The 144,179-nt window shown below is 44.9% G+C and overlaps 1 protein-coding gene across 6 annotated transcripts; it reads left to right on the top strand.

Moving 5' to 3' along the window:
• Nucleotides 1-24,124: 24,124 nt before the first annotated feature.
• Nucleotides 24,125-97,648, top strand: ERAL1 (Era like 12S mitochondrial rRNA chaperone 1). Of its 6 annotated transcripts, XR_014980016.1 has the most exons (14): nt 24,125-24,282; nt 33,344-33,505; nt 34,238-34,365; nt 34,451-34,528; nt 34,986-35,032; nt 36,155-36,216; nt 39,977-40,089; nt 78,382-78,837; nt 81,952-82,101; nt 85,354-85,434; nt 86,529-86,583; nt 96,334-96,411; nt 96,501-96,595; nt 96,689-97,648. XR_014980016.1 is itself a non-coding variant. In XM_085649146.1 (13 exons), the coding sequence occupies exons 1-12, from the start codon at nt 24,210-24,212 to the stop codon at nt 96,375-96,377; spliced, it is 1,449 nt and encodes a 482-aa protein (XP_085505272.1). In that variant the 5' UTR covers nt 24,125-24,209; the 3' UTR covers nt 96,378-96,411; nt 96,501-97,648. The 6 variants fall into 6 exon arrangements, 4 of the variants coding, with proteins under 4 accessions (XP_085505272.1, XP_085505273.1, XP_085505271.1 ...); XR_014980015.1 differs by having other exon boundaries at nt 96,334-96,595; XM_085649146.1 differs by having other exon boundaries at nt 96,501-97,648.
• Nucleotides 97,649-144,179: the final 46,531 nt, after the last annotated feature.

Raw genomic sequence — 144,179 nt, forward strand, 5'->3', positions numbered from 1 at the left:
TGTGGCCATTTTTACAATTTGTTGTGGCTTGGACACCACCAACTCTGTTGGGCGGGCTATAGGCCCAAGTGTTGCCATTCCCCACCATACATGGCTTTGATCCACTGGGTTTTGGACTTATCTGTTTGGGAAAAACGACTGACTCTGCTCTTGAGTGCTTCAAAGACAGTAGAGCTACTGCTCACTCTCTTGGTCTCTCTACCCAGCCCCTGCAGCAGCAAGCAATTCCACTAGTCTTTTTGTGGCTTCGATAGAGGCATTCCCTACTATCAGCCTATCCCACTCCAGCTGCGAACCCAGCTATTTTGCCATAGAGCCCATGGTGCCACTGCCCCCACGGCCAAGGTCATCATGCTGCCCAGTTCTCTACCCACACATTGGATAGTGCTCTGCACTAAGATCTGCTACGCCCTGACGAAGAAGCAACCTGCAGAAGAGCTCTGTGCCCATTCCACCAGGGCCAAAGCTGCAACCACAGCATTAGCACATTGAATCTCTATCCTACATATCTTCCAGGCAGCTACATGTGTGTCCCTCCACACATTCACAAAGCACTATCATCTGAATAGCCAAGTCTGCCGAGAAGGGCATTTTGCCCACTTGGTCTTGTAGGACTTTATGGTTTGAGTCCTCCACAACCTTCCTCCCATTTGGTGCTCCCATTTGGTACTGTTATTGTATCTGTTCAAAAGGTGAGGAATTTGCACCTAAAAATCTCTATCAGATGAACAAGTTACTTACCTTTGCTAACCCTCTTTCTGGTAGAAACTCTATCTAGCCACAAATTCCTCACCAACCATCCCAGCCTCCCTGTTCTATGTTTGGACTCTACCTTCAATAAGATTCCAAGTCCAGGAATCTGCACACTGTCTACCAATTTACTTTTGGGTCTTTGTTTCTAGGGCGCTAACAACCTTGAAAGGAAATGACGCCAGTGGACGGGAGTGGCACCTATATAGGCCCACGCGTCATTTCCTGAGTGTAGCGGCATCACCGTCTGGCACGCAGAAGTACTATTGAAAAGGTTCCAGATCCAGTCTGATGCCTAGGAAATATTCAACTAAGCAATAACAATGTCCACAAGGAACTTATTTGAAATAACGTATTTGCAATAGGGAGTACAAATTTATATACTCATAACTGAGTCAATCAGAAAAAAATACATAATGATTTAAATTAAATTTGAAACAGTAACCTGAACAATAATTTACTTCAGCCGAAGTAAAAATTGGTTTATTTTACAATTAACAATTTATTCACAAAAAACAGTTAAGGTCACAGATTTTTTCTAATACTATAGGCACATTTATAGAAAGTGAGAAAGTGAACCCAGTGCAGTGATCATAGCCTTCAAGGTGAAAATTAAGTGAATAGAAATCAAGGGAAGGTCTTAAAAACAGTGAGAGGCATTCAACAATAGCCTGAATCTATCTTGCTCTCTCTCAGTTTGTGTCGACGGCGTTTCAACCCGCAATGAATAAGGTGTCTCTTCAGGACAGTTATCTGGGGACTGAAATTAAAATGATGTAAGTGCCTGTAGTATATTAAAGCCATCCGTACAAGATATTAACGAATGCAGGTTGCCATTTCACTCACCTAATGGTAGTTTCTTATTCCCAAAATGGTATACCACTGATTGAAGCAGGGTTTGAGGGGACTTTTATCAGTTCAGTCCTGCCTAATTAAAATATTGGTATCATTAATTCTAATCTCGAACTATAATTTATTCAACATCACAAGACAATATAATTTTTATCAACAGACAATTTATTCAAGACCTCTATCAGTGAGATCTTATTCCATAATCATATGGTCTATCTCGTTTTAGATATTATTTACTACAGTGCAATGGTGCCAAATACGAAGGTCGTGAAGACAGTAAGGCAACACTCACATGTATATCTGTAAAAATGATCATCACTCGTCCTGGATATGTTGGCAGCAGAGGAATTGGGCTGAAAGAACACCGGGATTATTATCAAAACACTGTTGCATAGCAGTGAGGATCGGCTAGTTAGGGACTAGAACTAGTATAAACTTACTTAGTATCCGATCCGTTTCCGCGACGATTTAAGCGTCTCAATTCAACAGGGTGCAGTGCCGAATGCACCGTAGCACTGATAGAAATAGACGAGGACCGAATTTGGGCGCATGCGCCCTTCTCAAGAACTGATCGTTCTCTGCGGCCATCTTGGAGGACCTAGAGTCCTAATAATTTTCAATAAAAAACAGGCGCGTAGCCGTGTGGCATTAGAGTTCCAGACTGGACAAGGAGGCGCATTCACTATAGGGAAGGTGACAGTCAACCAGTCTCAAAGCCATAGTGCACGATGTAATTCCACATCTGTGCCTACAGTTAAAAACCAGACAAGACTCAAAGGATATTTGGCGGCCATCTTAGAGTGTCCTGTATTTAGTCACTGGTATTACTGGAACAATCAACCAGATGAGCAATTTTAATCATTGTTACGACCACTCTTGCTTAATAACAACACATACTAGATGTGTGTTTAGAGATATAATAAGGAACCAATTAGTAGGGGGAATTCAAACTAATTTCGAGCGTACTAAAGAAAAACTAATGTCCACACAAAATAGGAGGATAAGCAAGCCCATTCATGCATTAGTATTACTAGTTGTGCGGTAGAGCGTACTATCCACACATACTCAGAAGAGAACTAATCTCTCACATTAAAACCAGATAAGAAATATAATATTCAATTTTAAAATATTTATACAATTTAGTTCATCATTTGTGACATTCAAAACAAACATTAACATAAGAATTGTTTACTTTTTTTCTTTCAAATCTGACCAATTAACAGATATGTACACTCATAGATTTACAGTATAGATGGTATAACAAGGAATTCATTACTGATTACAGTATCTGCCAATTAGGGCAACAAATTGGACGGAGCAGACCCATACTCAGAAGTTATATGTATAAGCTCTTTCAGTGGAGGCTAATGAATCTTCGCCATTCTTCTAAACTATTCAAACCTCTAATCGTCGATTGACATTTGTCAATCCATTTACACTCTAGGGTTTGTAGTAGTAAAGAAATATCACCTCCTCTGGTAAGTAACTTAGCTTTTTCAATCACCTGCCACCTGATATCATCTGATGAATGAGCTTTTTCCTTATAATGTTCCACCAGAGGGGCATTGTCTGTCTGGCAGCGTATCCTACTGCGATGTTGGCAGATTCGGACTTTAACTGGCTGGGTAGTTTGCCCAATGTAGATCAGCCCACATGGACACCAGATACAGTATATCACATTAGATGTTGAACAGTTAGAGAAATCCTGTAGAGCATGAGTGGTATTTTCATGGGAAAAGAATTTGGTTTCAGTCGTGAATTTACATGCAACACAGCTGCCACATTTAAAATGACCAATAACTGGTGGTAGGGACCAAAGGTCATTAATAGTGGTTTTGGTTTTGATAATGCTTGTGTCAGAGTGAACCAAGTGATCTCTTATATTCTTACCTTTCCTAAAGGAGAACATAGGTGGTTCTTGACACACTTCCAGAGTGTTTAAGGTAAGCCAATGTCTTTTAATGGTTTTTTGAATTTGTGTACTAAGAGGACAAAAGGCGGTAACACATACCATCTGTGTGGTTGGTTTTTTGATCGTTTTCTCCAGGAGTATTTCACGGGGACTATACCATGCTCGTTTCATCGCTGTTTTAACCAGTTTCTTAGGGTATCCCCGCTCCCTCAATTTAATACTCAATATATTGGCCTCTTTGAAGAAATCTTCCTTCTCTGTGCAATTTCTTCTTACTCTTAAGAATTGGCCATATGGTAGCCCATCTTTTAAGGCCCTCGGGTGAAAGCTATTATATTGAAGGAGGGTATTCCTATCTGTTGGCTTGCGATAGAGGGTAACATTCAGGTAGTTGTTGCTATGCCTAATCTTGAGGTCCAAAAAAGGAATTGTCTCCTTATCACAGTTGTATGTGAATTTCAAAGCAGACTGACACTCGTGAAGATATTTAATAAACAAATCCAAATTAGAGTCATCACCTTTCGAAATAAAAAAGATGTCATCAATATAACGCCTCCAACATCTTATGTTGTTAAAGAATGGATTGGAGGCGTTATTGATGTGTCTTTCTTCCAAGGCGCCAACATACAAATTGGCTAAATTGGGCGCAAAAATTGCGCCCATAGATGTACCTGAGCACTGCTGGTAGTATGTGGAATTGAATCTAAAATAGTTCATCGAAAGTGCTATTTCAAGGAGGTCAATTATAAATTCAGTGGGGACCACCACAGGTCTTGGGCGGGTGTTTAAAATATCCCTAATTACTTCCATACTTTCTGATTGGGGTATATTCATGTATAACGACTCTATGTCCATAGTGACCAGCCTCTCATCTATAGGGTTATACTCCATCCCTTCTATCAGATTAACCATATATGTGCTGTCTCTCACATATGCCGGTAGACAAGGTACATAGTCCCTAATAAAGGTATTGATGTAATTCCCTAATGGCTCCAAAACTGATCCACAGCCGGAAAGGATAGGCCTGCCAGGGGGATTGGTGGAATCTTTATGAATTTTTGGTAGACTATACAGGACTGGTGTCCTAGGAGATTTCTTATTTAGATAATCGAATTCTAATTTACTTAAGAATCCTTCATCTACTCCCTTCTCTGTTACTGAAAGTATTTGTCCTTGAATTTGAGTAATTGGGTCTCGTGGTAGTTTTTTATAGTGATTGGTGTTATTTAGCTGTCTGACTATTTCTGCTTCATAGTCCGTTCTTTCCTGGATAACGATACCACCTCCCTTATCCGCAGGTTTTAGGATAATCGACTCATCATTTTTCAATTTGATAAGGGCCTCTCGTTCAGGTTTAGTGATGTTGAATGGTGTGTATGTTTTCTTATTCTTCAACTTCAAGATATCTGCAAGGACCCCTTTCTCAAATGCCAAGATTTCTGGAGGCATCATGTTATTTGAAGGAAAGAATACCGATTTGGGTCTCAGATTTGATCTCATTGAATCAGGGGCAAGAGTTTCTCTATCACTAAAGAATATCCTAAGTCTTAATGTTCTGAAGAATTTGTGTAGTTCAGTCTGTAGTTTAAAGAAATCAGTGGATTCTGTCAGAAAATAGGATAGACCCTTATTCAGCAGTGATAGTTCATTAATATTCAACTGATGAGCAGATAAATTAAAAATAGGAATCATATTATCTGTATTCTCTGTATTCTGATTCCTAGAAATAATCAACTGGTCACAAATAGAATCTTGAATATGTGTTACTCTTTGTTCCTGTCTTGGTATACTTCCTACTGACCCTGGGGCCCCCATGTATAGTATTGGCGCCACGTTTGCCTTCTCCTGCAAACTGGTGCCAATTCCGTCTTTGGTTCCGATTGTTGCCTCTGCCCCTCGGTACCTGACCTAAAAAAGGTTGTTGTTGAAGGGAGGGTTGTGGTTGATTTCTTTGGACACCACTGGGGCCCTCACCGCCGTCGTCTGAGGATATTGATCCAGCAGAAGAATCTGAAAAGCCAATAAGATTGCTGTTCTTATATCTGCCCCATGTCACACTTTTCTTAGATTGTTGGGGTTGTGTATAATATTCGTCTTGTAAATAGGAAAAGCTTTTTCCTTACTATAAGCAGTGATGTCCCTTTGTACTTTATCTGCCTTCTTTTTTAATTCAAAACAATTAAACTCATAGATGGTTTTATTCAACTTATCAAGTGCCAATTTAGATTCTTCTAGGTTATCACAACCAATTAATTCTTTTTCCAATTTCTCAATCTCAAGTAATTCCTGTTTACTATGCTCCAGAGCTGTTTCTATCCCTAATACCATCCAATGTCTGGAGCATGTCACTGAGATATTGGAAAAGCCTCCCTTGAATTTATTGTCGTCTCTAAATATCCCAGGAACATTCCTGACTATCAGTCCTTGAGGAATAATACCCGCTCTTAGATATTCAGTTAGCATACGTGCATGCAGTTCAGTACGTACATGTTTTTTCTTTGCACGTTCTAGTTTGTCTATCAGTACTGATCTAGGATTACCAATAGCAACTGGTGTAGAAGTAGAAAATAAGGAAAGGCCACTAGTGACTCTAGCAATATATTCTTCAGTGTAGAGGGAAGCCTCTCTATCTGTCATTGCTCATGTAATCTATCTAAGTAGATCAGTAACACTTTAACAATATACGATCAGAAAATGTTGAATAAATTATAGTTCGAGATTAGAATTAATGATACCAATATTTTAATTAGGCAGGACTGAACTGATAAAAGTCCCCTCAAACCCTGCTTCAATCAGTGGTATACCATTTTGGGAATACGAAACTACCATTAGGTGAGTGAAATGGCAACCTGCATTCGTTAATATCTTGTACGGATGGCTTTAATATACTACAGGCACTTACATCATTTTAATTTCAGTCCCCAGATAACTGTCCTGAAGAGACCCCTTATTCAGTGCGGGTTGAAACGCCGTCGACACAAACTGAGAGAGAGCAAGATAGATTCATGCTATTGTTGAATGCCTCTCACTGTTTTTAAGACCTTCCCTTGATTTCTATTCACTTAATTTTCACCTTGAAGGCTATGATCACTGCACTGGGTTCACTTTCTCACTTTCTATAAATGTGCCTATAGTATTAGAAAAAATCTGTGACCTTAACTGTTTTTTGTGAATAAATTGTTAATTGTAAAATAAACCAATTTTTACTTCGGCTGAAGTAAATTATTGTCCAGGTTACTGTTTCAAATTTAATTTAAATCATTATGTATTTTTTTCTGATTGACTCAGTTATGAGTATATAAATTTGTACTCCCTATTGCAAATACGTTATTTCAAATAAGTTCCTTGTGGACATTGTTATTGCTTAGTGCAAAATACCCAGTTCACAGGGACATATGGGTTGCTCTTGTGTTTGGTTCTCTAGGAAATATTCAAGAGGGGTGGAATCTGCGGCTAGATAGAATCTCTGCCAGAAAGAGCATTACAGAAGGGAAGTAACTTGTTTACCAGGTTGTCTTTGACTTTCTATATGATGTGCAATATGTGCCTTGAAAAAAAATAACAAAACACACAAGATGATGGACGGAATGTTGCACATTGGCAAAACATTCACACCCAGTCACAGTTATGGGTTTAATCCATCGTTATTGTGCTCACCACGCCACCCCAGTTCAGACATGACTATATGCAAATCAGTCTTGGCCCTATGCCTCATGGGAACAGTCCAGCCCGAACTGCCAAGCCATGTCTTCCCTGGACCGGAATCAAGCATCCTAGGACCGGTTTCGGGGTTTCACCCCTCTTCAGCCAGGATAGCTTGACTCCAGTGGCGTAGACTTTCTGACCAGGATGTCTATTCCTATGGTGAAAATAGAAGCGGGTGGATGAATGACTATGGCATTGCATGTGTGTCTGTCATTCAAGATTGTAAGCAGGCTATTTTACTGGAGATGAATGGTGTTTAGCATATGAGACCGGGGACATTTTGAAGATTGTTAAGGTTTGTGTAAGTGATGGGTGGAATAAGATGTGTGAATTGGATTCCAGTCTAAGTACATTTTGGGAAGCCAGAAGTGAATTGTGTGAGGATGTTGAGGGTAAGCAGGGGGACTCCTCCATCAAAGTGGGGAGACAGAATCGTTAAGTTGTGCTACGAAGGCCATTTGGGTATCACAAGATTGAAAAGAATTAAGGAATTATATTTGTGGCCTGGTATTGATGCAGACACTGAGAGAATGGTAAGACACTGCGTGGAGTGTGAGAAAGCTGAAAAAGCTCAAAAAACCTTGAGGCCTTCCTTTAATTGTTTGTCCTTTAGATTTCATTACACTTATAGTTTGGGGAGATGGTACTTATAAGTTCATAGTTGTGTTTTAGTCTCTATCAGTGACATGCATCAAAATGAGAAATTGCGAGTCCTTATTTGCGATTTTTAAGGAATCGCAAATAAAGACTCGCAAAACACGATGCACCAAAAAAAATGCGAGAAAATTGCGATTCGCTAAAAATCGCTAATTAAATTGCGATTTCGGCATTTGCGAACTCGCTATTAGCGATTTCGCAATTAGCGAAATCGCAAATAATGAAGTCACTTTTTGATGCATCCTGATGACATCACAACCAGGAAGTGAGCAGCTCCAGCCTCATTTCCAGTGCACAGTCTCAGGGAGAGGAGGGAGCTGGCTCTGGGAGCTGAACAGGAGTGTGACAGAGACAGTAGAACAACTTTTTCTAACAAATGGAAGGCTCACAAACAGCAGAGGAGAGCCAAACAGGCAGGAAACGCAAAATTAAATTTGCAGAAAAAGAAATTGACACCCTCATTGAGGGAGTAGTCCACAGCCATGATAAGCTGTTTGGAAAGGCATCATTAAAAGTGGCAGAGCAGGAGAAAAGGAAAATCTGGCTCCGGATCCAAAACAGGGTCAATGCCATTGGGGTGACACACCGCACCATTGAAGAACTGAAAAAACGATGGTACGACTTGCGCAGTCGGGCTAAGGTGCGCATTGCTGACCGGCTCAAGGAGGCAAAGAAGACAGGAGGGGGAACACCAACAGACACTGGGAACACTCCCATGGAGGACTTGGTTGAATCCACCATCCAGCCAGAAGCTGTTGTTGGTGTGACCCAGCTGGACACGTCCGGAGCAGCAAACACATCTGAAGGTAAGATGAATGTATGTTACCTTTTTTTTAAAATGTAAGGGTAGAACATGACCACAGTACAGGCCAAGTGCAGACTTTGAATATCCACTACACAATGTATTCAGTAGGTGAGGGGCATTATGGGAGATGTAGTCAGGTCAAGCAGTTACAATGGCAAATCTCTGAGTAACAACCCAAAAAAGCTTAATAGAGTATAAAATCATTAACAAAGGCAAAAATTTATTACTGTGAAATTTTTATCACAGACATTAAATAATGCAGTTTTGCACTGTTTCACCTCACAGATGCTCAACGTGTAGAAGATGTGGATAGCGATTCCCCAGACATGCAGGACACCAGCGCAGGTGAACAGATGGACACAAATAAATCCCTCACGTCCAACAAAGTCACGCAGGGCTACTGTTCCATCCCTAGTCACCATGGAGTGTGATGATGAGGCTGATGCAACACCAGGTGGCAGCCATGGCCAGACAACTTCCATCCCACAACCACAACCACAGGTCCCCAGAACCAATCACAGAGTCCGGCGTAGGAGAGGAAGAGCACTCAGGACACAGCAGGAGGAGCAACCAAGTGATGTCTGGGGTGGTCTTGAGGGACAGATGCTCCGTATGCAGCGCCTGCAGACAAAAAACACACGTTTAGTACAATTACAAATTGGCAAGATGGCTAGCAACATAGCAGTACTGTCTGAAAGTGTGCAGCAACTGAGCAAGGTGATGCATGAGGGAAATGTATCCCAGAAGAGACAGCATCGTCAACTAATGCTGCACCTGAAAATGTTTGCAAAATCAAACAATAGGTTGGCCACGACAACTGCACTGCTGGCACGTAGGTCTGTGACCATGCAAACTGAAATGTGCCATTGGAGCGGGGATGTGGCTAAAGCACTGGACCAGGTGACCAATGCAGTTGAATTGCTTAATGCCTCCACAATTGCGGCAAACATGTCCACGCCGGAAGGGGGTAGTGAGGGTGGCTCAAGCCTAAGTAGTTTGGCAATTCCAGTCCGCACTACAGGAAGACGCAACACACGCAGCAGTACCCCCGCCGCTTCCAACATTACGGATGACAATGCTGGGTCTGACAGGCGTCTGGGTGTTCGTGGGAAAAAGCGCTAGACTGGCATGTACAAGTACATTCCACTATGGTGACGTAACCATTTATTTGGATTTGACTTTTCACTGACTGACAAGTAAATTTACATTTGCAAACCACTTATGTCCATTGCACTGGTCAGATTACAAGTGTGCTTGAACACTCATGACATTTTTATTTAATTAAAGAATACTTTGATAGCAATATTCAGTTTCTGTGTCATCATTACTCACCTCAGAAATAATTTTGTGTGATGTCAAATCTTCTCCTACGCCCTTCTGCTGCGCTTGCCCCTTGTGCTGCATGGTGGTGTGGCACTTGCTGGTTCCCATCCTCCGATTCGCTGTCAGACACCTCGATTTCCATTCCTCCCCTTGTCGCTATATTGTGCAGCATGGCACATGCTGCTACTATCTTGCAGCATTGTTCAGGGTTGTACTTCAGTGCTCCACCGGTCTTATGTAGACATCTGAATCGGCTCTTCAGCAGCCCAAATGTGCGCTCTATGATGTTCCTTGTTGAAATATGTGCTGCATTGTACCTCTGTTGATTGGCAGTTGTGGGATTGAGGTAAGGCGTCATGAGGTAATTACGCAAGGCGTATGCGCTGTCACCTACATGTAATGGAGCAAAGAGTCAGTGGCAGCTTGACATTGACATACGTACAATGACAGTGATAAACTATTACACATATTTACCAAGCAGATGTCCCTCTCCAAATTCTCCCCTGACAAGACGGGTGTGTTTGCCACTTTGCCTGAAGATATAAGAGTCATGTGCACTCCCTGGAAATTGCGCAACAATGTCAGTGATTATGTTTTTGGCATTGCAAACAACCTGAATATTGAGGGAATGGTAACATTTCCTATTTCTATATACATATTCCTGTGTTGCAGGGGGACATATTGCCACGTGGGTGCAATCAATACAACCCAAAACATGTGGGAAACGAGCTATCTGGTAGAACTCCTATTTGGTTTTTGCAAGGTCAAGCGCGGTGGTAGGGAACTTGATGTGAAACCCGATCACGGCCATCATGGCATCAAGGAATGCTTTCAATATTCTTGAAAGTGCGCTTTGTGACACACCTCCCGCTACAGCAATGACCCCCTGAAAACTGCCTGACGCCAGGAGGTGTAGGCAACATAGGAACTGCACATGCGTTGGGATGGCATTGGCCCTACGTGTCTGTCGTTGCATTATGGGGTCCAATTCATTGATTAGATCATGGATCATTGCTGCATTGAGCCTATACTTATCGTATATCTCATCCTCTTGCTGGCCTAGCAAAGTTATGCGGACTCTGAAGATGCGCTCATTTATTCGCCTCCGTCTCTGTGCGGCAGCCTGCAGCCTCATCCTCCTCGCCATCAGGTAAATCCCTGCCATTGTGAACAGTGCTGGCTCATTCTGGCTGTGTTTAAATGGGTTTCTGTTGGTTTTCACCTGTCTGTGATTTGCACTCATGATTACCACCTGGTTGTGATCCTTCTTATTTAGCGATCGCAAAATTGCGATTTTCATGGGAATCGCTATTTGCGATTTTTCATGCATCCATTTAGCGATTCTTTGTTTGCGATTCCCTATTTGGGAGACGCTAATACCGATTCGCTATTTGAATCGCAGAATGTTTTGCGATTCCTTATATTTGCGAAAAGTTGGTTTTTCGCAAATATACAGTTGATGCATTTCTACACTGTCTTTTGCGATCGCAAACGGCCAATTTTTGCGATTCGCACCGTTTGCGATCGCAAAAAGGTTTGATGCATGTGCCTGTAAATGGATTGAAATGAAGAATGTTCGTAGGATTGACACCAAATGTGTGATTAATTTCTTAATGAACTTTTTGTAGGAGTAGGTTTGCCAGCATCAGTCTTGGCTGGCAATGGGGTGCAGTTTAAGTTACATGGAATGGGGGAGGGTTTGAGGTGTTCTAGTATAAAACACACATTTATCTCATTATAGCATCGCATTGGGAATGGTGCTGTAGGAAGGGTGAATCGTATCATTAAAGGTACCATACAATTTGCTGAAGGAGCTGTTAAGAGTTGGGAATCTGAACTTGAAAGGATGTTGAAGGCTCTCAGGCTCACCAGACAGGAGTCGACTGGAGGGAGTTCTTTTACTATTTTGAGGGGATGTATTCTATATTCTAAGAACAAACTTAGTTGAATGAAAATAAGTAAATTTGTACAATGGGATCCTGAAAGAGTCTGAAAAGAATTTGAGGCATCGCAGTCAGAATACAAAACTAATTGCAATGTATGTCATGGTGTTGAGGAGGTACATCTATGTGTAGGACAATGGCTGCGAGTAAAACAAAATGGAAAAGTTTCAAAAGGACAGTGTTTTCAGTGAATCTACGAAAATTCCAAAAATAATAACGAATACTTTCAAAAGATGACAGTAATGTCTAACATATGAGTTAAATTGCTATTGCATAAAGGAGTGAGTAGGAAATGGAGAGGAAGGATTTTCATAAGGGTGAGAAATCTTTCTGGCAGCTTCTCAGTGAAGAGCTAGATGTGACGGGATATAAATTAAGCAATCATTGCGATCTGCAGCTTGTGGGAACTTGTGGTGAGTCTTCAAATTATCCGGTAAGGCTAATGAATGATGAAAGTTCTTTGAAGACAGAATAGATCTATGACTGTCACATCGAATCCCTGGAGAATGTAAGGTCCTGTCAAGATTAGTAAATGAGGTAGAGAAGTAAAACCTCCGATGGGGTGTAAGGAGTAGGTCTGTACTCATGTCACATATGTCTCTTTATATTCATCAATGTTTTGGTTTGTTCATTTATTCACAAGTTGTATGTGTGTTTTTTGATTAGTTGTTTTGTTTGTTTAATAAATGGGGAGAGAAATTGTGAGGTAGGTGTATAGTAAGAGTATGTCTATGTAATGCCGTATTTGTTTGTTTCTTTTAGATTTCTATGTTTGTTTTTATCATAATGTGCAGGCCTTCACATAGAATGCATGCTGAGTTCTAGATTCTGTTATGTAGATTCCATCTGACGGAAAGTAGCTGGCAGAAGGAGCGGCTGATGTTGTGGGTGGTCGAGTTATTGTGCTACAGCATGATGTTCAGAAGATTAAAAGCTGTGACTTTGATAATTGTGAACGAGCTATAATTACAGAAGACTTACTATGGTTCGACCTGTGAAGTCCTAGGCCCTAGGCCTGCACGATTGGAGAAGACCGACAAAAACACTAGAGTTCTGCTCATAAATGAAGTGAGGGCATATGTGTCCAACTCCCTTTTATTAACATGGGCACCTGACTGGTGATGACTGTGAGCTTATGGAATTCCAACCTGCAAGTTCCCAGATCCATACATGATGATCTGCTCCAGTTCAGGTTTTTTAAATTTCAATTCTGGGCCTTGTAGTCATGGTTTGATAATGTAATACACAAGACTTCAAGTCCCATCCAAAATTTAAAGAAGAAAAAACTTGGACTCGGCAGGGCTGTGAGTATGTGGAGGCGTAAAGGCAGCTCACTTGCAGGTGCCTGCAGCAAAGTGCCCTCAGGACACTAAATTCCCCCCATGAATCGAAAGAAAGTCAAAAACGTCTAACAGTAGAAACAAAACCCTACAAAATAAAACTCCACTGCAAGTCAGTGGGTCTCAAAGTCAATCGGCAGGACAGTGGTGGTCAACTACTCAAATGTAATGGGCTGCAACAGAACATCATCGCTAAAGTTAATAACTTAACCTGATGAGCGTCAGGTCATGAAGGGGGATGCAGAAACGCCCAGGATCTCTGAACGACATACACTATGGGATCATGTACAGACAATACAATGTTGGCCATCATGCAGATGTTCGGAACAGTTTTTGGTTAGTGTTCATAATTCAAACAGTTTATACCAAACACACGTTTCCAGTGGGTTTCATTCACAGGTGAACATCTCCAGATTGTACATATATAAATAAATATAAATTTAGCTCACAACTAATTTAAACAGAATTACTATAGCAGGCCACTCTGTTCAATATATATTCAGTGTAATGACTTAAAAATATGTTTATGTTTAAATGTTTGTATAGCGCTCGAATGCCGAGGCGTCTTGGTGCTGTGAGTGTGGTGACAGGGAAGCACGATATAGCACGGCCTATGTGGCTGCAAAAAGCTGGGTTTTCAAGCTCTTCCTAACAAGCTGAAGATTGGATTGAAGCCTCATAGCTAGAGACAGCTTATTCCAAAGTTTGGCCGCACAGTGTGTAATTGCTCGGCCTCCCCAACTTTCTCCTCTTATCTTTGTCACTTTGATAAGACCTTGAGTAGCCGATCTAAGGGTACGTGATGGAACATATGGTACAAAATGTTTTTGAAGATCATCAGTAGCACCTTCATAAATTGCCTTATGCACAAGTGTTAGAGATTTAAACTCTATACGCTGTTTAATGGGCAGCCAATGAAGGGATCTAATTCCAGCTGAGGTTGGCTGGCCTTATGTAAGCCCAATAAAAGCCTGGCTGCAGCGTTTGTAAAGACTGTAGTTTTTGCATTTGAAATTTGTCAATTCCCAGAAACAGAGCATTGGAATAATCCAACTTTGAGAGGAAAAGAGCCACCATCACTGTTTTTGTAGCTCCTGAGGTATAAAAGGAAAGATATTCCTACAAAAATTTAAAAGAAAAAACATGAGGACGTAAGGCTATTAACCTGTGCACCAAAATTCAGCTTATTATCAAAAAGAATACCCAGGTTTTAACCTTCTCCACTGGGGATGGACATTCTCCGGCCTCAGTCGGCCACCACGATCGGTTAAAATAAACAAAGTGCAGGTGGCCCAGGCGGCAGAATGATGAAATATTTATACATTGCCATAAATACAGCACAATCATTCGGTTTAAGTTTGATTAGACAAACGGATATGCACATTGTTCTTTCTCTAGTTTTGTATGCAGTTAGAATATTAAGACCTGGGGACAGTTGGAGATCAGCTATTGAGCTGTGAGCTGCTGTGACCTAGGGCTGCTAGTAAAGGACGTAAACCTCTTGCTCTAGATACGCACATTGATCTATCCTTTTTTACCACACAGAGTTCAGCGGAGTTTTCGTACTCAGGTCATCAAAATGCCACGTCCGATCAGCGTCCGCCGATATCGGATCGGACCTGATCCGCAATCCCCAGAAGTGCTTTCTGTAGTGTAAGGAGAATATGTACCATGAGGATCTGTTTGAGTATCATCTACACGTTATTCCAGAATTGTTAAACATGTGTGCATATGGAGAAAGTTGCAAGAGTTCACATTGCTTCTCGGGCTTTGTGCATTGAATAGCTTCCCCATTTTATACAGAAGTATTGATGTGTCTAACTACCTATGTAAAAACTTGAATTGTATCAATCGTAGGAGTGCCGATATAGCCACTTCTCTGGGTGCCATATTTGTTTCAATCTGTTCATTTTTCCTCAGGGGATCCAAAGTCCCCTTCCTTTTATGTTCTGAGTGGCTCCATACAGTCAGTGCACGAAAAATTTGTGCTATTCCTTTTTGCCCATGGGTTGACTGGTTACCTTTGCCTTCAGACGGTTGTATTCGGGAAGTGTATCTAGTTTCGACCTGTAAACAGGTAAAGTGTGTCTCAATTGAAGGAATCTAAAGAATTGACTCCTGTGGATACTGTTTTCATGTGCCTGCTTATCAAATGTCTTGAAGTATGTTGTGTTCCCTAATTTTGATATGCCAATTAAATCCCAGCATTCAAATCACACCATTATTGTTACCCCAGGCATTCAAATATCATGCCAGAAAGGTGTTTCACAGGTTAGTCTATCATGCCTACAGTCCATCGCAACGCAGCTCTTCAGGCCACAAGAACTACTGTGGTGGGCGATGGTAGCAAACCATGGATTCTAGATCACATAAGAAATTTTATGTTCCAGTCCCCTCAATGGAATCTCGTTCTAATTATATTGATTGTTAATCCTTATCACCAGATAGTCAAAGGGAAAGGCGAAGCCAGGTAATTTAGTTTCATATCAGCAACCCTAAAACCGCTATCAAATTGAGATTGTACACATTTATCCCATGCTAGCCGGGAGCTTACCAGACCATGAATTTATCATAAGTCCTAAATCTTGGTTGATTTGTATTTGTTTCTGTTATTACGTTAAGTGTATGCTCGATAACTAGCCACAGTACGTATTGTTACATGGAGCTACAGAAAAGGTCCTGCTAATTCTTTCGGTGTGGGTGCAGCTCAAATGTTTACTTTAACTCCACCATAAGTATTTTTTGCCTCACCAATAAAATGCCAAGACTGGAAGGAGTATTTTTAAACTACTTAATTACAATAGAAGAAGACGTTATTTCTCCAGGATGAAATAAAAGATTATTGGTATACTTATTAGGACCTGCACTATTAAGACTATTATGCAAGATTGTAAAAAAGTCAAATCACTTGGAAAAGGTGATGTTTTTAAAAATGACGTGTATGTCTTTTATTCACCTGAGCATGGCAATAGATAAAATATTTTTTTTCAAAGGGAATAAAACATCACAGAAACTATTGCATGTCTCAGCTCTTACAACGCCTGACATTTTGGAATCTACATGCTGTATTGATCTGCAACAAAGTCATCATGCATAACAATAATTAAGACGCATACCAGAAAATAAGTTACAGGAAAACTTTACGAAAGAGATCAGAAGAAGTAAATATCCTCTCACTCACCTCTATTGATGCAATAGCTTACAGTAAGAATTGTCCAACAATTAATCAAAGGAGTCCGGGGTTTGGGATTATGGGACACTTTGTGAGGGTGAGTAAGAAAAAAGAGATGGGGCCCAAGATCAAACGAATAACTGAAAATCCCATGAGCAGTTCTTCTCATAATGATATATGAAACCAGTTGTGTACTTAGTGGGCTAGAGAGGAACAATTGTTCTCGGAAGAGACGGTGTGTGAGATGAACATAGGAGAAGTTAAACTGAATTTAGTAGCAGACTCAGGGGCGCAATACACTATTATCAATAAAAATATATAGAGGGACAATTTTGTTGGGAGTAATCAATAAAAGCTTGTAATCATCGGATGTTAGTCCAGTCTTAAAGGTGAACCCGTGATTGGGTACAGAACAGTAATGTTTGTATTTAAGAACAGGAAAGCAACAGTTAAGCTTTATGTAGCAAAAAAGGGCCACCATTAGCAATATGGCTAGATCAAGGAACTCTTGATATTAATCTGAATCCAAGCCTCCCGGCATACGTCTTGATTGTAGGGGAGCATGGTTACACTGGGAGGTGTATATTTATGAAATTTCTGAATGTATTTTGGGAAGGTAGAAGTTTTTTTACGCGGAAAATAATTATAACAGATGCCATTCATGTGCTGACCATTCCATTAATCTACTCATGTACCTTTCCATCCTTACATACTTCAGACGTCCCTTCTTTCTTATCCTATTCATCCATTGACATTACATTCACATATCGATCCATTCATCCTTTCATCTTTCCATCCATTTATCCTGTCACCCTTCCGTTCACCTTTGTATGCATTCATCCATCCATTCTTTCAACATTGACCCTTTATCAATCCACATCCATTGCTTCACCCATCATCCATCCATCCTTTCACTATCCAGCTGTGTTCTTTTAACCTTTCATTAAACTTTCCTTCTTTCCTAAATTCTTCCCTTCTTCATTTCTCATTTCCATATGCCCATTTTTATTTCTTTTCTTATTTTTTCTTTCTTAACTTTTTCTTGCCTACTTGCTTCATTTGCTGCTCTCTGACCTTTTTTCATGTTTGTACCATTTCTTTCTCTATCTGCTTCACTGGATTTTTTTCACTTACCAGTCCTTGACCACACCTCACTGCGCAGCAGTGCTTTTCCCATAAACCATTTTTGTGAGGTGTTATCTGGCGATAGAAAAGGCCAATTTAAAACAAATGATCCTTTTAGTAACACAAAGTTACCAGGTCAGATGGTACAAAGGCAACCTTCAATTTAGCTGCTAAAGCTTGGGATTCATGATGCCACTGATTTTTTTTTTTTTTTAAATATCTTTATTGGTCTTTTCAAGTTTTTCCAGCATTCCATGATACATAACATAACAGAATGCGGAATACAAGAAAGAGACAGTATTGTCAATTACAGATTACATTGTTGCAACAATACTGTTATGGAGTAACTACTCGCAGTTCAGCAGATCGTGTCCCGATGTGTTACAGCACACAAAGTTATCCTCAAGAGACTGTCACCCATGGAGTCTCCGTGATTTCCTGACCCGCATTCCTCCCCACATTGCTCAGTGGCCCATGAGGAAAGAAGCATTTAATCAGAGCAATAAAGGGGAGAAAAGGGTGCCAATTCTGCATTATAGCATTTCCTGCAACGTTAAAGTCACGCATGATCGCCATGAAATTAGCAAATGGTGGAAACAAACTGGTGCGGCCAGTGCAACAGGCCAACGATGGGATAATTCCATGGAAAAGAAAAGAAGGATAAAGGCAAACACATCAATAAAGTATTCTTTCACAATATTAATACGATAAACAACCTGGTTAAAAGAGCTGCTGTCTAGCAATCATGAAATAAGCCAGTACATTCCAGAGCATGGGACAAAAAACAAAAACAAAAAAAAAGTGAGGGAGGTGTGACAGGACCGTACACTGGGGCAATAGTCAAGCTTGCGTCAGTGCTGGGGGTTAGCCTCAGGGGGCACAGGTGTCGGGGCAGGCGGGAGTGAGAACCCCGCTACACTAGGCGGGCTTGGCAAGACGACATCCGGTAGGGTGTAGGTAATTGCTGCCATGATCTCGTCCCCCCCCCGCCCCCGGGGCCTACAGCAGGGGCTCATGGAGTAGCCGGCTGAGTGTCACCGCCCTCCCTGGCGCCTGTGGTGGTAAAAGCTGTCAGTATGGCGTCCCATTGTAGTGCTATGGGATATTTACGGAGCCCCGCCGTCTCTTCCCTGTGGAGTGCAGTGCTTTCTGCCTGTGCCCATATCTTAAGTGAGTTGGTCCAGCTGATCGTCTCTGGGGGGTCTGCCTGCTTCCATCATTTCGTAATTAAACGTTTAGCAGCTATTAGCCCTAAATCTCTGAATCGTGATGTAACTCTATTCTTCTTGGACCTGACATAAACTCCTAATATGCAGACTTCCCACGTAGGCGGCAGGGTGGTACTAGTGCAGAGCGTCAATGCAGCAGCGACGCTCTGCCATATGGAGCAGATTCGCGTCGAGCTGCCGACAACGCGGACATTCTGATGTAGCAATGTTGAAAATCTGTTAATGTTGTCGGGGGAAAGCTACGCCCTCTGTAGTATGTATGTCTGTATTAACTTGAATTTAGAATTGCGTGGTATATTTGTAGCACCAGCTAGGATGGTGCTCCATTCTTTGTCTGTCCAGGGCTGGCCTCTGTCTGCCTCCCAGTGAGCGCGAAGCGTCAGCATTGGTCTCAGTATATGTGTAAGTAAGGCGGTCACCAGCCAATGCACTATGTGGGAGCCCGCCCCCATGACGTGCAGGTATTGGAACAGCAGGTGTGTCGGTGGCTTGGTTGTTAAGTCTCCCAGAAGGACCGACAAGGCGCATATGAGAGAGGTGTGAAGAAGAAACTGTCCAGCAGGTAAGTCAGTGTCCTCTGCTAGCTCCTCAAATGGTAGGAGTGCGCCATCTCTATAAAAGTCACCCAGAGTGTCTATTCCCGATGTGTGCCATTGTCGGAGTGTGATTTCAGAAGTACCCAGTGCTCCCCTAGGTGTTCCTAAGAGCGCTAGTATCGGGGCATACGGAAGTGTCACACGGGTAAGATATAAACCCCTCTTGTAGCATCGATGGGCTAGGCCCAAATGTAATTGGAGCGGATGTGGGGACCGGGCAGCCGGATGGAATAAGTGACATATTTGAGTGTGTGTCCACGGTTGCTGCAGGGTCGCCGTGTCTTCCAGGCTAGTGCCATTAAGCCACTTCGTCACCCACTGTAGCTGAGCTGCTACGTAATACAGCTCCAGATTGGGGACAGCCAGTCCTCCCTGGGAAGCTGGGGAGTATAGTTTCCACAACGCAACTCTGGGTCTGCCTTCGTTCCATATGAGATCTCGGGACAGGCGCTCTAATTCACGGAAGGTCTTGGGGAATGGTTTGGGGAGAACTATCATTTTCAGCAGGGTGACGCGACTCATGACGTTAAATGGAAGTGTCCTCCAGAAGTGCACCTGTGCACAGACCGCCGAAATTGCCCTTGTCAAATTACCCTCCAATAAGTCTTCTGGGGTTCGGTATATATGGATCTCTAGATACCGAAAGGTGGTGGGGTACCAAGGGAGCCGCGAACCATTATTGAACACATCAGTTTCTGCCGTGGCCGCACTAAAGGGATATACTCCAGACTTGGCCCAATTAACCCGGAGTCCCGACAATTCCTCAAACACCCTCAGCACCTCTGCTATGGACTCGGTATGTCAGTGACATCACGTACATACAGTAGTAGGTGGTCAGCATACAAAGATACAGCATGCGTCCCATCCCCCAGCTGTATGCCCCACTCCTCACCTCCTCCGCGGAGAAGCATCACCACAGGCTCCATGGCAAGAGAGAAAAGTAGCTGGGATAGAGGGCATCCCTGGCGCATACCCCTCCATACTCTAATGGGAGCAGACACAGTCCTACCAGTGCGGACACGAACTGTGGGGCGCTGATACAATAAGTGGACCATATTGAAGAAGAGATCACCTAGCTCATATTTGTGCAGCACTGCCGCCAGATAGGGCCACTCCAAGGAATCGAAGGCCTTCTCCAGGTCTAATACCAAGCAGCCAGAGCGGGGCCACCTCTGTGCCGCCTACTGCTGTATTGTGAAAAATCTGCAGAGGTTGAGTGAGTTCATGATCCCACTGATGGTACAGTTTGACTATGTATGAACCTCAGAGTTCTTACTAACAATACTCAAGTTGACAGTTTTCCCATTCCAAGATCTAATGATAAGTTATCTCTGATTAACGGAGTGACTTGGATTTCCTCTACTGATCTCTCTTCGGTGTACTACCAAGCACCCTTACATCATAAAAGAAAAAGACTAAAAGCACTTAGTATACTTATAGGTTTTTCCAATTTGTGAGGATGCTGTTTTGCTTAGCGCTGGCAGCAGCCAATTTCCAAAGACTAATGTATGAAGTATTTAAGGATGTCAAAGCTTTAGATTTTTTCAAGACAAAATCACTATCATGGGAATAAAATGAGGAGCAACACAAAACACAATAATCCAAATTATTAAAGATCTTACAACAAAAAGAATTTACTGCAGAGAAAATAAATGCAAATTTGCAGTACATGCTGTGACTTATCTAGGACATAAGGTAAAGCCACGAGGGTGTCAAAACAAAAAGAGTTAATTGAAGCATTAAAGAATGCTTCGGATTCTGGGTGCAAAGATGATATAAGGTCATTCATAATTTTTTTGCGGAACAATCAGAAGGCCAAACAAATTTATATGTGTTTTTTACTAAAGCACGTAGACAGTTTTCCCAAAGAAGGTTTGATGAATTTCCAATAAAACTCAGCCATAACAATGAAGCTCTGAGATGATCCCTTGATTTAGGAACGGGCGCATTCTTGATTGCAACAACCAACCAGTTGTTCTCTAAGTTTTAAATACTCATTGCATATGTCATGCCTAAGATACATGACCTTCTGCTCTGCAAACGTACACTTACTGATTTCTGCTGTGAGACCCCCTTTTTCTAAAAAAAATACTCATTACTTTAGACCAGGGCTGGAATGGGAATGCAAACCGGCCCTGGCAATTGAGTAGGGCCGGCCGCACGCTGTGCGTAGAAAACACTGCAGCTGGTTTTGTTACAGGGGGCCGATATTGAAGCTATGCTGGCGGCCCACCAGGAAAAACGCCCGCCTTAGCCAGTCTGGCCCTGCTTCAGACAAGCTCTTGTGCATCATGCTCTCCTTTGTCTCTTCCAAACACTAAAATGTCATCTTGGAAGCATATTATCCCTGGCATATCCCCAAACAAATGATGATGAGTCAATGCCATAATTGCACACACATAAACCCAATGACGAAATGTAAAAAATATGTAGAAACATATTTTCCACAAACACAACAATTTCATAAAAGCGTGGTTTCAAAATACAATCAGCAATGTTCAATAAAAAAAAACACTCAAGTAATCCGAGTAATCTCATCTGCACAATAATGCTTATTCAGCTTTTTCTTGATCAGTGTTGTTTATCTTGCCATGGAAAATGTTGTACAGTATATTCTCAAGCAGACTCACACAGGAGTGTATGTGAGTGATGGTGCATTCTTTATTTACAGTCTTTTTGACTATGTTGCCAGCAGCGGGAGAGGAATGCCAAGAATATGCACCGGCAAGAGCGCAAAAAAACCACAGAAGACGTACAGGTGCGCGAGGTGCATGAGAAGCCATTTAACTCTGTTGTTCTTTAATTAATACTAAAACCACATGCAATAAACAGGCCTCAACTAATTTTAATAATAAATTTTCTTAGCGATGTGCACAGTACCAGCAAAAAGAAAAAAAATTGTTGATTGTAACAGTGGTAGGCATAGGTACCCAGCTATTTAGAAAAATATAATCACTAAAGTTGTAATGGTGACTACTGCACAATTGTAAAAGTCGCAGCTTTTAATCTTCTGACCAGCTCGTGGTCAAGGAGACAGAGCATTATAACTTGACACCCCACATCAGCCCCTTCTTCTTCTGCCCATTAGTTTTCCTCAGATGGCAATGTCAATGATTTTAATTAATAAATCAAAAGGGTTGAGATCCAGGAACGGGGCCGTGGGAGTCCCAAGAGATTCCGGCCATTCTGCTAATAAAAGAAACCTTCACAGGACAACATTCAAAGTCAAAATCATAAATGTTTAATCAAATGTAGAAATCATTACAGAAAGTACAAAAGTAGTAAGTCAAATGTAAATTATTATCAATAACGCAAAAAATAATGCAAATGCTAGTGGGTCAACATAAGATTTTTCTACAAAGCAAGTAAATAACCTAAATCAAAGTATAGTTCAGCAAGAGAACTTACATAAATCTACTCAGTTCAAAAGTCAAGGAAAGTCTAAGTATAAATCAATAGGCAGACTAGTATAAAGTCAGCACACTTCCTAAAGCAAAAAAAGTCTGAATACAAATGAACAGAGGGACCAACTTGGGGTCTGCTTTTTAGAAAATATGCAAAAAGTCTGGCACATCTTCCAAAAATGGCACATCTTATAGGTTTCAGGCAATGAAAGCTACATACTCGACATGGTGAGATCTGACATAATATGGCACAACTAATAAAGTTTCATACACATAAACCAATAGCTTTTCAAGAAATTATGATAAATCAAATAAGAAACGTTTAGGAACACCTACTTTCATGCATAATTGTAACGAGGCGTGCATAGAAAATGAAGGAAAGAACGTGAAATTTGTGCAACAAATAAAAACAATAGACAGTACAACTGATTAATGACACCCAGAGCAGACTTGGGTAAAGAACCTTGAGCTTATTACAAATGCAGAACATTCTGTCCATGGCTTTAAATTAATACATTTCAGCTTGAGGAGTAAACTGAACTGTGAAGTGAATTTTATTTCACTTTTTTTCTGAAATGCAAAGATACAGAAGAGAAACACATAGAAAAGTCATTAATGTAATTTGAAAAAGTCAATTCTTTCTTTCGCTGTAAAATGAATTTCAATGCAAGATGAATAGGCCTAGTCATATCAACCAAAGTCTGGATATACTAACTAGTCTAAAACACATTTAAATGAAGCATTATTTTTTTTATTAATTATAAACGCATCCACCAAATCTACATTACAGATTATAGAGGTCAACCTCCATTCTGTGTTCAAGGCTGCACAATGTGATAAAAGTAAGCATGTAGCATTACATAGAGATGCATTTACTATGCGCCCACTACAGCGTCTCAGTGAATTCATGTGCTTTTCTATGATGCCAAAAGTTGTTCATGTTTAGTGATGTCCTGAATATGGTAAACAGGGTTTTAATTTTTTTTAACCCGTACCTCTTTTTAGTCACAGTCTTGGCTGGTATGCCTGAACATAGTTGTAACCTGTTTACAGTGCACGCTTCGCCACCAAATGAGCTAATTCGTTTTTATAAACCTTTTTTTATTTTAACGCTTACATCAACAAAACATCTTGTTGTAGATTATAATAAATGTAAACTATGATCTGTGACCCAAAAATGTAATTAGTACGAGTACACATATGCTATTAAAATAAGTAATTTCCCTTGCATTCTTAAAGAAAAAAAACGCGGTGACCTGTTCGTTTATCAAATCTGTAAATCAGACAGACTCCATTCCAATATGGCTGCCATGCTCGTCGCTCGCTCACGCTCCACGCTAAGCCTCTTCTAGAACACCTAGAGGACTTCACTTGGGGACCTGTGCGGGAGAAGAGCATGGCGGCAATCACTGGGGGTCTGGGACGTGGGACTCAGCTTTGGACAGCGATCCTACAGAGACAGTGCAGAGGTCAGTGAAAAGGCAAGACGGCAGGCGGGCGCAGCCCCGACATTTGCATAACTCTCGCAACACGCATTTCGCCTACTGAGAATTCCGGACAGTCCGAACTGTAAGAGACCATTCTTTAGATGTCGTAACAATCCGCGATGGAAACTTTGCCTTTATTTTGTATACACAATAAGCTTGCGACGTTCTGGAGTAGTAACCCTGCAAGGTTCATAGGTTAGGCTTCCTTCTAAACTCAAGGGATTAACTAGGGAGCCATCCTTGAATTTACTGTTATGGGGCTAATTGACATTCGCAATACTGCAGTCTGATCAGATTCACATTTGCCAATTGACAACTTCAACCATTTGCTGTAGCATCATGTTACCAGATAACTCCATATCACCTGCTACTCGTTTTTTAGTTTATATATTTCTGTATTCTTGTAGTCGGTTGCCTTTATTGTCTATAGCGCACGTGAAAAAAAGGAGAACAGTTTAGAACTATAGCATTTCGTTAGTGGTGATATTCTATCATGTATGCACATTTTTGACTACTGTTGAGGCAAATTAATGTGGTCCATGGCAAAGGAGTCAGGTTCATACTAGTTATTTTGCAAGTGTGATACTACACTTGACCCTTTCCGCACTGGTATAAAAGAAGAAATGTATATGTGCTTACAAAATTATACCACTGTTTCAATGTGAACGTTTTACACATAGGAATCATGAATCAATACGTCATTTATCAGATTTTTATTTTTGTTGCTATTTTTTGTGAATTACTCTCTGCTAATGCATGGTATGTTTGTGTCTTACAAAAATCTATTTCAAAGACAATTTATGCAATATTGATGGTGTATTTACAATTCACAAACTATACATAAAAATTCTCTCACACAGAATGTTCCCAATGCATTTTGGGATAAAAGTATCCCTTCTTCAGGGGTGTGAGAGAAACTGTAAGTCCAATCGGTAGCTTAGTACTAATGCCTGCCTGGCATTTAGTTGTATGATAACCTGAAGTCTCCTGTTGTGTGCCCGAAATTCGACGATGCACTGGTACCACACGTGGTCTGTTTAAGCAGTGCCTTTCGATTCGAATACAAAGGATATCGTCAGCGTGGTCATCCAATAAACAGAACGCGGAATACTACGCTGTCATGTCAAACCCTTTTGTGAGTGTGCTCAGGCAGATCCCTTGTGATGTGCAAGTGTGGTACGTGACAGCTCCTCTCCCTCATCAAGTCAGAAGATGGGCGTCCCTGCCAACTCCTATTCGGCCTTTGTCTTGCTGTCAAAGCCCAATTGCCAGCTACACGTAGTCATACCCACGCTACAAGCTTAAGGCACCAAATGATCACGACAAGAAAATGTAAACTTTCTAAAAAGTGGCACTTTCAGAATTGTGATTTTTAAATCCAACTTTACGATTAAAGAGTGTTTTGCGTTACAATTCTTTAGACACAAAACTCAGCATTCTTATCTGCTTGCAATTGAACGTTGGCAATTATGAAACGTAATGAGGGAACCCAATGTTATCCTGTGGGAGCCGTGGGCCTTACAGTAGAAAAACTAATGTTACGAGTTTTTCATTCAGTTATGAAGGAGAGAGAGAGGTCTGGGTAGCCAGTCCGTGTCCCCCGGTTTATTATATGTAATCAAAGGAGGACTAGCTTATTTGTGAGTGATACAGGACTCAGAACTGTATGGGGATGGGAAAACTATTTAGTTTTATTACGAAGCCCGAATGTGTCCCGGGTGTGCTACAACGCCTGTATTACAGCGGAGCTAGTATTTGGCTGACTGTGCAGTGTTGGTGACGTGAAAGTTTAAAAGCTATACAGTGGTCCCAGTGCCCAAGGGGGTAAAACTTTAATGTCTGGGCCTCTGTTCGCGTTAAAAGCAAGGCAATGGATGTAGGTGGAGTGAATTTTAGGAACTCCTGCATCCGGTGTGTGTCACTGGGTGGGCCGATGATGAAACATGCCACCAACTAGGTTGGTGGGTGAGGGCTTCATAAGAAAATTAAATAGTTTTCCCATCCCCATACAGTCCTGAGTCCTGTATCACTCACAAATAAGCTAGTCCTCCTTTGATTACATATAAGAGTTTTTCAGTACCAGGACATGTAAAACTTAAAAGTACATGTATAGATTTTTAGGTACACTGCACCCTGCCCTAGGTCCTGTTTAGGGCCTACCCGAGGAGTGACTTAGATGTATTAAAAAGTAAGATTTGTCCTGGCAAAAGTTTTTTTTATTTTTTTAGGTCGCATTGGCAGTTCAAAACTGCACATAGGCTGCAGTGGTAGGCCTGAGACATGTTTAAAAGGCTGCTTACGTGGGTGACGCAATCAGTACTGCCGGCCCACTCATAGTATTTAATATACAGGCCCTTTCGAACATGTAGTACCATTTTACAAGGGACTTACAATTAAATAAATGTGACAATTGGGTGTAAGCCAATTTCACCATATGTAAGGGCGAGATCACCAGCACTTTAGCACTGGTCAGCAGTAGTAAAGTGTACAGAGTCCTAAAAGCCAACAAAAATGGGTTCAGAAAACAGGAGGGTGAAGGCAGAACGTTTGGGGATGACCCTGCAGAAAGAGCCAAGTCCAAAAGATGGCAATTGCCTGAAGTAGGATTCCAACCAATCTTTTGTTTTGTCCACTATGCCGCCTCATATTTGGCCAGCCACATGCAAATCTGCCTTGGTCCTGCTCCAGTTGGAACTGTCCAGCCTGAACTGTCAAGCCATGTCCTCACTGAACCGGAACACAAGCAACCAAAAATGTTGTTGGGCGTGTTCACTGGGCTGCAGCTTGGTTCCAGCAGTGTGTCATCTAATGTTGGCACATTCTATAAGGGATCCTTGTTAGAACTGTGAGTTTTCTATTATAGCGAGAGACTGAAGGAAGAAACTGGTAGATTCTCTTGATGGATTCGTGATCTCTTGTTTGGTGATCAGGCCAGGGTAGTTATTGTCTTTGTAAAATTTGTTTGTGATGAGTGTGATGATCTGCACCGGGTACATAGCACAGAGAATGTAGGTCTCTGCTGTCTGAGGAATGATAAAAGGGTGTAGAATTACTTAATGTTTTTCAGTTTCTGTCTATTGTAAAGTATAGCAGGTGATCGGATACAAGGGGCGGTTAAGCAGGGAAGATATATAGCTCCAGCATTAAGTTTAACCTTTTAAAATTACACAATAAAGAAGGAAGGAAATACACAGCTGTGGTCAATTTACTTTGTGTTTACCTAAAGAAGCAAATCCAATTTGTTCTTTTTCACTTCAGACAGTGTAAATAGGAAGAAAAGCCTATTTGTGGTGCATAACGTGTATTTGTAAAGCGCACGTTCACCTAGAAAGGGTATCTTGGCGTTGAATAACAGATGTTTATTGTTACCCAAGTCTTTGGTACTCATTTTATCGACCTCAGAAGGATATGTGCACGCCACATGCTATTGGGATTAAAAAAAAAAAACCGGGCGAGGGTGTCACGTAACGCCTAGAGCTTGCAGTGGTATTAGGGACCTACTTTTTAGAGACCAGTGTCTCGATCAAAAGAGATTCAAAGGCCATTTTAAAAGTTGTATTGTGTACACACTTCCCAGTGGTGCACCCTTTCTCTCCGATCGAGCTGCTAACGTGAGGTTCATGACAATCCTGTGTGTGGTCCCACTCCTCCTACAGCAACCTTTTACTACCAATCTGTGCATTCGGAGCAACAACGCCTTTTATACTGCACGGTCACATGCTGCTGAGCTCCTACATCTTCTCTCCATTCACCCCTTCCCTCCCTACTTCTCACTCATAAACATGCATGCCTTATTTCTAAAGATTGGTGTAGTTGCTAACTAACTTTTTGGCTAATCCACCCACCCCTAAATAATGTATCTATGCACTATTTCTGTAGTGAAAAGCTAGAAACTGACGGCATGACCCAGTGTGTAGTAATTGGATAGCTGTTCAATCTCTGGCGGCACAGCACCCAAAGGTGACAAAGGTCAAAGGACCCAAAGGTCCCAAAGGCGAGATATATTGATTATGCCTTTCCCCTACCGTTTATAGTCAAAATTATTACTTCCGACACAAGTGATCTGCTTTTAGAGTTTAGCTTCTGCACAGGGTATAAGCTTCACTATATACATTTTCTCCCAACACTTACTGGCACAGTATAACTTATGCAAAAACATGAATAGGAAAGGAGTACATTTTATTTCCAACATTTGCACCCGGTGTCCCTCCTGTCTATGCAGTCATGTTTCCTCTGACTAAAACTGCTCTCTTGTCGTTTTGTAGGTACGGGGTGTCGCTATTATTTACTCTCTTCTGACATGAGTAATGTGCTTTTAGGGTTTTGCTTCTGTAGAGGGTATAAGCGTTCACTTCTACCACCCCCTACTTTTCCACCGTTTTCTCGCCATTCTCTTTCCTTCCTATCTTTTCAAAAAGGTCAAATAATCAGTTCACTGCAAACAAAACAAGCATTTGCAATGCAATAGGTCTCACAATTGCGAGAGTTTGAGCTATTTTTATTGTAAATGACATTGCCTTTTATTTATGTTTTGGTTTTTCAAACATAAATAAAAGCCATTGTCATTTACAATGCCAATAGGTCAAACACTTGTAAATGCGAGACCATTGCATTGCAAATGCTTGTTTTACAGGTGAGTACCTGAATCCCACCAGACTAAGCTCAGGAACTGGGGCTAGTTACAGGAGCCAAAATGCTGCGCACCCAGCTGTGTACAAGGGTATGTAGTGGGGGGTGGGGGGGTGCTCCGTAACCAGGATCAGGACACTGTACACCCACTGAACAAGTTTAGGCTGCTGGACTTTGCCTGGGTCGGTGTCCGGGATAATAGGAGCAGAAATGTGCTAAGCATGGCACTGTACTGACCCCCCGGGGAGAAGTGTGACGACTCCAGGCGTGGGGCCCAATTGAGAACATACCCACTGCCGCCACCACACATTGCCTGTGCTCCTCTCTTGCGGCGGCCGTAGGGCGGAATTGCAGTAGCAGCACGTTCAATCATAAATTTAAACCTGACAGCGGCTGTGGAGGTGCAATAAGCATTGCAATGAAATAAATACAAGTATTATTCCTGAAATTGAAACATACATAAAAACTAGTAAAATTATTTGTAAGGCAATAAATCTGTGCGATGTAAGTGGGGATTCATTGATGGAGTGTGGAAAAGTGAATGAAGTTGCCAAAGCTGCAGTGGCAATGGGCATTGTGCCTGCTTTGGAATTTGAAGACAGGAGTGACAGCGAGGATCAGCGCAGCATTTGAAAGCCCTGCTGCTAAACTGTGTAATTGCCTGTGCTGCAACAAAAGCAAAGCGCGTGCATATGGTATGTCCTTAAGACCAAAGCAGAGCGCCAAGCAGAGCACGTGCATGTTTTGTCCTGCGTGCGCACAGCTAAGGTTTTACACAGACGTACATGTGCCCAAGAAAAGCGAAAGTAAATGCCGTGCCGCAAGAAAAGAAAAGCGCCTGCATATGGTATGTCCTTAAAACCGAAAGCAGAGCGCGTGCATAGTTTTTGTCCTGCATGCACACAGCTAAGCTGTTAGACTTACATGTGCCCCCGGCTGAGTAAACTTTACTCAAGAGGGGCTTTTAGGCCATTGTGTGCAGCAGCTGCGGGCCTCCATCCGTCCCTCGTTGACTACAGAGCAAGGAAGTCGGTGCATGGAGTTCAGAGCAACAGAGAAGGGAGCCTGGGGACGCAAAATAGACGTCAGGCTGCGAGGTGATTAACGTCGCTTTGGAGAAAATGCAAGGTGAGGCTGTCTCGAGCGAGGGCACGGGTGGGCTGCAGGCGCAGTTGTTTTGGCCATCCCTTATTTATGGAAGGGCTGCTATGATACTGAGCGCGGGCTGGGGGGCTTTATGACTCGGCCTCATGTCCTGGGCTGCATGCGCTAGTTTAAAAAAAAAAAAACTCAAACAGACGCTGTGAGAAAGGTGGTAACGCGTCGCAAGTTTGCACATGTGCAGTCCTTCTGCTGTCTGCATCGTCAACCACTCCGGGGAGCTCGGCGAGACAGGAAACTTCTAAAGTCCATGTTGTAATGCACCGCGGCGCTTTACTAACCTGCATTTTTCTGCGTGGTAACGCGTCGCAAGTTGGCGCGTGCACATCTGCAGTCCTCTGACTTGTTCAGCAAGGAAGCAGGAGGCATGTTAACGCGGCGCAAGCTGCCGCGTGCCCATGTCCTGTCCTGCCACTTCAGCTAACGCCGCCGTACGCGTCTACAGCTGATGTCTTTTAAGCGCGTGCTCCTATCCTGTCCCGCATCGCTAAGCAAGTTAGCAACAATAGATCTCGCCTACGCGAGCAGCGGATGGCGCTGCGTCGCTAGGCGAGACCTAAAAATGAACTAAAAAACATTCTCATTTGCAACACCAATAGCTCTAACTCTCACTACTGCAAGACCTATTGCATTGCAAATGCTTGTTTCATTTTCTGATTGCCTCACCTTTCTCTCTTTGCCTTTCTTCTCTTCCTGCCTCATCTATCTCCTTACCTCTCATCTCATCTCCTTCTACTTCTGTTATTATTCTCTTTACCTCTTCCCTATCTCTTGCCCCATCCCGTTTCTCTTACTCAGCAGTCTGAGATAACAATCAAGCTGAAGAAATGTAGACCTAGAAGAAGACTCAACTTGATCGAATGGTGAAACTCCTTTAAACAATGCTTTCATTTTTACTGTTGCAGCAAGAATGCCAGTAGTGGAGAAGCATTTATATGCAATTATGACTATCCAGCAACTAAAGCTACAATTTCAAGCACTGTGTTGCATATGTCTTATTTAATATTCTGTACTAATCTAATAAACACCAAATTTCCCCCATTATGCCTTTCCTACAAAGGGAGGAGTAGGCTTGTTAGACAATAAAATCCACATAACACAACGTGTATTTGCAAAATGCACGTTTACCCAAGGATATCTTGGTGTTGAATAACGGATGTTAATTGTTAGCCTACTCGTTGGTACTCATTTTATCGACCTTGGAAGGGTGAAAGGTTGAGTGGACGTGCCGATATTCGAACCTTTGACTATATGAGGTCAAACACAGGCCCCTACAGTGGACGCATCAGTCCACTAAGCCGTCAAACCCGGAACATGAAATGTTGCAAGATAAAAATAAATATAGAACAAGGCGGAAACAGAAATAATTCTTGTTCCATCTCTCTTTGGTACTATTTGGTTTGTGTACACAAAGCAGCTTGAACTTTCCCTCCCACAGACTCCAGTCAGCCCTGTATGCCTTCCATGCCCCCACACTGTCTCCCATTTCTTGTGGCAGCCTCTCGCTGTATACACCACATGTTCCGCACTCTGGCACCAATCCAAGCCTGCCACCCAGTCAGTGTCTACGGGCATGGCAGTGGCCCCCCATGCTCTTGCTATGTTTTGCTTACCCTCTCCGGCCGCCAGTCTCAACCATATTTCCTTATAGCTGGGCCAATCCAGCTTCCCTTTTATCCCCAGGAGTAACCACCCTTGCCATTATTGCAGTCACCTGAGCCCAGTAGCTTCGCACAAGCTGACAGTCCCAGCGGATATGAAAAAAGGGCCCTCGCTCCCACAGCCCCTCCTGCACAGTGCAGATTCCACCCTACCTATTTTGTATAGGAGCATCTCTGCATAATGGAACCTGTGGAGTACTTTAAACTGGACCAGTATGAACTGCATCCTAATAACTGTATCCTGGAGGGCCTCTGCCCAGTCATCGTCCTCAAGCGTCCCCAGGACCCTTCCCACGCCGTCCTCAAGAGACCCAATAGATCAGGAGAAGTATTCATTTGTTTCTTGTAGATCAGTGACACTTCCTTGTGCATCAGAGCCTTGGTCAGTACTCGCTCCTCCAGTGGTGAGGATTCTGGCAGTTGCTCACTTTCCGGCAAATGACGTCGCAAAGCATGTTCTAACTGTATATGCCGAAAGTGTTCATACTTTGCCAGGTCGAACTCCCCCTGCAGGTCTGCAAATGTAATGTAAGCCTGATTCCTCCAGACGTCTCCCTAATGTTCTACACCAATGCGCTCCCATTTTCGGAATCCATTCAAGCCTCCTACCTCTGACAAGTATGCTCTGCACCAGAGCGGTGTCAAACCAGTAAGTTTCCCCTTCCAGCCTAGAAACCCGGTGGCCTCCTTTCATACATCAACTACTACCTGTGTGTGCCTTGGCCGGCGACTGCTTTCAGCTGCCCCATAGTGAAGTCTCTCATACCCCGCCACCCCCTGCTCTCCACCCTTGAATGCTCTGTCTACCCTGTATGCCGTGTATTGATGTTCGACAAATACCCGGTTATTCACAACCAGTCACTGAGGAGCCCAATAATAATTCTGAATATCTGGGACTGCCAGTCTCCCTTCCTATACCCCTCGCTGCAATTTGGCAATTGCTATTCTGTGGGCTTCCCTTTCCCCTACCTTCTTTTATATAAACTTTCCGTTTAGTCGCTCTTTCCTGTTGTACCCTTCACCCACTAATTTGCATCTGTACTTAACTGTAGTTCATATTGATATCTTGTTCTTAAGTACATTTTGTAAATTTTTGTCTACTTTTGTACCCTCTCCTATTTTGATATTATGTGAGTATTCTGTTAATGTCCTATTCCTTGTAGCTTGATCTAAAACGTATCATCGACATAATACTTACTCCGTTGTAATTCAGCGTTAAACATTTTAAGCTCTATAATGCCCTTTGATCATGTTCGCACTATATAACATCAAACACATACAGCTTATGAAATATATTGTCTGCTCTGGTGGCTTCCTGGTGCTCTTCCTATGTTGTACATGTCTTTAGCCCATCTTTCCTAGTGTGGCAGAACCCACAGGTAAAAGCTATGACTTGAGCCTTCCATAATTGGGCAGAAAGTATTTTTAAGAGGGAAACAAAATGGCAGAAATTGTCAGTTCCAGTTAAAAGATATGACCTGACATTACTGAGGAGTGGTGTTTGGGAGTTTGTGTTACTACTACTGACCTGCAGAGTGTGTGTATTTGACCTGCAATCCACATGATTTTCCGCTTCTCGTCATCTCATGCAGTCTTTGTTGGGGGATATGTGAAGAAAAGGACTCAAGCGATCATTGTTCCTGCTGCTTGTTACGTAAAAAAGTCTGCACTGGGCCACATCCTTGGAGTTGTTAAAGAGCAGGAATCCTTTGCTGCTCTAGGTCAACACCCACCACCTGTGTCCTTCATTAAAGGTAATTTCATGATGCACTTGTCTCTTCATGTCATTTTTCATGCACACTTCTAATATAAAATAACCTTTTATGTTTTAACAGTCGTACATTGTGGGCAAAGAGTCACCTGGATCACCTCAGACAGGGCATCTCTCACATTTCCAGTGGAACATAAGGGATTCAATGATGAAGGGACATTTGTATGCCCAGCTGTCATCCAGTGTGCCCAGCTCTCATCCAGAGCTAGTGTCATTTGTTTCCGAGAAACCAAGTACATCAAAGGATTATTTTGCCATGGAGGAAATGCTTTGAAATGTCACCTGGGATTGGGAAGTGGCAAAACACCCCTTCACTTGACAATTTGGGTGTATATTGATTCAGGGCTGTCCCTTTCTAATGAAGGATAAGGAATTGGTGAAAGTTGGCTCCTTCACACACCCAATACATTAGAAAATAATAATTGACAACCAGCTGTCTAGCATTTAAAAAGGCACTTCATGCACAGAAAGCTAATTTCCAGCAACAGGTGAGGTACACAGGAATTGACTTCCGTGTTCTCCCTGGGGCGGTGGATGTTTAAAAATAAAATGTCTCCATTTTTTGGTTCTAAGACGTATAGGAGCATTGATGGCACTTTGAGTGCTGCCTGTGCTCCACACAATAAATATTCTTGGATTCTTCCTGCCATGTTTTGATATATTTTAATTTGAGCATTCTGGACTGGTCTTTAACCTTAGTTTATTCTTTCTGCAGAGGAGCAGGACGACCTGTTGGTGCATATCCCAGATCAGCCAGAGAATCCCAAGGTTCTGAGAGTGGCCATCATTGGAGCACCTAATGCTGGCAAATCCACCCTCTCCAATGAGCTTCTTGGAAGAAAGGTGACCTCTACCTCCGCTAGGGGTATGAATAATTAGCAAACCACAGAAATAAGACCAGAATTAACACTGTTGTTCTGCTATCCAGGTCTTTCCTGTGTCCAAAAAGGTGCATACAACACGCTGCCAGGCCCTGGGAGTTATCACTGATGCAGACACACAGATGGTGAGTTGAGAAGAGAAGTCGGTGTTTAATCTTAGTTGAAGGTATTTGAACTTTGTTAGGAAGGGTAAGTTTTGCTTCAACAGAAACACAAGGTTTTTTGTGTACCTATAATGTTTCTGTGCCTGGGTTGTCCTTCAGAAAAACCTTCTTGACTGTCTCTTTCATCAGAGATAAGATGGCTAAAGTGTAAGGAAGCACAGAGTTTTTCAGACATGCAGCCAGTCTACCTAACCATATATCAATGACTGCATAAATCAGTGCATGCAGGGCAGGGATCTTTTCACTGGACATGTCTGATTTTGCCAGCCAAAGTCCTTTCAACTCACTGACATTGGTTGGGTAGGGCACAAGCAGGGATTAAATGCTTGTTTGCAGATTGTGCAAATCGCAGAGACTGCTGTGCTCTGGAAAAATGAGTTTCTCATAATCGCTGTGGATTTTTCACTTAATCTTTTAGATCCTCCTAGACACGCCAGGCCTCACCAGCAAGTCAAAGATGAAAAGGTATGCGAATGTTAAGAAGTTCTTTGGGGAGAGGTATCAAAAGCCTACAAGATACAGCTGTGAAGGTTGTTGTATACTATTTATTACCTAATAACAACAATGAATCCGCGGGTCTCAAAAAGATTTGTATATAGACAGACATATTGGCAGAACCCCACCCAAGGGAGCGCAAAAAAGGGGGGGGGGGGGAGTCTCAATTAAGAGGGCGGAATCCCATCACCCACCGATTTGGCATGCTTCATCATTTGGGTCCTCCTCTTGGCCGCACACTAGTGCAACCAAGGAGCTACGACTCCTTGCAACTGTCAAGGAGGAGCTCGCGGATGTTTTGATGTAATCTGGGACTAGATCACCTAAGATCAATGAAGCATAAAGCAGTGTGATGAAAAAAGTAGTAGTGCAGTGTTGACACCCTCACTAGCGCGCTCGCACATTTAATCAGATCGCGCCCTTACTGCCTGTTAACCCTTGACACCACAGGATACCCAATAAACTATTTATCTCCTGGTAGTCCATTTTAACGCACTCATTACGCTCACTAAACTACTACTTTTTTTACCACACTGCTTTATGCTTCATTGATCTTAGGTGAGCACGAGCAGGCACTAAGGTGGTGAACGCAAGGCGGGATATGAATTGCAGGGGAAAGTATTAGCGTATGGGCAGCACCCTAGCAGAAGATACCATGAGTGGTCATGGACCACGTAAGAGGCCGTAGGGAGAACTTGAGCCTAAGGTCCAAATGGTGGCCCATTGAAATGGCCTAGCAAGGAGGGCAAAGTTTGAAACTGATCCAAAGAAAAGGTTGAAGGAGTCCCCTGGGGGAGGCCGAGCCTTGTGTACGGCTCAAGAATGACACCCCAGGACCCAAGGTGGCTACGAGCATGCAATGGATCATACCACGTTGAGGATTAATTTAATTATAAATTGTTGATGGTGAGGGTGTGAACAGGAATAGGGAGGTGAAGCACACTTCTGAATTATAATTTGGTGAAAGCTCCCACGTGCTACTTAAAATTGATTTTTGAGAGTTAGAAGGTTTACGATTTAATTTCATGACATCTACCTTTTTGTAGACGAACAGGGACGATGATCTGATGTGTGCTTATGTTTCTTTTCCAGACATAACCTGGAGAAATCTCTGTATCGGGATCCATGGGATTCCATGAAAGCTGCAAATGTAGGTTAGTATGTTTGACTTTTTTTGTGGCAAGCTGCTTTTTCTCAAAGCAGTCCCACCAGAAAGCTGGAGGATTGATTGTTTTGGTTCAGTAGTTTGTGTACTCTTGCAGTCCCACTTTATTACACCTAATATTACTGAAACAGCGTAGCAATCAAAAAGTATCCTAGCTTTCGAAAAGTATGCAAAACGGAAAAGCAAGTAGTGTGAATGATATATGTAGTGATCAGACACTCCAGGATATTTGCACAGTGGCAATTAAGGCTACAAATACATATTATCCACTGTGACCTCAAAAGGATTCTCACTACTGTGCTCCAACAACTTTATAACCAAGGAGCCAGAAGATACCTTCAACTGGGAAATCACAACCACATCAAATATATTCTTGAAGCACCCCATTGGCTCTCATTAGATGCTTACCTCGTATACAAAAGTCACTTGAGATACCAGTAGCTCTTCAAGAAAATGTCTCTTGGGTACTAGTACACGCAAGGCATTTTTCCCTCAAACTAGTCTTTTGCAGACGGCAACCATGCAAAACAACATTGTAATTGCCTGAGTGAAAATGTGAATTCCCAAATACTGAAATTACACAAATGTATGCTTATAAATACAAGGCAACATGTCGCACTCTTCAAATATCCCTGAATAAACAAAGAAAGCAAAATTGAAATCTACATATTGTGATAAACCGGCTTCAAACGAGACTCTTAGAGAAGGGTTTTCATATTACATGCCTAATAAGCAAATGGATATAAACGAAAGTCCATAAGCTGGGATGAACTGGTTTACAGGCTAGGGAGCACACTGCTGGCATTTCATCAAAATGTCCACATTGAATTCTGGTAAATGCAGTTCATGATCATTGCAGTAATTCACGAGTAAATAAATTTTCACACTTTATTGGTGCATCCAGTGTTGATATTTCTATGCATTTCTGGACACTTATGTCATTGTGATTACCCTTCTTCAGCAGGAAGTAGCAGGTCTCTCTTTTTTTTGGGGGGGGAGAGGACTGAAATGATGTTTGTATTTCATGTGGTCAGTACCACTCTGAAGCACACAGGTGCATTCCAGTGCTTGTCAGCCTAATCATTCCCAAACGAGCTTTAACATTGTGGAGGGGCAGGGGGATAAAGGGGATCACTGCTGGCATCTCAACAACGTTCCCTATTGCGATCTGGTATATGCAGTGCTGGTATTTCTAGGTTTTTCTGGACATGTGTGAGTTTGGTGATTGCCCTTCTACAGCAGGAAGTGGCAGGTGTCTTTGGGGGATGCTTGAAATGCTACTTGTACTTTCTCAGGTCTGTACCACTCCAAAGCAAGCATCCCACAGCTCATCAGCCTAATTACTCCAGAAGTCAATCAATCAATCATTCGCATTTATAAAGCGCGCTACTCACCCGTGAGGGTCTCAAGGCGCTGGAGGTGGGGGGGGGTCAGTGCTCGAAGAGCCAGGTCTTGAGCTGCCTTCTGAAGGAGAGGTGGTCCTGTGTGGCGCGAAGGTGGCTGGGAAGAGAGTTCCAGGTCTTCGCTGCTAGGTAGGAGAAGGACTTGCCTCCGGCAGTGGTTTTGCGGATGCGAGGTACGACAGCCAGGGCTTGTCCGGTTGAGCGTAGGGTGCGAGGAGGAGTGTAGAAGGAGACTCGGTTGTTGATGAGTTTTGGTCCGAGATTGTGCAGGGCTTTGTGTGCGTGGGTGAGGAGTCTGAAGGTGATCCTCTTGTTGACTGGAAGCCAGTGGAGTTTCATCAGGTGTCCGGAGATGTGGTGGTGGCGTGGTATGTTCAGGATGAGTCGTGCGGCCGCGTTCTGGATTCGTTGAAGTTTTCTCTGCAGTTTGGTGGTGATGCCAGCGTACAGAGTGTTTCCGTAGTCCAAGCGGCTGGTGACGAGGGCGTGGGTGACGGTCTTCCTGGTGTCGGTGGGGATCCAGCGGAAGATCTTGCGGAGCATGCGGAGGGTGTTGAAGCATGCAGAGGTCACCGAGTTGACCTGTCTGGTCATGGAGAGGGATGAGTCCAGGATGAAGCCGAGGTTGCGTGCGTGGTCGGTGGGTTGGGGAGTGCTGCCTAGGGCAGGGGGCCACCAGGAGTCGTCCCAGACGGTGGGTGTAGGGCCGAGGATGAGGACCTCCGTCTTCTCTGAGTTTAGTTTGAGCCGGCTGTCTGTCATCCAGTTGGCCACTTCCTTCATGCCTTCGTGTAGTCTGGTTCTTGCTGCGGTGGGGTTGTTGGTGAGGGATAGGATGAGCTGGGTGTCGTCGGCGTAGGATATGAGGTTGAGTTCGTGTTTTCGTGCGATGTTCGCCAGGGGGGTCATGTAGATGTTGAAGAGGGTGGGGCTGAGGGAGGATCCTTGGGGGACGCCGCAGATGATCTCCGTAGCTGTGGATCTGAAGGGGGGCAGGCGGACTCTTAAAGTAGCTTTAAGAGTGCAGGGAGGGGAGGAAGGAGCACACTGTTGGCATCAGAGAAAAAGGTTTATAGGTGAATCGGTGAGAGGAGGTCTTTGTAGCACATGTCTTCGTTCACAGCAGTGAATTAGGCGCTGGTACAGGGCACATTAACAGGTAAGTATTTAATTGACTTTTATGGAAAACTAGTGACAACTATGTAGTTCTTTTGTGGTAGCCCTATCTTTTTGAGGCTGGAACAAATCAAAAGATATTGCTTCTGAAAAAAGGCTTAAAAACATATTGGTTCATTCACACTTGCACTGATAAATTCCTGTTGAAATCAGTCCTTCTCTACTTCTGCAGCTTCTTGCTGCAGTGAATAACCATAGTGGAACAAGCAGGGCAGCAAGCAGGGGACGGTAATTTCAGGGGGGTTTCTATAACTCTTTTAATTAATTCAAGGGGCAGATTACCATTGGAGGCGATACAGGCTTTTTTAAAGAAGCTGAGAATCTGGAGGAGAAAGATGGAGGGGTGGGGGTGGGGGGAAGTTAGGCACTAAACCCCTCTACCTACTTTCCATAAGCAAACGCCTATATAGAAGAACACAAACCAGGCACACTAAACCGTTCATTGGAGACCACTCTTACAAAATATTCTTTAACGCTTACAGACACAGAAAAATATTGGGTGCTATTAGACCACTACGACCCGCCAGCGTTTAATGTTGTAAGTTTGCCCAGCAATACAGGTTTGGTGGTACCTTAAACTTGCCATCACAGCTGATCAAAGTAGTTTTACCCCTTCTAAGCATTGTAAAAGCAAGCTGAAGTGTGGTTGAGTAGAACAAGTAAGGGGTTGGAAGAGGAATGGCTGTCTTTATGTTCTGTTGCAGGACAGTCTGCAATGAGTTCATCACACTATTGTCCCTACATCATACGGGTACCTAGGCACGCTATCTCCTTTCTGTCCCAGGAAGTGAGAGACTATCCAGATGTTAGTTTCATTCACATTGTTCAAGTTCGCGTGAGTAGCAGATTGAGGGTGCTGTGCAGGTATCGAAACCTTGTGAGTATAAAACACTTGTACAGCTGCACCTTGAATGTATCTGAACAAACGAGGGTAGATGGCAAACATTTGGGCATCTAGTCTCTAAGATAGATCAGTTGTGTTTTGCTGTTGATGCAGAGATCTGCATATAGTAGAATTGTCACTGGTTAGAAGGGGTGAATTTGACATAAAATAGGAAGGCTTTTTGTAGCATTGTTTTGTACTATAGATGTGCCATGTGATGGGTGTATGGCCTTCACAGTGGTGCCATGTTGGGAAGTGGTGTAAGGCTTTTTCCCCTTCTTTTTTAGTTGTGGTGCTGGTAGACATTGCAGATTTCTGGACACGGCACAGACTGCACCCGGAGGTGTTAAAGTGCCTCTCCAAATTCCCGGAAGTGCCAAGCCTTCTAGTGATGAACAAGGTAAGAGGGGTCATGAAGCCCTACTTCTCTAGTGGGTTGGGATGGGGTGAGCAGAGTGAATGCGGTCCCACCCTGTACCATTTTGAAGCATATGCCTTTAGAAGCTGTGTCCTACAAAAACTTCTTTTGAACTGAATTATGTCTGCCGGTCTCTTTAGAGAATTTCCAACACACATGAGCACGTGTAGATGGCTTGTAGTTTGTCAGCACAGAAAAAATATCAAAGATCCTGATATAAAAAGAAATGAGAAGCCAAGTGAAAGAATGCATTTATTCATTATTTTATTTATTTTTATTATGTTATTTTGTTTATTATATCATACTATTTACAATAAAACCAAACAGTAAATAGAAAATTCAACCCCGAATGTTCTCATGTTTTCAAATATTTAAGACCAACACAGTCACTATCCCAGAAATAGTAGTGATCTAAGTGGTTACCATTTAAAAAAAAGAATTAATGTGAATAATAATGTCCTACTGGAGTCTAGAGTGATCTCTGCTCTCCTGGGCCTAGCCGAGTGCATGGAATACTTTGTAGAAAGTCAGCTGTGCATAGGAATAGCATCTCCATTCTGTTATGTCTAGAGCTGAATAATGTAATAAGCAATCAAATGGAAAACAAACGAGAAGCATTCAGCTTTGTAGGTCAAAATCATAGGCAATGCAGCCATGTGTTATAAATATTACTTTGGGCATGTAGGAGGGGTGTGGGCCACAGGATTTATGGGGAGGCCATCCGCCAATCTTACTGGTGGGTTTTTCAACATTGGTTAAATTCGTTCCATCTGCATTCCTAGACACTATAGGCAGTCTAGGCACTTTAAACAGTTCTAGCACAAGCTGAGGCTATCAACGTGGAGGGATAAACTAAGCCTCCATGTCTTTAAAAAAAACACAGATTTTCTGCCCACCAGGCTGTGAAAAATCTAAATTTTATGGCATGACACAGAAGCTAACATTGTGCAAGTTTAAAGTGCATTTAACACAACATCAATTGCATTTATGATGGGTCTAAAATAATGTTAAACATATTTTCATTGGACCAATCTGCAGCTCTAATGATATACTGTAGCCCTCCCCTACCCACCCCCCTCCCCTCCCCAAAATAAAAGCTTTTGAAGCTGAAGCACCCTTAAGGGAGTGTGGGTCATACATGGTGACATCCACACAGGTCTCACTCATAACCTCCTTCCCCCATCTCGCTACGGTGGGGGAAAGAACAGTCCTTTGAGGCCATCTATGAGAAATTAACAGTGTGCTGCATTCCTTCTCAAACCTTCAGTTCTCTTCTTGTTCGAGGCATGTGGGCTGCTGAATTCATATCTGTGCATAGATCGCCGCCTAGTGTTGGGTCCGGATGTTTGCACGTTGTTGTCCTGGAAGAGTCTTCGAAGTATCCTGAGATAGGTGACTCCTCCCCTGGACCATAGTGCGCATGGGCATCCTCTCCATCCTCAGATTGTTTTTTTCCGCCATTGGGTTCGGATGTGCTTATCTTGACTCAAGTTAGGAAAAACTTTATTCAGGCCAAAAGGCCTTTAGTTCGCGTCGGTACTGTTCCCGATCGGTATCGACAGTTACTTGTTAGTTTATTAACTTCAAAAACAACTTTTTCGCATCGACCATCGACAGCATCCACGATGGAATCGAGGACACCATTCAAGCGGTGTCCTGTTTGCAATGCGAAATATCCCCATATCGACGTCCACCCGGTGTGCAACAAATGCCTTTCACCGGATCACGACGAATCCACATGTATGGCCTGTGCCCGATTCCGATCCAAGAAGACCCTTCGGAATCGACGAGCGGCGAGACTTGAAGCGCAGCAAGCGGCACCGGCCCCGACCAACATCTTCAGCGCCGAGGACGAAGATGTAGAAGGCGTGGAGAACCTGCCCTCCAGCCCCGCTTCCGAACACGATTCCGGATCCGGATCGGAAGACGTCGAAGAACAACTCTTTCACAGAGATGAAGACGACACCGAGGTAGGAGACTACGATGAGGCCTTAGGGGCCGAAGAAAGTGGCTCCGGTGACGAGCAAGGCCTACCCGTACAGACGGAGGATATCCCAGTGCGTCAGTCTATGGCTCCGGTCGAGGGATCGCCTTCGGGCCTTACCCAAGACCTATCTCGCAGTTCTTCGGCCCCGCCCTCGGGCCCGGCCTCGGACATTCAGCGACAGCCATTAGGACCCAAACCGGCTGGTTTCCCTTCATCGAAACCGAAACCAAAAGTTGTGTCGGTTCCACAGAAACCGAAACTGAAAGTGGTACTGGTCGGATCGAAGCCCACTACACCTTCGACGCCAGCAAAACCCGTCGGCACCGACCGCACCAAATGGGACTTCGGTGCCGAACTTGCAGCAGCAGACGTCGGCGCCGACACACAGAAAAAGGCCATCGGCACCGACAAACCGCCTCGGCACCAGGCACCGAAACAATCGGCTCCGGCCACGAAGGTCAAAATGGCCGCTGCGTCGCACACCCCTTTGAAAGCAGCACAATCATCGACGCCGTCAAAGGCTACCGCCTCTCCTCGACTCGATGACCCCGTGGCCTCGAAGAAGCCCACGCCTGCCTCTACTGAACCGCTCGGCGCAAAACAACCGTCGGCGCTCCAGGTGCGACAAGTTGCAGAATCCTTGCAACGCATCAAAGAAAAGGCAGCCCTCCAGGACACGTCGGGCCCAGAGCCGAGAAAAGCTCAAAAAGCTTCTCCAGCGACACCTCATATCACTTTTGGCCTGCCCCCATCCACGGCGCCAAAAATGTTTGAAATAAGAACTCGTGTCACCCAAACTAGGATCACACCTGCCGAACGCTCTCCTACGGAGATGTCACCACCTCACATCATCGATGCCGACACCGGCAGAATTATGCTCCACAAACGGAGAATATCTTCCGAACACGCTTTGGACTCCTACCGGATCCCGCTGAAGAAAAAGCTGCCAGCGGATTCGGAGCCAGTTCTTTACGAACGTCTCCATACCTCCTACCCAGATCCACAGTCCTTCTCCCCGACACACTCCGAAACCGACGTTTTGGAGGACTATATGGCTGACGACGTCCCCTACCCAAGAGGGATGGACCCTGAGGGCCAACAGGACCCTGACCAGGCTTGGGATGACCCTGTAGACACAGGTGCACCTATGGATACACAGGACACGCAGCTCTATGGCGCAAAAACGTCTCCCACAGAGGACACTGCCGCATTCAACGCCCTAATCGAACGTGCTGCGGTAAATCATGGTGTGCAACTCCACTCTGACACAATCGAGGACGATTTTCTAATGGATACTTTCGCATCCTCAGAAAGGAATATCAAAACTCTACCCATGCTAAAAGGTGTCCTCAAACCAGCAAAGGACATCTTCAAAGAACCCACCAGGGCAAGAGTGATAAACCCCAGGATCGACAAAAAATATAGGACGGCGCCTGGGGACCCTACGTACATTAGAGGCCAGTTGCCTCTAGATTCCATCGTAGTCGCAAATGCTTGCAAACGGGCACACTCGCAAACAACTGGGGATGCTCCTCCCCCGGACAAAGAGTCCAAGGTGCTAGAGACCTCCGGCAAACGGGTGGCAGCCCAGGCAGCTAACATATGGCGTATTGCCAATACACAGGCGCTCCTAGCTCGCTACGATCGCGCACACTGTGACACATTAGAAACCCTACTCCAACATCTCCCTGACCAATACAAAGAGGGAGCAGAGATCCTCATCAGGGAGGGACAACTCCTCACAAACGCATCCATTAAGTGTGCACTGGATGCCGCAGATACAGCTGCCAGAGCAATAAACACCAGCGTCATGCTACGACGGCACGCCTGGTTACGAATCTCCGGATTCAAACCTGAGGTTCAAAATAACATTCTCAATCAGCCGGTCAACCCCGACTACTTATTCGGGCCGGAAGTTGACGCCACCCTAGAGAAAATAAAGAAGGACACAGACACTGCAAAGTCCATGGGGGCTCTCCAAACACAGACCTTTCGGAGTGGCTCCTTTCGTCGCCCCGGGAATAGAGGAGCAGGCAGAGGACAGGGGTCACAGCAAACCTACAACAAGGGCAACACACAAAGTACCTACGATAAAAACACCCGGGGTGGGTATCGTGGCTCCAGCACAAAGGGCAGAGGACGCGGATATGGCAATACCAGGTCCTCCCCCAAGAACAAACAGTGACGCCCTCTCCCTTCCTCCCGACCACATAACACCTATCGGGGGAAGGCTACAACGGTTCCTGTCCACGTGGAACTCCATCACCACGGACAGGTGGGTCAAAGATATTATCAAACACGGTTACTGCCTAGAATTAACCTCCACTCCACCCACAATACCTCCAAAACACCGTCCTATGTCCTCAGAGCACTTACCGCTCTTACAGCAGGAAGTGCTAAGTATGCTGGAAAAAGGCACAATAGAGGTCGTACCCGTCCACGAGCAAGGCATGAGGATATACTCCCTGTACTTCTTAATACCAAAAAAGGACGGGTCACTCAGACCTATACTAGACCTGAGACCCCTCAACCGCTACATTCTGTCAGAGCATTTCCATATGCTCACCCTACAACAAGTCCTCCCGCTGCTCAAACAAGGAGACTTCCTAGCCACGCTAGATCTCAAAGACGCATATTTCCATATACCCATTCACCCCTCACACAGAAAATATCTCAGGTTCACTATTCAAGGGCAGCACTACCAATTCAAGGTTCTCCCCTTCGGCGTGACAACAGCACCCAGAGTTTTCACAAAGTGCCTAGCTACTGTGGCTGCACATCTACGGAGGCAACACATTGACGTCTACCCTTACCTGGACGACTGGCTTGTTCAGGCAAAGTCAGCCCAGCAATGTGCCAGCCACATGTCCCACACCATTCACCTTCTTCACAGTCTGGGGTTCTCACTAAATTACACAAAATCACATCTCCAACCCGCACACGTACAACAGTACCTAGGTGCGACCATAGACACTCTGGCAGCCACAGCTCAGCCAAATTTAGTGAGGATCAACAGCATACAAATGCTGATTGCCAAGTTCAAACCACAACACTCCCTTCCTGCGCGAGTGTTCATGCAGTTGATAGGCATGATGGCCTCCTGCATCTTCATAGTCCCACACGCGAGACTACATATGCGCCCGCTTCAGGAGTGCTTAGCACGTCAATGGAATCAGGCTCACGGGCAACTAAAAGACCTAGTGTTGGTGAGCGGTCGGGCATACAACTCTCTGCATTGGTGGAACCCACAAAACCTTTGCAAGGGCCGACCGTTCCAGGAGCCTGTTCCACAAATAATACTGACAGCGGACGCGTCTCTCCAGGGATGGGGAGCTCATGTACTCAATTACACAGTGCAGGGACTATGGACAACACAACAAAAGAAGATGCACATCAACCTTCTGGAACTGATGGCAATCTTCCTAGCCATGAAGGCATTCAAAGTACATCTGTGCAACAAGGTCGTGTTGATCCGGACGGACAACATGACCGCCATGTACTACATACAAAAGCAGGGAGGAACGCACTCTCCACAGTTGTCTCATCTGGCTCAGAGCATGTGGAAGTGGGCCATTCAGAGGAACATGTTCCTCATGGCGGAACACCTCCCCGGCAAGGACAACCAGATGGCGGATCTGCTCAGCAGACACAGCCACCAGATGCACGAGTGGGAGTTACACCCATCAGTACTCCAACCGTACTTCCAGCAGTGGGGTCATCCAGAGATAGACCTATTCGCCACAAGCGAAAACGCAAAATGCCAAAGCTTTGCCGCCAGGTTCCCACATCCGCAGTCGCAGGGCAATGCGATATGGATGAAGTGGTCCGGTAGATTTGCGTACGCTTTTCCCCCAGCACCATTGATACCGCTGGTGGCGCGCAAACTCAGACAACACTCACTGACACTCGTCCTGGTTGCTCCAACGTGGGCACGCCAACCATGGTACACCACCTTTCTCGAACTTTCCGTGGTGCCGCATCAAAGGCTGCGGATCAAACCCGCGCATTTGACGCAGAACCATGGAGAGATTCAGCACCCAGATCCGCAACAGCTGAACCTGGCAATCTGGCTCCTGAAGTCCTAGAGTTTGGCTACCTGAATCTGCCACCTGACTGTATGGACATCATTAAGGAAGCTAGAAGACCCACTACCAGAGCTTGCTATGCAGCCAAATGGAAAAGGTTCGTCATTTATTGCAATAACAATGACATCAACCCGCTAGATGCATCCATCCAAAACATAATTTGTTACCTCTTACACCTATACCGATGCAATCTGGCATACACCTCAATACGTGTCCATTTGACCGCAATATCAGCCTATCTCCAGACCAGGCTGCACCTCTCTCTATTCAGAGTGCCTGCCATCAAAGCATTCTTGGAAGGACTCAAACGAGTAATTCCTCCAAGCCACCCACCAGCTCCAATGTGGAACCTCCACTTGGTCCTCACACGCCTGATGGGTCCACCCTTCGAACCTCTACACTCATGCGAGATTCAGTTCCTCACCTGGAAAGTAGCTTTCCTAGTAGCGATCACTTCTTTGAGGAGAGTTAGTGAACTCCAGGCACTAACCATTCAAGAGCCATTCATACAGGTTCACGCAAACAGGGTTGTACTACGTACCAACCCAAAATTCATGCCCAAGGTGATCTCGCAGTTCCACATGACTCAAACTATTGAACTGCCTGTCTTCTTTCAAAACCCACAAACTGTCGCAGAAAGAGCACTCCATACACTGGATGTAAAGAGAGCCCTCATGTACTATATAGACAGGACTAAAGTCTTCAGGAAAACAAAACAACTTTTCGTTGCCTTTGCCCCACACCACAAAGGTAACGCCATCTCCAAAGCAGGTATAGCCAGATGGATCGTTAAATGTATTCAAATTTGCTATCAAAAGGCTAAACGCACATTAACGATTCCCCCACGAGCCCACTCAACACGTAAGTTAGGGGCCTCCATGGCTTTCCTGGGAAACATTCCTTTGCATGATATATGTAGAGCAGCCACCTGGTCCACTACACATACATTTACCAAACACTACTGTGTAGATGTGCAATCAAGACAGCAGGCAGCTGTAGGACAGGCTGTTCTCAAAACTCTTTTTCAGACCGCTGCAGCTGGCACTGGTAGCCGCCGCTAAAAGGAGGTACTGCTATGTATTCTATGCACAGATATGAATTCAGCAGCCCACATGCCTCGAACTGAATATGCTACTTACCAGTATGCATCTGTTCTTGGCATGTAGGGCTGCTGACATTCATATCGCCCACCCTCCTCCCCGGCGCCTGTAGCAGCTGCAGCTCTCAGAATTACTGTATAGCATGGTCATCACTTTCTGTATCTACTCCATCACTGCCACAATGGCGAAAAACAATCTGAGGATGGAGAGGATGCCCATGCGCACTATGGTCCAGGGGAGGAGTCACCTATCTCAGGATACTTCGAAGACTCTTCCAGGACAACAACGTGCAAACATCCGGACCCAACACTAGGCGGCGATCTATGCACAGATATGAATGTCAGCAGCCCTACATGCCAAGAACAGATGCATACTGGTAAGTAGCATATTCAATACTCCTTCAAGCAATTCATCCGCTAAGTCTTTTGTTCTGTGTAAAGAAAGAATAGAAAACAGAAGTTGACATAGTCTTTGTTCTCCTTTTAAAATAAAAGCAAACCTCTCCAGGTTGATGGGCCCTGCTAGTCACATTCAAGACCTTCATGTCCGTCTAAAAGACACCAAGCAGAGTAAAACTGTAAGCTTATAAGAGATGCACTTCAGAGACAGACCAGGAGTACTCACCTCAACTGACTAGGGCCCGTAGGACATCTCTAACATCCCATAAAGCCGTGCATTTCACAGTAGGTGGGTTCAGTACCCGCATACTTCGCATGATTTTCTTAGTTAGTTCTGGCCCATAGGGACCCCATCCACCCAACAATGACCAGCTTCTAAAGCTGATCTGTAAACATTAACTGTTCTATAGGACAAACCTGGGGCAAATAATTCTGATAGATAATTAAACACGTGCACTAGATCAGTTAAAACAGGATCGTAATTCCGTCAAAGACTCCAACAAACCCATTTCTCCAAAGCCAGTCGATATGCTTTCCTTGTTCCAGATGCTCATGACTCCGATATGAGCTGAAAAGCAACTGACGAAAGACTTGGGATTCGCCACTGTCTCCTAAAATCTTCCAGGCCATCAGTATCAGTAGCCCTTGCTCTACGAGAGGGTGTGACTCTCCTTCCAGTCCCCAGAGGTTTGGCAGAGGCTAAAGTTAGATATAACCTTACTCTCTAAAGTGGTAGCTTGGTGGAGCAGTAAGGCAGTATCAGAGGACAGTGTAAAGCATTTGTTGTACACACTCAGTCAACGAATGGTCTCACACACCCAAGAACTGAACTCTAGGCCAATTGTTTTGTATATAAAAATATATAGTAGTTTTATTTTAGAACCAACAATAGGTATCAAAATACTTTCTCAGAATAAAATGCTGTAGTTGTATACTTTCAATAAGCAATAGGCTTTTAAATGCAATAGTTACAGTTGTTGCAATATGCAACACAATTATAACATTGAGCTTAATGGGAGTTTTTAAGTAAATGCAATTTCAGTTACTTTATGTATGATTTTCTTACTCGGGGCTGGATCCTGGATTCAGCCCTGGTGCATTTCCTGTAAACAGTTGAAAGAAATTGATTTTGTTACCCAGGCGATTTTTAAGGAATATTTGTATGTTTCAAAAATCGACAGAAGAATTTCTGGCCAAAACCAGGCAATGTTATCCTATGGAGGAAAATAAAGTTATCGGTAAGTACAGTTGTGATTACTTTTCGGGGTCAGTGCTGGGTACCAAGATCCAGCACTGGGATCTCCCCTGATAACAGGTGAATAATTTAGTTTTCATTATTCAGCTGATATTTAGTGAATATTTTAAAGTTTAAAAACTCGACACTTAAAAGAATTTCCAAGTGAAAGCAGTCAATGTTACGCTATGGAGAAAATGTAGGTTCAGTTTTTAGGTAAGTACTCGACTGGCAGAGTTAAGGTTCTGGGCATAGACTCTGGTGTCTCCCAGGGTCAGGTAGGTACAGTTGGTACACCCTCAGCGGCACAGGGGCAGCCGGGTGCAGAGAGAGTTAGGCCCAATGTTAGCCTATGGCGGGCAGGGGGCCCTTGGTTGGTGGCTGCTAGCAGGCAGGCCACGCGGCTGTGGGAGCTGGGTTCCTGGTCACTTACACATGGCAAGTGGGGAAGTAGAATAGGATAGATGTTGCACTTCTAGGGGCACTCTGGCGGCTGGGTGCAGGGTGCTTTTGAGCCGGCGGGCGCTCAATGTATTTCAATGGAGAAGCTACCAGATGAACAAATTCTGCAAGCTCTGGGACGGAGATTCTTCAGGTGCGACCACCATTTCGAGAGGTAAGTTGGGAAGCTGTAGGTTAGGTAGGCACCCAGGAGTTTGGCACAGGGGGCCACAGGGCGCCGGGTGCAGGGGTGCCGTTTGGCGTTGGGAAATCTTACCCTCTGCTGGTCGCGGTTGGAGGGGTCCCTGGTTCTGAGGCTGCAGGCATCATCAGGAGCGTCGAGGAGGTTCCTAGAGTGCTGGATTCTTGGTCACAGTCGCCATTGGGACGTCCTCGTGGTCTTTGTCCACTCAGGCACAGGCCGAGCTCGGCGGGTGCAGAGTGTGCAGGAGTCGCGGTTCCTGGCTGGCACCAGGGGTTTGTTGCTTGCTTTGAGCAGAACCACTGCTTGTGGGAGTCCCAGTCTTTTAGAGGCACAAGGCAGTCAGGTCCTCCGTGGTTTTTGAGGTTGCTGGAGATGCAGGGTTTTAGCAGTAGCAGGTTCGAGGGTTGACAGGCCTGTAGGGCTGGGGCCAAGTCAGTTGGTGTCGTCCTCTTGTTAGCAGCTGCACGGCAGGTCTTTTTTCTTCTTGTTCTTCTTGCTTGTTTCGGATTCGGGATCTGAGGAAGGAAGGTGCAGGGTGCCCTTAAATACTAAATTTAGGGGCGTTACAGGTAGGTAAAAGGCAGGGACCAGTGGGTACCTTCCCTGGGGTGGGTACACCCCCCTATCCTGCCACTCTCCTGTGGGAGGGGGGCAGTAGCCTAGTCCTGATTGGGTAGGGCATCACATCTTCAAGATGGCAAGAGCCCAGAGTTGTGCTTCACCTCGCCTTCCCCACCTGAGGGGTGGGGTTGGCAGAGGCTGGCACACCCCCTTTCCTCACTTGGGATTTCCCGCCAGTCTTCCCGCCAGAGTGGGGGCTAGTACCGGTGGGGACCAGATGCTGAGTACAGCAAGTGGTCTGGGGAGGCTCACAAAGGCATGTCTTTGAAGCTTCCCCCTGCCCATCCTGGGGGAGGAGACCTAGCACCTTGCCTAGGACGTGCATTGTTGCAGGCCCAGGAGAGCGGATGGCTCTCTACCCAGGGGTCCAGCAACATGTCTCCTGGGTGGCAGCCTCTCAGGCAGGACATGGGTTGTGGGTTAGGTTCAGGGGGCAACTCTAAGTTGCCCTCTGTCGTGCATTTTACATTAAATCCCACACTGGCATCAGTGTGGGTTTAATGTGCTGAGAAATTTGATACCAAACTTCTCAGTCTTTAGTGTAGCCATCATGGTGCTGTGGAATTCGTAATGACGACCTCCCAGCACCATATACTCTAAATGGCAGCACTGCACTTACAGTGCCCAGGAATGGACCTGGGTACTGTAGGGGTACAGGGCTCATGCACCTGTACCCTCACCACTAGCAGAGCGCACCCAGCTAGAGGGGGGACTGAGGTATGCCAGGGCAGTGTGTTTGTGGGCATGGCACACAGGGATGTGTGCCATGTCGACTCTCTGTTTTGTTCTGCACCAAGACACTCAGCCTGTAAGGACAGTGTGTGTCAGGGTACAGGGCCTCTAAGGGTGGCACAATAAGTGCTGCAGCCCTTAGGGACCTTCTCTGGTCACAGTGCCCTGGGTACCTAGGGTACCATTTACCAGGGGCTGACCTGTGGCCAGAGATGCCAATTGGGTTTTGTTTTGGGGAAGGAACACAGGCCCTGGGGTCCTGATTGGCAGGGCCCCAGAGCACATCAAGTCAAAGAGCATCAGTAGTCTGGCAACAAAAAAAAAGAAAGGGGGGGGTTTACTGCAATAGAAACCCACTTTCTCACAGCCTAGAATTATTTACCTGAATGCGGGGTATTAGCATAGGGAAATCTACAGTCATTTCTGAGATGATTGGGGATCGGGCCTGCAACTTCCAGAGGGGTGTTATCACCACTGTGGTCTTTCCGCACCGGTATACATACAACAGCATTCTTGGCAGCATGGTAAACCGAGGGAAAGCATAAAATGCTAGACCCCTCCAATTTTAAGGGAAGGCATCTACCCCCACAAGCCTGAAGGTCCGGCCTCCACCTGAAGAATCTCACCAGCTATGTGTTCAGTCTGTCTGGAAAGAGGTCCTCCTGGAGGGCCCCTTATCTCACTTGAATATTCAGGAATATGTCCCTGCCTAACCTCCAGTTGCTGAAATCTTTGAAATTCCTGTAAAATTAATCCGCCACACCATTGCTTAACCCAGGATTATGTTCCGCCACAACTGAAACTCCTTTGCTGAAGCAGTACCCCCAAAAAACCTTCGCTAAATCTGCAAGTCCCTTGGAATGAGGGCCCCCATCTTGTTGACGTACTTACCTACCAATACATTGTCCATACCCAGCATCACACAGCACTTCATCAAGCCCTCGGTTAAGCAGCAATTTGCAAATGAACCTTTGTTGAGTTGCTCTTAACGTCCTTGCCTTGAGCCTTTGGAGGGCCTGTTAATACTAGGGACCCGGGAATATTGCCTGGAAACCTTAAGAGGAACTCCTTTTTCCCTAGCATGCTCCTCAACTCCTTGCAAAGCTTCCTTCGCTTCTCCCTTGGTAAGTTCAATTCTGCCTGGACTGTGTTCACAACAAAGCCTGGAAAGAGCGTTTCCTGGCTCAGCACCAGACATGATTTTTTCCTGTTTTACAAAACCCAGGTGTTCTAGTAGGCGTATGGTGAGATCTGTATGACGGGAGACCAGAATATCATCCAGGTGTATTATCCGCTATCAGGTAAGTACTTTGGTGAAGCACCAAGGAGCCGAAGAGAGGCCGAAAGGGAGACAGCAAAATGGCCAAAGCTTGCCCCTCCAAGTAAATTGGGGAAATTTCTGACACAGAGCACAAATTTGAACAGTCAAGTATGAATCATTGAGATCAAGCCTTGTCAGCCGTCTCCTTTCCTCAGCACATCCCTTAAGAGGTGAACCCCTTCCATTTTGAAATAATGGTAAATCACCCACTCGTTTACATCTTTCAAACTTATCACCCACCGGCCTCAAACCTTTATGCTTCTCTACTAGGAAGGTATTGCTGACAAAACCTGACCCTGTTCCCTCTCGAATTGCCCCTTTGGCCAGCAAATCCTCTACCTCCTGTGACACTAGGCTTGTGTTAGCCTTCGAGAACACTATTTCCCGAGGTATCTTCACTTGGACTGGGATGGCTACAAACTCGATCTTGTACCTCCAGGCCCGTGTCCAGAAACCAAGAGTCCTCAATCACTAAATTCCAATTCCCACAAAATTAGGCCTGTCTGCCTCCCACCTTTATAGTGGTACCTGAAAGGTCTTTCAGAACCCTTACCTGCAGAGCAACTTCTCTGCTTCCGATCACTTCTGCAGAATCTTTCATGGAATCTCTGCATCTGAGTATAAAATCTTTGATGGGTGCCAAAGCTTTACTGTGAAAACCTTGTGCCAAGGAAGGTTCTTGATGAAGCTTGGCCACGGCCAAGGAACTGACCCCTCGTTCTCCCGGCCTTGTCAAAAACCTTATCCAGGAAAACCCTTTTGATGTCCTTTTGGGACTTGGGGTGGAGCTAAACACTTCCACCTACTTGGCCTTGTCCCTTATGAAATTGTCATCAAAGAGCAGTCCCTGAGAGTCAGGGCCCCCTTCCTTGCTGGCCAACTCAACCAGTTTAGGGTTGATTTTGAGGAGGATGCCCTTCCTCCTCTCATTTGAGAGCTGTGGGAAAGTGCTTCTTTTTACATTGTTAGCCCCTCACTTTTTGCCTGGTTTGATGTGGTTTCAAATGTAGTTCACATGGTCCCTGCCAACCAGGTGCCCTGTATCAGTGCTTCTTCCCTAAAAGCAAACTCCCAATTGGTACTTCTGCCCCCTGTAAGTCCCTAGTAACTGGTGCCCTGGGTACCTGGGGCCTAAGAGCTGAAGAGTGTTCCTTGGGACCCCCTTTACTGGGACCATGCTACTGCCCTTGCAGCCTGCATGCCCCTGTGAGGGAGAAATCAACAAAGTCGACATGGCACCCTGTCTTGGTGCCATGCTTACTAACACTACCTGGCAGCATAGGTAAGTCACCCCTCTAGCAGGCTTACCGCCCTAAAGCGGGGTGCACCATACTACAGGTGGGGACATATCTGCCAGAGCAGATATGCCCCTACAATATTGGCCACTATTTCCTAAGTGTCAGCGAAGCCATAAAGAGTACATGGGCCGGGAACTCAACACCTCGAGTTCCACAGCACCATGATGGCTTTACTAAATGTAGGAGTGTTTGGTACCAAACCACTCCTTTGAATAAATCCACACTGCCAGTGGCCGATGCAATGTACAATGTACCCAGAGGGCACCTCAGAAATGCCCCCTCAATCCCTACCAACCCCGGTGTGGTGTCTGTCCAGACATGTTTCTGGACCCCTGTATGGAGAGCCCCTGCTCTCTGGGATCAGAAACGATGCACATCCCAAATTACATCTGCTGCTTATGGTCTTCTTCATGCAACCTCCGGTGCCACACCTGCAGCCTCTTTGCCGTCAGGAAAAACCTGATTGAAAAGCATTGGGCGCTGACATCGAGTTGAACCCTGCACCTAGGAGTAGCCCGTGCAGAAAATAGCGGTGGGGCAGGATGGCGAGTGAGTCAACAGACGACATCGAATAAAAATTAAATTAAAAAAGAAAAACACTTACCATGTGCTCGATACATTGCCAATTCGGTGCCGACTTGGAAAGTGTGAAAAAGTTTCTCAGTATCGATTTTTGAAAGTGAAAAATGTATATATGTATGTATGTATGTGTATATATATATATATGTATGTATGTATAAATATATGTATGTATATGTGTGTGTATATATATATAAGACCAAAGAATCCAGCTTCCACAGACACGTCCATGGACGAAGGCACGGACACGAGGTAGTAAAGATGAGGCAAATATTTATTGCTCAGGTCCACCCTCAAACCCTGAGGTAAGAGAGACGCGTTTCGGATTACAAGAATCCTTAGTAAATCTATATATATATATATATAAGTCCAACGCCTCCTCCAACTCGGAAAAAAGCACAGCACACTCCGGAATTCGATGCAGGAACTTTATTGAAGTAAATTGCGCGTAGTGCAGCAGTCCCATCAAATGCTAAGGCAGACGCGTTTCAAGCCTCCAATGGCTCTCATCAGTGCCTGTTCATGGGTCTTCACGCTCTCTGTGATAGTCTACGAGGTGCAGGTGAGTTGAAAGCCGCTCCCCTCTGTGATGTCATTACCTTCTCCTCCAATGGGTGACACGCGTTTTCAATCTGCCTGGCTGAAGCATGCTGGTAAATGCAGTCCTGAGGGGTGTCCGTTCAGTAACAGAATCACTCCACCATCAAGTGATGTCCCAAAATGCTGGATCAGGGCCACACTCCAGAACAAGAGCCCTGCAGAATGACCAAAAGCCTTGCACACGACTCCTTGATCAGGCGAAAATATCTCCTCCTCTCTCCCCAAATGCAGTATATCACACCAAGTAGGCAGTCCAAACTGCTCGGGGGGGCTCCGTGTATTTTGCAGTTCATGCAATGCTTCCAAAAGAGAGTTGCTGGTCTTGACACGGTGCACCAGACCGAGAGGGTGTGCTGTAGTCAGCGACCTGCTGCTGACAATATATAAGTCCAACGCCTCCTCCAACTCGGAAAAAAGCACAGCACACTCCGGAATTCGATGCAGGAACTTTATTGAAGTAAATTGCGCGTAGTGCAGCAGTCCCATCAAACGCTAAGGCAGACGCGTTTCAAGCCTCCAATGGCTAAAATATATATATATAATTTTAAATTTTTTTTAATTGAAAACCAGTTGCAACATATAAACATTCAAATAACAATCTGGTACAGTGCATGCTTACAGTTTCAAGTATACAGTTACATAGGACAGTTATAAATTGTATCAAAGTCTTTATACTCAGCCGCTTACCAGCCTCTTCTTTAGGTCTGGCCTGAGTCAGCGTGCATGTGCTGCTCTGCGAGGCATGTAGTAAGGGCTTTGGAACTCTGAACACCTGTTTGTGCGTGTATTATTTTTTTTTTTCTACTAAGCCGCAATTTACCTGTGCATGCGTCTTTCTTAAAAAGACCGCAAGCAATTGGTTCAAGGCGGGTGATTGTTCCGCCTTATTTGTTCCCTGGCCTAGGGTGCTCGGGAGCAAGGAGCGGCACGCTGCATTCCTCATGTGGATCAGGTTACTGCGGCCGCGGCTTTCACTTCCATCTGCGGGCACGATGCCAGCTGCATTCATTACAGCGCGCGCACACCACTCTTTAATTATGTTTATTTACACAATGCGCCCACAGCGCGCTTCACAATCAAAATCTGCCGACTTCAGCTTCTTGGTGCTTTCAGAGCCTCGAAGCGGCAGAGCACAAGTATCCCCCGAGATCACAATTCTTTGTCTGCTCCCAGACACCCCCCTCCTTCCCTCCAGATGGCTAGTCGATTTCAATTGCGCACCACTCTCCGGCTTGTTTTCAGATTTTAGCTGCACAACTCCCCCAGCATTGCTCCTTGCCCCATTCCTCTCTGTGTCGCTGCTTATTTTTGCTAGCAGGGTCCACTCCTGTGACTGCATTCAAATTCTGCAGAGCACAAGTATCCCCCGAGATCACAATTCTTTGTCGGCTCCCAGACCCCCCCCCCCCTCCCTCCCTACGGATCGCTAGTCGATTTCAATTGCGCACCACCCGCGGGCTTGTTTTCAGATTTCGGCCGCACAACTCCCCCAGCATTGCTCCTTGCCCCATTCCTCTCCCAGTGTCGCTGCTTATTTTTGCTAGCAGGGTCCACTCCTGTGACTGCATTCAAATTCTGCCGACTTCAGCTTCTTGGTGCTTTCAGAGCCTCGAAGCGGCAGAGCACAAGTATCCCCGAGATCACAATTCTTTGTCCGCTCTCAGACACCCCCATCCCTCTCTCCAGATCGCTAGTCGATTTCAATTAATCTCCCCTAAAAGCATATTTTAATGTGAGCGTGTTCACCTTTGGTGCGCGGCTGTGCCGTCCCCACCCATCACTGCCTGTGTTACCGCTGCAAAGTAGTAAGTGCGTGCAGCGTGTGTTCCTAAGGATATGGTCCGTCGGCTAGATTGCCGACTTTGGTGTTGGAAACCAGAGTTCGAGCCTCGGGGTCACGTCCACATCCTGTGATTCTGGACAAATCACTTAATCTCCCCGTGCCTGAATGTGTCCTTGTGTAACGTAACTGGTGCTCATGTAAAGTGCTCTAATACCGCCGGGTCGAGTTTGCGCTATATAAATTTGCATTAAAAAAAAATGCTTATGCAGCTTTAGGATTGATAGAAATATCGAGCAACGCAGGATAGCAACCTGACTGTCTCTGAGGCACGCTGTTTCTGTGTTGTTTGATTGATGGCCGGGGTGGGGGGTTCTATGGGCCGCTCTCAGACTCACCCTGTTCAGTGGTAGAGAGAAGCAATTCAGCAGCTGAAACGCTGTGTTATCACATACATTACACTTTAATTACAGGCATGTTTCACAGCAGTTAACTGCACGCCTGCTTGTTTGCAGATAATGCAGTTAATCAAGGGTGCAGATTGTTTCTTGTGGCCATGTTGTAGCAGCATAGCGTGTTTTTTTAGGACCTCACGTGACGCCTTTGGAGCAGGCAGAGGGAAGATGCAGCCGGCGCTGCTGTGACTCTCACAGGCAGGGCCTGTTACCACAGAGCTGTGAAGGGAAGGAGCATGCCTGTAGGCTGGAAACATGCTGCCGTTAGTTTGCAGACTTCAGGGGCACACCCCACGACTGCAGACTGGCTCCAAGCAAGAAGGGGCAGTGCCGTGCAGATGGCGATTTATAGGGCCAAGCAGAGACTCGCAGCAGCTCTCCCCCCCCCCCCCCCCGTACACATTTGTCCTTCATTGCCCGCTCTTGGCCTTCTATGGGCATCTTTGGGGCAGAGAGGAACAGAGAAACTATAGCTGACAACTGATATGACCTACACTCTACTCAATGCAACATAAATACACTCCATATAATACCACTCAGTGCCACATAATTACATTCCACATATTTACACTCTACTCAATGCAACATAAATAGACTCAACCTACCACTCAGTACCACAAAAATACACACCCGTAATTACTCTCTACTCAATGCAACATAAATACACTCCACATAATACCACTCAGTGCCACATAATTACACGCCACATAATTGCACTCTACTCAATGCAACATAAATACACTCCACATAAATGCCCTCTATACCACATACCACCAATCAACCTAAATGCACTCCACACCATGACGCAATTTCACTATGCACCACAGTTCCAGGCCACACAATCCAACTCCACACATTTCCAATACAGACCGCATAATTACACACCAAACAACATATTTCAACTCTACAATCCACAACGTACCTCCAATCCATACCATATAGTGGCACCAAGCACCAAACATCATTCACCACCACCATTTTGCATCAGCGTACCACCTAAGCATCACATCAGTCTGCCCTTGAAATCTGGCATCTGTTGATTCTCCCCTGGTGTCCGTCCACTGCTCGTGTTCTAATTAAATTACTGTTTTACAACCTCCACTCACCGTTCTTTATGTCAAGCTCCCCCATAACAAAATTTTTTTATAACACACAAGCATGAGAACAGGCAGGATGAAGTTGCCAGCAGTGCAAGTACAAAAAAACTAGAAGACGTTTATGTTAAAATCTTTTTTTTATTTGGGTTTTTCAGGTTTGTATAATGTCGTCTTCGTTTGTATAAAGGTAACAAAAATGCTTAACACTTTTTATTATAACTTTTCAACATAATGCACAGTAGCCACAATGCTCTACAACATAGCCAAAAGTTCTGGCTAAACACATAAGTTCCCAAAGGCGAGACCTATTGGCTATGCCAGTGCTTGTTTTACATTACTCCCAGTTGTATGTAAGGTCTGTGACCAGCATAAATATCATCCCCCTAATCTTGTTCCAATTCCCCCAAATCTTAGTCCATTTATGTGGGCATCCTCTTCCCTCATAAACCACTCTTTCCGCTTGCATACACCAATCCATATCTGCCTCCCAGTCTTGGAATTTAGGCCTGGTTATTCCCTTCCATGTCCTTGCAATTTTGCGCTTAGCAACCATACACCCCAGGGAGATCCAGGTAATCTCCCTCGCTGTAAGGTCCGCTGAATCCCAAACGTTAAGGAGTCACCATCGGGGTGAGACCCTTACCTCTTTTCTACACACAGTTCGTATTTTTGACGTTCCCACTTGACCACAGCTTCTGGGCCACAATGGTGAGCTTAATTTGCCTATTTTAACTAAAGCTGTACTGGTATAATACGTTCTATGTATAATCTTTAACTGTACCAATTTAAATCTGGAGCCCATCGCCACCAAACGGGGGAAAGCCAATGCCTCTTGCCACTTCTCGTCATCCATGTCTCCTACATCATCCACCCATTTTTTGCGTAATTTCTCCAACAGTTCAGGTGAATTATTCAGTATCTTCCTATAAGTTAATGATATCACCTTGTCCTTTATGCAGTCATCCAAGAGCCTACCTTGTAAAGGTGATGAGGCCGGAAGTTCAGTACCTTTGGGGACTGCGTTTTGTAAAACAGCGCGGACCTGCAGGTATCGAAAGGTTTTCCCTTCATCTAGCTCGTAGTCCTTCTGAAGGTCCCTGAAGGGGACAGTCCTCCCTCTAGTTCATAAATCTCCAACCCTAGAGAGACGGATCAGGTCCCACTTATTGAACCCTGGACGCTTGGTGAACAGTCTCAAGTGTCCTGATTATATTTTTAAACCGCCCCGTTTTGTCATTTATTAGTTTATTTAGTTTGCGCTTCTCCCCTGTTTTTAATTGTCTGCCACCCGCATACCTGCATCGCTGCCACCTCACTCGCACTCTAACTTTGTTAAACACCGCGTTTTAGCGGGCCCCTGCCCACTGTCTCGTTCGGTGGCCATCTTGGGAGGGGGGACATTGCGTGAGGCGCAGGTAGCGCTCTAGTTTTCCCAGCTGCCCGCGCTCGGCGAGCATAAAGCCAGGCAAACCACAGGTGAGCGTTCTGTAACATCTGACCACTTGTGTGGGGATTGCCTCGCACTCTTCGCTACTCCGTTGTTGGCTGTTGCGTTTTATATTTTTAAACCGCCCCGTTTTGTCATTTATTAGTTTATTTAGTTTGCGCTTCTCCCCTGTTTTTAATTGTCTGCCACCCGCATAACTGCATCGCTGCCACCTCACTCGCACTCTAACTTTGTTAAACACCGCGTTTTAGCGGGCCCCTGCCCACTGTCTCGTTCGGTGGCCATCTTGGGAGGGGGGACATTGCGTGAGGCGCAGGTAGCGCTCTAGTTTTCCCAGCTGCCCGCGCTCGGCGAGCATAAAGCCAACTATGCTGACGCGCAGCGTCATCACGCAGCGTCATCACCGGGATATCGCCGGAGTTTCGCCAGAGTCAAGCCCGTCTGTGCCCGTCCGGGCCCAGACGGGCCTGGGGCCGGTCATCATGCCCGACTCTGTGCCGTCATCCAGGTCCAGGCTGCGGTACGGGAGAGAAACGCTACTCTCGCTGTGTCCACCACACCCCTATAGGTGCGGCTTTGCACAGATGGGAATTATTCCGTTCTTACCTTGCAGAGCCTGCCCTTCTGGCCATAACTCAGTGGCTGTTAAATCTACCCTGTCCTTTGCTTTGCTAAACTGCCGGTCCCTGCCGAGTCACGCCATTGAAATTAATTCACTGATCTTAGACCATGAGTTGGACGTGTTGTTGCTCACAGAGACCTGGCTCTCTTCCAGCTCAGGTCCAGACATGGTCAGAGCACTCCCCCCGGGCTTTCATATCGTGCATCTTGATAGACCTAAGGGGAGGGGAGGAGGAATTGCAGTTCTCTACAGAGACACTTTTACCTGTAAGATTCAGAACGGAGGGGTGGCTGACTGTGAGAGCCTACAGTTCTCCCTTCAGTTGTCATCGACAGTGTCCCTGGTAGGTTTGCTGATCTACCGTCCTCCTGGACCCCTGGGTAGCTTCTCCAACTCTCTCCTCGAAACAACTGCACTCCTTGCCTCCTCAACCGCTAACTTTGTTGTCCTCGGGGATTTCAATATGCATCTTGAGGATCTCACCTATGCCGCGGGAGTGGATCTGCTCGATGATTTTAAATCCTTTGGAATTAATTTGGCCAATTTGGGCATTACACATGAGAAGGGTCACTTGCTTGATCCCATACTTTCCAATCTGGATCACCTTACTTCGTCTCCTGCTCTTGCCTTGCCTTGGACAGACCACTTTTTGGTGTCCGCGTCCTGGCAATTCAATAGCCCAACCGCAGTGGCCTCACGGGTGTACACTCTGAAGAGAGCGTGGTCGAGGCTCCCAGTCGCTACCTGGGCCGCTCATTTGGAGGCCACGCAGCCCCCGTTGGGAGTTAACCCAATAGCTGCCGATGCTACCTTTCATACCTGGCTCGTGGAATCTTTGGATACTCTCCTACCCAGAAAGAAACAACTTATGAAGGGGAAGCGAATGGGCTCTGCACCCTGGTATTCGCCTGAACTCAGAACTTTGAGGAGGGGATGCAAGAGGCTAGAGCGGTTCTGGAGGAGAGACTGGAGTGAAGCAAGTCGCACAGAATATCGTGTGGCCTTGAGCAGTTATAAAGCCGCTATTCGGGTGGCTAAATCAAGATTCTTTGAAGAGCGCATAGGCTCGTCGGCTAACTCGTTTAAAGAGTCATTCAGGGTCATTAAGGAGCTATTGATTGCCCCCGACCCTCAGGTCATTCACGAGGACCCTCGAAAAAAATGTACAGAACTGGCTTTGTTTTTCAAAAGCAAAATTGACAGTATACTGGCTTCTCTTCCCCGGCTAGATGAGGTTACATCCTTGGGCGATAATTCTAATTTTACCTCCCAACTTAAGCTGCAACCGGCAGAGCTGGCCTCCTTGGGTCCGGTTACTGAGGAGGAAGTCTTGAGGGCCTTGGGGTCTATGAAGAGTGGCTCTCCGAAAGACCCGGTACCTATTAAATATCTTAAGCTGGTGTCATCTGTAATAGGTGGCCCTGTGACGGACCTGATAAATCTGTCCCTTGTTCAGGGGGTAGTTCCCCCTAGTTGGAAAGGGGCGGTGGTTAAGGCCCTTTTGAAAAAACCTAACCTTGACCCCGTCGACCTCGCCAACTTCCGGCCTATCTCCTTGTTACCAGGTATCAGCAAGGTGGCTGAGAAGCTGGCTAACCGCCGCCTCTCGGACTTCTTGGAAACTAACTCCCTTCTGGGCGACTCCCAAACGGGTTTTCGCCCTGGTCAGGGGACTGACACCGCCCTGCTGGCCGTTGTGGAGAATGCTAGGAGCATGCTGGATTCAGGAGGCTCAGTGGCAGTGATCCTCCTGGATCTCAGCGCTGCTTTTGACACCGTGGACCATCAGGTGCTTCTCCAACGGCTTTCGGGGGTAGGGATTACGGGCTTGGCCCTCAAGTGGTTCGCCTCCTTTTTGGAAGGTCGCTCATTTGAGGTCTGGGAAGGCCAGGAAAAATCACCTCCATCACCTCTCCAGTGTGGTGTGCCACAGGGCTCTTCATTGAGCCCCACCTTATTTAACGTCTATATGGCCCCCCTGGAGAGTGTGGTACTGCCGCTGGGTATTAAAATCATCAGCTATGCTGATGATACCCAGCTGGTGGTTGGCCTTTCCCAGTCGGCGCACCATCCCGACCGGCTGCACACGTGTCTTGGTAAGATCTACACATGGATGTGCAGCTCAGCCCTAAAGTTAAATGGTTCCAAGACGGAACTGATGCTGCTCGGGAACTCCTCTCCATCTTTGTCCCCCAGCAGCTGGCCTGACTGTCTTGGACCGGTACCCCCTCCCAAGCAGGAGATCAAGAGCCTCGGGGTATGGCTGGAGCAGGACTTGTCGTTTAAAACCCATGCCAAAAAAACTGCTGGCGTGTGCTTCGGCCTGCTCCGTTCAGCCCAGAAGATTCTGCCTTTGCTCCCAGTAGCTACTCGTAGACTTCTCATCCAGGGACTTATTATCTCGCGACTGGATTTCAGTAATGCGCTCTTTCTGGGTGCTCCCGAGGCTACTATGAACAAACTCCAGCAAGTGCAGAACGTGGCTGCTAGGCTCTTGACGGGTCTCCCCAGACGTCAATCTGCTCGCCCGGCGTTGAGGGCATTGCATTGGCTCCCAGTGAGGGACAGGGTAAAATTTAAGTCACTTTGTATCGCCCATAAAGTTCTGCATGGGGTAGGCCCACCGATTCTGGGGGAATTGGTTCAGCCCTATAAGGCCCCTCGTTCTCTCCGCTCGGATCATCAGCATCTCCTTCAGGTTGGCAGAGTGAAAAAGGCAAGAACCGGTGGCAGAAGATTTTCCATAAATGTGGCCTCTTTATGGAACTCATTGCCCCTACAGTTGCGTTCGGAAACCAGTCTCCTTCGGTTCCGTAAACTTTTAAAAACTTTTTTGTTCGCTCTTTAATCCCCTCTCCTCTGCGGTAGCAGCATGTGCTGGCAAGCGCTGGGATGCCTATTGGTAACCAGGCGCTATATAAAACTCGGTAATAATAATAATTCTGAAAGTGAAGTGACCTTTGTTATCTTGTTTTTCCACCCCAGCTTGGCAGATGCCGTGTGCCATAGAGAGATAGTCCACGAAGTTCGTGTATTTTTGGGAGCTTCCTTTCTACCCCCAAAGATTGCTCTTAGTTAAGTCCCTGGGGACATGTTATGTCTGTCCATCCTATAGGCTGGTTCTGTTTGCGGCAGATGTACCTAATGATTCATCACCACAAGTTGAGATGCCCAATAGTAATATTGGATTGCTGGGAGGGCTATACCTCCATCATGCCAACTTTTCATGAGTGTGGTCAGTGCTATGCGAGGAATTCCATTATTCCAGAGAAGCATGCGTATCTCGGATTTTATTGCTTGAAAGTACCTTTTTGGTACAAGGTATGGGGTATTCTGCAAGATATAAACAAACCTGGGGAATGCCATCATTTTATACAGGGAGGCTTTGCCAAGTAACATAAGTGTTGTACGTCCTCTTGTAGGCGATGCACTGGGGGAGCCAAGGTTTTATCATAAACTGTTGGGCTTGTGGTGACATAAATCCCTAAGTATTGGTAACCACTCTAGCAGTACAGACCTTGGAAGGTTGAGTTCCGTTTCGCCAAGAACATATATAAGTGACTTGTCCCAATTGATAGTGTACCCTGAATATTTTTGAAAAAGGGCAAATATGTATAATATCCGGTGGTGTATGGAGGAACCTGGCTTTTGCTAAGTAAAGCAAAATATCATCAGCATACAGGAAAATTCTGTCTTCCCATTCTTCTCTCCCCCTAAGTCCCCTGATAAGTGGATCGCCCTTGATCCAGACTGCTAAAGGCTACAGTATCAATGAAACAAGCATTTGCAATGCAATAGGTCTCGCTTCTGCGAGAGTTTGAGCTATTCGCATTGTAAATGACAATGCCTTTTATTTATGTGTTTTGAAAACTTGCAAGAGGTGCATAAACATGCACTCTGTACTTATAGCCTTTGCTTACGAGAAGCAAGACTGGCAATAACTGCGCCTCTTTTATTGCCAGCCTTGCTTCTCGTAAGCAAGGACTATCTGTACAAAGTGCGTGTTTACACACCGCTTGCAGGTTTTCATAACACATAAATAAAAGGCATAGTCATTTACAATGCCAATAGCTCAAACTCTTGCAAATGCGAGGCCTATTGCATTGCAAATGCTTGTTTATATTGTGCCATCACAAGTTAGTTAATTCAATGCACTTTACCATAATAAAGGTAGAAAGACAATGTGCAATTTACATTCGCATTTCATATAGAATGAAGTACATTTTGAAACAATTCTAGTCTCTTGGGAGTGGTATTTGCAGGTTACTGAAGACCCGCATCCTCTACAGCAGGATGAGACAACCTCAACCTGCCTTTCCAGGAGCCTCGCACCTATCACAGGTGAAAGAGGAAAGTGTTGAGACTTAGTCAATAACCATAAGAGATTCGTATCAGTGTGTTTTCTCTCCCGGGTTCATGTGATAAGCCAAAGATATACATTAATAGATGCCCGACCTACAAATATTCAACAATTTCAAATAATCCAATACTGGCTGAAGCCTTGGTGGCAGTCCTAATTTTACACTTACCAGAGGTCCCTGGTGATTGTTTACACATGGTCTGCCTCAATTGAGAAGTTCAACACAGGGGCTCAAGCATTAAATAAAAATAATAGTAATTTAAGCAAATACTGAACTAACCCAACCGCAATAAACGCGTGCAATTCTAGAACAACACACCGTCCACCACAGTGCCAGTTCAGTGCATGATCACTTGCACCACCTCATGCAACAAAGGTAAACTTGTAAGGGAACTAACCCTGGCAAGAGCAGACTCCAATACAAACCTTTTATTTCATAGAGTAAAAATAGCGGCTAAAATGCAGAAGTGCTCCTAGCAGCTTAACCAAAAGTGCAGAGGGAGACGATTTGCCAAATGTCGTTTGTGGACATTTAAGAGTAGTAAGAGGTGAGATCATCAGAGTTGATAAGAGCACTAAGAGAGGGTTTGCATTAAAACGAACTCCATGGATGGTTTGTGGGATTAACTCATGAGCTTTTAGCACACAAGCCAATGGTAAGGCATCCAACATGACAGTCGAAGCAGCGTGAAAGTGTTTCCCAAGCACTTACCAACCAGTCGGGCATGTGGAATGCAGAAGTGCCAGCGCTCGGGTCTGCCTCCTCCATGGCTATGTCTGGGCAACTGGTGCAAAGTGCAGCATCTAGCCAGGTACCAAATTGACTGCGAAGACCGAGAACGCTGCACTCCTCTCCAGTCCAAAGCCAAGACGAAAGTCGTCCAAGGAGCTTAGAGCAGGGTTACAGATGCTTTGGCACCCCTTCCACCCTCAGCAACACAATGGCCGCTCATGAATAGTGTTTAGTGAGAAGCATAGCAAACTGATTGGATCAGAGTGTCAGCAGTCATGAACGAGAGGCTGGACGTGGCTACTTTTCTTTGAAAGCGGTGTCATATTCCCTGATAAGCTTCCTCTCCCCTCCGCTTGTATGGACTTTAGCGCCAAACACTACTCTCATTCTCCCTTAGTTATGCCCCCCTGCAGAGTACTGGTATGGTTCCAGGTGAAGGTGGCTCTTCTGTTTAACATTTATCTTTATTGCAACCGGTGTCCTCGTGATATCTAATCATGCAGCCTTCATTGATGGAGTGAGTGACTCCATGGTTTAAGTGGAAAGGTCCCGAGACCAGAACGGTCACACTTAAGCACATGTTAGGGAAATATGAGATTTACCTCATAGTACAAATGAGGATGTGAGAGCCCTGTGAATCTGGAGCCAACGGGTGGAAGGAGGGAAAGTGAAAGCGCCCCATACGCTCTGTGCTGAGCGCACGTTGTGCTGAATGCGTGAGCCGTACGCATGCACATCGCCTGTCCTGAACACGCGAGCCGTACGGGTGCACATGTCCTGTCCCCCAAGAAACCGACAACAATAGATCTCGTCAAGGCGTACAGCGCATGCACTGCGTTGCTAGGCGAGACCTAAAAATCAGAGGAGGGAGTGGGCAGCCCTGTCGCGTACCTCTCTGCAATTTAAAAAAAAACCGATGATCTCCCACCATTCATTGTTACTTGTGCTAGGGGTCCTGTATAGAGAAGCCGTACACATGACAGGAATTTCTCCCCAAAGCCAAATCGCATGAGGGCTGCAAACAGAGAGGGCCATTCGATCATATCAAATGCCAATTTGGCATCTAATGACATTATTACTGCCTCTTCTCTAATAGTTTGTGCCCTACCCAGTACTCCATTGAGGTGCCACAGATTTAGTGCAGTATTTCTAACCGGCATGAAGCCAGATTGGTCCGGGTGAATCAATTTGTGTAATGGGGGGACAGACCAGTGGCCAGAATTTTGGCCAAAATCTTAACCTCTGGATTTAACAAGGATATGGGGCGATAGGAACCACAAATTATTTGGGGGGGGGGGGGTAATGGGGGTTCTCAGCTTTGTGTATCACTATGATATTTGCCAGTCTCTGGCTCTTCGGTAGGATACCATCCGTTACACTTTCTTCATACATTTTGACCAAGTATGGAGCGAACGTGGATGCATTTACTTTATATAATTCGATTGGTAATCCACTCTGGGCCCATTGCTTTCCCAGCCTGAAGCACCCCAATTGCTTGTACCACTTCTTTTTCGGTCAATTCGGACCCTAGACTTTCCCTATCTGTACTTTCCAAAGAGGGGAAGTCGAGGATGGTCAACAGTTCTTGTGCTGCAGTTTGAGTGGTCGCCCCTGTTGGTGTATATATCTTTTTAAAATACTCTGCAAACTCTTCGGCTATATTCTGTCTATCTCTAAGCAGAGATGTAATCTCAAACGCCCATCTGGTGGCCTTTTCTCTCCAACCATGCCAGTAATTTACCCACTTTATCCCTCACCTCATATAGTCTGTGTTGGGTCGCTTGGTATTGTGCTTTGGCAGCCTCTTCCGCCATATCTCTGTATTCTTTCTGTTGGATCTGCAATCTGTGTTTGGTGTCTGGTGAGTCTTGCAATATCAGCTTGTGTTCTAGCTTGCTAATTTAGTTCTCTAATTCAAGCAGCTGCTTCTGTCTTTCTTTTTTTATGAACGGTTATTGCTGAAATACCCTGCCCCCTGATCACTGTCTTGTATGCCTCCCACATCATCTGGGCTGAGTCCACTGACCCTTCATTTTCCTGGAAGTAGTTATTGGTCGCCTCAATCAAGTCCTCTCGTATATTTGGTATCTTGAGATACCAAGGGCTAAGTACCATCCCATCTTTCCTGGAAGAAGGCATACCTCCATACCGTGCAATCATTGGGAAGTGATCGGAATTACCTCTCGGGAGATGTCCAACTTCGGTGAACATGGGCAGCTGCTCGGCTCTTCCAAACGTAATCCATGCGGGACAGACTTCCATGGGCCCCAGAGTGAAAAGTATATTGGACTGTTGTGGGGTTATAAGCTTGCCAGATATCTACTAGGCCCACTGCTCCCAGAAATTCATCTAACACCTTCCCAGCTGGGTTTCTGTCTAAATCTCCATTAATGGCTGCATTGCAGTCCCCCCCTATTAATGAATCTCCCTCTGGCAGATCAATTATGTGTGATCCCAAATCAGCCAGGGCGGAGGAATGTAATCTAGGTGGTACATAGAGAGAAGTAATGTTTACCAGCCTTGACGGTTTGAATCTTGAAGGGGAATGATTTACGCAGATTACCCACCCCTCTCGAGCCTCTGGTGAGCCCCGCGTGGGCCACTAGCCTATATTCCCATTTACAATACCACATCGGCTGCTTGTCGCTTCAGATATTGCAACACTACCCCTTGCTTAATTCTATACCTAACCCGTTTACATTCCACGAGAGTATCTTAAAATTGCAGGACAGTTTAGCTAGTTTCGAGTTATTATGCATCTCTCAGTTTCTGGGGGTGCTTTATGTGGATACAGGAGATTGTGTCTATCTCCCGGGGTTTCCCCATATTGCTGATTGTTGGTGCCGGTGCTGCTGACCACCCCTGACCTTGTGCGATCTCATTTCCAATCCATAATTCCTGCTTAGCACATGTACCACAAACTTGTTCTGTCCTGTTCAACTTTAAACATTCAAAAACTATACAATATATCTTTTATAAAACTACCCATCCTTCTCCACCCTCCCTCCTCCCTGCAGCATGGACTTAAAACTGCCCACCCCCTAACTGTGGAGAACACAATGTATTAGTTGGTTCTCAACTAATCATCAGTATCCCCCTAAAACTTATGATCTTTTAGCCTTTCTGATACTTTTCCAATTAGAGCAATTTGAACCAAATATACCCTGTAACAAGTTACAAGTTGTCTGCTTTGTTTTACTGCCCTTGCACTGACTCATCCAGCATCTCACTACTTAATGCCATCGCCCAAACTAATATACGTAACAGTCTTCTGTGTCTTCGTTACCAAACCAGTGAATCAATGCGTGCCCACCAGGGTCCATCTTTCTTTAGCGATTGTCCTGAGAGGCTCACCTCTGCTTAGCTGTGCCAATCTGACCCCCTTCCTTCCCCAAACTTTCTGTAGACCCAAGATCAACCTGTCGACTCTCTTACCCCTGTGTTCGTCTATGAGAATTAGGTCTTTGGGCTCCAGGGGTTCTCCCCCTCCAGCCACTCCCAGGCCTCCTCTGGGATCATAAAAAAAACATGACTTCCCTCCGCAACCTGGCGGGGAAGAGCATTGCATATTTTATGTCCTTATCACGGAGCGCACATTTTACCTCTAGGAAGGATCTTTGCATCTTCTGCACCTTTACCGTAAAGTCCGGGAAAAGGGTTATTGCAGAATTCTCAAACTTCAGTGGGGGGACTGTACGTGGTGTCTGTAAAATTACGTCTCTGTCTCTATAGTTAAATATTCTGCCCAGGATAGGGCAGGGGGGGAGAGCACCCACTTTGGCTGGCCTCCTGACACCCTGTGGGCACGTTCCACTGAGAAATACTGGGAGAGAGCACGGGGCTGTAAATGATTCTGCACCAATCTTCCCCAAACAAGTCCGTGGCCTGTCCCTCAGCCCTCTCCGGCTCTCCCAAAATTTGCACGTTATTTCTACGTGAGCGCTCCTCATAGTCTGCAAGCCTTGCCTCCATCTCAGCTGTCGTTGATTGGAGCTTCCTAACACTTGTTTCCAGTGTTTTGGTAGAGTTCTGAAGTGTGGCGACCGAGCTCTCTGTGGCTGTCCCCCAGATTTCTCAGAACTGCATACATCAGCGTTACTTCAGCTGTAACCGTATCCATTTTATTCTCTAGTGTCGAGCGGACTCTCTGTATGGTCTCAATCATATCCTGTAGGGTCTGTGTGCCGTCTGTCACTTGCTGCTTTGCACAATGCATTATCCTTTTCTCCTCCGTGGCATCTGCTTTGGATTGCGCATATTTGTCTAGTTCCGTTTGGTGCGTTGGTTTGGGCTCTTTTTGCGTTGTCATTTTGCTGAAACTTGCCAATGTTATCCTGCCGCTCTTTCATCTGCGCTATATATGTTGTAGATCTGCCTGTTTGAGGCATCTCGTGGGTCCCAGCGTTCACCTCAGCCAAGGCGCTTCTAGTTCATACACGCAGCGCAGGGTTTAGCTCGTTAAGTCTTCATCTACTCGGTTAGATCCGGACGTTCATTCCCTGATCGCCACGCTCTTTTTTCAAAATGAGTGCGCGTCGGGGGATTCAGGCCGCTGGGTGCGTCACAGCTATCGCGCTCCTTTTCATTCCTTCTGCGACCTCATTCTGCCAGATATATAACCACCTTCTATTTCTGTGCGGGTTAGTACTGCCTTGGGGGGCAAGCACTTAAAGTTTGTGCTGCTTGCACATCTCCAGTGCAACATTGATATACCCTCTGATCTTCCCACCGTTTGGCCGGCAAGCACTCTTCTTTTACTAGGGGTGAGGGGGTGCGCCTGGTCGGGCGCCTACCTTACCACTTCTCAGCTGGTTTTATACCGATCACGCTGAATCCGGCAGCTGGTCCGCAACGCCACACGCTCCGGTCCCTCTGCCTGCCGCTGCAGAACACCTCCTTCCCTCAGTGGTGTAGGCAGCCCTTGGGCAACCCCCGACCGCCGCACAACAAACCTGTTGGTGTTTTTCGCTGAGGGGGGGGGAGGAAGAGAAGGCCGTCCCTCACCTCAGCTGGGCTCACCGTCGTTTCCGCTTCGTGGGCTGTAGTCTCCGCTATGATCGACGCACATAGGGCTCCTCCTATCGTGCTTTACCGGGCTTCCGCTCTTGATCTGATTCTCCGTTCTGGGGCAACGGGATTTGGCTATTTTTGGCTTGTCACTCCCTGATGAGGTGGGGACTGCAGGGGATGATTCGCTGTGTGGCTACAGCAGATTATTTTAACGGATTTTGGGGGTTTTGATTGTCCGGTTCTCGGAGCTCTATTCTGGTGCGGCCATCTTAGTTGCCGGCTGGTGACGTCCCATGAAAAGTATTTTTAATTAAAAGTGTACCATGAGAAGTTGGCCTGGTATATGCAGTCCACTAATTAAAGTGGGCACCCTGCACCAGTCCAAACAACCCTTATGGTGATTTAAGAGGTCAAAGATAACCTTAGAAAGCTATCAAAGTGGTAGCTGTGGAGAGCAGCCTTCAGGCTTAGTCTTGACGGAATGCTAAGCAGCTTGTTTTACCAGAATGTAACCTTATAGTATTGGTTAAATGAAAGGAGAACCACACAGTAGTTATAAAAAATATGTATTAATTGATATAACACTACCTATTATGACACCGAATCTCCTACACGGCGATAATCACAAAGCACACAATAATTAAGCACAGAAATTACAGTAAATAGCACTAATACACAGTGGGCCCCAGGTGGGGGCCCAACCATATACTAAGTAAGGGGTATAAGAACCACGACTCGAGTTAGGACAGTGTAGAGAGGACGTAGAATTGCTGGGACCCCAAGGAACCACCCAAGGTGAGTAGATTGGGACCACACAGAGGACGGGTGCAGTGTGGGAACACAACCACGTGCTCTGTACAATTCTATGGGAAAGTCGCGGTTGAAGTTTGAGTTTAAGGGCCCTTCCCAGTGGACTTTGAAGAAACCCCGGGTGAGATAGGAGGTTGGTGAGCTACCCCACCCGTGGATACCAAGGTCCCCAAGTTATCTATCCCACCCAGGAAAGCCAGGTACATAGTTCCGAAGTGACGTCGGAAACCGCAGACGAACCAAATGAATGACTTAGGAGATTAGCTGCTGCTGGAAGGAAGAAAAGTGTCTGTTGGAATCCAAAGGTGGTTTTTTGTCAAGAAGTAACTGAAAGCAGAGGGCACAGTGTCTGCGTCACTTGGGAGTGGCCAGGGGCTCGGTAAACGAATGCCCACCTATGTCGGGTGCTTCAGGTTGGTTGCTGGAATCCTTGACTCTGCAGCTACGGGGACCAGGAGACGTCGAGGACGACTAGGAGCCAAATACGAGCTGTCCCACGAAGGATGTTGAGTGCTGAGAGGTTGGTGTCCGGCGGGGGCACCAACAAGCCTTGACAACAGCAACACACACAGAAGGTCAAGGATGTGTACGGTTCGGACCAGCAAGGTCCAGGGGACTCGCCAAACAGAAGGGAGTCAGGACAAGCCTGGAGCAACCAGGGTAGCCAAAGAAAAGCAAAGTTGACCCTCAAGTAGGCCCACAGGCCGAAGGCAATGGAGTCGCGAGAGGACCTCAAGCGATTTCACCAAACAGCTTACGGAGCACTCAGTACGAGGAGGACGAAGCTCTTGGTAGGAAATGGTGCCACAGGTTAGAGCTACTTGGAGCCCAATGCACTTATTCGGGAAACGCCAACAGGCATATGCACCTGCAAATGTACGCGGTGCACAGGGGTTCGAGTTTTGCAGCCACAACTAGGGATTCTGACCTCAAACTTGGTGAGGGAGTAGCTTAGGCCTCGAGTGACGTAGAAACCCACTCCCTGTGTTGCTGAAGCCTTCAGAGTATGTAGGAGCTCAAGATCAGCAGACCGGACAGCAGTGTTGCGGTGCCTGCGGATGCAGGGCAGTGATTCCTTCACTCCAGGGGAGATACTTTTGGTTGTCCTTGATGCTCCTCAGGTCCTGCACGGATCCTGTATGGTGCACGGGCACAGACAATGCAGCAGACTGAGTGGGAGACGAAGTTGGGCCCAAACAAAGTCCAGCGAAGTCCAGAGTGTCCAGACGGTCGAAGTTCAGTGTTTTCTTGTTCAGAACCCAAGGAAGAGGGTTGGCAAGATTCAGGGGACCCCTCGCAGGGGAGGGTTTGGACTCCCACGTCCTTTGTCCCGTTTCGCGCCAGAGCGGGAGCCAGCGGCTCCCAGGACTGGTTTGAACTGGACTATGCACAGGGACACCAAATGTGCCTCTCGTGCAGACTTTCAGTCGCTGGCAAGCGCACCCACACAGCCCCAATATACTAAGTCCTGTCTGGGAGGTGGTCACACCTCCCTGTGACACATTGCTCTAGTGTGTTGTAATATCCTTTTATGCACTGCCAATTTGATGCTGCCTATGTAATACAAATTGCAGCTGCATACTAAGGCATATACTGCATATTCTGTTTTGCATGACAGATGCTGGCTAATCGTATGTGTACGGTCACTGAAAGCCGTTTGGTATGAGATCTTCTTGATACCAAATTGGCAAGCTTTACAGCTTGAACACTTATAAAATCCCTTTCTAGCTGTTAGCCATGTACCTAGTTCTTGATCTTCTGGGCTATTTCTGACCAAAGAGTTACCCATTGACGCAGTTTTTCTATACGTTATTGCTGGTTTCTTGGGTAGTGGACCTCCTATTATTGGATCTCCCAATATGATGGGCCAGTTGCATCTTATGATAGACCTGATCTGTCCTTCTTGTCTTGAATATGATAGTATTAGTCTTGTTGGCTCTTTTGATCTATTGTCTTTTGCACACTGAGCTTTAGATTTATGCTGCAGTAGATCCTGTCCGGCTCGACCTTATTGATTTTAGGATTGCTGCACCTATAGTTTTGGATCTATAGCCCCTCAATAGGAATCTTTTTTTTTTTCCGTCACGTTTATCAAATGTTTAACTTTCATTGGGAAGGAGTGCATCTAATGCATTGGCGCATTGTGGAACTTTATCAAAGACAGGGAGTCTCGGACCCTGAGATGGCACCGCGGTATAAGCGTCCCGGTAATTTCTGAGAACGTGGCTCGTCATGTATATATTCTAAAATCAAAGTGACCAGTGCCTGGGTTCCCACTAAAAGTGCATGGTGCAAATTTATGTGCAATATAAGATGTATCATGGTTAGCAGCAAGAAACTGTTTAAAGTTAATCTAATTTCTAGGCCTGTTTCTTGCCCATCTGTAGTACCCAAGGCACCGCTCTTGTCACCACCTACTATGCATTTTAAATCGTCCCTGGTGGGTTTAGACTTTTTTTGCCCCCTTAGGCAGGCTTCCCCCTGCAGCCCTCTTCCTCAGTGCCTTAATTGCCCCATCCGTGCCTTCAGGCTGCTATGTGCATTCAGCAGGCTATCCCTTCTTGGACAAGGTTTCCAATTTTTATTAATGGTCTCATCCAGGGACCCCATTACCTTCTGGAGGGCCCTGCTCATTAAGCCCTCTAATGTGTCCTCAATGCTGTTTCCCAAAGATTCCACAGAAATGTCTGTTAGGGTAAAAAACAAACAGTGGAAGTCTGAATACCAGAGTTGTAACAAGCAATGATTTTGACCTCTCGTAAAAAAGGATCAAAGATTGGCAGCTCTGAAATCAGCTGTGCACCACTGCCAGAATTCAAGCCAAACGGTAACCAGCAGGTTAAAATGGCTGCCGTAATAACTTTAACACAGGGTTCCTAATAGTCTAAAACGTTGGCCGGCTCGTGTGTGTGTGTGTGTATGTATGTATGTATGTATGTATGTATGTATATATATATATATATATTTAAAACAACCATAGGTTTCAGGGACGTTATAGTTAGAAATCAGCATTTAAAAAACCTTAGAAATTCACTGAAAAAACACAGGTTTCAGGGACGTTATAGTTAGTTGGACATTTCACTCGTACAAAGCCAGAGAAATTCGGCCGTTATAGTAAGTTCAGCCTACTATAACTCGCGCCCACAATGCACTGCTGATTACGTCACATATGACATCATTCATGACATGGCCAGTGACTTCCCTGATGACATCTCAGATGACATCACTGATGACTTAATCCAGTGACTGTGTTTCTGTAAAATTTAAATATGTTATATACACACAAACACCAAGGTGTATTGAAGAATGAGTGTGTGTATAAGTTTCTGAATAGATGATTTAGTAGGTGCGTGACTGACTGTATAAGTGAATGATTAAATAAATGTGTCTTACTGAATGCATGGGTTAGTGACTAAACTGTGAATGTCTGTATCAGTCTGTCCTTTGGTGTTTAAGCGGCTGCATGGGTTGATGAGTAGCTACCTGAGTGTCTATATGGGTTATTGATTGGTTGTGTGCGTATCTGAATGGGTGGCTGCGTGTCTGTGGGGTGTGTGACTCTGTGCATAGATGTGTGAGTGGGTGATTCATTGGGTGTATGGGTTCAAGAGGGCATCTGTGATGGGCTGTATGGGTGGGTGAGTGTGTGTATAGGTGTGTTGGCGTGTGAATTGATGTCTCAGTGGTACATGTGTGAGTAACTACATATGTGAAAGGCAGAATATGTGAGTGTTGGAGTATATAAATGACTGTGTGAGAGTGATTGAGAGAGTGGCTGTATGGATGAGTGTGTTCTTGTATCAGTGATTGTATAAGAGAGTAAGTATGTGTTAGTATCTGTATAAATAAGTGAGGTGGTGTGTGTATAACTGTATAGGTGAGTAAATGGGAGTGTGATTGATTCTTTGCATGTCTGACTAGGTGTGTGTGTAACTGGATGAGTGGCAGTGTGAGTGTCTGTATAGGTGTATGAGTGCATATGATAGTGCTGTATTGACGAGTGACTGCATGTATGAGTGACTATATGGGTGGATGTGTGTGTAGACCTAGGAATCAATGAGTGGGTATGTAGTAACTGGTATTGGTGTGCCTCTGGATTCGAAAATGGTGGTCTATATTTTAGAGTGGGTGTATCAAAGGTCATATTAGCATATGAGGAGGTGCATCAGATTATCACGTGGATGATGTCATTTGAGATGTCATAAGGGATGTCACTTGTCATGTCATGAATGATGGAATATATGACGTCATCAGCAGTGCATTGCGGGGGCGCGAGTTATAGTTAGCTGAACTAACTATAACACCCAAATTTCTCTGGTTTTGTACGAGTGAAATGTCCAACTAACTATAACGTCCCTGAAACCTGTGTTTTTTTTCAGTGAATTTCAAAGGTTTTTTAAATGCTAATTTCTAACTATAATGTCCCTGAAACCTATGGGGTTTTCAGTGAATTTCAAAGGTTTTTTAAATGCTAATTTCTAACAATACCTTCAGAGGTAGGACATGTGCAGAAAGAGGAAGAAAGGCGCAGACAGAAGCAAGAGAAATGCAGAAAGATGCAACGGAAGTCCAGAAAGACCAAGAAAGATGCAGAAAGAAGCAAGAGCTATGCAGAAAGAGGCTACAGAGATGCATAAAGAGGCCTTGTTGCAAAGTCATCCTGTGCCCCAACTTTTTGCTGATGGTTACTGGTGGTAACTGACTCTGACTAACCAGGCCTGGAGCCAGTGCAATGCTAAAAGACACTTAGCATACAGTGAAAACATCTACATACACTAGGGAACCCTATGCGTTGTGGTACCCCTGTGATTGGCATGACCTCCTCTGTAAGGCCCTAGTACATAATAGGGCAGGGGATTACAACTACCTCTAAGTCAGAGGTGCAGAAAGATGCTTCTTTAAGTAGTAGTCACGTTTGAAGAGTGGTACAGAAAGGGTGCTGGGCCTCTGACCAGCGCTCGGGAATTCCGCTGCGTAGGACTTACAGGAGGTACCAGGAGGGCTTCTTGGCCCCCAAAGTCCCTCAGGAGTAAAGTGGACTTCATCCCCCATCCCATAGTCTGCCATGAGGCGCATTTGCAGAGTGGTGGAGAAAGGGGGCGTTCCTCGAACACGTCTTAGTAATCCTACTGTGTGGGACTTACTGGAGGTAACAAGAGGGGTAGTTGGCCACCAAGGACATCCTTGGGGGCCAACTACCCCTCCTATTACATCCAGTAAGTACCAGACAGCAGGATAGCTAAGGTCTCATAACAGGCCACGCCCCTTTTGCCCACAACTCTGCAAACGCGCTCCCTGGCGCGCTCTTGGATGGGGATTGAAGTCCCCTTCGCTGCTGGGGGTCCTTTAGGGGCCAACTAGCCTACCTCTTACCTCCAGTAAGCCCCACACAGTGGGATTGCTGAGAGGTGGACACGGGCCACGCCCCCTTTCTCCGCCACTCTGCAAACTCACCCCCTGGCGCGTTCTAAGTTGGGGGATTAAGTCCCCTTGAATACTGAGGGTCCCTGGGGCCCACTAGCCCACCAAGTACCTCCAGTAAGCGCCACACAGCTGGATTGCAGAGAGGTGGTCTGAGGCCATGCCCCCTTTTTACACCACTCTGCAAACGCGCCTCTTGGCGCACTGCTGCTCGGGGGATGAAGTCCACTTGTGTCCTGAGGTCCTCATTTAGATATCTATGAGATTATATATAGAGAGAGATATAGATAGATAGATATTTATCTATATATATATAAATATCTATATATAGATATCTCTCTCTCTCTCTCTATATGGCACCCACCCTTGCATGCCCTGTGTGCTGTTGTGAATCGGTCTGCTGCCCTTCTATTGCCAGACTCCCTCGGTGAGAGAGCATCCGACCAGCCTATCAATCTCCTCTTCCTCATTTCTCATATCTGGTCGAACACTTGCTCCAAACACCTGCATTGACGAGCTGCCCCTGGCTAACATGCCACCTCACGGCTGCTTTAGAGGATTCTGATACACCAAGTATGCAAAAATGACAAAGTGTTTGGTGAGCTTCGATCTCCAGGTACTCTCGAGTGCAAATACCCTGCCCTGACGCCTGCTCATTGCACAAATGCAGCCTGTTGGGGGTAAAAGTTACCAATTTTGGGGACTACGCTCATGCCTATCTTTCCTTCTGTGCTGCAGTTTCGAACTTTCTGTTTAGAGGCGATCATGGTGACCCTTAAAATACCCAAGTAAATTATCAGCATACTGCTAAATCTGGTCTTTATACTAGACTGCTTAGCTGAAAGGAACTGGGACTGTTAGATGTGGAGGATTCTGGCAAGGCTGTTTGTGAGAGAGGAGTGCATAAAGCACAGGCCAACATGTCCTGTTCTTACGCTGCTTAGTGCAGACTAAATATATTAAGAGGCTGTATGCATCGAAATGTGCACAGGAATATTACATTTACATCTCTAACCTCAGTCCCTTTACTTGGGTGTCATTGTGCCTCAAAGCGTTGTGCATGCACAGTCACCAATATATCGGTGTGCACAACGTTTTCAGTTTCACGAATTAGCTATTAAAAACCATTCTTAGTTTTACTTGTTGACTTAAAGGTCCAATGACTGTGAAAGGAAATCTGGAGCCTCAAACGTATTGTTCCTTTCTCTGCAGTGTTCTGCTTTAAGAGCCAGGTGAATCGTCCACATTGTTTCTCAGCTCTTCCCTTCAGTGCCACAATCTGCTATTAATATTCTAAAAAAACAATGGCAGTAAGGCTTCTAGCACACATATACATTAATAGGATTATTCTAATTATTCCTATGATACGGTTAATGCCTGTTTCCTTATAATTGTATCTTCAGCACTGGTAATGAGAGAAAACCTCTCCAACATGTTGGCACACACAAAGCATAAGGTTACAATGTTTATTTTAAATATATATTAATAGACCAGTGAAGCACGTAAAGATTATTACTTTGGTGAGCTTTTCTGCCTTCTTTTTAAGCCGAACTCCTCTTATTTTCTTCTCCCCCTCTCACACGCTTACACTGTTAGGGGATGATATGGTTAAATAAGACCCTTTATAAATCCTGACCTTCAACCTATGTGTGCATTTGGTGCCACCATCATGGTTTTCCAGATTTGTAAGAAAAACCTATGTACACAATGTCATTGATTGTCAAAGATTGATCTTAGTGGTGCCTAAAATGACCCTCCCATGTGGTGTTGTGCCCATATGTGACCTCCTCCTACTCCATGGCTATCAATCATGAAGTATCAGTTTCCTAATCTGAGCAGAATGCCCACAGATCAAAAGTCCTTTTTCTTGTGTTCCTAAATTTGATTCTCTTCCAGATTCTTCTCATCCTCATTTTTATTACTTCTTACTTTCTCTAGGTGGACCTCGTGAAGAAGAAAGGAGTACTTTTGGACTTGGTGGAGGAGCTGACAGAGGGATTTGTGGATGGAAAGAAGCTGCAAGTGAAGTCTTTGATCAAGCCCTTCTCCGGTTCCTCACAGAAGGAAGCTTTGCAATCACCAGCAGCAACTAGGGAGGTGGATGTTGATGAGGCAGACAAAAAACACAAATTGCAGCATGTGGAATATCTAGGAGGTGGGCACAAAAAAACAAGCTGTGATATCCATGCAGATTCCGATCACAGCCTGGACCCTGGAAAAGATGGACACAGAAGAAAGTTGGAGAACTTGGAGGATTTTGATACAGGTTATGTTACTTCAGATGCAGAGGAGAAGCAAATGGTAATGGATCTAAAGACTCAGAAAGGGTGGCCTCATTTTCAAGAAGTCTTCATGCTGTCTGCAGTGAGCGGAGAGGAGGTAGAGACTCTGAAGGTAAATATATATAAGGCAGTTTGATTACAGGCTGTTTCATGCAGCTGAATGCAATCTGAAGATCATCAACCATTCTGTGCTTTGCGTCTCTTGCCTGTCCTCCTCGCTTACACCCGCTGCACCCCACCACCACTACAACTCTTAAATTGATCATTCCAACCTCACATGTCTATTATTCTCTATGAATGGTTGCTCTACAGGGCTTCCAGCTTGTTGTGTGAAGCTGCATAATGATGTAATTGGCATTTTTAGGTTGAAACCTAGCAGACCGCCCAGCTGTCTGGTTTGCTCAAGACATTTTGGGAACATTGAGAAACCTTCCCTGGGGATGCAGTCCACTTGTTGCATATCATTGGCTTTGTAACTCACATTTTCTGGCTTTATTTGTTTTAGGCTTTCCAGGTTCAATTAGTTGTTCCCAAGGAGCAACGCCTTTTCACTCTAGCTCTCCTTGTATTCTTCCACGAGTGCTCCTTTCTGTAAACGAGCATGTAAATCTTGATCTTGTCACATTTGCTGTGCATTCGAAGACAGCTCAAATGTCGGGCTCTGTCTTCTGAGGGAGCTTGGTGTTTACTTTCTTTCTCTGATTTCAAAATGAGAGGATTTAGGTGACAATCTTGCAGGATACTGGGAGTAGAGGAAAGGTGTGTTCCTAGCACACATTTAAATTAACTGCAAGTATTTCAGACTATATCAGAATTAGCAAAGCACAAATGAAGCGCATTTTTGTTAATTCTGAAGTGTTTTGGAAACAGATTCTTTAATATGATCAAAGCAAATCAATACACTAGATGATGCCGTTTCCACACATCGTTTGTGCGCTGTCTAGTTTTATAAGCAAAACTGTATATATGTGCAAATCTAATGGTCATTTCCATTGAAAATGTGTTGTCTGTAATGGCAGTGTGCTACCACACCATGCATACTCCACCATACGCCCCTCCATTCTACTCTGCATCAGTCCACTCCATGTCACTGCACTCTCCTCTACATTACACCACGCCACTGAACTCTACTTCACTCTGTGCCACCTCACTCTATGCCTCTCTACTGTGCACCACTTTACTCCATGCCAACGCTCTCCTTACCACTCTACACTCCAGTCTAGGCCATTCCACTCTGCACAGTTCCACTCTGTGCCACTCCACTCTGCAGCACTTCACTCTGTGCCACTGCACTCTACTCTCTACCACTCTACCCCAGTTCACTCTACTCTGCACCACCCCACTCAAGACGCACGCGCTCTATGCCAATCCACTGTACGTCACTCTAATCTACTGTGCACCACTGCACTCTGCCACTGCACCCTAGACCACTTAACGCCATTACGCTACACCACTACACTCTACGCCACTTCACTCTGCTCCACTCTACACCACTGCCCTCTACGTCAATGCACTCTGATCCACTGCTCTCTACGGCAGTGCACTCTATGCCACTCTACAACACTACACTCTGCGACACTCTTCTCTGCAACACTGCACTCTGCTGCTGAACACTACGCCACTTTACTCTGCACCACTCCACGCCACTTCACTCTACTCTGAAGCAATCCACTCTACGCGACTGCACACTACAGCACTGCACCAATGTAGTCTATGCCACTCTACTCTATGCCACTCTACTCCACTCTATTTGCCACTGCATTCTACAACACACTACTCTTCAACACTGCACGCCACTAAACTGTGCCACTCTACTCTGCACTCTACGCTACTGCACTCTGCAGCACTCCACGCCACTGCACTGTACACCACTATTCTCTGCAACACTGCACTCTGTGCCACTCTACTCTGCACCACTATACGCCACTGCACTCAATGCCACCCTACAACTCTCTACTTTTCACTCTATGCCACCCCATAACACTATACTCTGCATTCTATGCCACTGTATTCAACGCCACTGCACTCTTCTATGCACCACTCTAATCTACGGCACACAATTCTATGACTCTGAATTGCACGCGGCTGAATTCTGTGCCCTTGCACTCTACTCCACTATTCTCTACAACACTCTAGGCCAAGGCACTCTATGCCACTCCAATCCACTCTGCAATACTGCACTCTATGCACCTGAGCTCTACCCCACTCTACTCAGCACTGCTGCATTCTATGCCAGTGCATTCTACTCCACTGCACTGTATGCCTCTCCACTCTGCATCACTCCACTCTGCATCACTCCACTCTGCATCACTCCACTCTGCATCACTCCACTCTGCATCACACCACTCTGCATCACACCACTCTGCATCGCACCACTCTGCATCGCACCACTCTGCATCGCACCACTCTGCATCGCACCACTCTGCATCGCACCACTCTGCATCGCACCACTCTGCATCGCACCACTCTGCCACTGCACTCTATGCCACTACACTATATTCTGCACCATCCTACGCCACTGAACTCTGTGCCACTCTACTTTGCACCAATGCACTCTGCCACTCTACTCCACGCCACTCTACTTTGCACCAATGCACTCTGCCACTCGCCACACTACTTTGCACCAATGCACTCTGCCACTCTACTCCACGCCACTCTACTTTGCACCAATGCACTCTGCCACTCTACTCCACGCCACTCTACTTTGCACCAATGCACTCTGCCACTCTACTCCACGCCACTCTACACCACTCTTCACCATTCCACTCTGCACCACTGCACTCTATTATGCAACACTCTGATCTACAACGCCGCATTGTATTGCGCTGAAATCTGTGCTGCTGCACTCTAGAACTCTACACCAGTCCACTCTACTCTACGCCACTCCACTGTACTTCACTCTAAGTGACTACAATCTATGCCGCTTGACTCTGCGACACTACTCTTTGCCATTCCACTCTACGCCACTACTCTACTCTTTGCCATTCTACTCTACGACACTCCACACCATTCTCCTCTATGGCACTAACTGTTAGCCTTGCTGTTGTACTACATGGCTAAAACACATTGGCAAAGACAATAGCTCTTGCATAGGTGAGACCTGTTGGCTTTGCCAGTGCTTGTTACTTGAGTATGCAAGTGCATGAAATGGCCTTGGAAGGGTGGAGAGTGACATGAACGTAGATATGATGGATTAATTTCACATTGGCTTGTCATTGTCTTCCAGAGGTACCTACTGTCACTGGCCAAACCCAGTCCATGGGAGTTTCACAGCGGTGTTGTGACCACCCAGTGTCCCCAAGAGATCTGCAATAATGTCGTCCGCTCAAAGTTATTGGAATATCTGCCCCAGGAAGTTCCTTACAATGTCAACCAGGTAAGCCCAAAGGGAGCAAGATCCGATTTACTGATGACTGACCAAAACCAGTAAACTCCATTTAATCTGAAACCAATCTTTATAAAGTTAGCTCTCAAATAAATGCATAGAGTATCATACCTTAAGGCAGACCTCCTTTGAACTGTAAGCAAGCTTGGCATGGCCCAAATACCTGCAAGCACAAAACAAGTAAGCTCATTCAGCTAAGTAAAGGTTTGAAAGATGTGGGATATTATTTGCATGGGAAGCAACATAAAAATATCAGAGCCACTATTTGTTTTTTTTATAGGTGTATCGAATGGCATCCATAGTTACCAGCAAAATTGAATGTTACTTAAACATAATAATAGCTCAGGTGCATATGTTCTTGATCTCACCATGTTATTTAAACTCAGAAAATATAGTACAGTCAATAGGAGATAAATCTAAATGTATTTTTTCTAAATATCTTTTTATTAGGCACTTAAGAAAGCAAAACAGGGTTGCATACCACAATAGGCATGTATAGATACAGCAAGGATAAACAGTACTCTCCCACTGTGGACTGGTCCTTTGCTTGTACTACAATACACTCCTAATCTGGTGGAAGTGAGACGTTGTATTAACAAAATTTCCAAACCTGGAGAATAGCCCCATGTGGGCGGCACATGGACTACCTCTATAAACATTCCATTTGCCCCAAATCTTTTCCCACCTTTTTGGGCTGCCTCGAATTTCATACACCTTCCTTTCTGCAATAATGCACCATTCCATTTCTTCTTCCAGTCTCTGAGGCGTGGAACAGTTTCTGCCCCCCCCCCCCATTGATGCGCTATATTTTGTTCCGCGAGTATCATGCCCAGGGTCACCCAGGTTTGTTCCATATGATTCATATCTGTGGCACCCTAGATGTTGAGAAGACATCACATTGCAAAAGGTGTGAAATGGCTCCTACATACTCGGCTCATACACATTATCACAGACTTCCAGTAGCCTTGAACCACTGGCATTCCCAGATGACATAGAAAAAATCTCTCTCCCACCCGCATCGCCTACGACAAGTTGAATCAAGTGGTCTGCCCATCTTTGCCATGGTGGTGCAGGACAAATAGGATCTATGGAGTATTTTAACTGCACTAATCAATACCTTGCTTTGATTTCTACTTCCCTGGTGGAGGCCATAGCCTCCGGTCAGTCTTCATCTGCCACATCGCCTAGGCCACTTTGCAGCGTTGGCGCAAGTTGAAGAGCGTGTCTGGGGAGTTGTTTATTAATTTTTATAGGTAAGAGAGATTTCCCCTCAGCTCATATGCTCGTCTAACAATCTGTCTTCCAATGGCGAAGACTCCAGAAGTACCTCTCTCCGAGGGATGGTCGTCTGGAGAGCATGACGAACTAGCGGATAACGGAAGGTCTTCCCAGTCGCCAATGTAAATGTATCTTTTAAGTAAAGTTTTAATTATATAATAAATTATTTGAAATAGAATATGTTGTAGTATTTGAAATGGAGCAAACCCTTAAAATAATAATGTAGCATTAGTATTATTGTAAGTGAGCTGACAAATTCAGAGGGAGATTGGGGAAGGCCAGAGAGGCAAGAAAGGCCTAGTGCGAGCAGGTAAGACCCGAACTGATAATCTCAGGAATTAAGGGCCGAAGGTGTTTCTATACAGATGAGCTCAGAAACACATAGCTGAGAGTAGGGACAACCATTTTGTATGAGCCTGCTTTAAGCAACGCGAGTATGCAAAGACAGAACTAGTAAGCATTAACAGGGCTACAGGGCGGGAATGGCCTTTACAGGTGAGCTTAAAAAAAGACACAGAGATTGGGCATAGCATGAGCAAACTAGTTCATAAATATCCAACGTGAAGAGCTAAATGTTATTCATGTGAACTCAAAGATACAGAGCAAGAAGCCAAGGACAGTGCTAGTGAGCTTAGAAATGCATTAGAGACAAAGCAGGGCCTGTACATGTGAGTTTAGAATGTTCAGCAAGAGTCCGTGTAAGTAGCGCACCAAAGTTCGGAAAGTTACAAAAGATCTGGGAGGTCTTTTACAGGCAGTGAGAATTTTGAAAACCCATAGACTGCAGTCAGGGCATGTACAAGTGATCTCAGAAACACCTCGAGAGTGCAAACGAGGCCTGTACTAGGATTCTCGCAAATTCCCAGCGAGAACAGACAATTATTGTATAAATAAAGATAAAATTACCTGGAGAGTAGATGTTTTCATTTGTAGTTTTATTTAGCTGTCCTGGGATTTGCTCTCCTACATATGTGAACAGCTATATCGGGTGCAAAAGTGTACATATAGCGAGTACGCTCATGGTGTCATTGGGTAGAAGAAAAAAATAATCGGAACATGGTATGATCTTTCTATACAAGGTGAGGAAGACTAGGAGAAGGAAAAACAGACATAAAAAGTAATACATGCAGTGGTGTCTCCTCCGCTATGGCGGAGGAGCGTTGCCCCGCTGCTTTTGAGCAGTGCAAAGCACAAAACATAAAATGATAATAACTTTGTGTTATTAATATTTTATTCTTCGTGCTGCTTTGCGGGCAGGGCAGCTGTGCTCTGGGAGCAGGGTAGGAGGGGCTAGCCCACTCCTTATTGCGCAATGACTGACTTGTCGGTCCTCTCGGGACGCCCAAACTAGTCATGCGCACTTTCCCCCTTCTCCATGCAGGCTGCATTACAGCCTGCAAGGAGAACATGCCCACCCCTCCAGCCCCTGGCTGATCGCCATGTCATGGCGCTCAAACCAATCACAACGCTGTATTGCAGCGTTATGATTGGTAAGGGGAGCCTGTGTGTTTACTAATCACAGCACTACATTGCAGCATTGTGATAGGTCAGTGGGGCCTAGCTGTGCTTCCTGTTCATAGGAGAGCAGCGCAAGGTAGGTTTCTTTTTTAAAAAAAATTTCTTTTAATAGTGCTCACTCAAGCACCCCCTCCCCGTGACACCCTGCCCCCGCCACACCAACCACGAGCCATGCTGGCCACCACTGAATACATGCACCATAGGAAAAGAAAAACAGTGAGAGCAAGTAAGGTGAGTGCAAGCATATGTGAACTCAGAAATTCCCAGGGAGTGGCCTAAACCCCTTTGGACAAGTTTAAAAATAGATTGATTTTCATCCAGAGGACGCATGTCAAAAGGTCTCATGAACTGGAGAGGTAGAGTTGCCCTGTGAGTGTTAGTAAAGGTGCTGGAAAATGGAACTTTCTAACTCTAAATAGCCACCGTTTTTCTTTCATTTTCTTGTAGTCCATTGAATTCTGGGAAGAAGGCCCGGGAGGGGAGCTGGTTATCCTGCAGAAGCTTTTGGTGCAAAAAGATAGCCATGCGGTGAGTGTGCCATTTGGCAGGTCTTTTAATTCAGACATGAAAGCTTTATGGTTCAATAAAAAACAAGTTGTGAAATCTTTATTCTCACAGAAATGGCATAACATTATCATTTTGTAAATGGGACCTCAAAAATTGTGGTCTTGCCCTCCAATACAAAGGCGAGCTCTTAACACTCTGGTACATGAGCCCCACCCATACATCACAAACAAGTCGAACTAACCAGTGATATAGTATCTTAATTTCTAAACTTACCCACCCTAAACGGAGCGCTTACCAGTGCACCAAAGCTACTGGGCTCCATTTTCAGTAGAACCCTGCTGAGTTCTCTCTAGTGTGACCGCTACATTGATGCTATATTCACCAACACTGTGCTGAACTCTTTCTATGAATGCATCGTAGTAAGTCTCACACTCTGTCACACCAAATTGCATTATCTCTGTCACTACCGCATCGTTAGTCCTAAACCTATCAACACTATGCCTTGCTCTTTCCAGTGTTAACTCCTTATTTGAGCCACACTCCCCAACGCACAGCTCCTTCTTTCTAGGGTCACAGCCTAAGGTCTAAAGCCGCCATGCTAGTGAGCTATTAATGGTGTTAGCGCCTCATTGTCACCTACACAACAGGCTATTGAGATGAGCTTTCCTCATCACTACAGAGTTCTGTGAGCCACTTTCACCTATACCAACCTGTGCTCTTTCCAATACTACACTCACTGACATACATGCCAGCTCGCCCTAATATTACAGCAGCACGTTTCGCACCATTGCTCACACCAAGCAGATCTCTCCCTTCTACATCGAATTTATCATTCCACAGAGCAGATCTCTCCCTTGTACGTCGGTATTATGTGCCACTCACTCATTCAAGCAGAGCTCACCTCAGTTAAAGAGCCATGTGGGTTCCATTCTGTTCACTGCACACTGAAAGTTTCACAGTACTTCCACTTCTTGGCAGTGTATTGACAGGCCCTAAACTCTGCTCTTCAGCAGTACGGCCTCATAGGCCCTTCCAGTATTACAGCATGCAAACATTCTGTTGCTTAGTGTAGCTTGTGTCAGTATGTAAATATTTGTGTTTTATGTTGTCAACAGAAGATGCTGATTGGTCAAGGAGGTCAGCTAATCAGCAAGATAGCACAGGAAGCTGGTGAGGAGCTTATGAACATCTTTCTGTGTGATATTCGTCTCAAACTGGTGGTGAAGGTGAAGAAGTGAAACCCTAGCTCTGCTGCCTGGAGAGAACACCTAGACTGCAGTCCCAGTCCTCACAGGACAAGACCCTGGTTCGTTCTGCTAACTGGAGAGGCCACAGACACTGCAGCTTATTCTGCAGGCACTGTCACTTATCTGGGTGTGCTCCAACGTGGGCAAGATCCAAGCTAGTCATTGTAAGACTGGGGGCATAAGTGTCGTGGATGACAGTGTTATAATTTGGTTTATTGCTTGGACAGACTTGTGGGAAATTTTCCTTTGTCCCCAAATCAGTCTTTATTTGACTCCGTGCAGCACATTGACCTTGGATGATGGTCTTGAAGAACAGTGTGATGGCTGCATCAAAGCATTCTGTTGAGATGGTCCTAGGTTCTTCTGGTGAACACATGGTGAAACAAAAAGAAGAGAAGCTACAGACTCTTCAAGTTGTTTGGGGGTGAGAAGGCAGAGGTTTCTTAATTGGGGAGTGTTCAGTAATCCAGAAGGTGGAGGAAATTAATATAGATTTTTAAAATTTTATTTTTATTCCAGTACCTGTTTCAGCAAAAAACAAGTTGGTCATTGACAGCTGGAACTTTTCCCAAGAAAAAGCTGTGCCCTAGACTTTAAACTGCTAGCAAGAATCAGTAATGGAATGTGCTAGTGAGAGAATGGTGATACGGTACAACATGTCTCTACATATGCCTACCAGTGAGAAACAGACATTTTTCACCCCATGCTTTACTGTAGATCCATGATGAAGGGATGAAGGGCCTCTGGGTGAGACACAAGGCATTAGACATAATACAATAGCACTCCAGTGATCTGCTCGTGATGCTGGACGAGAAGTGCGTGCCATTTCTGGTGCTCATGGTTGACGAGAATTTATGCTTAGTGACCTTCTTATCCTGCCCCTTGAATCCTTAAGGTCCGCAGGGTGTCAAACTCTTCTTGGAAATAGGTGGTACGTTATCTGGTCATGGGCTTCAAGTGTCAGAGGTGCAGTTTTAGATACCCACAGACTTTGCAACCACTGGAGTGGGCCTCTTGGTAAAGGACGATGGTGGATCTGAGAGCATAGGTGGTTGTTGCATCTTGCTTGATTGCCCACTCCATGCACTCAATTTGCAGTAGGAAGTTTGAAAAGGCGGATGGTGAGCTCGGCCGAAATATGCAAAACTATAAAGAGTGATTTCTAGACGAGTCTGACTGCTTCCTTTTTATTTCTATGAGTGATGCAAGTTTTACTTTTGTATTGTCCACTTGTGCGCAGCCTGCACATCCGAGTACCGATATGGTACAGAACCTTCAAAAATCAGACTTGTGGCTTGGGTAGTGCACTAATACTCTCACTGATCCCTGTGGTTCCACTTTTTGTTTAATGCAACTTGATAACCCCAAATTACACAGCATCATGAAAGGATTTATCTTCCTGAATGGAAGCATGTGATTCATGTTGTTTTGGGATAAAGGGCCATGCCTCTTTTAAAGGGTGCTCAGCCTGTGTTTACCAGCCTGAGTCTAGAATACCTGTTCCATATGTTATTTTTTACAGAGGCGCCTCGTGATTCTTTCCTTCAGATCCAGGAGCTGCCCTCTAATTATAGGGTCAGACAAGAGACAGCCAATGGCTGCCATGCCACCAGCATCATGACCTGCAGATAAAATAGGCATTATGGGGCATGGTAGGTTGAAGTAGGCGGTGGTGTATGAAGAATACGTACTCTGCTAGGGTTGTGAAAGACCGGAGGAGGTGCTCCCTATAGCCGAGGGAGGGTTGTGCGCAGTGACCTGCTTAGGAGAAAGCAGCGAAACTTACGTGTAGGCCAATGTGAAGGAAGTAAATGCCCACCATGAGCAACGCTAGGGCTAGAACTTTGTACATTATTGAAAGAGGTGGCAACAAACCCATAGAAACAGTCACCATCATGGAAACTGGTTCAAGAGTGACTCAATCTCCATGAAAGGCATTTTATTTTTAATATGGAAGGAGAAACAGAAGAATAAGGGAAAATGGGGCGGGGTCATTGGAGAACGAGAGCAAAATGAACGATCTATGATAAAAGCCTAAGAAGCCTTGCAGAAAGTGCTTTAACACAGTGGCGTAACAAACCTTGAGGGGGGGCCTCGCTTTCCGGACCCAGTCTGGAACTCTCAGGCCAAGGACCTGCCAGTGCCGTAGAAGGCCCCCGGAGCTCCGGGCTCCCCCGCACCCCAGAGGCTGCTGGGCTTTTGTTACGCCACTGCTTAGCAGCGACTGTGAAGAAAGGGCTAAGGCATGTGTGAACCATAGGGTGTACTTCGAAGACGTGCTGAAAAGGGGGAGGAAATATACTCAAGGGAAAGTAAAAAGAGCAAGACTTACCTGACTAACAGGAGTGGCAAAGAGAAGGCTCGCTCTCACTTCCCACTGGCTCTCACATGGTCTGTAGATGAGGACACAATAGGGTTTCTCATGTTTCTCATTATTGCTGCTGGGAGTAGTTCTAAAGGTATTTTGCATAATATACAACTTCATTGTCTTTTTTTTATGTATTCTATTTGAATAATTTTATTGAATGGGTTACATGACCCAAGAGTATCGGAGCGCTGTACATAGAAAAACCCAGAAACGTTGCAAAGCAAGTATAATCTGGAGACAAAAGGTTTGTCATCCCCGATCGTTCTCCAGAGGCGAGGCCGGAAGGCTCAAATAATCAGAGACATTTGCACAGCGCGCAGCTACCTCGACTGAGGCGTCCCGGCGCTCAAAGCAGGCTGAGGAATAGACTCGGTCAACGCCATCCAAACTTGATTGAAGAACCACGTTTTAAAATCTTTCCTGAAATCCTGTTCAGACTCGACTTGGCCATGCGAAGATGACTGGGCAGAGAGTTCCAAAGCTTGGCTGTCTGTTCCGAAAATGACCTGCCACCTTGGCATGTAAAGCAGACAGAGGTGGTCAGAACTCAGGGCTCTCTCCTGATGTTACAGTCTAAGCCTATTCCTGAGATATTTTGGTCCTCTACCACTTAAAGCTCTAAAAGCAAATGTCAGGGCTTTAAACTAGACCCTCTTGACAACCGGAAGCAAATGGAGTTGCCTCAAATTAAGGCAGATGTGATTACGAAAGGGGACCCGTCGGATGAGCCTGTCCGCCGCATTCTTTATTATTTGTAGTCTATGGACCAGAGAAGCTGGAAGCCCCTGGTATAAGCTATTTGTGTAATCCAAATGCGAAGTCACCAATGCATGGATTATGATCTTTCGGGTCTCCTCTGAAATAAAACCCTAATAGCTTTTTGACCGATTTTAGCTTAACAAAGCAAGATGAAGAAATATTCCGTATTTGGATCACAAAAGAGAGATCGGAATCAAACATAATTCATAGATTTCTAGCTGAAGTAGTCGGAATCGGTGGAGCATTCAATTCAGTCGGCCACCAAAGACTGGAAGGAGGGGACGCCAACTGACAAAAAAAGAGCCTCAGTTTTTTCTGCGTTCAACTTCAAAACGTTTATGTTCATCCATTTTGAGATATCTTTTAGACACTCTTTGAAATTAAGACAAGCTGCTTCTGAGTGCTCTCTAAATGAAAACACAAGCGTGTGTCTTCCGCATATGAGACAATCTTCACTCCCCAGGATTCAATGAGGGTGGCCAAAGGGGCCATATATAGATTGAAAAAAGCAGCAGGCTGAGAGCAGAAGCCTGTAGCGCCCCATAAACCAACGGTTTGGGTGAATATGTAAAAGGGCGAAGGAAGACCCCCTGGAATCGATCTTCTAAAAAAGATCGTAGCCGAGATTCATCGTTTGTCGCATACGTTTGCTACATTTTTTAAGGGCTGCTTTATAGGCGAATTTTGTTGTGGGATCATAAGACCTTCTCTAGCTGCACTCAAACCTCTTACAGAGGCTTTTCTCTGCTCTAAGTTCAGAGAACCAGAGGGGGGATGGCTTAGCTCTAGTGGCTGTTACTATTTGTAAAGGAGCAAGCCTTTACCAATGCATTAGAGATCCATAGATTAAAGTGGATCGAATCACTGTCAGGATTACCCATAAGGGAAGGCAAGGTCAATTGAAGGGCAGGCTCAAAGGTCTCCTTCGTAACATTTCACCAGTACCTCCTCTTTTCAGATGTTTTGCATCTCTTTGGCTGATTGCCCATGTCCTGGATGCTGAACGAGACGAAAAAAATGATGCGTTAATATCGGACGCAAGGGGGGGCCTCAATTTGAAGACTGGTGATGTTAGAAAAAATGAAGTCCAATATATGGTCTGCTCTATGGGTAGGGATAGTAACTAACTGGGTCAGGTTGATGCTGCCTAAAGTTTGAGTTAGCAGAGACGCCTACCCGCAGTTCGGGACATCAACATGCTTGTTAATATCTCCCAGGACCGTGAAGTTGCCGTATTATAACGTCAAATGGGAAATGACGTCACATAGTTCTGGAAGACAACTGATAGACCAAAAGATAAGGCCCTCCTCAATGCTACCAACTTGACTCAGCCTAGATGTAGAAACCTCAAGGCTTCTGCTTTTCAGTAAGAGGGAGTCTGGTGGTCCCTGGGTCATCCCTGGCCTTCAGGCAGTAGCAGAGCTATTTAATGGTGACTCTTTGCCTCACCAGCAGCCAGTGTAGCTTTCTCAGAGCGCACTTGGGAAGTTTAGGCTATGCCCCAAGCGGCAGCGTTCTCAACCCATTGAAGAATTTTCAAACGGGACTGGGACACACCCAGATATAGAACATTGCAGTAATCCAGCCTCGATATCACCAGGGTCTGTACTACTGGCTTTTAGCTGGCCTCAGGCCAAAGATGGGGAACTTTCCTCAAGGATTTCAGCATCCCAAAACATTTCCCGGCGAGGGCAGGGATCTAGGCATCAAAGGAATGCTTATCATCGAACCAGATGCCCAGATTCTTTACTGTAGCCTTGGCAGAGAACTAAGGTCATCAAATCAAAATCCCTTTATTTCAGTCACAAAAGTGGCCATAAAAGTGTAGTAGATAAAAACATTACAATGCATATCAAGTTAAGAAAATACATCACAGTTCAAAGCGATACAGTACGTATTAGTACATCAAAGATCCAACAAGGCATATTAAAAGACAAAGCCATGGTTAAAATGCTGAGGATTAAGTAAGCATAAGGGAGGAAAAAATTATACTACTAAAACGGCATTAAGTTTCTCCTTTTGGTGGCACATTTTAAAAAGGGGAAGATGTTGATAGTTAGAGAGGTTGTACAACAGTCGTGAATATTCTAGGGTAGCCAGAGATGTACTTAGGCCCGAATTCTCACAATGGGGAGCAGGTTAACCTGCTAAATTCCTGATTGTCTTTTTTTGAAAAGACTAAGTGTAGTAGGTTTTGACTTGACTCTCCATCACAGGTGCAAATTTGAATACTAGCCGATTTTCATATTGAAAGGGAGAGCACAAATGCCATCTCACAAAACCTAACCGAAATAGTTTCAAAAGCATTTTGTCCCAAAAGTAGTCAATCCAACCCAGGCATAGAGCCACGCCTGTGGACGTATGAAGGATAGCATGCTCCCTAACTGTGCTTTTAGGGAGTTCCCTCACCTCTCTGTTGTTTTGTCTATTTTGTTTGAACCATATCTTAATCCTGGCAAGATCTAGTGTTATCCTCTCAGGCTGGAACAAGAGGTGGGGTTCACCCAGATTACACAGCCCGGACTTCACATACTGCAGCCAGGGAATGGACATCTCCCTGTCATGTTTCAGGCAATCCCGCACTATTTCCTTGTTAAAGGTGGCATCCAGATTTGTCCATACAGAGCACCACGGTAAGGGGGGTGGGGGGGCTTATATAATGGTGTCCTCTACATAGTCCACCCCAAGCTTACGATGGGTTATATGTGTGGTGCAAGGTGGTGGAACCCCCAAGAGTCTTCTTAACACCCTGTTTTGCTCAGCTGAAAGGGGCTTAGGGTATGTATAGCCTCACAGGCCAGCATCACACAATAAGGTGGGCAGGCACTTTCTTTTGTTGATCTCCAGAATGCGAAACATGGATTTTTTTCTCAATGCGTGAGCCAAATTGAAAATTAACTCAATAGAGCTGGCTAATTTGGGCCACAAAGTGGAGATGCAAGGTCCCCAAGTCCACTTTGAATCTATGCCCAGGTAGAAAACCTCCTGGGTAAGGCTCACTAGGTGCCCATCTATCTCAATGCCCCTTATTTTGGTATGCCCTAAATCGCATGTCATCATAAAAGTTTTGGAGCAGTTTATGGCCAGACCTAGGGATCCCATGAATGAGACAAACCCACCAATTCGTGTTTTCAGTCTTCTGGGCGCTCTAGCCAACAAAAACTGTGTTGTTGGCGTAGAGCAAGATGGGAACCTTTTGCCAGCTATGGTTGGAGCACCCACAGCTCTGGCGAAGAGGGCTGGGGCAAGACTGTTAATACATAACAAAAATAGCGAGGGGCTAATAGGCACACCAGCCGCACCCCAAGGTCATCAGGCCATCACGCATTGGACCAAATGTTGAGGTGCTTGCTGACCTCCATATTCCCAGCATTCAGTATTAAACCGTTTAAGTTCATCCATGCCGCTATGTCTGACAGGCATAGGCAGAGGGAGTCTCTGTTCTGCGACAGATTTATGCCAATTTGTGTGCCATACGTGTATGAAATAATGGTAAAATTATATCACTCATCCTCCGCCAGAGGGCAGACATAAACATTTACAATTTAACAGAAAACAATGGTTCCTGTGTGCAATCAGCAATTAATAAATAATAGGTACCAGCACATTTGCAATAATCGAAGGCAAAGAGATGTTGGAGAGAGAGAAAAGGCATATAACACAAATTTTTTATGAAATCAAGTATCTGTTACAGGTCTATGACCGCCGTCTATTTTTTATCCATCTAATTCAATGATGCCACCATAATTACTGACGTTTAAAAAACGTATTTTGAATGGGCTTGACAATATGAAATCAGCCAGGTGCTTTATTCCCAATAACATCAGTCTAGCTGAAAGAGAAGCCCTAAAAAAACCTTAAAAATGACAAGACCATACTTCTAAAAACAGCTAATAAAGGCGGAGGAATTGTAATTCAAGATCGCAAAGAATATGATGAAGAGATTAATACAACAAATTGCATATCAGAGACACTACAAGGTATAGGCCACAAATCATTTGTCTACTATTAACATTGAGATTCTTAAACTAACAATAGACGCCAGAGAACGTGGATATATTACCAGAAAAGAATTTGAATACCTAAATACTGAAGGCCCTCGAACGCCTGTTTATACCTTGCCAAAAATTCATAAAAGCATTGCGAATCCCCCTGGGCACCCCATTCTATCTGGCTGTGGTTCAGCTTTAGAACCCATTGGAAGATATATTGACTTCTTCATTAAGGATTTTTCCCCCATACAAGAGACCTTTGTAAGGGACAGCATGTTCACGATCAATCAGATTGACAACAGGCCCTTCAATGTTGAAACAGACTGGCTAGCTACCCTAGATATCTCATCACTGTGTACTAACATACCCCAGGAAGATAGTTTTCAGCTAATAGAAAAACTTTTAGAGACACAAACACGCCCTTGCAAGTCCCCACAAGTTTCTTTATTTCCCTATTACGCAGTGCGTTACAATATAACTACTTTCTCTCTGATGGTAGTTACTATCAACAGTGCTCTGGGACATCAATGGGAGCAGTCTTTGCCCCAAACCTAGCTAATATCTACATGGATTTCATCGAACAAACGTATGCCTTGTCTGTACACAACATATATCATCCCAAAATTAAATGTTGGAAACTTTACATCGATGTTTTTCTAATATGGTCTGGCTCTGAATATGATTTTCATGAATTTGTTAAATATCTGAATAACGTCCAAAAGCACCTAAGGTTCACATCGACCATACAAAAGTCAGAAATTGCCTTTTTAGACCTAGCTATTAAACATGAGGCTGGATCACTGTATACTAGTCGCAAAAGAAAACCCACTGAAAGAAACACCCTTCTCTCTTATAACAGTAATCACCCTCATGCCTTAAGAGATGGATTACCATTTGGCCAATTTCTACGTCTTCATAGAAACTGTTCCCGTAGAGAAGACTACATGAGGGAGGCACAAACACTGAAAGCCAAATTGTTGGCCAGGGGATATCCAAATAAAATAGTGAGAAGCTCACTCAAATGTGCGTGGCTCTGCCCCAGAGAAGAACTACTTACTACCAAGAAAAAAAAAACCTTGAAAAATTGATTTGTCTCACCATCTTTGGGATGCATTCCAACAAAAAATATAGATCCTGCAATGGAATTGCCCACGTTCGCATTCAAACGTGGCAAGAATATTAAAGAGCACCTGGTTCATTCCTCTACTCAAGGCAATACTAGGCAAAGGTCTAGGACATTAGAACCAGTCTGGGGGCTGCCAGAAATCAAAGGCCATCGCAGGTGTGGTAATTGTGTTGCATGTGCTTTAATGTTTGATACTGACACCTTTGTACATGGGAACGTCAAACAATCCCTTAAGTTTTTCTCCAACTGCAATACAAGGAATGTAGTATACTGTATATAGTGCAAGTGTCAGTTACCTTACATTGGACAAACTTCCCAACCTATTGAAGCATGTATAAGTCAACATCTAAGCAGAATAAGGTGTTCTATTCCAAATGCTCCAGTGGTGGCACACTACAATGAAAAGAACCACACAGCAGACAAATTAAAGTGGCAAGTGGTTGAAAAGGCAACCCTTCCCTGAAAGAGGAGGTGATTTGACACACATATTGCAGAGACTGGATTGCCAATGGATAGAACTCATACATTCTATTGATCAAGGACTGAACACTGCTGAGGCATGGCGTAGGTTCGTCTCCACTCTGTCAAATTCAATTTATAATGAACATTCATGTGTTTTACACCACACAATATGTTGTTGTCCCTTGGATTTGATTGTAATTTTTGAAATTACCTGTTAAGTAATATATGGGTATATTCTACCACATTTACAGCTGTAACTTTGATGAATTTTAGTATGTAGCACAATAAGTTGTTTAGTTTCCATAGACATAGTAAACTTCCTCTTTTTGTGTAATGTGGGGTGGAAATCTACATAGTTTCCCCCCCTCTTTCTATTTTTTTACTTTTTAATCTACTGGTTGTTTCCATTCTTCACCAGCTTGGTTTTATTTTTTCTAAACAAACAATACAGAATTCAAAGATGGCATGTAACTTTCCGTGCCTCTGTATCGTCTAGCAATGCCTGCTCCTCGACGCCAATTATGGCCAGCAGGGCTCGCTTTCAGATTATAAATCAAGACTGCATCCAGCCGATCGGTCTTGCCATTGCTCATTGCTCGAGCGGAGGCAGACGGAAGCAGTTCTCTGTATATTACGGGTGGGATTTCTTTCTGCAGCTGAGATAGGCGGCACCTCTTACTGGATCATCCTTCGGTTTTCTAAATCGTGTAAGAGAGTCTCCGCGCCTGATTTGTAAAGCACAGCTATCATACTGGTAATTAAATATTTTCTGAATATGATACCTCATATTCCAGCTACTAAAATTGAACACAGATTGTGGTCCCTTCATTTCCACTAAGGCCTACAAACAGTTCAGCATTTTTGATTGCCAGTTTCGTATTGGGTAAGAGGGTCTCCGCATTTTTTAATTACGGCGACCACATTTGTATTTTGGGTATTTACTGGGTGTTTGATATCCTTTTTCAGACACCCACTTTGGACACGGATTGTCGTCCCTTCATTTCTATTAAGGCCTGCATACTAATGAGCCTTCTTGACTGTCAGGTAAGTTAATTTGTATAGCTGGTGATAACTAGTGGCAATTCCTTGAACCCATGCTCACTGTAAACATTTCACCTTTCTCGCTCAAACAGTCCCCCGCTGGACCCTATGTGAGTTGTGAGTACACTTCCTCCCTTTTTTTCACTCCCACAAGGTGCACACCACACGATCTGACAGTCATTCGCAGGTATGAATACCGAGTGTAAAGTAAATTTTTTGACGCAGTTTTCTTACTTTCTCCATGACCTCCTTACTGATACAATGGTTATTATATTTGTAGGTGTCCCTTCATTGCTAGTTCCCGATGAGACCCCATATTGATAGTTGGATCGAAACTTCGTCGACCGCTTGAAGCAAACCATTTTCCAGCCCCTATGATTGTATTAGGAGGCTGCGAGTACCTATTATGTATTGATTTGATGGTCATCTTTGTACAATTTGCTGAAACCTTGCTTTTACGTCACAAACAGTCACAACCTTGAAATATAGGTTTCACCTTCACTTGGGACACCATGCACTGGATTTAAAATAATGTGATTACAGTATATAAACAACGTGATTTCATAAACAATTTGTGTTATATGCCTTTTCTCTCTGACATCTTTTTGCCTTCGATTATTGCGATTGTGCTGTTGCGTATTATTTTTTAATTGTTGATTGCCCACAGGTTTTCCGTCTAACTGTAAGTACCCTGGTTCCGTGTGAGTAGTTTTAGAATTGAAAATTTAATTGTTTTGTTGCTCATACTTCCTTCTGCATTAAGTTAGCTTTCAATACGGCATTTTTAGTTGTAGCTGTTATTTTATCCCATGATCGAAGCTGAGCTTCTGTCCCACATCGCTGGCCTCAGCAGAAAACTGCCTTGATGTCTCCTTAGCTGATATCTCTACAAGGAGAGCTTCACTGCACTAATGAATGTACTCTCTACTGTAACATACCTTTCCTGTTAGCTAGACCTGTTCCCACCTTCTAGAATGGCAGACATGGGTCTGAGAAACTTTGGGGCAGAGATAGTGTGTAGCTGGCCCCAAGACCACAGCTCATCCTTGTTTGCCTCTTTTGTTTGCTGTCGCACGGACCGGAATTTTCCAGTCTGGGCTTGTACTTGGGGAATTGGAAATGTATAATACCTGATATCATGTTGGGGGGAGCCAGTCCCTCGGCAGTCATCGTAGGAGACTGGTCAGACTGGGCTCCGCTGCAGCGCAATACTAATAAAGAACTTGGTTTGTATTATGAACTGTCTGACTGACTCCTCATTTGTTTGGAAGGCCGAGATGTGGTCGCAAGTGACCCGGGTGACCCTAATCGGGTCACTTCCTTCAATTGACGCCCGAACAGGGACCCCATCGGGTAACCCATCTTCGCCCTCAGACGGGTGTAGAGGAGGGCTCAGATGGGCAGATCTGAGATCCTTGCATGAGAGGGCTTAGTACTCACAGCTGCCCCGCCCAACTGACGGGCGGTGCCTCTCCCAGTGGTCATCACGGCTGGGGTCCTGAACTGCAAAACCCTTGGATCTGGCCATTTGGTTCGAAGAGTCGGCAGTGGAGAATAGATTTGCTCGACCTGTGTGCACCAGGTGAGTTTGTTTTGGTTCTTGGTGAATATGGCACTGTTTTGAGTGATATTTGGTGTGGTCTGAGGTTGTGCTTTGTAGGTCTGCCAACCAATTTTGGATAGGTGTGTACGGACATCTTGCCAGGCAAACTAATGGATTTGGTTCACTTTTGAAAATGCCTGGGGTTTGACTAGTTTTTGTCTCTTGTGCGGTTGGAACAGCCAGGCCGCTCTGATCAGGAACACCTTCCTGAACATAAACAATCATTAATTGCATTTTGCTCTTTTAATGTCTGCTGCAGAACGCTGCACAGATAGAAAAAGCAAAAACGAGGTGAAATGTATTTCTCCTTGTTTCGTCATTCTAACGCCTGTTCTTGCATGTCATTAGTTTTTGCCGCTGCCTCAGATTTACACGTCCTTGTTAATCTGGGGCAGTGTCAAAACCCCCTTTCACATTAGGTGATGCATCTAAAGGGCCCTTATTTACCACTTTTTGTGGCTTAACGCTCCTTTGTAAATATGGAGATGGGCATAGCGCCACCAGAACACTGTTAAAAGTGACGTTCTGCTGGTGATATCCCCTTTTAAATATGCCCCATTGTTCCCTGTCTTCCTGCCCCTTCTTATCCAGCTCCTGCCTGCAACAGACGCGGCATCCGCCTAAGCACCAAGTATTAACAGAACAAAATGGAGCACTTGAGCCACTGGTTATTACATTGCAGTACATTGTTTCTGGCTCGAACATGCCGATACAGACTGGTATCCACTATTTGCAACTCAATCTTGTCCCTGCCCCAACGGGGATATCCCAGCATGAGCTGCCAGTAGATGTGGTGATGGAATGAGAGCACATGAAATGTGGTGATGGAACGAGAGCACATGAAACCCACATTCAGGTGGCTCTAGATTCCCTCTGGCAGATTGAGTGTGGGAGTGTAAATTGCAATAATTGAGATAAATCATACTCCCAAGGCGTGCAGCAGAATCAATGGTAAAAGCCTCCAGATAATTAGAGCACTTAATCCAATTTTTCACTCAATATCTTGATATTTGGAGTATTAGACCTACATATGGAAATAGCCACATAAGGTCCCCCATCTTAGTTTAGCATTTAATATTGTGCTCTGAGCCTTGCCTTGTGCAGTCCTTTGTATCTGTACTGTTTCAAGTTGCATTGGTGTACGTTTAAAAGGAGTGTTAAAAACAGTTGAAACACTATAATTAGAGCTCTTGATTTTATGGAATTTATTTTTGCGGGATTTCTGTCTATTTATCCATATTTGTTTAGCTCAGTTTCATCTGTATATATCCAAAATTACTTTGTGCTTAGTGTAAAAAATGAAGCTGCAATGGGCATATTTCCACATTTATTTAACTGACTAATGTTTACTCATGTGTGACTGTCCAATGAGTTTTAGACATTCGCAGTACAATACAGTTATCTGTAATCATTTGCATTGTAGAAGAGCTTAAACTGCTACAATTATTTAAGCTTCACTAGGAAAGCTATTTATTTTTTTTTTTTTTAACTCCGCTGCCTGTATGTCTACACAGCTATTGACCAAGCACGCATGATTGAGAATAGTGAGAACTGCCCAAAAGAAAACCTATCTTCAGTATTTTTCCATATTTAAGGAAATCCGATGGTTTTCTGTCTTTACTTATCTGTAAAAAATCATTAAAAACGGAAAACTGGGGGCCTTAACTATAATAGACCCTACCACCATAGACGGGCGCCCGGATTTTCTAAAGCTTTTCTGTGGGGCTGCATCGGTTTTGTGGCACAGCACCTACGTGAAATCATTTTTGGCATTAACTAAGCCACAAACACCACTTTGCGTGGTTAAATAAATACAAGGTAAACCAGGCAGCCAAAGCGCTGACTTGTGTTATTTTGCGTCCAGTAGGTATAACAAGTTTTGACCTTCCTGTGAATCCACCTATGCATTTTGATGCAAACCGAGATTTACGACGACTTGTAAACCTGAGTTTGCATCAAAATTGTGCTCCTACCTGACAAAAGCATAACAAGGAGAGATATCTTCATTTCTCTTGTTACTTCCTTTTTCTATGTCTGCTGCATGCTGCACATATAGAAAGAGGAATGTTATGTTATGTTAATTTAATTTATAATGCGCATGAATCACCCGGTAGGGCTATCTCGGCACTGGTGCAGCGGAGTTTACCAGCTCTACACACACACACACACAACTCTCATTTGGGCCCATATACATTCATACATTCAATGAGCTAGCAAATATCCGCTGGTCATCAATTTTGATTTACCTTCGAGACCTTTTACACCAGTATCATTACCATTCCCTGTCTCCTTAAGTAAATGTACTTTTGTCAATAGATTTAGTAGTAGATTAGAATAGGGAGGAAATAACATATTTAACCCTTTTCCAACAGGAAAAATAGTACAGTTAGCTTAGAATCAGTTCACAGTAATACATTTTTGTGATGACCGTACCCGAGGAGAGAAAATAGGTAGCAAATACAGAGCATTACCCCACAGAACTATAATTACCTAGAATGGGGTGAGGACCTGGACATCAGAGTATCAAAGATTCAGGACAGGTTCAGGACCGGGAAGGTGACCTCTTCTAATGCAACACCAGCGTTGCACCCCTCTCTGGTGCTACTCTCTCCGGCTCGGGCTCGTCCGGACCCCTACTAGATGTGCCTCCTCGGTTGTTCCGCGATTCTTCCCTAGTGTTGGATTCTTTCATCAGCTTGCAGCGATTCAGGCAGCATCTCAGCATAGCATCAGCATGTGTGGCATCAAGTGTTTCTGACTAGCTAAACTTACCTCTGTTATACCAATTCGAGTGTATGATCTACCCCCAAATGTTCCAATTCTATGTACGCCCCTCAATTTGATTGGGCCAGGCCGTGGGGAGAGAACATCACACCATACTAAGTCCAATAACTTTCTTTAGTTCTATTGTCTAATACCCCGCCCCTTAAACTTAATACCCACAAGCTTTATTCCCACAAGCATTTCATATGTGGATCGATAATTGTGAAGTACAATGTTTCGGCTTCTTCCTTTTGAAGGTTCAAGAGTTTAGCTTCCCATGTCCTTGCTGGGCACATGTACTTGGCAGAAGTTCAATGACATCACCAGTCTCAGGAAAAGGATTCAGAGCGCACGTGTAGTTGTCGCAAAGGAGTAGGGACGTCAGTCACCCTCCAAGGCCCAAAAACGAACTATTAATAAAGTCAGAGAAAAACATGTTAGAATACGAAATTAAATGAATTCACTGTATACCACCTACTTCTACTCTAACCCCATTTACTTAATATATCTTTTGCATTAATAGCTTAGTAAAACTTGCACGGGTTAGTTCCAGCATTGCATGTGCGTTAATGTGGGAGTTTCGAGCAGCCATGTTAAAAGCTATTGCGCAGCTGCAAAGATTTCCCACCAAGCGACAGAAGCGTCATTACTACGTAGATGCAATAGACGCATGCGCAGAAAAGTTCCCGCGTTTTTGGCAGCCATTTTAAGGACACTCCGGTTACTGGTTGGTACTGCACATAGAAAAGCTTCCTCTAGATACAGTTTGTAAATTGTGGTGCAACATTAGTACCCACGAATATGTTGGTTACATTATTGCATGTTATTCGAGAGGATTGCATACGAGCAAATCTCTTTTATACAAAACCTTGCTCCATCAATCCCCTCTCTGATGGCATTGTATGCCATCACTAGCTTCTATCATTAAATCAGATACCAACTTTAGCATTCTACCATTTCAATTTCTTCAAATCTTTCATTCCTTCCTTTGTCCTTTTTAAATTGTGATCCTTTCATTCTTTTGTAGATTTTTCCTTTCAATTCTTCAAGTCGTGTTTCATCTAATTTTCTTTTCCGACACTTCTCATTCACTTTGTACCTCTTTCTCTTCCCACTACATTTGTGGCAACACATTATTATCAGAACTAACAAAGTTATGCCCATGATTGGTAGTAATATTTGACCTAAGATACCTTTACCTATGTTAGAAACCCAACCACCTATAGCGGAAAAACTATTAGTTATTTTCTTCCATACACTGTCAACCTCCAGTGGTTCCAGTTCCTCTTCCAAATGTGTAATATTCTTAATATACCCTCCAATGACTACACTTTTATCAGGAATATAAGTGCAACAATTTTGCGCTTTCAATATTTTACAGACTCTACCCTCTTTTGCTAATAAGATGTCAAGGGCAAGTCGATTTGGCAAAACCATAGATCTAACAGCAAATAATTCTATATTGATCAATTAGAATCCTCCAGCAGTGTCAGAAGATAACCGATCAACTACTGTAGACAATTGACAGATTTTTCGAGAATTCAACAGAACCCCCACTAAGGTATCAAATATGTCACCTACTATTTCAGAAAAACTAGCTCTTTTTTATATAGGGTTAGTCCATTACTGTCATCATTGCTTCCAGTGATTCTTTTAACATGATAGACTCTAGGGAATACTATTCCAAAATAGCAACTCCTGTACCAATGATCAGGCAGCCTAAAGTAGGGTTTGTTTCCACAAATATAATCGATTCCAGGAAATACTGGATCAGTTCCTCCTTTTAGTCCCCAACCCCCAATTACTAAGAAATTATGTTGAAACTCACTGGAACCAATAAATGCGTTGTTATATTCTGTTTTTAGTCTATGGAGACAGATTTTCCCTTTCTTTTCAAAATCCATATCATAGCAGCATGTGTCATGCCAGTTACCAAAAGGTCTTCCTTCTCAGCCCATTTAGGTATCTGAGGTTTCGGTTCAGAGACCCTTCTTTGGAAATCCTGTCTCCTCTGTTCTACTAGATTCAAAAATATCTTTTCTTCTTCATGTAATTTGCATGTTAAGTTGCGTTTGTGTGTATCGGCTATATCTATTGCTTTCATTTTTAGAAAATATTCACCCATGAATTGTGAGTCTCTAGTACTAAGAACGGGGTTCATGCTCTGTCGCATAGGGACCTCTGAAAATATTACATCTACATTTGAATAATAATACTGTAGTTTTCCAGTTCTATAAAATAAACTAGCCAATTCACTACATGAAATACCATATGTCAAAGGTAAGTGATAAAAAGTTACCCCTCAGCTACTGAGGTTAGCAATTTCATACAAACATAACAATCACTAACTTCCATTGTTTCTTCCTAATGTACTAATAGATTTGCAAATACATTTAAACCAGTTTCGTTTTTATTCACAGTGTGATGTAAATCTAACTCATCTGGTGTTTCTAAGTCTACTCTATCTCCTTTAATGTTTGTCACTTTTATATGTGTATTAGTACTATTCTGTTTGTTTGTAACCATTAAATAAGGAATAGCTAATGCTAATATTACCCACATTACGAAGACTAATAGGCTACATATACAGATCATACAGCACTTCTTTATACAGCTTTGTTTTGGTTTTCCAGTATATTTATTAACAGACATTTTTGGACAAGAAGATGGTCTCTTCTTTAATTCAGAAACTTGGTATGAGATAACACCTTAACCGTCTTCTTTTCCTCCAGATCGGTCTCACTTCCTCCTCAATTCGTTCAACATTCAGTTCTTTGTCACTTTCTTCATTTATGTCGAGATTTTCAAAATCTTCAAGAATTACATATGTCCATTCAGGGCCCTTGAACTTGCTATTCAATGTCTTCAATCTTTGGCTCCTTCGTTTTGGAGTTTCAGTGGAAGGTCCAGATTGACTGGATATTTCGTTTACTTGATCAGGTTCTTCACTGATTGTCTTAAGGCGGTATTTCAGTCTCTTGATAATCCTTGGCCAGTTATCGGCTTTTCTTAACTCTCACTGCACTGTCAGTTTCTTCAAGGCTTCTTTTATTTTATTTGTAGCACAATTAGATCATCGTCGTCTTCAGATTTTCTCTCTATCTGACCTTGTCCAGGGCTTATTGTTTTGGCCTGTTCTGCCTGGATATGTTCATCTACCTCATTCTGACCCTGTTCAGGAATGGTGGTGATTGGGTTTTCTTCTATATCCTGAACCTGTGTTTCTATGCCTGTCTGATCCTGTTCAGGTCTTCTTACCCTTTGTCTTTCTTCTACCTGAACATTTTCTCTAAAACCTACCTGTCACTCCTCATACTCAGGAATGAGGCTTTGATTTTCTTCTGTCTGAGTATATTGTTCTCTCCTTAACTGTTCCTGCTCAGGTTCCCTAATAATTGTATCCTTACTCTCCTGAGCGAGTTCTTCTACACCTGATTCTCACTCTTTTCCTGTCTATCTAACTGTGTTTGACTTCTAGTTTTTACAATTACTTCAGGTATGTCCACCACTGGGATCCAGTCGTCCTGGTAGGTGCTTGGTTTTTCTTGGGCAGCTACTTCAGGATCTTCTATAGGAGATTCTTCAGCTGTGCAACCTTCAGCAACTTCAACTGCTCGCGTCAATTGAAAACCTTCTTCAGGAGCTGGTACCCTTTTTTTATGACTTGCGTGAATCCAATTAGGCAATCCTGCACACTTTACAGCTGTTGAGGTAGTTAGTATAACCTGATGTGGTTTGTCCCACCTTGGTGCTAGGCACGATTCGTGAGTGTGATTCTTCACAACTACCCAGTCACCGGGATTCAGATCATATGCTTTGCTCAGCTGTCTGTTGACTGCATCTTCCCCAACCTGATGAGAGAGAGAACGCACTCTGTCAGCCAAAATATTACAATAAACTAAAACCTTCTTGTCCAGAATAAAATCCACATCACTTATCAGTAAGATTAGGGTTTAAGAACAATTACATTGGTAACTTTTACTTGGAGCGCCAGGGGAATAAGAACCCAAAGGGGATACTGGTGATCTCATTGGACTCATGTTAATTAAGATCTCTCTGTCAGCCAACTCTTTGCAATACTCCAAAACCAAGTCATCAGTTATATTCAACAGCTTGTGTCCTGGTACACATGCTTGTCTCCTTGCTCTTCCCATGAGTATTTTATGGGGACTCAATCCAGTATTTTTGTCAGGAATACTTCTGAGTGCCATTAGAACAAGAGGTAAAGCATCGGGCCATTCCAGTGGGGTGGATGCACACACCTTTCCGAGTCTTGACTTGATTGTGCCATTCAATTGTTATATCACCCCAGAAGCCTCTAGGCGGTAAGCGCAGTGCAATTTTTGTTCGACTTTGAATGCTTCACAAATTAGTCGAATTATTTCATTATTAAAATGTGACCCTCTATCTGATTCAATTGTCACTGGAAAACCAAATCTAGGGATGAGTTCTCTTAATAAGAGTTTGGCCACTGTCAAGCTGTCATTTCTTCGGGTCTGGTATGCTTCCACCCACTTTGAGAATAAACAAACTATGACAAGTACATATTGCAACCCCTGAAAAGCAGGCAGTTGAATAAAATCTAGTTGAAGTCTTACAAAGGGACCTTCTGCCTTTCCAATCTTTCCCATACTAACCATGTTTTTCCTACCAGGATTCATTTGTTGGCATGTTAAGCATCTTTGGCAAAGACTCTCTGCTACATACCTGAATTTTGCGTTAAACCAATCTTGTCTGAAAAGTCGAATCATACCATCTCTGCCTACATGTGTGTCTCCGTGATACATCCTAGCCATGGGTGCAAGCATACTGTCTGGCATTACTGGTCTGACATCATAACAAACCCACACACCATCTTCTGCCCTTCTTTGATATCCTATTTTCACCCACTCTTCCTTTTCTCTAATTTCTACTGAATCCTGCAGATCTTTCACCTCCTTCCAGGTCCCCACTCCTGCAAGTAGCATAAGTTGGCAGCTGATTCCACAAGTTTCGATTTTCTCATTTAGTGCAATTTTATATCTTGCACAGTGCTGGGCAACCTGGTCAGCATATCGGTTACCGGCTATCACATATTCATCTCCTGATTGGTGAGCAGCACACTTAACCACGGCTACCTCTTTTGCTATTTGAATTGCCTCAATTCTCTCACAAAATTTCCATTTTTAATGGGAGTTCCTGAGGAAGTCAGGAGATCCCTCTGCATCCTTAGCCGGCCAAAATCATGCACAACCCCATAACCATTTTGGCTATCAGTAAATATGGTTATCCTCCAATTTTTCCCAATTGTGCATGCTTTAATTAAAGCGATTAATTCGGCTCCTTGTGCAGATCTGACTTCTGGTAAATAGGATGCTTCGCCTATTCCAGCCTAGGTACACCCAGCGTAAGCAGCACTTAATCCTCCCTCCTCGTGTCGCATGCATGAGTCATCTACAAATAGCTCATGATCTGCATTTTTCAGGGGTTCCTCTTGTATGTCAGGACGCGTTTTGGTGCTAAGTTCAGTCACGTCAAGACATTCATGTTTGACCTCATCTTTGACCTCTTCTTGGTATGGATCAGGTAGTAAGGTGGCTGGATTTAGAACAGTACACCTCACTAGAGTCACGTTTTCAGCCCCCAGTATTATTCTTTCGTATTTGGTTAGCCTACTGGGAGTGAGGTACTGCGTTAGGGTTTTGGTCAGCAAAATCACAACTGAATGTGCAACGTACACCTTTACAGGGTGTCCCATCACAATTGACTCACTTTGTTCTATACTCGCACAAGTTGCAGCTACAGCTTTTTGACAACCTGGCAATGCACATGCCACAGGATCTAGAGTAGCAGAAAAATATGCCACTGGTCTTTGCATCAATCCATGTCTCTGTGTCAGGACTGAGAGTGCACAATTATCTCTCTCATAGCAGAACAATGCAAATTCTTTTGAGTAGTCTGGCATTCCCAAAGCAGGTTCTTCGCACAAACAATTTCGTAATTTTATAAACGATTCCATGCTTTCATCATCCCACTCTATGGGGTCCTTTGCTCTCTTTTTGGTCATCTGTATCAGGGGTTTAGCCAGTAAAAAAAACCCTACAATCCACTGCCTACAATATCCCATGACCCCCATAAACATTCTTATTTCTTTTTGGGTTCGTGGCAACTGCATTTGTCCTATTATTCTGATTCTTTCTGAGGTCACCTTTCTAATTCCTCTCTCTATTTGATGTCCCAGGTATTTGACTGGGTTTTTACAAAACTGAAGTTTCTCGGGGGATACTTTGTGTCCACCTTTTGCCAAATGATTTAGCAATGCAATTGAATCAGTGAAACAGTCATCTCCTGTGTTTGACGCAACTAATAGGTAGTCAATGTATTGCACCAGGACTGATTCTCTGGGCAACACAAGAGATTCAAGACTTCTTTTGAGAATCTGATCAAAGATTGAAGGGCTTTCGGTGTACCCTTGAGGCACACGATTCCACATGTAAACATGCTCCTCGAGTTTTGTAACCCCCTGAACGTCTCAGGATCGTTTAACAGACACGATAATGAGAACGCAACCACTTGTGAAGGTTTAGTTATTTTAATGAAGGCAAAAATAATACAAGGAATAAACAAAGGTTATAGTCACTGGAATCCTCCAGGCTAAGTACGTTACCAGCCCACAGCACGGATGGTCCTAGCCGTCCTCTGCATATACGCCGATCCCGGCGTATGCCAACAGAGGGCAGAAATGAAATGGCCGACAATGCCAATCGGTAGGCTGTGAGGGGCACGAAGAGTGTTGGGAAGAATCGAGGAGTCAGGGAAACACCCAGCCGGGGTCTCTACCTGAAGGGAGCAGCCGCTCAACCTCTTCCTCAGACTGCACCGGGACGCGGAGTCACCTCCTGGTGATGCGTCACCGATACCCCAATCACAAGCAAAGAAGACTGAACCGAGAGCAGCCGCTCGATCGATCCTGTGGACTTCCGAGTCTGTAACGCGGCAAACACCTCCTGGTGTGCGTTACAGCTGGCAGTCCCTGTATCTCTGGTCGGGCTGGGAGTTACGACTCCAACCAGCAAAAGCGCCACTGCGCTTTGACTCAGCCGAGTCAAAAGGCGAACCTCAATGGTTATCCGGTAGAGCTTCCGGGTCCTTCACAGGTGACGATGGGGCAAGACACGGCCCAGGGAGTAACGACTCGACCTACCTCCGTTCTTGCCTTACTGGAGCACCACTCCGGAACACTGCTCTTCACTAAGCAGGTACGTCGGTGTAAACACAATATCCGACAGCGTTGTACCTCCCGGTTCCTCCCTTTATAGGGCGTGTTTTCCTTGAGTTATGTAACAGCTCTCCTGTTACATAAGGGCGTGTTTTCCTTGAGTTATGTAACAGCTCTCCTGTTTACATAAGGGCGTGTTTTCCTTGAGTTATGTAACAGCTCTCCTGTTTACATAAGCTCTCAACCGCTAAGCATCCTGGGAGATGTAGTCCGTTTTCGCTGGTTACCGTTTTCCTCCCCTCGCATGACAGGAATTCTTGACAGTACATCCTCCCTCTCAGCGGCTCCCCACGGGTCCAGCGCTGGCAGGAAAACGCCGATGGAACAAGGAGACCAAGCGCGGAGCATGAACCCCTTCAGCCGGTTCCCATGACTGCTCCTCCGGGCCATAGCCTTTCCATGCAACCAGGTACCACCGCTTCCCCCTGCGCCATTTGGACGCCCGTATGCCCGACACTTCATACTCCACCTCCGACTCCACGCATACCGGCCTAGGTGTCCCAGACGGCTTGGAGGGCGCTGGTTTGAGCAATGATACATGAAAGACAGGGTGTATCCGCAATGACTGGGGCAAGCACACCTTCACGTTCACGGGACCCATACACTTGGTAATTCGATAGGGGCCCATGTACTTGGGATGGAACACACTGTTCTTTCGAAACCTCATGTTTCTTGAGGATATCCAGACGTAGTCTCCAGTGCGGTACAGTGGCCCGGGCCTTCTCTTCCTGTCTGCCGCAGCCTTGTATCTTCTCTTGGCCTCTATTAGGACAGCCCTTGAGCGCATCAACGTGTCTTTTATGTGTGCCACCCTGTCCGCTGTGGCGGGAATCCTGTCCTCTCTGAACGGATGTAGAAATGGCAAGAACCTGGGATGTTGGCCATAGTTGCTATAGAACGGAGATGCCTGTGTGGAGCTGTGAGTGGCGTTGTTATAGGCTATCTCTGCAACCCATAGCAAGTCGACCCATTCTTCCCTGCCCTGGTCCACAAAACATCGCAGATACTGTTTGAGCGTTTGGTTCAGGCGCTCGGTTTGGCCGTCCGTTTGAGGGTGGTAGCTGGTGGACAGGGCGGTCTTAACATGCAGCGCAGTGCACCAAGTCTTCCAGAATTGCGCAGTAAACTGCGATCCCCGGTCCGACACGATCACCCCAGGTAATCCATGCAGTCGTACCACATTCTTTAGGAGTAGTGACGCCAATTCCCCGGCCGTAGGGACTCTCTTGCAGGGGATGAAGTGCCCCATTTTCGTCAAGTAATCCACCACCACCAGTATTGCCGTCATCCCCTGGTCTACCGGTAGGCCCACCACGAAGTCCAGTGATATGCTATCCCATGGTCTATCCGGGGTCGGAAGTGGATGTAAGAGCCCTTGGGTTCGGCCATGGTCGGCCTTCATGGTAGCACACGTAGGACACTCCTGTCCCCACCTCCTGACATCCACTCTCATGGTTGGCCACCAGAAATGCCGTCCCATGCTAGCCACCGTTTTTTCAAAGCCCAAATGACCTGCACATGGAGAGTCATGGCACCAGATGAATGCTTGTTTCCTTAGCCTAGGCGTGGGTATCAATAGGCACCTACCCTTCAGGGGTATCCCGTCCTTCAGCTGCCATTCTCTGTGACTGAGGAGCCACCTCCGCCATGCGAATGACCTGATCCCTCTCTTTATTCCCCTCAGGAAAGTATCCGGTTGGATAACCCCCAATACCATCCTCGGGGAAATGATGGAATGCTCGGTCGCAGGCAATGGTTCCTTAACTGCAGATTGACGGGACAGGGCGTCCGCCTTCCGGTTTTCCGTCCCCGGCCGATATGTGATGCGGAAGTTGAACCCCGCAAAGAAGATCATCCACCGCAGCTGTCTGGGAGAAAGGTGTCTTGTGGCCGTCATGAACTGTAGGTTCCGATGGTCCGTGTACACCGATACCACATGTCTTGCCCCCATCAACCAATGCCTCCATTCGGTGAAGGCGTCCTTGATTGCGAGAAGCTCCTTCTCCGCAATATGGTAGTTGCGTTCGGCGTCGTTGAGTTTGCGGGACATGTACGCAACGGGATGAAGCACCCCTGTGTCGTGGTTGCGTTGGGACAAGATAGCCCCCAGCGCTACATCCGATGCGTCCGCTTCCACCGCGTAGGGGAGATCCGGATCGGGGTGAGCCAACACCGGCGCCTTACCAAAGGTGCTTTTCAGGGCCTCAAAGGCTTTGTTCGCTTCAGGGGACCAGACAAACTCCTTGGACTTCCTCAGTAGCTGTGTGATTGGGGCCACCAATCCTGAAAATCCATCTATAAACCGCCTGTAAAAGTTGGCGAAGCCAATGAAACTTTGGACGTCCTTCACGCTTTGGGGCACCGGCCATTCTTTCACCGCCTTGATCTTTCGTTCTGCCATCTCCTGTCCCTCTGGACTCAGCATCACTCCGAGGAATTCCACGGATGTGACGTGGAAGTCACACTTGCTGAGTTTACAAAACAGCATGTTTTCCCTCAGCTTTTGGAGCACAGCTTTGACGTGGTGTACGTGCTCCTCCACACTGGACGAATAGATGAGGATGTCGTCGATATATACGACCACGTAGATATCCAACTCCTCTCTGAATACCTCATTCAAAAAGTACTGAAAGGCTGCCGGGGCGTTGCACAGACCGAACGGCATGACGAGGTACTCAAAAAGGCCGAACCTGGTCTTAAAGGCGGTCTTCCACTCGTCTCCGTCCCTCATGCGCACCAGATGGTATGCCCCTTTCAAATCCAACTTGGTGTAGATACGAGCTTTCTTGACCTGTTCCAGAAGTACACTGATGAGAGGCAAGGGGTACCGATTCTTTACGGTTATCGCATTCAATGCCCTAAAGTCCACACAGGCTCTCAGCTCCCCATTAGCCTTCGGGATGAAGAAGAGTGGCGAGGCGGCCGGAGACTTGGACGGGCGGATGAATCCTAGCTTGAGGAGTTTATCCAGGTACCCCCGGAGATGCACGTTTTCAGGCTCCGTCAGGGCATACAGCCTGCCGCTGGGAACGCTGGCCCCTGGCACCAGGTCGATCTGGCAGTCAAACTGTCTATGTGGTGGTAGCACTTCCGCCTTCACCTCATCAAATACATCCTCAAAACTGTGATAAGCCTGGGGGAGAGCCACATCTTTTTCTGCCGCTGTAGCCACCGTCTGACTCCCGCTCTCATCTGCGTCATTCCGTTCTTATTCCACAATGCAGGATGCAATACGGAGACGTCAGTTCGATGCGATGTGTTGGCCAATCCACAGAGGGGTTGTGTTTCTGTAGCCACGGCAATCCCAATATGACGCCATATTGGGGCGCTCGGATGATGTTAAAATCGATTTGTTCCAAATGGTTCCTCCCACATCTCATCGGAAGGACCCCCGTGTGCTGCCCGATGGGCCCCGTCACCAATCGCCTTCCGTCTACAGCATAGACGTCTTCGGGTACAGCTTTGGGAAGAAGCACTAGCCCTAGCCTGCATGCCTCGTTGTGGTCCATAAACATGCCAGTGGCCCCTGAATCCACCATGGCCACAACGGGTATCCACTGGTCATGCACTCCCACGTGCACCGTGAGAAACAGGTGTCGTTGTCCCTTAGTGACCGAGTTGGAAAGTGAAGGGATGGATGAGTGACTCCGAGATGCCCCTTCTTTGGTCTGGGAGTCCTCTAGTTTTCCGCCGGTACGTCCACCACGGCTGTTACCGACCGGTTGGCCCGATAACGTGACGTCTTCGGTTTGGCAGGGCATTCACGTACGTAGTGGCCTTTTTTGCCACAATATAGGCACAATCCTTGTTTACGGCGTGACTCTTTCTCCGTGGCTGTGAGGCTCGCTCGTATTGCGCCGATGTCCATGGGTTCTCCCTTGGATGCGGTGGAAGTTTCAGGACTTCCCACTGTCACATAGGATGGAAGGGAGTTTCCTTTTCTCCCATGATCCCCCTTTCTTTCACTTAGCCTATGTTCCAGCCGTAATACCAGGTTGATAAGGCCCTCACATGTCTTGGGTTGTGGGTCAATATGAGCCACGGCGTCCTTGAGCTCATCGCACAGCCCGTGATGGAAGAGCGCCGTCTGTTTAGCAACAGGCCACTTGGTTTCCGCAACCAGCCTTCGGAACGCGTTGAGATACTGCACCAGGTCGTTGGATCCCTGTCTCAACTCAAGCATTTCACGGTCCGCCGTGTACGAGTCAGCCCTTCTGTCGAAGACTTTCAGGAATTCCTCGCGAAAAGCACCCCAATCACATAAGATGGGGTCGTCCCTGCTCACCAGAGGTACGGCCCATTGTGCCGCGTTTCCAGCCAAATAGGATATAAGGAAAGCCACACGAGCCTGACTCGTGGGGAACGCCCTTGGTTTGCACGATAAATGTAGCGCCACTTGTGTGAGGAATACCTGCACTGTGTTAGGATCCCCACTGTACCTCTCTGGTGTTGCCAAGGGGACGGCTACCGGCATTTCCACTACTACCGCAGGGGTCTGGTTCGTGAGGGAGGTGCTGGGCGTGAGCGGGTCCAATTGGATAGCATCCAGTCTGGCTTTTACATCGGCTGTTTCTTGCCTGGAGGCAGCCAATTCAATTTGCACGGTCGCTAAAGCAGCCAGCACATCATCAAGTGTTGCCATGTCTGTTATCGACCGGGAGACAGTTAGTGTTATTAAGGTCGGATATTTTGTAACGCCCTGAACGTCTCAGGATCGTTTAACAGACACGATAATGAGAACGCAACCACTTGTGAAGGTTTAGTTATTTTAATGAAGGCAAAAATAATACAAGGAATAAACAAAGGTTATAGTCACTGGAATCCTCCAGGCTAAGTACGTTACCAGCCCACAGCACGGATGGTCCTAGCCGTCCTCTGCATATACGCCGATCCCGGCGTATGCCCACAGAGGGCAGAAATGAAATGGCCGACAATGCCAATCGGTAGGCTGTGAGGGGCACGAAGAGTGTTGGGAAGAATCGAGGAGTCAGGGAAACACCCAGCCGGGGTCTCTACCTGAAGGGAGCAGCCGCTCAACCTCTTCCTCAGACTGCACCGGGACGCGGAGTCACCTCCTGGTGATGCGTCACCGATACCCCAATCACAAGCAAAGAAGACTGAACCGAGAGCAGCCGCTCGATCGATCCTGTGGACTTCCGAGTCTGTAACGCGGCAAACACCTCCTGGTGTGCGTTACAGCTGGCAGTCCCTGTATCTCTGGTCGGGCTGGGAGTTACGACTCCAACCAGCAAAAGCGCCACTGCGCTTTGACTCAGCCGAGTCAAAAGGCGAAGCTCAATGGTTATCCGGTAGAGCTTCCGGGTCCTTCACAGGTGACGATGGGGCAAGACACGGCCCAGGGAGTAACGACTCGACCTACCTCCGTTCTTGCCTTACTGGAGCACCACTCCGGAACACTGCTCTTCACTAAGCAGGTACGTCGGTGTAAACACAATATCCGACAGCGTTGTACCTCCCGGTTCCTCCCTTTATAGGGCGTGTTTTCCTTGAGTTATGTAACAGCTCTCCTGTTACATAAGGGCGTGTTTTCCTTGAGTTATGTAACAGCTCTCCTGTTTACATAAGGGCGTGTTTTCCTTGAGTTATGTAACAGCTCTCCTGTTTACATAAGCTCTCAACCGCTAAGCATCCTGGGAGATGTAGTCCGTTTTCGCTGGTTACCGTTTTCCTCCCCTCGCATGACAGGAATTCTTGACAAGTTTAAATGAAAATAAAAACTGACTATCTGGATGCAATGGAATAGAAAGAATGCATGACATAAATCAATTACTGTAAACCAACCTGCTTTCCATGTTATCAGGTAAAGAATCACAGCTGGGTTTGGCACTACTGGACAACATGGTACAACAATTTTATTTATTTTTCTCAGGTCCTGAACCACCCTATATTTCCTATTAGGTTTCTTGATGCCAATTATAGGTGAGTTACAAGGGCTACTCATTATTTCTTTCAAAATGCCTTGTTCGACTAATCGCTCAATCTCTGTTGCAATGCCTGCCTTTTTTTCAGGACTCATTTTGTATTGTCGAGTATTTGGATAAATAGCACCTTCTTTCACTGTCACTTTTACGGGATCTACATTCGCCATTAATCCTATTTCTTTTCCAGTAAAATCCCATATCTCTGTATTTGCAGTCAGTTTGACTTCAGCAGGTAATTCATCTTTGGTTATCATTGAATACATTTCATTTACTTCTGTTCCTTGTTTGGCTAACATGAACTTGTAAACTCCGTCTTCATCTGGGATTTGTATTGCGACACCATCCGGTGTGCAACATATGGTGCAATTCATTTTGCACAATAAGTCCCTTCCAAGCAAGTTTACAGGACTTGAGTCACAAACTACAAATGTGTGCATTTCTTTAAAATTACCGATTTGCACCTCCATGGGTTCTGTGATCGGGGTTCTAATCTGTTTGTTTGAGACACCTTTCTACTTGGATGGCTTCACCCGAGAGGGGCAGGTTAGGAATGTCTGCTGTTCTCACAGTAGACCTGGTAGCATCAGTGTCCAACAAGAAAGTGATATCATTTCCTTCTACTTTACCTTCTACGTATGGACCTGACTGATCTACTAGTAGGGATGTGCCCCCCCTCCGGCACCGTCATTCCTGCTCATAATTGAGACTTGGGTCCTGCAAAAGAAACTGCGAGGTTACACATTTTTTCTTACCACTTCCTTCTGGGAATCCGGTGTCCACACTGTACTTGGCTTGACTCACAAAATTTGGCTTAGGGGCAGGTGGCAATTGACTCTGAAGATCTATACCCTGTTGCGGTTGACTCATTAACACCTCATTCTGCGTCGGTGGATTTAAATTTTGATTTGGGCCATTATTAACTTGATTTAATTTACACTTGTTTTTCCAATGCCCCAGCTTCCCGCACCTGTGACAGGGAAACCTTTTCTTTGCCTCTTCCCGATTCAACCTTCCCTGAGGTATCCCCCCCCCCCCCATTATTGTCATTTTGACCTTGAAATCTTCCTTGATTTTCTGACTGTTTATTCAATTGAAGCTCTTGCTGTTCAGCTAATTTTACTTGAGCCCATAGTACTTTTTCTTCTAAGGCTTTTCTTCTGTTATCAATTTCATCCCCACAATATTTTGCATACTTTAAAATTTCGTCTATGGGCTTTGATTGCCAACATAACATGTGCTGCTTAATCATTTGAGATAAATCCAATCTTAACCCTGTCACAAATCAATACACAAAATGAGTCCTGTCCTTGTTCTCTATACTTTCAAAACCACTATACTGTTTGAACACCTGTAATAGTCGTTCGTAGTATGCATGTACAGACTCATTTTTCTCTTGGGTTATTCTGTCTATTTTTACACAATCAGTTTCTTTCTGGGGAATTATACTCTTCAGAAAAGTGATCACCTGGTGATATTTTTTCATTACATCTTCTGACGGGGCACCTGTCTTTGAATCTCTTGGATACTATTCACTAGGCCAATCTACAGTAATTTTACACTCTGTCCACAAATCTGCTGGTACTACTATGTCAAACAGACCATCCAGATCTTTTAACAAAACCTTTGACACTTTCACAAACCTCTCAACTTGTCTGTACCACTCCACTGGTTTCTCTCTCAGTTTAGGAAAATCATTTGTAAACAACGAAATATCCTGTCTAGTCCATGGTACATGTACGTACCCCCCTCCGGGTACTTCCCTCATCGGATACAACCTCTCAACATTTTCTGTTTCTTTCATTGCATATTCAGATGTCGTACGATTTACCTGTGCTTCTTCCTTTTTCTTTGTCCACCCAACTTTCCATTTGTCACGATCTCCCCATTTTTGTAATAGAAATAATAACTCCTTGATCTGTAGTTTTCTTCCGGACACATCCATGTTTTCCAGATCTTTATCTGAAAATTCTGCTCTATAGGGTTTCTGCAACACCTTTGACCTCCCTATGTCCATTCCCATTTCAGATGCCAGATTCGTCAGTTTTTCATGGAATGTTTTTGTATTTCGTGTGGTGCTTCTACAAATAAACAGTAACTCTTCCTCACTGTATGTGTTTAATCTGTCTAGACCTACATTTCCAGCTATCATTTCTTCCAATTCTTCTCGCAATTTGAAAATGTCTAATATTTCTGACTGTGGCTTTGGCTTCTCTATTTCTTGAGTCCATCTCTCTAGATCTTCTGGGGTTACTATTGTGGCACTTCTGGTTCCTGTTGAGGTTTCTAGTCTAACTTCTTTTGAACAACTGGGCAAATTTCTCCTCGGGGTTTCCATTATTGGTTCTTTTATGGATAAATCCATTAATGATATTACTGATTCACATTCACTTGCTTGATTATCTATTATTACCTTTTCTTTTCTAGGTTCTATGCTTGGGGTAGCCAGTACAGGAACTTTGGGACAGTTTGACTTTTCGCCATACAATGGGACTACTGGGCCTATTGTTACTGGTATGGTCAATGCTTCAGGATGTGCATTTATCTGAGCTATTTTCTGGATCAATTCATCTCTATTCTTATTTATCGCTACCTTTTCTTTTTCTTGAAGTACCCTGCCTGTTGTTGTGTCATGTACTATTTGTGGAACCAAAGGTGTTCCTATCTCGGGGCACTAGGGGTCATTCTATTGAATCTTTCATTATAAGGTGGAGGACTTTTCATCAATATGTCTTCTAAATATCCTTCTTCTACTTCTCCGCTATCCGTCATGGTTAAGTGCTTGGTTTTCTCTGCACATTTGCCTCCAGTCTACTCTTTTGACGTTAACACGGGATATAGGCCTTCTGCCACCATGTCCTGTCTCCATTGTTTCATTTGACTATCTCTAGTCTCTCGGGGCAATTTTGGATAATATTTGCTTAGGGTCCTGTTACTTCGTGGTCTATCACGTTCAAAGGCTTCCATTTCCCATTCTTCTAAAGCCTCATACTGGGTCAATCTAGGCCTGGGTTCTAATTCATTCATCCGAGTTCTTAAGTTATACAGTATTCTCCCATTAAAGCTTCCGTACTCAGGAAATGCTAATATTCCATCATCTTTTGTGTATTCTACCCAATTTTCTAACAGTATGATAGCCTCTTTCCACCATTATGTATGATGCAAGCATATTTGGGGGAGGAATAAGAATCCCTTCTCTACTCTTGATGGGTTTGTCCTTTTTAAAATAATTCTTAACCTTTTGCATAAATGACATCTTTCTCTTTTTTCCATACATTGCATGCTTGTGAAGATACTGTTCGTAAGCAAATCCTATAAATCTTCTGTCTGGACGAGTCCCTGTTAATGTTGGATCGTTCATGCAAACTCCACTATCTATTATTATTCTTAGGATTTCTATGTTTGTTGACCAATCAGACGCTTGCTTTAATTCTAATGATTTCCCAATACCAGCGCATTTTCTATTCTTAGGACCGATCAACTTCTACTCTGCTCACTCGCTTAGCCAATGCTTGCGCGGCTTTTCTGTGACATAAGTATTACTCCTTACTACTGATCCCTCCTTTACAATTTTCGCATCAACAACACGCCCGCTGTTTCAACCAATCCCAGCGCGGCTCTCAGTGACGTCAGTGCAGCACCCTCAACTGACCCCTCCTTTACAAAGTAATGCGAAAACTTTTTTTTCTCACAAAATTTACACAAATTTTCATTAATTAACAACGTAGAAACATTCGGTTCGAGGCATATGAGCTGCAGATCACACACTTAGGATAAGATCGCCATCTGGTGTTGGGCTCGGATGATTGCAGGTTGTTGTTGTCTTCGGAAGAAGCCTTTTGGTCACGAGATAGGTGACTCCTCCTCTGGACAACAGTGCGCATGGGCATCCACTCCATCCTCAGATTGTTTTTTTCTGCCATTGGGTTCGGATGAACTTTTCCACTCCGGCTGAAAACTTCTGAAAATCCAGCTTTCGAAACTAACAACCTTTAACAACTCGACGTCGAAATCCAATCGGACCGGTTCCGGATACGGCTCATGGAAAGGACACCTTTTAAAAAATGCCCCCAATGTGGAGCAAAGTTCCCCCACAGTGACCACCACGAGGTCTGCAACCTGTGCCTCTCGCCGGAACATAACGAATCCAGCTGTCCAGCCTGCGCCGCATTCCGCTCCAAGAAAACCATCCGGGACCGAAGAGCTTGACGCCATATCCTGGCCAGACCAGCTTCAGAACCAGAGGACATCTTTGCCCAAGATGTCCCGGAAGACGATTCCGAAGACCTCCAAATCGTATCCGAAGCGGACGATTCCGATGACCTCATCACTCCAGGGCAACGAGTGAGTACCAGTGCCCCTACCCCAACCCCCCCAAAAAAGGCATTGGTCAAGACTCCGCCAGCTGGCCCCAGTCGCGACCGAAAATCGTCTTCAGAAGCCCCGCCATCGGGCTTGGCTCCGAAGTAATATAAGCCTACAGGTGGCTCGGGCTCGAGCAAACCACATGTTATTGTGCCCACAATACCTTCGGCACCGAAGACTCAACACCTCTCGGCACCGAAGCAGGCTCCGAAACCATCGAGGCCGAAATCTCCACCGGCACCGAAACGTTCTTCGGCACCGAAACCATCATCGGTACCGAAAAGTCTGTCTAAAGTCCAAAAAGACTCTACCGATCATCCAAAACATAGATCGGAACCAAAAAAGTCTGCACCAAAGCCACTTTCGGACAATGAAGAACTTTTTCGCCCTGATCCCACGCAAAAAAGGATTTATATCAATCCCAAAACCGGACATGTCACCGCTGTGCCATACAAGAAAAGGAAGCTGGCCACAACACCTCCTCCAGCTCCCATAAAGAAGAAGGACTTCGCCACCTCACCCATTCGTCCTTCCTCTCCTATATCACCTCTCATCCCACCCCCCCTGCCCCCATCTCCTTCTCCTCTACCATCTCCTTCACATACACCATCTCCACAGGATGATGATGATGACTTAGGGGGAGGGGGTGATCCGGATGACCTTAATGATCCTAATGATCCTTTCACACTCCCGGATACGGCACCCTTAGATGACTGGGCTTACCCTTTACCTGATATTCCTGATCCCACTACATACCCCTCCAAACCCTCCCCTCCAGATGACCACCTAGGGTTTGGGCAGCTGATAAACAGGGTGGCGCTTTTCCATGGCGTCACCATGCACTCAGATACACCCGAAGAAGACTTTCTTCTAGACACATTCGAACAGTCCCAAAAATCAGTTCAGATCTTGCCCATGATTGAGGGAGTCATAAAACACGCCACAGAGGTTTTTAAAGACCCTGTTAGAGCTAGGGTTCTTAACCCCCGAATTGAAAAAAATATAGACCTGCCCCACAACATCCCGCGTACATTAAAGCACAGCTCCCTCTAGACTCTTTAGTAGTTTCAAACGCAAGAAAGCGGGCTAACTCCCAAACAACAGGAGACACACTGCCCCAGACAAAGAGTCCAAGTTATTAGAGGCCTCGGGAAAAAGAGTTGCAGCACAAGCTGCCAACCATTGGCGTATTGCCAATACACAAGCCCTATTAGCCCGATATGATAGGGCTCATTATGATCAGTTAGATCTTTTACAACATCTGCCAGATCAGTACAAATCCCAGGCCAATGACCTCATCCAAGAGGGAAAACTCATATCTAACGCATCAATCAAATGTGCACTAGACGCCACGGACACTGCTTCTAGGGCGGTCAATACAAGCATACTACTTAGACGCCATGCATGGCTACGTATTTCAGGCTTTAAGCCTGAAGTACAAACAACAATACTTGGTCAACCATTCAACCAAGAGCAACTATTTGGGCCCGCAGTAGATACTGCACTTGAGAAGATGAAAAAAGATAACGAGACTGCTAAATCAATGGGAGCGTTACAGTCTCCACAACCGCGAGGCTCCTTTCGACGCTCCTTCTATAGGGGAGCCTCCAAAAATGTTGGAACAGACACCTCTTCCACTTTCAAAACCTCCGCACAAACATCCCCTAATAGAGGATATTTTAGAGGAGGATATAGGGGAAACAACACCAAGGGCCGAGGTCGGGGCAATACCAACCCCCGCACCTCTCCAGCCACTAAGCAGTGACTTGCCTCCACTCCCCCCAGACCATTCCACTCCGGTCGGGGGAAGACTCCAACAGTTCCTACCTGTCTGGACAAGTGGGTAAGACAAATTATCCAGTTTGGTTACTGCCTCGAACTCACAAACACCCCCCACACATACCACCCAAACACCGTCCAATATCACCACACCATCTTACACTCCTCAAACAGGAAATTCGGTCCTTGCTTTAAAAAAACGCAATAGAACCAGTTCCACTCCAACATCAGGGTACAGGAGTATATTCTCTATACTTCCTAATTCCCAAAAAGGACAAGACCTTAAGACCCATACTCGACCTCAGACTACTAAATCAGTACATACACTCAGATCACTTCCATATGATCACTCTCCAACAAGTCCTCCCACTACTTCAACAAGACGACTTCCTTGCCACATTGGACCTCAAGGACGCATACTTTCACATCCCCATGCATCCTGCTCACAGGAAGTACCTAAGATTTGTGGTAGACGGACAGCACTATCAGTTTACGGTCCTCCCATTCGGAGTAACAACTGCACCCAGGGTATTCACCAAATGCTTAGCAGTAGTGGCAGCGCACCTCAGGAGACCACAAATCCATGTCTTCCCGTATCTCGACGATTGGCTCATAAAAGCCAATACTTTTGACAAATGCGTTCTCCACACTCACCGCACTATTCAAACCTTACACAACTTGGGATTTACCATCAACTATCCCAAATCTCAACTGCAGCCCTCCCACATACATCAATATCTGGGAGCCACCATAAATACTTCCAAGGCCATAGCTTATCCCAGCACAGCCAGGATAGCCAACATACAAAACCTCATCGTAAAATTTCAAACTCAACACTCTCTTCCAGCAAGAGTGTTTATGCAACTGTTAGGCATGATGGCGTCCTGCATCTCCATCGTGCCTCACGCACGACTTCAAATGCGTCCCTTGCAAGAATGTCTAGCACAACAGTGGAACCAGGCTCACGGACAACTTACCGATCTGGTGTTGGTGGACAGTCTCTCACTTCGCTCACTGAAATGGTGGAACACCATCAACCTGTCCAAAGGGCGACCGTTCTTAGAGCCTCTTCCACAAGTAGTGCTGACAACCGACGCATCTCTCACAGGGTGGGGAGCCCATCTGCTTCAAAACACCACTCAGGGCAGATGGACCACTCAACAAAAGCTGCTCCATATCAATCCCCTAGAACTCCTAGCGGTGTTCCTAGCACTGAAATCCTTTCAGGTATATCTAAGGAACAAAACTGTCCTCATCCGCACAGACAACATGACGACCATGTATTACATACAAAAACAGGGGGGGGACACATTCTCTCCAACTGTCCCAACTCGCACAGAGCATCTGGAGATGGGCAATTCCCCAAAACATCTACCTTCTAGCGGAACACCTTCCAGGGGTTCACAACCAGGTTGCCGATCTCCTAAGTCGACAGACACAGCAAATCCACGAATGAGAATTACACCCCAAAGTCCTACTCCCGTTCTTCCAAAAATGGGGCCAACCAGACATAGACCTGTTCGCCACACACGAAAACGCAAAATGCCCAACCTTCGCCGCCAGGTTTCCACACCCACGGTCGAAGGGCAATGCAATATGGATGAACTGGTCAAGCAGATTTGCGTACGCTTTTGCGCCTCTCCCACTCATTCCATTTGTGGTACGCAAGCTCAAACAACAGTCTCTAAAACTGATTCTAGTAGCTCCCACTTGGGCACGTCAACCCTGGTTCACGACACTTCTGGAACTATCGCTAGTTCCACATCAAAAACTGCGCCTTTCCCCGGCCTTATTAACCCATAACCATGGAGAAATCAGACACCCAGATCCACAGCAACTGAACTTGGCGATCTGGCTCCTGAAGTCTTAGAGTTCGGTTACCTCAACCTCCCACCAGACTGTATGAATATCATAAAAGAAGCTAGAAGACCTACTACTAGGGCATGTTATGCTGCAAAATGGAAAAGATTTGCCATTTATTGCACTAACAATAATATACGTCCACTGGATGCTTCCATCCAAAACATTATTTGCTATTTACTACACTTGCAAAGATGCAATTTAGCGTATTCCTCCATACGTCTACACCTGGCAGCGTTAGCAGCCTACTTACAAAATCGACAACACTTGTCGCTATTTAAGGTACCAGCCATCAAAGCCTTCGTGGAAGGTCTCAAAAGAATTATTCGTCCCAGATTACCACCTTCTCCAGTGTGGAATCTAAATATTGTTCTAACAAGGCTCATGGGCCCTCCATTTGAACCTATGCATAAATGCGAACTGCAATTCCTTACATGGAAAGTGGCTTTCCTTATCGCAATCACATCCCTGCGAAGGGTAAGTGAGATACAGGCCTTAACTCTTGAAGAACCATTCCTACAACTACATCGTAACAAAGTGGTTCTTAGGACAAACCCAAAATTCCTACCAAAAGTCATTTCCCCTTTCCATCTTAACCAATCAGTCGAGCTGCCAGTCTTCTTCCCTAATCCAGACTCAGTAGCTGAGAGAGCCCTTCATACCTTAGATGTTAAAAGAGCCTTGCTTTATTACATCGACATAACCAAACCTTTTCGCAAAACCAAACAACTGTTTGTTGCTTTCTCTCCACCACATAAAGGCAACCCCATTTCAAAATCAGGTATAGCCAGGTGGATAGTTAAATGTATCCAAATATGTTACCAAAAAGCTAAGCGCACTCTTACAGTTCCCCCTAGAGCGCACTCCACACGTAAAATAGGGGCTTCCATGGCATTCTTATGGAACATTCCCTTAGAAGACATTTGCAAAGCAGCCACATGGTCTACCACACACACCTTCACTAAACATTACTGTGTTGATGTGCAATCCAAACAACAAGCTTCCGTATGCCAAGCTGTCCTAATAACTCTATTTCAAACTGCTGCAACGGATACAGGTGACCACCGCTAGGGGAGACACTGCTATATAGTCTATCCTAAGTGTGTGATCTGCAGCTCATATGCCTCGAACAGAATATGCTACTTACCAGTATGCATCTGTTCTTTGCATGTAGAGCTGCAGAGCCACACACGCCCACCCACCTCCCCGGGACCTGTATCTGTTCCAGCATTGTCTTAATTAGACATTACACATGGACATCCTTTCTCTTTATTCTTATACACTCCATCATTTCCCATCATGGCGAAAAACAATCTGAGGATGGAGTGGATGCCCATGCGCACTGTTGTCCAGAGGAGGAGTCACCTATCTCGTGACCAAAAGGCTTCTTCCGAAGACAACAACAACCTGCAATCATCCGAGCCCAACACCAGATGGCGATCTTATCCTAAGTGTGTGGCTCTGCAGCTCTACATGCCAAGAACAGATGCATACTGGTAAGTAGCATATTCCCTATTGTGTCTGACCCACTAATTCAAAGAATAGTAAAATTTCGTTCACTGCGAGTAAAACCTTTCCGCTTACTCTTCACACAAGCATCAAGAGAACCTGCTGCTCCTTCAGTCTTATCCTTTCTAGGTGATATAAGACCAAATTTTCACCAGCGAACTCCTTGCTACCAATTATTCTCACAAACATACAAGGAATTAATCCCTAACTTAGTGCGTCTAGTCCTGCGTAACTTTCAGCACTTTCTCGATCCAGACCAATAACCTCACTGCAGTGTGGCTTCCATTCACCACCTGCTATTCAATATTCCCGGGAATTTCCAAACAACATAAAACAATACATAACGGGTTTGGTTAAAACATAAATTAATTATTCAAATTTGCAAAATACAATCCTCGCCTAACTAACTAAACTAACCATGCCTCTGCTACCAAGAAAAACTGATGCAGCGGAGTTTACTAGCTCTACACACACACACATACACACACACACATACACACAACTCTCGTTTGGGCCCATATACATTCAATGAGCTAGCAAATATCCGCTGGTCATCAATTTTGATTTACCTTAGAGACCTGTTACACCAGTATTATTACCATTCCTTGTCTCCTTAAGTAAATGTACTTTTGTCAATAGATCTATTAGTAGATTAGAATTGGGAGGAAATAATAACACATTTAACCTTTATTTTAAAGAACCACAGACTCAAAGGAGTTTTAAAGATTTATCTAAATTAATAGTTTTGTGAGTCAAGTCAGAATACACATAGATGCACCAAAATTCTCCATCAGGAAAAATAGTAGTTAGCTTAGAATAAATTCACAGTAGTAAATTCTCGTGATGACAGTACCTGAGGACAGAAAATAGGTAGCAAATACAGAGCATTACCCCACAGAACTATAATTACCTAGAATGGTGTGAGGACCTGGACATCAGAGTATCAAAGATTCAGGACAGGTTCAGGACCGAGAAGGTGACCTCTTCTAATGCAATGCCAGCGTTGCACACCTCTCTGGTGCTACTCTCTCCGGCTCGGGCTTGTCCAGACCCCTTCCTAGATGTGCCTCCTAGGTTGTTCCGCGATTCTTCCCTAGTGTTGGATTCTTTAATCCGCTTACAGCGATTCGGGCACCATCTCAGCATAGCATCAGCATGTGCGGCATCAAGTGTGTCTGACTAACTAAACTTACCTCTGTTATACCAATTCAAGCGTATGATCCACCCCCAAATGTTTCAATTCTATGTACACCCCTCAATTTCATTGGGCCAGGCAGTGGGGTGAGGACATCACACCATACTAAGTGCAATAACTTTCTTTAGTTCTATTGTCTAATACCCCGCCCCTTAAACTTAATACCCACAAGCTTTATTCCCACAAGCATTTCACATGTGGATCGATAATTTTGAAGTACAATGTTTCGGCTTCTTCCTTTTGCAGGTTCAAGAGTTTAGCTTCCCATGTCCTTGCTGGGCACATGTTCTTGGTAGGAATTCAATGACATCACTAGTCTCAGGACAAGGATTCAGTGCACATGTGTAGTTGTCGCAAAGGAATAGGGACGTCCGTCACCCTCCAAGGCCCAAAAACAAACTATTAATAAAGTCAGAGAAAAACATGTTAGAATACGAAATTAAATGATTTCACTGTATACCACTTCTACTCTAACTTAATATATCTTTTGCATTAATAGCTTAGTAAAACTTGCATGGGTTAATTGCAGCATGGCATGTGCGTTAATGTGGGAGTTTCGAGCAGCCATGTTAAAAGTTATTGCGCAGCTGCAAAGATTTCCCACCAAGCGACAGAAGCGTCATTACTACATAGATACATTAGACGCATGCGCAGAAAAGTTCTCGTGTTTTGGCAGCCATTTTAAGGACACTCTGGTTACTGGTTAGTACTTCACATAGAAAAGCTTACCCTAGATACAGTATGTAAATTGTGGTGCAACATTAGTACCCATGAACATGTTGGTTACATTATTACATGTTATTCGAGAGGATTGCATACGAGCAAGTCTCTTTTATACGAAACCTTGCTCCATCAGCACAGCACAGCAAATAAGCAGTGAAGTAGACTGATTAAGTCTGAAATCACGCTGTTTTGAGAAGTTTCCTAAATTGAAATGATCTGCGCATTGGCGTACATAAAGTGGGAGCTTGGTCCACAAAAAGGGTGCCAGGTAAGAGAAGTATCTGCCTCCAGAGCGAGATTTAGTGATGCATGGAACTGCTAGCTGGGCTTTATCACTAGATCTCAAAACTGTACTTGGGAGATAGGGAACACGCTTTGCAGAAGTGTAGCTCGGCGCATTGCCCAGCAAGGACTTGTGAGTCAGGCAGCAAACCTTAAAGATGATTCTCTTGTGAATCGGTAGCCAATGAAGCGTGCACAGGGGCAGATGCCGTCCTAGCTGGAAGATTATGTGACGTGCTGCCGTAATCTGAATATGCTTTTTAGGATTGTGTTTTTGCAAGAACAGGGTCGGGGTGGCCTATTTGACAATCAGGCCGTGCCCAGTGGGCTAGTCTGACAGATCAGTGTGTGGGCTGTCTTTTTAGCAGTTGCGGGCCCGCAGTTGCTGCTATGTGGGCCGTTTTTTTACTGTTGATTTCCCTTATGTTACCACTTTTTTAGCTATCTGCTTTGATAATGGGAGCCACTTTTATTACGTTGCTCAGGTCTCTTTTTTTTTTGTCCCAGTCTGACCCTGTGCAGGAAGTTAGCCCTTCCTGCACAAAAACTTGCACTATGGTTTAAGGTGCCTGAGTTGGTGCTAGGTAGTATTCAGTGCGCCAGTGCAAGGAGTGAGCAGAAATGCCTCTTACAAGCATAAAGAGATAAGCACTCTCAGTACACTTCTGCCTGATCTACCGCTCTATTATGCATTTCACCTCCAAAGGGGAGTGTTGGGTGCATTTATTTTGAATGCTTCTACATACATAAAATAATACCAGCATCCATACCTCACAAGTGGCCCAATAGCACCATCGCCTGCCCTGGCTTCTTCATCACCTGTTCTTTACACACCTGTGTTTGCGGGCCCTTAAAAGGGTGAAGGAGAAAACAGAAGTCCAAGGGCATAGCTTAAGCTGGGTGTTTGGAGTGTGACACCCCCAAATAAATGCATTCATGGCATGGCAGTCAGGTCTGGGGACCCTGAGTCAGTCTACTATCTTGTGTCGGTTTTACTTGTGAGCCAAAAATGAAAGAATAAAACGTGCTGTGTTATGTAAATGAGAGAGAGACCAATCTGGTGACTGAATTTCAATTTGTGAAACCAGAGAACATGGAATCCGTACCAAGACAGACTTCCCTGCTTGCCCACACTGTGTGCTCTTATGCAAATATTTTATTTCACAGAGCCTCCTTTTTCTTTATGATCAGATGAGCGCACTTTTATATACTTGAGTTCAGGATGTGCCCTGTACAAGCATCTCTTATATTGGAGTTGCAAGTCTGTAAGTTTATAATAAAAATCTAGGCCATGTTTACGGTTTTCATGACCATTGACGTGCCTCTTAGTTCGCTAATCGCATTGACGAAGGAGGGCGAGTCATAAATATTTCCAAACTGTTATTTAATACATGTTCGTCTATGCAGCGATATAATCTGATGTACTAAGGTAAAATGCTTCTGGATGTTAAAGAAATGCACTTTTTTGATTTTGTCATGATTTTACATTGTTTGTTGCACAGTGTATATACCTACCGTTGGCTCGGCCTGTGGACGAACTCCTGAAGCCAAGCCAAACCAATGGCTCAGCTCTGGCGCCTTCCTCTGTTTGTGAATTGGGCTTAGTAATGGGACTGTCAGTCACTTGAATAAATGATTTCTGAAAGGCAAGGACTAGAAACATGGAGCCGTGCCCACATGCACCGATTTGACAACTCTGACTACAACTCCACCATCAAGGCTTCTTGTAGCAGAGATGAAGAAGATGGTGTGCAGTGAATTACATTTAAAATAGGTTACCCCAATGGCAGGGACTCCAGGCTGTTGCGTTGTAGATGACCATAGCCATATGTTCCTAAAGCGAATTACCAGGCCCATGTGGAACGGACAGGGGTGTAGCTTGAGTGGGAGTGTTTGAGGTGACACCCCTCAAATGAATTCTTGGTTTGGGAGTTTTGTCTGGGGCCTCTGAGTCAGGTCTGCTTTTTCTGTGCTGGGTTTTCCCCTCGTTTTTTAGGTCTCGCCTGAGCCAGCGCATGCGCTGGTCTGGCGAGACTTATTGAGAGGGCTCCAAAAAGTGCTACCAGGCCAGCCTAGAGCTACAGTGCATGTGCGCGGGCGTGCGTGCCGCGCTTTACCGTGATTACTTTCACTTTCGCGGCCGCTTTGATGTTTGATCGCGATCACTTTCACTTTCGCGGCATAGCCAATAGGTCTCGCTTTTGGGACCTTATAAGTATTTAGTTATGCAACTGGTGCATGGCTAAACACTTATGAGGTCCCAAAGGCGAAACCTATTGGTTATGCCAATGCTTGTTTATTGAGGTTTTAGCTTCTTCATTTTTTGGACCGGGATCTTGACTATGTGTAGTGATGGTGTAGCACAAAAGTAGTAAATCTGCACTTTTAAAGTACTTCTTGAATGGGTGCAAATGTACTACTTTTTGGAATTCACAAACATTGGCATTAGTAGGCTTGGAAAGCTGTGGCAGTCTCAACTTACTGGCAATCAAACACCCAAAAGGTGATGTGACGAATGCTCGCAAATAGCTAACCAGGTGCATCTGCTTGGGGTGGCATTCCGGCCCATTATTTTTTACCCACTGTGCCACTCTAGACAGAGGCCCACCTAATGCAAATAAGTATCGAAACCTATCCCTCATGGAAACAGTCCATCCCAAAACCTGATCACCTGACTCCGCCACCCTGCAGCCCACTACTTTTTTAGTTGCGCCATTTGTGATTCACACCATCGGGATATGACTGACTAAGCTACGCCCTTGCAGAAATCCTAGATTGCCTCACAGTTTTAGTTAACATGTGAGGGTGAATAAGGGTATCGTTTAACAATGGGGTCCCTTGATAGTTATTAATAGCCGCACATTAGCAGCACCCCTTCCAAGTTGCCATTTTAACGCAGTAGGTTGATGCTGAACGAATTAGGCTTCTAGTGTATTTTCACAGTATGCTATCTTGTGGTCAGGGTGTTCACCCTTTCAAAATGTATTTGAGAGTTAAAGTGTCGAAACAGTCCACGGCCATTAGTTTCATAAACAATTTTTTAAGATAGTAAAGTTCTTGAGCCATGACTAGTCCTCTAGACCATCCAGAGTGAGAGGCAGTTAGCAAGTAAGCATGAGAGAGGGCGGTGTGAGGCGTTAAGCATGAGAGAATCAGCCTGATGGGTTCATACAAAACACTGGGGGGTTCATTTGCCCCTTATGCCACTTGAAATACGTATGTTGTACAATGAGAGCAGCATGTTTTCGAAACACTGGAAAAACAATGTTTATGTACTTTACTGGGCAGAAGGCTGCATAGAAATGAAAAACAAAACAGAAAATAAATCCTACTTATAACAGGAACAATGTACTCTGCACTTTATTTAGAGTGTAAACTGGGCCTATAATGACAGATAATACCGATTTAAAATAGACAGCTGGAAGCCATATGGAACTCTAGAAAATATGTATGAACGTTAATAAATATCTAGTAAGTGAATTATCGCTTAGACTAAAGGTGAACATTATTGTTGTATAATGGCTTAAATTCTAAGCATCATGTCCTCAGCACTACATTCCGATTGCTAAGGCGGTGACTTCGAAATCCCTGGCGAGAACTGCTGGTCCAAAGAATAGGAGCACCACGTATCCTTCACCCCTACACCCGGCCACTGCCATGCAAGGGTTTTGGTTTTATACATGCGTGTACTGAGCACTGACACCCTCAAGGAAAAAAAAGTCTGAAATATACTTGATCTGAATGGCTCCAGCAGACAAGCAGTGTGGTTGCAGCAGAACTGTGTGGTGGTCCAGATGGACGATATACTGTTGGAAAGAGGCAAATCTCCATTTTGCATTGTTAGGACTGCAGTTTTCAAATAGTAAAATTAGAAAAAACAGTGAGGCTAAGGAGATCCTGCTTGGAGTTGTCAATTGATTAGCAGCTATTTTAATCCTTCCTTCGTTGCAAGGAGCGATGAGATAGTTCTTAATGAGAATGGGCTAGAGTTTTAGATTTTCCCAGCATGCCATCAGCAAGACCGGGCAATCCTGCAATGGTTTATAAATGCTGAAACAAAAGTACATCAGTGGAAGGAGCCTTTCAATTATTATTCACTACTTGTAGGAAGGAGTGCCTCATAATGCCTTATGCAAAAACAACAATTGATGGACAGAATGCATAACCATGTCATACATTCACCTCAGTACAAAATCTTGGCCTGAATCCATCGTCCTTTTGCTCACCTAGCTAGCTCAGCTAGCCTGGCTGATGAGAGCTGTTAGCTCGAAACCGGTGTCAGGATACTTGTTTCCAGTCCAGGGAAGACACGGCTTGGCAGTTCTGGCTGGACTGTTCCGATGAGGCACAGGGTCAAGACTGATTTGCATATAGCTGTGTCTGAACTGGGGTGGTGAAGTGAGCTAAAGAACGATGATGGACTCAACCCAGATCTGTGACTGGGAGTGAGTGTCTGAAAAGTTTCAGAGCTCCGTCCATCATCTCCCTGTGTTTGCTTCATAATGCCCTATGGCATTATAATACACAATATCTTTAATCTTGTGGTGCCCCTAGAAGTGGCAGGGGCGCCATCCTGCATTTTTTTAATGTTGTGGGGGCTGCCGGAAATGAAGCAGCAACATTAGGAAAAATCATTGTGGCTCCTGTGCCATTAAATACATGACCCCAAGAGTACCTACCATATTTTTAAACACACTCTTAGCTAGAGCAGCTCTATGCTCTTCAGCTGAAGTACGAAGCTCTCTTGTGGGTGTTTTTATGATTGGATTGTGTGGCCTGAAAAGTGTTAAAACAAAGACTCAGGCATGTTGTTTTCGTTTTTAATTAAAACTTTATTAAACATTTTCATAATAATCACTTATTAAACATTGCAATGTGAATTACAGACATATACATTTGATTAAAAGTGTTGGTGATATTCAAAGAAAGATGATTTATATCTATATATATATATATATATATTATCTACTGGCGGTCGCCAGTAGATAGTTATAGTTAGGACCGTGTTTCCATAGGAAATCCGCAACATTCTATTTGGAATAACTTTAGCACCGGTTGACGAATCCTCGCAAAATTTTCAAAATAGGTGGGGCGCTCCGCTCCGCTCCTACCCTGAAAGTCTCGGGGTGATTCGTCAAGCGGGGGCCGAGAAAAAAGGAGGGTCCCAAAACACGTTTTCCCCATGCATTTTTCCATAGGGACCTTTAGTCCAAGGTACAGCCCGAACGGCTGAACAGAATTACTTGAAATTTGGCAGATAGGTAGTCCTCAGGTCAGGGAAGTGCCTTTTGCAGGTCTGGTGTCAATCTGTTCAGTAGTTCCTGAGAAAATCAAAAGTAAAATCATATATATATGTGGGCGGAGCCTAACCACACATCTCATCCTGAGATCTGATTGGCTGTCAGCACTTCATCCAAGAAGTGTTGGCAGCCATCTTGGGACCAATATACATGATAGCACCTCATTAAAAAGCATTGCAGTTAATAGAAGGTTTTAAGACTTTAGTTACATTATAAATCATTTGTTGATGGTACATACTCATTTTAGGAATTGTGGTATGTTCTAAGGTGATTTCACCATGTGAAAAAGCCTTCTGCTGGGATATCGTGATTGAGAGAAAAATGTTTTCTCATGCTTTTCCCACAGAGGTTTGGAAGGTGATCTATAAGCTAAACTGAGAGCATATTTTCTGTAAATTCACATTATCTTTCTCAGTCATGTGAGAATGAAGTCTGACATTCTCAGTAAAACATGTACATCCAACAAGGGCAGAGACTGTCAGTTGATTCCTTTGTGTTCTACTGCAGCTTCCCAGAGTGTTCCAAAGAACAACTAGAGCGCTAACAGTCCTACTTATGATAAACGTATGGCACACCTGAAGCCATCTTACTTGGATGAAAGTGGTAACTCTTAAAACATTTAATTTAAAAATGAACAAAATGAGGGGGTTCATTTTTCCATAAAAAGTATGATTAGTGCTGCAGAAAGAAAAATGAGGGCACATTTTGAGTGACTTCTCAAATCCTCTTCTATTTCATTAAAAAATTCTGACATGCAGACTGAAACATGCACTTTCAATACCAGCAGCAGTTTTCCCTGGTGAGCAGTAGCTTTACTACAGTGATCTAATGAGCAAAAAGAGTGCTAACATTCTGAATTTATGGCAAATGTGTGACACATCTGAATCCCTTCTTTATGGAATCAAAGTAAAAAACTGAAAGTATTTCCTACTGAGGAGACTGCAGTAAATGAGGAAATTAGGAAACTTCATAACAAATAAGTCTCCCAAGATGGCCACCAGAGACAAAAGAGCCCAAATGTAGCCCAAATAGCACCCAGATGTAGCCCAAGTATAGCCCAATGACAGAATGTCCCAGAGTGTTCTTAAAAACAACTAGAGCGCTTACTGTCTTCATTATGACAAAAGTATGGCACACCTGAAGCCATCTTGATTGGAATAAACTGGTAACACTTAAAACATTTAATTTAAAAAGGAACACAATGAGGGGGTTCATTTTGCCATAGAAATTATGATTAATGCTGAAGAAAGAAAATGAGGGCACATTTTGAGTGACTTCTCAAATCCTCTTCTATTTCATTAAAAAATTCTGACATGCAGACTGAAACATGCACTTTTAATACCAGGAGCAGACTTCCATGGTGAACAGTAGTTTTACTACAGTGATCAAATGAGCAACTAGAGTGTTAACATTCAGAATTTATGGCAAATGTGTGACATATCTGAATACCTTCATGATGGAATCAAAGTAAAAAACTGAAAGCATTTCCTACTGAGGAGACTGCAGTACATGAGGAAATTAGGAAACTTCATAACAAATAAATCTCCCAAAATGGCCACCGGAGACAGAAGAGCCCAAATGTAGCCCAAAATCACCCAGATGTAGCCCAAATATAGCCCAATGACAGAAGTGTGCAAAACACTTATTATTTTGTGGTTTTGCAGTGTTATATAGTGCAGACTTGTCAGGTATTGGAGTGCTTTACATGAGCATTGGTTACATCACACAAGAACAAATTCATTTTGGTTGTAGACATGGGGAGACTAAGTGATTTGACCAGAATCACAGAATGTCGAGCTGAAGCAGAAACTCCAACCTGGTCCCCAGTTGCAAAGTCTGCAGTTCTGGAAGTAACACCACATCCTCTCCCCAAAGTGCAACATTTAATCAAGTGGTCAACTGGATAAAAAAACATAAAGATAACAAATAATTTAAAAGTGCTTTGTCGCTATTTGAAAACTCAGAAAATATGTCCTTATTTTCGTCTTTTAGAGCACTAACCATAATTTTGATGCCAATAAGACCCTCTCATATATGTAATTTCTAAAGGAAATGCTCTAGGTATTACAGTTTTGATTACATCAAGATGACGTCAGGTGTTCCACACTTTTGTAATAAATATAGAATGTTAGCAATCTAGTTGTTCATTAGGATACTGTTGAGCGGCAGAGGCCAGGGGCACAGACTCTGAAAATTGAAGGCAGGTAGAAGGGTGCAAAGGCAACAATTTAACCACACTGAGCAGGCAGGAAGGGCCGTGGCAGCACAACAGACTATGGAGGGCAGTGGAAAGGGGGGCAGGGGCAACAAACCAACAATACAGGACTTGCAAGAGTGGCTGTGGCAATGTAATAGACCATTGTGGGCAGAAGGAAGAGGCAATGGTAGTACAACCATACATGCCAACAGACCCGATTCAGCCAGGAAACGTCCAATGTTTTTAAGCTCAAATGGGCTTTATTTGATCTGTCTCCTGTCTACAATCTCCTCTTTTTCAATGTAACTCAAAGGGGAAAATCAATACCCCAGTTTTTTTTCAAAATCTCCCTTTTACCAAGTTCAAAATGTTCGCAAGTATGGTACATTGGATCATGGAAGGAAATGGGGTAGGGACATGGACTTGGATAACAGAGGACAGGAGGGACATGGAGAGGTGCACCAAACTGACCCTGCAGGGCAGGCATCAGGGTTTGCAGCAGCACAATACACCACACAGGGCATGCGGGACGGGAGTGCAGCACAACAATCCATAGAAAGCAAGAGGGAGGGGACAGGACCATGCACATGGACAACAGAGAACAGAGGGGCAAGAGGCAATGGTAGCTAGCTGACCATAATGGACAGACAGGAGAGAAAGCTGCAGCATAACAGACCATAAAGGTCAGGAGGGACGGATCAGGGGCATTACAATGGAACAGACAAGCCAGGAGGGAGGGAGAAGGGGTCTGTAAATGTAAACAGAGGGCTGGGGGCAAGGGGGCAGGGCAGGAGCAGCAAGATAGCCATGGAGGTCAGGCAGGATGGGCACTAGAAGCAAGACACACCATGAAGAGCAACAGTGAGACTGTGATGGCATACACACAGACCATGGAGGGAAGGTGGGAGGGGGTCAGGGGCAGCTAACTGACCACACAGGGAAGGTGGGAGGGGCCATGGCAGCACAGAAGACCATGCATGACAAGTGGGAGGGTTAGTGGCAGCACAATGGCTATGATGGGCAAGAAGGAGGGTGCAGGGGCATGCACAAAGGACGATGGAGGATAGAAGGGAGGGTCAGGACCTGTGTACAGACAAGAAAGTTCAGGGGAAGGGGCCTCACAACAGACCGCACGGGGCAGGCAGGAGGAGCAGTTGCAGCACAACAGACCAGGGAGGGCAGAAGGGTGTGGCAGTACAATGGACCATGTGGACAGGAGGAAGAGGATAGGGGCATGGCATGTGGACAGGCAGGGTGGAGGTGGCAGGGACAGGTTACAGTCATCTGACAATGCTAGGCAGGTGGGAGGGGAGTGGCAGCTCAACAGAACACTCAGAGTAGATAGGAGTGGCAGGTCCATGGAACATGGTGGGCAAAAAGGATGGAGCAGGGGCATGCACAAACATATCGGAGGGCAGGGGGAAGGAGAATAGGGGCAGCAAGCTAAGCACAGAGTTTAAGCAGGAGGTCAATGGTGGGACATCGAATTGGGCAATGGAGGGCAGGAGGAGTGGACTGGTACATCATACTAAATTGAGGGCAGTGGCAGCACATCAGACCATGCATGGCAGGAGGGAGGAGGCTAGTCCATGGATTCACACAACAGAGGATAGGGAGGAGGGGGATGGGGCAGCAAGCTAACTGGTCAGAGAAGGCGGGTATTAGGAACTTTATTGTTTTTAAAACGTGTGTCTGTGCGAACTACTTAAAATATGAACAAGTATGCAGCATAATCTCACTTTTATTCAGGAAGAAGAGGACGTTTGTGACTGTGACTCCGGGCTCACTTGGCAGAAACACCCCCTGACCCTCCACCCCCTATCGCAAAATGTAATGCCCGTGAAAAGGGTAGGTGAACACAGTGTTATATAGAACATAGTCCTGAGAGCACGATTAAAAATGAAAACTAGATATAGTGTATGGTATAAACTATGCACCAAAAAGTGTGATATAAGATGAACCGGGCGTCAAATATAATATGCAATACATTGTGCGCAATGACAGATTCATTGGAGAGCGCGAGATAGCACAGGCACTAGCGCGTGCTATGCGATATGCGCCTTGGAGTGTAATATGCACAGGGCAGTGTTGCTTAACCTAACTAGTCTCTAAAGTTGTAATATAAAATATGTGCTGGGGAGTGTAACGTTGCATATGCACTGTGACAAAGATATGGATCCCAGATTGTAATATGTATGGCATAGCACTGTGCGTTATAACATAGGCATCGAGGAAGGCACGTTAGATGGGGCAATATAACCCGTGCGAAGACAAGTGTGGCATGACATATTCACGGGGTGGTGTTACAGTGCACATGGGCTAGAGAGTGTCATAGCGTATGCACTAGCTAGTGGAATACAACACAGAGGTGTGTGGCACTCAGCAGGCAATGGTGGGTGTAACACAGCATTGGGCTCTGCCAGGAGCGCGCTGTGACTCTCAAGTGATGTTCGTCCCCTTTCCAGAGAGTAAAATAAAAAGTATTACACAACCGGCAGTGGATGTGTGTTTTATTAATCGTGAGGGGGGTTTTTTGCATAGTTTTGGTCGAATTTTTGTCGAATCCCCTTTGAATGGCTTGGTGTGCATGTGTATTAAATGTGCCCGTCAATAGCTACCCATGTTTGTATAAATAAACGACAAGGGTGTCTACCGGGATTAGGCACGGTAGGGCATCAGACATGTCAGAGCTTCACTAGTGGTGTAAATACATTCCACGTGGATTCATTGTATGCATAGTCGCCTTTTAATGAATATCACGCAAATCGTCATGGTGATAGGTACGTACGGTTTGTCCAGCATGTCCTAGGTGTGTCTATAAATATATATTTTTTAAAAATAATAAAAAACAGCGGCCAGCCCTGGGGATTGGGGTCCAAAAAATATAATGAGGAGACAGGCCCTGGGGGATGGGGTCATCAGGGCCAATAAATTAGAATAAGAAGGGGAACCACACAGCCCCCCTTCTTAAAAAATTAAAATAAATAAAAGACTGGCATCGTGCCGGAGGCGACGCCCCCTCCTTGCAGCACTCTGCAAACGCGCCCCCTGGCGAGTTGTAAGTTGGGGAATTAATTCCTCTTCAATACTGAGGGCCAACTAGCCCAACAGGCATCTCCAGTATGCGCCAGGGAGCTGCGCTGCAGACAGGTGTTCTGAGGCCAAGCCCCTTTTTACACCTCTCTGCAACGCAGCTCTGTGGCGCTTACTGGAGGTACCTAGTGGTCTAGTTTGACCCTAGGGACCATTAGGATTCAAGGGGACGTAATCTCTCAACTTAGAACAGCCACAGGGCGCGTTTACACAGTGGTGAAGGGAGGAGACGGGGCCTGAGGTGACGTGTGCAAACACTCACTATGGCACGTTTTAAATTGGGGATATAATTTCCCTTCAATACTGAGGGCCCCTGGGGCTAACTAGCCCACCAAGTGCTTCCAGTAAGCGCCACTGAGCTGCATTGCAGAGAGGTGGTCCAGGCCGTGCCACTTTTTACACCTCTCTGCAACGCAGCTCTGTGGCACTTACTGGAGGTACCTAGTGGGCTAGTTGGACCCTAGGGACCCTCAGGATTCAAATGAACTTAATCTCCCAACTAAAAACGGACACAGGGCGTGTTTACACAGTGGTGAAGGGAGGGGACGGGGCCTGAGTTAACGTGTGCAAAAACGCCATGTGGCCTGTTTTAAGAGGTAGTTTTAATCCCTCTGCCCTATTATATACTAGGGTCTTACAGAGGAGGTCATGCTAATCACAGGGGGACCCCAACGCATAATGTTCCCTAGTGTATGTAGGTGTTTTCACTGTATTCTAAGTGTCTTTTAACATAGCACTGGCTCTAGGACTGGTTAGTCAGACTCAGTTACCACCAGTATCCGTCTGAAAAAGTTGAGGGTACAGGATAATTTTGCAACAAGGCTTCTTTCTGCTCTTCCTTTTGTTCTTTCTGCACGTTATCCTTCTTCCTGCACTTTTCTTCGTCTTTGAGGACTTCTGTTGCTTCTTTCTGAAATTCTTTTTTTTCTTTCTTATCTTTTTTTTTTCTTTCTTCACATGTCCTATCTCTGTAGGCATACTTAGAAATGAGCATTTAAAAAACCTTTGAAATTCACAGGAAAAAACATAGGTTTCAGGCACGTTATAGTTAGGAATTAGCATTTAAAAAACCTCAGAAATTCACTGAAAAAACCATAGGTTTCAGGGGTGTTATAGTTAGCTGGACTTTTCCCTTGTATAAAACCATTGAAATTCCCCCGTTATAGTTAGTTCAGCTAACTATAACTCGCACGCCCGCAATGCACTGCTGATGACGTCACATATTACATCACTCATGACATGGTCAGTGACATCACTCATGACATCACTGATGACATCTCAAATGACATCACTGATGACATCACTGATGACATCATCCTTGTGATAGAGTGGCAGACCTCCTCTCACCCTAATATAACCTTTGATACACACATTCAAAAATAGAGACTACAATTTTCAAAACAATGGACATACCAATACCAGTTACAACAACCTCTTCAGTAATTCTAAGATCCACATACACATCCACTCATTCACCAACAGTCCTATACAGTTACTCATACATGTACTCACTCATCATATGTACTCATGCACCTATACATCCTGTTACACAATGCCACTCATCCATAGAGTTACTCACACACATAGTCACTCATGCTAATAAAGAATCAAACATACATTTACTTGCATATACAGTTATACACACACCACCACACTTACTTCTACAGAAAGTTACACATACTTATTCTTTTAAACAATCACTTATAGAAACACATACTTATTCATACAGGAACTCTTTCAATCTCTCACTCTCACATATGCTCACTTATATACACCAATAGTCACATATACTAGTTTAAAACATATGTAGTTACTCATAAAGACACTATTGAGACAGTCATTCACTCACTAACACACCCATACACACACTCATCCACCCATACAGTCCTGCACACATGCTGTCTTCAACACATACAAACAGTGAGTCACTCATTCATGCAACTATGCACTACGTAATACCCCCCACCGAACCATGCAGACACTCAGACTGATACTCAAAAAGCCAACTAATAACCTATATAGACACCCATGTAGCTACTCACCAACCCATGCAGCCACTTATACACAAAGTGAGAGACTGATACAGATATTTACATATTTAAACATTACTCACTAAGCCATGTATTCACTATGATACACTTAATCAGTCAGTTACACAATCAATTTTTCAAAAACAAATCATCCATTTAGACACTTATATACCCATTAATTCTTCCATCGACCTTGAGATATACATATATAAAACATATTTAATTTTCAGAAAAACACACATTCACTGGATGATGTCATCAGTGATGTCATTTGAGATGTCATCAGTGATGTCATGAGTGATGTCACTGACCATGTCATGAGTGATGTAATATGTGACGTCATCAGCAGTGCATTGCGGGCGTGCGAGTTATAGTTAGCTGAACTAACTATAACGGGGGAATTTCAATGGTTTTATATAAGTGAAAAGTCCAGCTAACTATAACACCCCTGATACCTATGGTTTTTTCAGTGAATATATATCTATATATATATCTATATATATGTATATTCACCGGAAAAACCATAGGTTTCACACACGTTATAGTTAGGAATTAGCATTTAAAAAACCTTGCAAATTCACTTAAAAAAACCATAGGTTTCACACATGTTATAGTTAGGTGGATATTTCACTCGTAAAAAACCAATGAAATTCCCGCGTTATAGTTACTTCAGATAACTATAACTCGCTCGCCCGCAATCCTGCGCTCATGACGTCACATATTACATCACTCATGACATGGTCAGTGGCATCACCCTTGACATCACTGATGACATCATCCTTGTGATAGAGTGGCGGTCGCGCGAGTTATAGTTATCTGAAGTAACTATAACGCGGGAATTTCATTGTTTTTTTACGAGTGAAATATCCACCTAACTATAACATGTGTGAAACCTATGGTTTTTTAAGTGAATTTGCAAGGTTTTGTAAATGCTAATTCCTAACTATAACGTGTGTGAAACCTATGGTTTTTTCGGTGAATTTGTACAGTTTTTTTAAATGCTAAGTTATGTATGTATTATAATTTTTTTTTATATATTTATTTTTCAATAAACTACTTATGAATTTTTTTTTTTTAATGGTTTTTCACCATGCGCGCACCTCCGCGATTTAAAAAAAAAAAAATTTAATGTTTTTTTCTGCCTTCGAGGTCCTTCAGGGACCCCCTGACCAAGGCTAGGGGGTCAGGAACTCTCTACCCTGCCCCCTTTTCACGTTCGCCACCTTCCTTTTCCACTCTCGCACTGAAAACAAACAAAATGGCGGCCGACACTTACTGATTTCGACCGATTCGAACGTTGACTGACATGTAACCAATCAGAATTACGCTCGCGCACGTTTGGGTGCGCGCACGGTGCGCGGCTATAGATATGTATGTGCTTTTAAATGCAATTTTCTCAGGAATTACTGAACAGATTGACTCCATATATGCAAAAGGCACTTCAATGACCTGAGGACTACCTCTCTGCCAAATTTCAAGTAATTCTGTTCAGCCGTTCGGGCTGTACCTTCGACTAAAGGTCCTATGGAAAAATGCATGGGGAAAACGCATTTTGGGACCCCCCTTTTTCCTCGGCCCCCGCTTGATGAATCACCCTGAGACTTTCAGGGTAGGAGCTGAGCGGAGCGCCCCATTAGTTTTGAAAATTTCGCGAAGATTCGTCAACCGGCACCAAAGTTATTCAAAATAGAATTTTGAGGTTACCTATGGAAACACGGTCCTAACTATAACTATCTACTGGCGGCCGCCAGTAGATTTTATATATATATATATATATATATCCATGCTCGTGCTTGGTTGGTCGTTTGTTTGAAAAGCACTCGACAAGCACCAAGGTGTTCCAAGCATCACCTTTATTAAGCGGAAAGGAAAACGTCTCTCTACTGCTTACACAGTTCCCACTACGTACGCCGACGCGTTTCGAGGCAATCCTCTCTTCAGGGCTGGTAGTGGAAAAATGCACCTCCGATCACTCCCCGCTGAAAGCACCATGTGATATACCATGTGGTCGGTTGTCACCTGTGCGATGAGCAAAGTATTCTGGGCAATGTAGTGTCGGCTTTGAATAAGAGTGCAACTTCCTGCTGAACGGAGCCCCCAAATGAGCCCCGGCAGATTAACGTAGTCCTCAATTCCTTGGTGTTAGTCCCCAATTAGAGGCCAGCAGATGTTAGCCCCTGGGGCCCCCAGGTTCTCGGGGTGGTGCTCTTCGACGGCACGACCGCCGCCAATAAATCCATGCTCGTGCTTGGTTGGTCGTTTGTTTGAAAAGCACTCGACAAGCACCAAGGTGTTCCAAGCATCACCTTTATTAAGCGGAAAGGAAAACGTCTCTCTACTGCTTACACAGTTCCCACTACGTACGCCGACGCGTTTCGAGGCAATCCTCTCTTCAGGGCTGGTAGTGGAAAAATGCACCTCCGATGACTCCCCGCTGAAAGCACCATGTGAAATACCATGTGGTTGGTTGTCACCTGTGCGATGAGCAAAGTATTCTGGGCAATGTAGTGTCGGCTTTGAATAAGAGTGCAACTTCCTGCTGAACGGAGCCCCCAAATGAGCCCCGGCAGATTAACGTAGTCCTCAATTCCTTGGTGTTAGTCCCCAATTAGAGGCCAGCAGATGTTAGCCCCTGGGGCCCCCAGGTTCTCGGGGTGGTGCTCTTCGACGGCACGACCGCCGCCAATAAATCCATGCTCGTGCTTGGTTGGTCGTTTGTTTGAAAAGCACTCGACAAGCACCAAGGTGTTCCAAGCATCACCTTTATTAAGCGGAAAGGAAAACGTCTCTCTACTGCTTACACAGTTCCCACTACGTACGCCGACGCGTTTCGAGGCAATCCTCTCTTCAGGGCTGGTAGTGGAAAAATGCACCTCCGATCACTCCCCGCTGAAAGCACCATGTGATATACCATGTGGTCGGTTGTCACCTGTGCGATGAGCAAAGTATTCTGGGCAATGTAGTGTCGGCTTTGAATAAGAGTGCAACTTCCTGCTGAACGGAGCCCCCAAATGAGCCCCGGCAGATTAACGTAGTCCTCAATTCCTTGGTGTTAGTCCCCAATTAGAGGCCAGCAGATGTTAGCCCCTGGGGCCCCCAGGTTCTCGGGGTGGTGCTCTTCGACGGCACGACCGCCGCCAATAAATCCATGCTCGTGCTTGGTTGGTCGTTTGTTTGAAAAGCACTCGACAAGCACCAAGGTGTTCCAAGCATCACCTTTATTAAGCGGAAAGGAAAACGTCTCTCTACTGCTTACACAGTTCCCACTACGTACGCCGACGCGTTTCGAGGCAATCCTCTCTTCAGGGCTGGTAGTGGAAAAATGCACCTCCGATCACTCCCCGCTGAAAGCACCATGTGATATACCATGTGGTCGGTTGTCACCTGTGCGATGAGCAAAGTATTCTGGGCAATGTAGTGTCGGCTTTGAATAAGAGTGCAACTTCCTGCTGAACGGAGCCCCCAAATGAGCCCCGGCAGATTAACGTAGTCCTCAATTCCTTGGTGTTAGTCCCCAATTAGAGGCCAGCAGATGTTAGCCCCTGGGGCCCCCAGGTTCTCGGGGTGGTGCTCTTCGACGGCACGACCGCCGCCAATAAATCCATGCTCGTGCTTGGTTGGTCGTTTGTTTGAAAAGCACTCGACAAGCACCAAGGTGTTCCAAGCATCACCTTTATTAAGCGGAAAGGAAAACGTCTCTCTACTGCTTACACAGTTCCCACTACGTACGCCGACGCGTTTCGAGGCAATCCTCTCTTCAGGGCTGGTAGTGGAAAAATGCACCTCCGATAACGCTTGTCGAGTGCTTTTCAAACAAACGACCAACCAAGCACGAGCATGGATATATATATATATATATATATATATCGATATGCTCACTCTTTGTGAAAGCCAATAAGCTCACTTTTGATATTTTGGTGTTTTGACTCCTTGACAAAATCAGTAAGTCTGCCTTGGTGTGGCCAGGAATTGTGAGACCAGCTACACTCTGTACGTGCCAGAAGGCATGGTGTGGGGTTGCTTGCTTATAATGGGTTGGATGCAGGGCCCTGTGCCAACCCCATGCCTTGCCTGGCACAAACCCCATACCTTGTGTTCATAGTGCAAGGGTGCCTGCTTAACGAGCAGGAATGTTTTTGTGCAAGGTGAACACAATACATAGCACATCTGTTCAAAGACTTCTAGTTCCAGCAATGTATAACACTATCATGCTTACTTCTGTAGTCACAGAATCCATTCATGTCTGAAGCTGGAAGAGGAGAGCCCAGTTCAGGTCTAAGACTATCTGTATTCTGTCTCCAATATGTAGACACATACCCTGCGGGTTGGTATAGTAAGTCTTGTTTATATACCTTCTGGTTGGTTAAATCTTCTCACAACTTGCCAGCTCTATGAACCATATTAATAGGGGTTTCTTCTGCCGCTACCTAGTCCACTACATCTCTGAGCCATCCCTCTACTTCTAAAGTATTGCTATCCTCTGCCAAGTAGCATCGGCAACTGTGTTGCTCCTTACCTCATTTTGACTTGGTCTTGAATGGTGATATACCCAAGAGACGTGTCTAGACTGACCACACAGTCATTGTCCTATGGCCCTTTCTTGCATCTCCACTAGTCCCTCCCAGAACCCATGCTTCACTGGTCCCGATAACAGCCATTCATCAGGTGTGCATTGAGAGATTTTATGCAGCTTCGCAGGGGTCATGTAAGTGCGGAGGACGATGTTGAATTCTCGGAGGTGAACCCTAGCAATACTTGAGGATTGCGTTATGTTTCTGAAAGACAGACCAGGTTCTAAACTCAGTCTGAAAAGTCTGTGCCACAGCATTGGTCCGTTTTGTGACTTAGTGGGAGCATCAGATTTGTAATATCTGGCCAGAGTGCACAATATATTCTTGTGGTCAGCCCCTTGCCAGTGTGTCCAGCATTACGTTTAGTGTGTGATATTTCTGGTGTAGATGGAAATATTTTCCATGTATTTCTGGCTGTTATTCAAAGCCTTCTGTGTTCTAGAGAATGTCCTGGTTCCACCAGGAACATCTCCAAAGCCATCTGAAAGGTTATGAATGTCTATTCTCAGGAATGTACCCCTACCATTATACACCATTGGGAAACCCCCAATCAACATCCAGTCTTCCCCATTTCCTGCGCTTTCCATTAAAATATGGTCAGAGCCAAAGGGGTGTCTTTATGGCTTACATCATTGGGCTTTTACAAAATCTAGGGGTACACCTTCTGTGCTCTCTCCACAGTTGAGGAATCATTGAGTTCCCTGCTCTTTGTCAATCATTGGTTCGGGAGGTCCAGCACCATCCTAGTGTCTAGGTCTTCATCAATGCCATGGTCCTCTTCAAGCCATCTGGTTACAGAGGCCAACTGAGGTTCAAGTAATACCATTCTTTATCAAGCACTTGAAGCCCATCTCCCTGATGTGTCATCCGCAGTGTAGCAAGACACCTGCTACGTTTCGCATCCAATATTAATTTTGTCATTATGCTCTCTACCTCTTTAAAAAATATTCAGGGGTAGTGGTGCCTGCAGCATTGAATTAAATATAAACATCTGGGCATCATTTGGGTAGGGGTGATATCCAGAAGCTCATTGACATAACAGAGCCCCCGACCCAGTCAGTTTGTGTTCAGTGTAACATCTCTGGTACGTGCTGTTTCCACACTGGGGAGTGGCCTTTACTACTATTTGACGAAACGCAGCCCAACAAGGGAGCTTGCTGCACTGCATTGCGTGAATGCTAGAGAGCAGAAATACTCCATATTTACAGATATGGAGCATTTTTGCTCACTCTTTGCTCAGGTGTACTGAGTGCTGCCTACCGCCAACGCTGGTGGGTACCTGTGTTACTGGCAATATTGTTATT

This window comes from Triturus cristatus, chromosome 3_2 (genome assembly GCF_964204655.1).
Source record: "Triturus cristatus chromosome 3_2, aTriCri1.1, whole genome shotgun sequence".
Lineage (NCBI taxonomy): Eukaryota > Metazoa > Chordata > Amphibia > Caudata > Salamandridae > Triturus > Triturus cristatus.

Bases quoted from the DNA above. Each gene is read 5' to 3' on its own strand.
- ERAL1 (XM_085649144.1), top strand. From the start codon at position 24,210: ATGGCGGCAATCACTGGGGGTCTGGGACGTGGGACTCAGCTTTGGACA. The intron at 24,283-33,343 runs GTCAGTGAAAAG...CATCTCATGCAG, and splicing joins CCTACAGAGACAGTGCAGAG to TCTTTGTTGGGGGATATGTG. The intron at 34,529-34,985 runs GTGAGTTGAGAA...TTAATCTTTTAG, and splicing joins CTGATGCAGACACACAGATG to ATCCTCCTAGACACGCCAGG.